The 125915-nt window shown below is 39.6% G+C and overlaps 1 long non-coding RNA gene across 5 annotated transcripts; it reads left to right on the forward strand.

The window, feature by feature from the left end:
* The first annotated feature begins 11070 nt into the window (after window positions 1–11070).
* LOC118166889 lies at window positions 11071–99732 on the forward strand. Of its 5 annotated transcripts, none has more exons than XR_004750788.1 (5): window positions 11071–11461; window positions 17205–17341; window positions 19535–19658; window positions 27287–27366; window positions 99622–99732. It is a non-coding gene; the product is annotated as an uncharacterized LOC118166889 (long non-coding RNA). The 5 variants fall into 5 exon arrangements; XR_004750787.1 differs by lacking the exon at window positions 99622–99732 and adding an exon at window positions 27471–28665; XR_004750786.1 differs by lacking the exons at window positions 27287–27366; window positions 99622–99732 and adding an exon at window positions 20851–21891 and having other exon boundaries at window positions 11076–11461.
* The last annotated feature ends 26183 nt before the right edge of the window (window positions 99733–125915 follow it).

The following is a 125915-nucleotide window of genomic DNA, read 5'->3' on the forward strand; positions in this document are numbered from 1 at the left end:
CCTCTAGTCTTCTACTAGACCTCTACTATCAAAAATTTTCACATTTTTCAACGTATCAACATATCAAGTGCATGGAGTGACAGCACGTGAGTGGAGGTGTGAAAAGAGGAGACAGGACAAGGATGCATAAACCAATACTTTCATACCATGAGATGGACAGTGAAGAAAAATGTGATGTTTAAGACAGAGTGTTCATTTAGGCCTTTGTTTGCTATTTGTAATTTTTATAATTATTCATCAAGGGATAACATTTCCCAGAGTTAATATTAGACTCTGGAATGTGTTAAAAAATCATTGTTTGTGCTTCCATCCTAGACAGATGGAAAATATATAAAATAAATCTAAGTTATAGTTAACTTAGAAGAACGGTTGGAGCCTGGCCAGAATTTTGTTTTTCAAAGGGAAGATTTTAGCTAGAGATAGCTCTGTTCACTTGAATTCCCAAGGGTTTTATATTGTGGAGCTCTAATCCAGAAGATAAAAGGAAAATTCAGGAGATTATTCATATTATAGAAATTATTTAGGTCCTGCTTTTCTTTAATCATGATAAATAATGCTGGTTCTATTGTACAAAAATACTCTGCAGACAGAACATCGTTTAAACGGTGAAGATAAAAGTACATTTACTAAGTACACTTGGAAAGGCAGGAACAGGTAGAGATTTAGAAAGAGACATACCTGTTATCCTGTGGTTAATACCATTCCTTTGTTATACTGAATATAATATCTATCAAGTATATTCCAGAAGGTCTTGACATCTGTTAGGAATATTCCAAAAGGGCATGGTTTTAACATGGAAATCATTTTGCCCTGAAATGGATACAGTGACTTGGGTTATATTTTGACCAAGTGTTATGCATCTCATAATAGCTAGTGTTTTGTGTTGACAAGAAAGGATTGCAGTGAATCCTCTGATCAGTGGTGAGTAACGATAGCTTTGTGTTCTGTCAAGGCAAAAAAAAAAAAAAAAAAAACTACTTCCAGAAGTTCATGAAGACAGCTGGGCTGTTCTGTAGAAACAGCAGAAGCCCTAAAGATTTGGAAGGCTCCATGACCAGAAAATGTTACGTATATACATACTGTGTGTATGTATGTAAGAGAAAGGATATGTAATTTCATGTAGTGACTCATGTTGTAGCCTTGTGTTACACCTATTCCCCTGTAAGAAGGGAAATTACCTTGCGATACTTGCTATACACATATGACAGTTGAAACAAATTGTGTATGTAGTTTCCGAGAAACAGACATCACAGAATTCTGTTCATACATAATTCATCTTTCTTGGCTATTATCTCATTTTTAAAGAGGGCATCCAGCATATCCAGTAAAAAATGCATAAGATACATTTGGGCTAATTGCTTGCCAGTCTCAGCTTTTCCTTGTTTTATTTTTTATTTTTTTATTTTTTTTTTTCTGGTTTAGCCTACTGCATGTGAAAAAGATGCTCTGATCAACTTGGGTGTGCATGCAAACAGAATCAGCAGAATAGAGAATGCTTTACAGCTTATGCTGTGCTACTCGAAACCTGGAATCTGTAGGTCAAAGGCACTGTTTTATTTCTTTTTCAGTGATGGACCAGAGAAAAGGATGAACTACGTCATGATCAAAACCCATTTTTCTACTGCTGCTCCTTAATATACTATTCTATGTAATATAAATGCTATAATAAATCATACTTTCTGTTTTTTCCATGCCTTGGGGTCAATGTGCAGCACACTGCAGAATTGGCTTTTTTATTTTGTTTCAGTGAAAGCCTGTGAATATGCTCCAGCCACCTTATCAGACAGTTTGTTCTGCTCAGCTAAGCAAACCATGCAAGTGTGCCTTAACTAAATTATCTGCTGCAAGTCTGTATTGGTGTCATTCCTGTAAAGGCTGATCCATCTGCTTTGTTTCATTCCCTTTCTTGTGTCTTTTTTCCTACTCCTTGGTCATTAAAAGTAGATGAAAACAAATACAATCATGAGATCAAATTTTGTAGAGTTTATTCCAGCAAACACCTCTGATAGAAATGCCAAAGCACTTCAAATTCAAAGAGCAGGGCTTCCTCACCTAAAGTGAAATTATTAAAACAGGCAGCATTCTTTGCCTTCAAGTATTAGGATTACTGATTTTAGAGACACACCTCTGTCAGCTCTTTTCCCTAGTTTTAAAGAACTGTACAAGAGAAGTTACCAAAGCTCTGGTTTTGATCAAGAAAAATTGTAGCAAGTAGATCACTTCATTAATAGAGCTTATTTAAAACTCAGCCACTAGGAATATACTGTGAGTAGGTCTGTTGGAAGGAAGAGCTGAACAGTGAGACTGGGAAGACTGGAAAGAAGTAGAGACCAGTTCTTTAAAAATAATTATACAGCTACATAAAGTTATTTAATTCTTTTATTTCTTTTGATTATCTGAACCACCCTAAGAATCCTTTGCTGAACAGTCTTTGGGGCAGAGTATGAGGAGGGATTCCCAGATGGCCTGTGAGACTAACAGCATGAAGAGCTACAACTGAGCAGTCATCAGGCAGTTCTCTTGGAGAGCAGAGTTTAGCAAGAAGTATTCTGGCAAGTATGACAGAACACTTCTCTTTGATAAGGCATATCATCAAGCCAACAAAATAAAGATAGTTGGGTGAAAATCTGCAGGACATTTTTGTTTTGCAGTGGACCCAAAAATGTTATCTTGTCTTAAAAGTGAAGAAAATTTACATCTTTTATCTCTCTCAGAAATATTTTTCTTTCCAAACACAACTCCTAGTTAGACTTCAGATAAAAAGTTATTTTGTGTTTATTATTTAACTATTGCTATGCTGGTCTGTTTTGCAAAATCGGAGAGAAAATTCAAAATTTCTTGTATGTATGAGCTTCCATGAACAATGTTTGCTTTGTCATATGATAAAAAGAGAAACTCACTGTTAAAGTTGGATCCAGGTTTGACCTGACTTGGAAGACATCCATCAAACAATCAGTGCAATGGTTTGGTTCAATATAGAGACAGACATCTGTTGTCAACATCTAAAGCATTGCTTTATTTATTTATTTATTTATTTATTTAATAATTATTGTTATTATTATTATGTGTGTGTTGCAGGCAGGGATTTCAGATCTACTTGGAGCATGATAAAAACACAATAATAAGCAATTTCTTCAACATAATTTGTTTTGTTTTGTTTTATGGTACAATTAGTGACCTTGGAAAGGTTTGGAAGTTACTCTGATTTCAGATATCAAAGTCTAAAGAGATTTCATAATCTTTGCCTAAATAAACTGAATATCTTGATTCCACAAAATTTTATGTTTGAATATTGTCAGAATATTTTTGGCAATTCTTTTTCATAATTGGATGGAACATAGGATTAGCAGTTTTCCTTCTACACTGTTTTATTATTTCTGATTTTATTACTTAATCCAGTCTGCTGAAATCAATGGGTTCATTGCCATTCAGGAAAATGCGTTTTGGTCTGGAGTTCTCATGAACAATGAAATCTCCATTTCATTTATATTTTAAGGAGTTATTTTTTTTTTTTCTATTATTTTCAATTACAATTTTAACCATTAGAAACACTAATATTTTGGGTGAAGGTTTGTACTATTTTCTGATGCTGTGCTCTGTACTTACTCTCCTATCCCTAGCTACTAAATTTCAACAGGGGCAGTCTTGTCATAGCCAGTTTTGTATTTGTTAATACTATGGAAAGGGTATCTCTCTTTTCACTTTGCTTTCCCCAATAAAGTGTGTATTATGCCATTAAGCTCTAAGCAGAAAATACAACTAATTGTTTCTGGTTCACACTAATGTAATTACAAAGGGTAATAGGACATCTTGCATAATCTAGCTCTGAATCAATAAACTGGAAAAATATTTACCATACCAATTTACTCTTAAAGTTATAAATACTGTTTGACAATTAATTTATTTTTCAGTTTCAAAGCTGTTTAATTATTTGTTTATAATGTACTTTTCTTCCTTATTACACAATACTCATACACTTCTGTTAAAGAAGGCAAGCAAGCCCTTTTGAAATTAATAATCATTAGCAATATCTCACAGTGGGAGAAAGAAGCCCAGCTGTCAACTTTTCAGTGGGATATCTACAGTTCAGAGCACATCAGTCCACAGTCAGTGTGCATTTTCTAAAGAAATTTCATCTGTATAGGTAAATGTGAAATCAATATTTAAATATTTAGTGAAAGATTGAATAGAAGATTGAGTGATGGTATGATTGACAGGTGTAAAAGCACTTTCATTGTGGAAATTATTGGTGTTAAAGGGATCTTCCATCTGTCGGAGAAAAGTCATAATAAACTGGAAATTACAGGTGAACTAGTCTGATTGAAAAGCAGCACTGATCTGTCGCAGTGAGCAGCACAAATTATGAAACGGGTGGCTACTAGACCACCTAAATGAGGCATGCTCTGCCTTTGGTTCTTCAGATGAAAGCTTGAGGTGCAATAAGTTTCACACACCTTTCCATGTATAAATCATAAACATTCTCACTTGAGTTAATTTCTTAGACTCCTTTTATAGTCAATAGAGAGAAACAGATACTTTCAGCCAGTGATTCACCTTACAGATTATCCTTGATTGAGATGAGCCATGCCTTAGATGTGCCTCTCCAAGTGTCTAAATCTGGTTCAGACAAAACTTGCCTAATTGGCTTATCTGAAATATGATTCAGACAGGCTTGGGCAACTGGAGTCAGAGCTGGGCTGGTGAACAAGCTATCCAGCCTGAGTGACCCTTCATGGTTGCTTGTGAAGGAAGACCATTGGGCCTGCATGCCCTTAAACTCTGTGAAGTCCCAGAATTTGATATCATACACCCAAAAATGCTCCCTTGGCTTTTTATAAAGTACTTAAGAAAATCACTGTATGTCTTTTTATCTCCAAATTAATTGAGACACGTCCAGATTTACCATACTCATAGATGTTGATGTCATCTGTATATATGTATAATTATGAAGAAAGAAACTTAATACCAAAGAAAGTAAAATTACATGTATTATAATGATTATAGAAGAGAACATAAATATAAAATTGAGAAAATTTACTATGTAAGTGGAAGGCTTCAATTTTTATGTTCCCACATTATATATCATTACAATTCTATCCAGCTGTTCATTCCTTGAAACTTGGTTAAAATGCTATATTTAAAGATTTATGGACTAGTTTCCTTACAAGTATAGTATATAATTATCTGTGACTTACAGGCAGAATATGACAAAACAGAATCGCTGTCATTGGTGCCTTGGAAATAAAAGGTCACGCTATATTTATATTTGCTTGAGTTTATGGTGTCCTGAACATACGAATTTGATAAAATATAGGGCAATAATATTTTGTGAAATTCACAGAATACTCTGGAACTAAATGTCACTGATCAGCTATTCTTTGGGAATCACAAGAATTCACAGGCAGCTATACATATATTTTTTCTCTGAGTTCCTGTGTGCCTATTTTGTGTCAGTTCTTGTGGATACCTAGGTCTCATAAAAGGATATATCCATATTATTATTTACAACCTTTAAAAGTAAACTAGAAATATATATTTTAAAATTTTATTTTATTTTGTCTTTTCCAACATAAAATATAGCTGACTTTTAAAATGTGCAGAGCAAATATGATGTTTCAGTTCAATAAATTTGCACAACTCTTAGCACGGTGGATCTTGCTCCATAACTCAGATTAGTAAATAGCACTGGAAATGTGCAATAGTAATTGATAGCAAACTAATAGCAAACCTCATTCACAATGAGCAGCAGCACCATCAAGGAGCCAGAGCCACATCCATAACACCTACGTCAAAGCAGATGCACTCAATGATCTGGCTTTGATGGTCTTAACAGTGAGAGAGAGAGGGCCAATGGAGGACCAGTTGGGACTTCAGGAGCCAAAAACTTTGAATCCCTGCGTAACACTCAGATAGCTTTTATTTGGGCATCGTTCATCATGTATGGCAACATGAAAGAAGGAGCATATACACATTTTGTAAGTACAGAACTCTCATTTACTAGTACACGCAGTGATGGATGGGAAAAGATTGTGAGTGGACTGCACGTTAATGTGTTCACCACCACCAAGTGCACTCTTCTTATGAGTTGCTGCTGGCCAGGCTGCTGGCAGTCAGATGTAAGGGCTGGTCCTCTCATGTGTTGAGTTACTGCCTTCTGACTCTTTTTCCTTAGTTTTTCATATCTTTTCTGTTAGTAGCTTTCTCTTGAGTTACTATTGCAACCAACACATGGTCTCTTAACTACACACCAGTGCAATAGCAACAGCTCAGCACCACCTTATGTCAGTAAAGCACGGTTATACAGTGGATCTTAACAAAAATGGGCCCTAGATATGCAGGAGCTGAGCAGATCAAGATCGAATTAGCCACAGGTTGCAGCTAGTGTTGAAGAAGAGGCCCATAATGCAGAAAATATGTAGTCTGCCAGATAAGGAAACCTGCTTTGGGGACCTCTGAATATTTTGGATTTGGTTCACTGGTCTTTTCTGGCCAAACTCCCAAACAGAAAACCAGGTCATGCTGGCCATGCTTTTGCACTGTACATCCAGCCTATTGAAATGTTGAAAAATGTTCAGCTGGTCAGCTTTTATCTTGAATTTAATTCATGCCATGGAATACATCCAGGCTGTTCTCGTTCCCCTACTCCTTTCTTCCCCCACCTCCCATTTCAAGACACCCTCACGTCACTTACTGATTCCCAGCTTACGCATTAGGGCCTGAAAAACTGAACTGTAGTTGGAGAGATAAAAATAGCAATCCCCTGTCATTTACCAGATTGGCAGGCCTCCCAGCCAGCCTTGCACAGATTGCTCTTCCTGCCTTTGCTCTGAGTGTATCGCACGCAGCAGCGGCATCAGGGCACGCTTGGCATGGCTTTGCTTGGCTACTACGAAGAAATGCTTTTACTGATGGTGCGTGACGTGAATCAGAATCACACCATCTGACTTAAGGACTGGTGTGGCTGGCCACCATTTCAATGACTCTCTGCTCTAATCATCCCATCCACATCCTTTCTTGTCACTCTGCAATGGTTTCTTGTACTTTAACGTCAGAGGCTGGGCCAGCAAACCCCAGTCGTGGATTTATACCTTTTCCAGGAATATGTGGGCACATTTCCTTGTTTTGTTCTCTTAGATGTAACACCACTGACACTTCTGTGCCAAATCTGCCAAGGTAGTGACTTATCTTTGCCAGGGGCTATGATCACCTGTGATGCTGAAGACCGGAGTGACAAAATGGTGACAGGTCATTTAAATATAGGATATTGTTTGTCTAGCAGGAGGTAGAACAATAATTTTCTTCATTCTCTTGTGGAGTTTCACAGCTGTGTATGGACCTGCGAGAGATCAAAGTACATGACCATATTCTACAGCCCAAGAGGTGAAAAGAATGAAAAAGGACTACAGAGATGAGCAAAATGAATGTGCCAGGAGTACGAAGAGGCACAGACAAATGAAGACGTGTGGAGCAAACCCAGGTGCTATCAGCTGCACTGCTGAATCTGAATGCTGGGGTTCTTTTCATGAGAGAGGGTTGGCAAGAGATAATACATGTGAAAAAAAAAAGAGTGCAAGTGATCAGAAGAGACCAGCAGTATCTTCCACCTCCTCAAATGTCATGCATTTATCCCCCAGTGTTCATTTTACATAATTTCTCAGTCTCCTAGAGAGTACACCATGCCATACAGCCTTCACAATGATCTTGGCTTGTATCCACTTTCCTTGTTATTTTGGACATGAGTGTAGACTTGTCTGTTATCCTTTTTTTTTTTTTTTTTTTTTTTTTTAAATATTTATTTTATTTTCCTCTGTTTGCTTTTGTAGGGGAACAAAACAAACAAACAAAACCAACAAACAAGCAAAAAAGGATCATTCTGCCAGGAGAGAGGGGACTGAGCTGTCAGGTCGTATGTGCAACCTGACGAAAGTACTTGTTGAAAGATGTGCACAGTAAAGGCTTCAGCTGAACAAACAGACAGTGCCACGGTATCTTTGCGGGCATCCAGCAGAGATCCATCACAGCAGTCACCTGCAGCAGCATTGCTGCCTCAGGCTCTGGGGGTGGCAGCTGCTCTTCTGAGGCTTCCTGCTTTCAGCCATCTACTTTTTCCTCCACCTTGTTTTCATAAACGCTGGGCAAGGTGCACAGGACTCACCAGTATACTGGTAAGGAGGAAGTGATCAGTCTCAGGCCCAGCAGCAGGGTTCCTATGTTTTCTCCTATCTGGAGATCTATATCTATGATCCATATCTATACCTATGACCACTGCTGTTGCAACCTTGAAATGCCCTCTCTTGGCACTTCTCCCTGCTACCAGTCTTTACTGTTGTCAACGGCGTCGCAGCTGAATGAAGCATGAGCCTAAGCCTTGACATCTTTTCTATCAGAGAGGAAAACTGGCAATAGCACCAGCTGCACAAAGCTAGAGCTCCTTCACTGCTTTTTGGAAGCTTATCCCACTGTTCTGGAAACAACAGGAAACAAGTTTTCCACTTTGGGAACTGTATGCAGCTGCATTCTTGCTTGTGGGAGCACTGCCAGGCTCCAGCCTGTGCTGATACTTAGTGCAGTTTGCCTGCAAAAAATCATACAGGAGGTAGGTACACACACACACGTGCGCACACAGTGCAAAGACAGACAGCCCTTGCAGTACCAATAGACAAATAGCATCCAAATGGTGTTGTAGCATTTTTTTTTTTTTTCCAAGCCTGTTGTTGACCATAGAAAGCTCTTCCGTGGATATTGCTGTCAAGGAGCTGCTCTGATTATCTATCCCCTCTGCACCGAAGCCAACTCACAACATTGTGCTGGGTAAGTGGATGGTGAGATGCAATGCAGTATGGCATTTGACATAAACAGCATGTCCTATGCAACGTGTAACTTCACAGAAATGTGATCACTTGATCTGGCCAGATCTGGGTTTGATTCATAACCAAGAAGTAATCCAGCATCATTCACATCCTGTACTAATGATAATGGAGTGACCAAAAAAAATGTGTAATACTGTTTTCTTTTCCCTTTTCTGTCAAATTTATGAAATACCTCTTATTACCTCATGAGATCTTAATGAACTTTTAACCCTTAATTACAGTAAATTATGGTCATTCAGCTAAGGTAAGAAAGCCACTTTGCTTTTCTGCATCTGATTTAATCCATTTTAAGGCACAGCATTTTAAAGCGTAGCATTGACTAGACCTATGAGTGATCTCTTCACGTAAGGCCACTTTAAAAGGTGCTTACAGAAAAAGCAAAGTGCTGTTATCATTCCTTGCAGTTATTGTATTTTAAGTGAAGGATCTCAGGAACTGTGTGTGCTATCACAGATACGTACGTGAAAGCGTGATTACTTAATGCATACTGCCACAGAGGGATTCCTCCCATTATTGCAGAATATGCAGGCGGTGCGAGTAAAGTGAAAGAATGACTCTGACACGGAAAAGGAGCGGGCCTAGCTTGGGCAGTAAGCCTCAATTCTTGGAAATAATTGTCAGCTGGGTTGATTTTTCTGTCTTTGGTGAATAATGGCTTCAGCGTCTTGGCCTGTTTCCTAAAACCATTCAGCAGGCATCCTGGGAAGTGCCTCTTTAATCCAGGTCTTTTCTTCTCATCTGCAGACTGCCTCGGGATAAGTCTCAGTTGGTCATCCATTTGGGGGCCCTCGGTAAAAGTGTTCCGTGTAGGGAGGTTTTGTGCAAGACAGATGGCTCTTATTACAGATCTTTGCATTACAAATAGAGGGTAACCGAACACGCGACAGGGGGTCTTGCTCTCACTTTCTCATTCCAGGCAGGTGTCCTTCATATGGAGGTGGGTTCTCAGGCTCTTCCCGCAGCCAAAAGCATGGAAAAGTTACAGGAAACATGCAATGCCCTTTTGGGGTAACTGCTATACCGTCTGGCCCATTGTTTTAGTCAGGAGCTCAGGACAGTAGTTTGTTTCTAAGCAAAGAAAACTGCTAGGAGGAGAAAAACGCCATGCCCATCCTTCCATCCTGAGTTTGATCAATTCTCAGCAGTAATTTATCCAGGAGAGCAGTTATTATCTATACTTCAGCTTCTCTAATGAAGACAGAGGCTTTATAACAATATGCTGCATTTTTGGGCAATTGTATTGTATCCCAATTCCATGGAGAGGGTTTTACGAGGAGGTTAAGTGGAGTGCTGTTTAGCACACACCATTTCTATGCAGCTGCAGTACTTACTAAACAATTAATCATCTTTTATACAGTCCACTTTTATCCGTTTTGTTGCATTTCCTTTTTTTTACTGCTGGATGTTCAATTAAAGTTAAAGAGACAAGTTTCAGGTTTGGTGCCAATGCGCCGCGGTTCAGCTCATGCCTGTGGCTCTGCAGCATAAAATGTAGCTGAAATCCTCAGAATCAATACATCTCTCAGATAACGTGGCTTTCCAGATTTTAATCTATTTGGACAGAGTCTCAGTGTCTCTCTGTCTCTCCTTGCTGGTACTTATTGCAACACATTTAGCCCCAGCAGAAGGGAAATCTGCTCACCATTTGTGGCTGATGCTTGGTTATAAAACATTATGGAAGAGGGCTAGGAGGCATAATGATAAAGATCAGATTGGGATTTTGACCTATTTGCTGCCTTCTGCTTGGACAAAGTGTGCAGAATGATGTGAGAAGCAAACACAGAGTAAAGGCTGTTGACAGGTGTGTTCTCTCTTTATTACTTGGGTGATACACTGGGTGATACCATATATAATTACTGTGTATTCAATTTATGGAGATACATTAAAGTCTGTTTTTGTTGCTGTGAACTTTTTTTGCTGCTCATTTGGATGCATGTACAAACCAGGCTACCAGCTGTGGCACTTAAAAAATTCAAGAATTTCAGATCTGAATTGAAACGTTACAAGTTAGTCCTGTCTATATCTGGAAATCTTGCCTTCATCAGAGGGTGTCAAGTTTTCTTCTCCTTAGACCCTAGGCAATATGTGCAACAATGTAAACTTTAGAAAGTCATTCTCTTATTTTTCCTGATCCCTAATTACTTCAACCTGCAGTTAAATGTCAGTCTCTCTAATTATCTGGTTACTCCTCTCCTGAGTCCAATATAGCCTGCAGGTGTGCATGGTAATGTGGTTTGCAGGTCTCACTGACCTAGTGCACCTTTCATTTATTAGGCTGGCCTTTTGCAAGGTTGGTCAAACCTCTTGTGTTTTCAGGATACTATTATTAATCTGAACTCTATCAGACAAGACTAGATCTGAAACTTTAGCAGACTTTAGGGAATTGTAAGTGAGAATAAGGCTGGGGAATCTTATCTAGATCTAAGAAAGCGTGTCCAATTAACTAGGTAAATCTTAGGGTTTGGGGCTTATCCCCCTCCCCCCCCCAGCATCTGGTCGATCTTTTTCTGAATTCTTTGTTTTAATTCTGTGGAAGTCACAAAGGAGAGCTTCCTGCTTTGTTATTCCTGTTGTAGCAGTGCTGTATACCTGTAAGTACTCTTTTGGTATTTGGCTTTTATTCTAGGTTCTTTTAGAGCTTTCATTTATTTAAAGCTTGCTCCAAAACTAGCATCTCTATGTAGGCCTTATTTTAATACCTCTCTGTATTAAATGCAATAACTACATTTAAATCATCTAAGATGACATCAAAAGTGTATCATGTCCAAAAATGAGCTAAAGCCTGCTAGGCTTATGTTTGAGGTACAGTTCTTGATAATTAAATGTATAAAAACAGATGTGATGTTTCTAGATGTCTCCCCAGTTTTATATTTGGACTGTGAGTTGTTTGGGGAGCTATTATTATGTGCAAAGACCCAATAGTTGACATGCTCTGCGTGCTAACAGTTGTTAGCTTGCACTTGCTGTGCAGGAGCTGTGGTAAATGACACCCAGGTTGGGCCTGTTGAAATGTTCAAGGATTCAAAAGTGCTGAGTTAAACTTGAAAGGATTGGAAAATATCTGTGCACTTCCTAATTTTGACCAGAAGAGGAAGTGGAAGTACCATCATGAGAAATACCATTTCTATAATAGTTTTCAGCTGGCTGAAAGTACAGTGTAGCATGTTGTATGATTCTAGAATTTCAGTGACGTTTTGTGTAGGAAGGTTTTCTAAGCCTTCAAAGCATGGATAATTTCTTATATACCATTTTCAATAATGCATAGACACGCACTGAAAGAGGAAAGGAAACCACAAAATGCAATAATTGAGATCATGAAAGCTAATAATTTTTTATCATCTGCAAAGTTCTTTGTTGTATGAGCCAGAACACTTGCCTGATCAATTCAGTTGAGTATGTTTGACACTTAACAATCCAATTTAAGCAATCAGTGAGTCAGGTGTCCAGTTCTCAGTGAATGTCTACATGATCTTTTGATCCCTGTAGGGACTTCTGAAATTCCCAGTCCTAATCAGATAATTAGTATCTAAGATATTACTCTTCCTTACTCTTCCAGGCTGTCAGAAAGTGCTTTGATCCTGTACAAAATACTACACTCCTCAGATTTTTAAATAAAACTGTTTAATTTTATTTTCGTCACAATTTTGTCATAAAAAATATTATTTTGTTTCCAAACTGAAAGAAGTGGTACCCCCAACCTGTTGTATAGACAACATTGCATTAAACTGAGATTTTTTTTATTATTTTTATTTTTTTCCCCTTGCCTATATTGTTTTAGTCTCCGGCCCAATTTTCTGATCAGCCCAATTAATTTTTTGGAAAGCAAGCAAATGTGGGAAAACTGCATGCACAAAATCAGGGTCTGTCTGAATATTAATATTTCTTGTCTAATACTAATAATGAATCATGTAGTAGTGTAATATTAGGAATTACAGAGTAGGTCTGAAGCTCAGGGCAGAGATGTTTTATAAGTGGTGAATCCCATATGACAAGGGTAACCATTTCACTTTAAGCATATTTGCTGCATTTGAAATGAATAGCTACTTACTTAGAGAAAGGAATAATACATTATTTATTCTCCAACATCATGCTACTGCCCAGGCAATGAAAACCTCCAACCAAATTGACAGGGGGAGCAGGAATCGTGGGGTGGGCACAAGTTAAGAGTGTCATTTTCATTACAAATTTAAACAGTAAGATAACACCTTCCCAAAGAGAAAAGCTGCTGAGAACCCCTGGCCTCTATTAATGGGCCTCATGAGTCAATCTGCAGCAGTGATGTATCATGCTCATTTAGGGAAATGATGTGCTGTGAAAATGCATTATTTTAAAGAGCAAGAGAGTGGATTGAAACAAGTATACACCATAAGGAAGCTCAAATCTCTCATGATGTATGCTGATTTTTGGGTGGTCCCCATTTGCACGGCTGTTTAAGCAAGCACTCTAAATGGAAATGCACTTGACATTTTTGTGACTAGCTGTAATCAAACAGCATTAGAATTCAGCTGATCTCACAGAAGATGATTAAACAAATTTCTTGTTCATTCCCAGTTCTTTTTAATGGGAAAAGGGAGAGAGCAGACATGTTGATGAGAATGATCCCAGATGGAAAATGGTGTCTTAAAATAAGCTTAGTGGGGGAATGTCAATTTTTCCCACCACTCTCTCTCCTCTCCCAATGCAAGAATCCATTCACTATGTTATGTTAATAAACACAGGAACCAGTATTCCTGGGTTTTGTCCTGCATGTGTACAGAATAAATATTCAGTGAAAAGCCTTGGGATTTAGCCCTACACTGGCAGTGTGCTGGGTGCTAGACAAAGGGAAAATTATCACTGTTTTTTAGAGTGACTGTATTCATACTTTATATAGTGAGCATAATTTACAGCTATCTACTAATTGGTTAGCAAAGCTACTTGCTCTCTCGGTCCATAATATTTGAAGCACTGTGTACCTTTCAGCAGCTACAGAACTTGTTATTGCAGTGTCTGAGTAATTTCTATGAGGAATTCAGTAACTGCTATAAAACACCAACTGGACTTCATGGTCCCTGTGGACCTTCTAAAGGTTAAAAATCCTGGCCTTGGGCTACAGCAGTGTGTGGGTTTCTTGAGCAGTACTCTGGGAGATATGTTTATTTTTCTGGGCATTCATTTACTTCAGTGAGTGTTTGTTGTTGTTAATACCAGTGGGATCCCAGAGAGAGAATGTCATTCCTGTTATGCCAGGAAAGCAGTGTAACAGGAGGAAGTCTTGCAGAATTTTTCTAAAGACAGAGCCAATGTGCAACAAGTCTCCTATGGGGCTGTAGCATCCCTGCATCTGGAAGCACCTGGCTCCCTGCTCCACTGCTACTGGGGCTGTGTGATCTTCCTGACCCTGAGGACAACAACTTGGCAAGCCACGGGGCAAAATTCAGTCTTTGGCATAGTAGAGACTGACCTTCTAATTGTAACAATGTCTGTGGCCAAGCCTTATTTATGAGTTGGGTGATGGCTGGGAGCTGTGTACCTGTGTGTGTTTGAGGGTCTGAAGGGAGGCTTGACATGCTCACAGACATCAAACACCAGAGAAGCTGATGATGGAAACTATGCTGATGAATTAGCTCTGGATGGAAACACATGAGGGCACAGTAATGAGGAACAGATGCTTTTTTATTATTATTATTTAGCAGAAATAACCCATATGCTTTGCATGCCAGCAGTGGCCTTTAGAGCAAGGACTGGGAAAGGAGGCTGGGATGTGAGCTGCCTGCAACACCTAATGGAAGCTGGGCGTGTGGGAGAGCTGGAGGCTGCCAGGTCCCCAATGAAGCACACTGAGAAGCCCCAAGGGCCATAAATAGGGGAGGTATGGGGCTTGGACCTGGGGGACTGTTGGGGTTTGGGGACGGTGGCTGAAGCAGTCCCCTCAAACCCAGTGGCTTAGGACAGGGTTCAGGCTGTGCCCTGCCCAGGGAAGGGCTTTCCCAGCCCATCTGGGAGTTGTGGGCTCACTGTGGTTGAGGAGAGCATGGCCAGTCTCCATGGTTTGCACAGGTTTCACTGGTCTGGGTCATTATAGCTGGAAAGGGCTGTGGTCTTTACCAGGAATATGGTGTGAGATGGGATGGGGCTCCTCTTTGTGGGGGCAGAAGAAAGAAAACACCAGGCATGGGGGGCTTCCAGCCAACTGGGGTAGCAAGGCATGGCTCCCCCGCACCCTGGAGGTGCTGTGGTGGGGAGCCTGGTCTTGCCACACTGGGGGCCAGTAAGGGGATGGTAGTGCTCACTGGTCTGGGCTGTGGGGGACAGGAGAGCATCTGGCTGCACTGCGTGCAGGCCTGGGGCCCCCAGCACAAGAAGGATGTGGAGCTCTTGAAATGGGCCCAGAGGAGGGTCACTAAGATGATCAGAGGGCTGGAGCACCTCTCCTATGCAGAAAGGTTGAGGGAACTGGGCTTGTTTAGCTTGGAGAAGAGAAGGCTCCCGGGACACCTCATTGCGGCCTTCCATTACTTGAAGTGAGCGTATAAACAGGAGAGGGAATGCCTGTTTACATGTCTTGATAGTGATAGGACAAGGGGGAATGGTTTTAAACTAAGACAGGGGAAATTCAGGTTAGATATCAGGAGAAATTTTTTCATTCAGAGGGTGGTGAGGCACTGGAACAGGTCGCCCAGAGAGGTTGTGGATGCCCCATCCCTGGAGGCATTCAGGGCCAGGCTGGATGGGGCTCTGGGCAGCTGGCTAGCTCAACCCCCAGAGCTGGGGGGTTGGAACTAGATGATTTTTAAGGTCCATTTAAACCTAGGCCATTCTATGATTCATCTGTGTTGCTGTGCTTCCCTTAGGAATGAGTAGGCCTGAAATATGGCCTGTCTCTGGCTGAGTGCAGAAGTCAGTTACTCATAAAGAAAACCTGAGGGTGAGAAATTGGCCTGTCACCTGCCCTGTCCAGAGCACAGCCTTCACAGGCATTCAGAAGATCTTGGGGGTGACCAGAGCCCTCCACCCCAGAAGTCTCCCACAAAAAACAGGAGGGCTTTGAGGTCTACTCTGTGGCAAGTGTGGTGCTGCAGGTCCTCAGTACATGGCACAGCCACACCTGCGTGTTTTCCAGTTCTGTGACTGACAGAGATCAGGGTTTTAGGAGGTGACTTCACCTGTAGAGTCAGTTCCAGTGCTTGCAGTGAGGAGGAAAGTTTTGGGAGGACAGCTCTTTGTGTAGCAACAGTCAGGAAAGACTGCTTCTTGCAGAAGTAAGGAAACTGTTTGTCAGCTGGTCAGAGATCTCTCAGGATGGGGCTCATAAGGTTTACTTCTACGCCGCTCTGAGAGACACAAGCAGTTTCCTGTCGTGAAAACAGTCTGTCTTGCCTTTGGGGTCTCTGTTTCCAGAGATGGGGTCTCTGCTCCCACTGGCCTGGAGTCAGCTTCCCCCTTCATCAGGTGCCCCAGCAGGTGAAGTCTTTGTGTCAGGTTTGAACTGGAAGCTGATAGGGAGGAGCCAGAGACTCACAAAAAGCAATCTCTTGCTTCTGTACGTGCTGGGCTGTCTCAGTTCAGAGAGATCATGCCTTCATCCTTGAAGGCATGTCACCCTTTGTCAGCTTCCCTTCGTGTTTTGCTGGGGTGCCACTTGCTGTTCCTGTGCCAAACAAACTTGTGATGTCCTGAAGGACTGAGTGAAAGCTATTTATTCCTGCAAGAACATCAGATGTAGCTGTATTATTCAGACAATATTTATGGAAAAATCTTTAAAAGTTTTGTTAATTTGTTTGTTTTTAAATGCTGTTAGTCCTGCATATTGCTCCCATTATCAACACTGGTAATTTTATCAAATGCTATTGGTCTGTTGCTATCTTCAATTGCTGAACTCCCTGCTGATTCTATTGGAGCTGTTCTAGTTTGTAACAGTTTTTTTCTAGTATTTAGGAAAATACTGTGTGCTTTAAAAATATATACTTATTTTTATCCTCTTGTTGCTGTTCTTTAAAGATAAAGCATCTTATAGTAAATTATGAAATGTCTGTTATTCACCCCAGCTCCCAGAACAGCTCCAGAAATGTCATTGTATTCTCTCAGGATGGATGTGCTGTAGCAGTAATAGTTTGCATTTATATAACACTTGTCATCCCAGAAATTTTAAGCACTTAGCAAACTTTCACTAATTTTATATATTCATGTGTAGGAATTATGATGCAAGTTTCTTGTAAAAAGTTCTGCTGAAATCTGTTGAGTGTCTCCTAACTGCAACAGTTGAACTTGATTACAGTTTTTGGGACCCTGGTATCCAAATGTGTACAGCTCCCCTGTGAAACAAGTACTGAATATCTTTTCACTCTTTTGCAGTTGGGGAAACCAAGTTGCATCAAGTTCAAGGAACAGGTCTCCATTTGCACGGTGTCTGTAGCAGAACCAGGACCAGAATTTTTGATCTTTGACTGTTGCTCCACATGCTCAACTACTTTGTACTCTGCTTTGTTTGGGTAAGGCGTTTAGAAAAACATGCACTTACTTAATCTCATCTTTGTATTTTGCTTGTGTTCAAAGGATAAGATTCTAGTGTCTTCTTGTCTACAGTCCCAATAGAATGACAGGCTGTGCAGGTCTCCTTGGCTTCGTTAGGACTGAATGAATATCAGTGAAGGCAGACAGTGGTCCTCCATGATTATTAGTAAACATGTTACATTCCCCAAAGACTAGGAGGAGTCCATCAGGCAATTACATAGTTGGGCAAGTTTGTGAATCCCATGTTATGCACCCAGAAGAAAACAGTTCTTCCATTGGAGCTGTTCTATTGCAGAATGTGATTAGACAGTGTGGGCTCTGTAATGATGAAAACAGATCTGGTGGAAAAAGCTTGCGCTGTATTCAGTACTGGTTCTGAATACTCTGACCTGGTTTTGGGTAGGAAACAGCTGCTAAGGGATGTTAACATGGAAGAAGACAAATAAGTGTATGTCTTATATCTAGTCTTCTATCAGAGGAAGAGAATATTTTCATGTCATTAAAGCACAGGTAAGTATTTTTATATTGAGTATCATTGTTTCACAGTTGCTTTTTTTTAAATTGCATTTTAGCTAATACGTGAAGAAATTAAATATTGTGCAAGTGTCAACTGATCCTTTTCCACTTGGTTAATGTTGTCCTATTGCCACCCTGAGAAAAGCTAAGGAAGTTTTGTCTTTTTTCTCCTTCTACATCTTTTTATACCTGCTGCATATGAGTATTATCTATTCCACTTCCCTTTTTGTTACAAAATTATTTTTTTCTAAATATTTTTTTTCCTGAATCAACTTTCTGGTGCAAGAAGTGCCACTTGATATAAAATCTAACATAAAACAGAACAACTTTTCTCGGTAACAAGAAAATTTTTGTTTATGGTGGAGAACTTTATGCTATATGCTGTAGCATGCAATATCTTTTTCTACCTTTGAGTATCTTTGCTGTTTGTAATCTCAGTGAAGAAACATGATAAATGTAGTGTGCACATCTTCACCAATATTTGAATTTCTGGCCCATTATGGTTTACTCTTTCTGTTCCTTTGGTGTGCTTTTATGCAGAAGAGTCTAGCAAGTTTTACCAATGACACTATTGTTCCAAGATAGGTGGTTGTCCCTCTGAAACTAGTGCCATTACTACATTACCATACATGTCCTCCACTTTTGAGGCTCAGTGTATGCATTACTATTAAAAGACTTGAGTTGCTTTGGCAACTTAGAAGTTCCCTTATTGAGAAAGGAATAAGATCCCTATAATATGAGGTACCACAGTACAATACATGCATGTAAAATGCCTTTTTTTCCCCAAAGGGAATGGCTCTTCTGTGCAGATGTGCAAATTTTGCCCTCTTTTGGACTAGAAACTACTTAAGTAGGAAGTGAAGCTTTGTTTAAATGTGGAGAAGAGCTCCAGTTAAGGTGCTTCAGTGTGGAATGCATCTTTCACTGACTTTGCATCCTATATCAATCAGCATATTAAAAACATGCATGACATTCCTCCGTAACTACTCTGTGTTGCTTTCTACTGACTGTCAACTGAGAGCAGATAGAGCAGTAATGAACTGTTTTGGGTTGATTTCCCTGGCCTCTTTTCTCAAAGCATATTGCAGCGCTTTCCATTTCAGTAGTCCTGGTAACCTTGCCCCAGTGCTTCATAGAAGAGGAAACTGCATTTTTTTTTTTTTTGGTAAGGGTTCTTGAACTTTCATGATGCCAAGCAGATTTCTGAGCAATGTCAGTTTAATGATGATAACAGTGAAAGAAAATATGCAGCTCTTGAGGCTTCCTTTTAGGAGAGAAGAATGTACCTGGCCACATGCTGCAAGGGGGGGTAAGAGACAGATAAAACAGTCTTCAAAATTCATGTTTTACACTTGCACATAGTTGAAAAGCCTGGCAATGTTCAGGATTCCTCCTGGATAAGTAGTTGTGCAACACTATGCCCTTTCATATAATGCATTGGAGAATGCATGAGTTGATTAGTTTCAATATAGAAATTCCCTGACTATATGAGGTCATTGTGAAGGATAAAATGCATGCACCACATAACCAGAGTGGATTGGAAATCTCAGGGATCCATCCAGTTGTTTAATTCACCAATGCTTTAAGAAAGCCAGTGGTATGAAAGTAGTTGCAACCTGGAAGAATAGCTATGAAACCTCTTTTCCTTCTTCCAGGTGGAAGGAGACTTGCCTGAAACATGGCACAGGTCTCTAGTGACTGGAAGCTGCCACTCTGACAGTTATTTAATGGTTCAGAAATAAGGAGCTGGTGGAAAAACTCTGCCATTTGGTACAGAAGGTTTGTTCCTCCAGTAGTTAAGGATTTTGTTAAGTAATTGTATAGAAGTTTGTTCCTCTACTGGCTGTGTGGCACCTATTATTTAGGAAAGTGAGGGTGGACATACAGCTTTTTTTATTATTATTATTTTTTTGAATGCTTCCTTATGATGCAATTTATTTCAATTTTTTTTTTTTAAAAAAAAGGTCATTGCATGGAGTGTCAGGATGAATGTTACCTCCTTTGTGAAGGGGATCAGGCTGAGCAGCAGCAGGTTGTGTTAGCAAGGCCATAAATCTGCTGGAAATCAACTTCACTGGTGCCATCTCACTCCACTGAAGGAACCCAAATAGGGAATTCTTGCAGAAGTGTTGAACTTGCAAAAAAGTTTTCCAGATTGTTAGTGTTTGCCAACAAATCTGTCTTGTTTTTGTAATTTAGTAACAGCTGCTGTCTTCATTATCACTTCTCTTATTGCAGGCCTTTATCTGAGTGATACTGCATAACAATTTGCTCTACAGCTCTCAAAAATATCTGTGTAAAACAGAGCTCTGAATGCTGGTGGTTCGTGTCAAATTTAAAACAGAAATAGCACTCTTAATTAAAGCAAACTTGCAACAATTGCAGTACATACTAAATATCTACTAAAGGCATATTTTCTGTTCAGGATAAATCACTGTTCTGTTGCCAGTGCTTGAAATATCCTGATAGAGGGTGCTGGTGCTTTATTTTAACATCTGAAAATGGGTCAGCTTCACTTGCCTTTGTTTTTAAATCTCACCGGGTTTTTTGTGCTGATAGTAAACCCTTAGGAAAAAGCTAGATTTTCGCCCTTGTTTTGTAACCAAGTATGTTAGGATCAAGTCCTGCAAAAACTTATTTAAAAAAAAAATGTTTGATGGGTTGCTCTTTTTAGGGAGCAAAGTTACAAGTCAGTGTTTCTGTTAGGAAATGAAATGGTATTAAATGTCATGGTTTGTGACTGGAGGCATCAGCAAATGAAGCAGAGGCATATAGAACATGAAAGTATGCTGGTCTTAATATACTTGGCCTCTGTTTTGGGAAGGCATAAAGGAAGAACAGAATAGCCCTGTGGAAATGCCTAGCTTTTTTTTTTTTATTATTATTATTATTTTGTGGGGAAAGACGGAAGTGAAAATCACTTCCCTGCTGGCTGTTTTTTTGACTGTTTCTTTTCTATTACACTCTCCAGGTAGAATTTATTTCAGGTACATGGTCCTGTATGGAGAGATCATGAATGCAGTGGTCACTGAGGTGGCCCAATCTGTTAGGAGAGTAAGGCCTGTTTGTTTTTTTCTGAGCTTAGCCAAATGCTGAATTTAGTAGTAAGATCATGATCCTTTCTCATCTCATTTCTTCTCTGTTGCCAGTTGCCCTTGATCTTTTCCTATGGTAACACAACGCCAGATATCTTATGTCCTTTTTCTACAAAAGTAGCAAAGATTTGATGATAGACCTGTAGGTGTCTATTGTGACCATAGTCACATCAGTAAGACTAGAAGTTACATAAAGACAAAGTTTAGTTACATAAAGAGTCTGGCTTAGGTCTGTGGGTTGAACTCCCCCAGGAGCTAGGACCAACACAAACCAAAGCACCTCCTGTGTTGTGAAAAGTGCATATGTTTGACCTTGTCCTTCCTAACAAAATATATAGCAGTCTGTGTCTAATAAAACAAAACACTCCACTGCACATGGTTCTACCCCTGGGGAGGGAATGAGGACACCAACACGTGACAGATGCTAGTCATATCACTTCATGCACTACTGGAAAGCATCCGAGTATTGCAGTGATGAACATGGATATAAGAACCTGAATAGAAGAGAAGGGGATAGTAGATTGACTGGCGTTTTCCATTCCCATTATCCCTGGGCCTGATGTATAGATAGCTAATGAAAGTATGTTCTTGAGGAAAGGCACAAACCATCTACAACCAACCTGCTAAAAACATTTTCCATTTCACTCCCAGAACTATTTGCTTGCCACTGTCCCTGCTGCAATGAGTTGTGGCATAGACGGATCCACTGGGAAGTGATTATGGAGGTACTGCATCTCCTATCAACTTGTACCATCTCACTGATGTGCGCCACCACGATGCATGTAAAGCTAGATCATTTTCACACCTGGAGAACAGTATTAAGACTTGGGACTTTGAGTGTAGGAGTGCAAAGGCTCCTGCCTCTTTGCAAGTGCCTCTGCTGCTGGAGAGGATTTTTCATTAGCTACCAGTGGCACTGTTTTGTGTCTTTGTTGTAAAAGATTAGGGACTGTGGTGATTTTACTCAGCTGGGCAGCTGAGCTCCACAGTAACTGCTCTCTCACTTGCCTCAAAGGGAATTGGTGAGAAAATGCAATAAAAAGGGCTCAAGGGTTGAGATAAGGACAGGGAGATTGCCCAACAATTATTGTGATAGGCAAAACAGACTCAGAGTAGGGAGATTAATGAAATTTATTGCCTATTGCTAACAAGCTAGAGCAGTGAGAAACAAAATGACAAACTAAAAACAGCTAACACCTTCCACCTTCTCCCTCCTCCCCCCCAAGTGGCCCAGGGGAACAGGGAATGGAGGCTGCAGTCAGTCCCTAACACTTTGTCTTTGCTGCTTCTTCATGGTCCCTCTCTGCCCCTGCTCCCCGTGGGGTCCCTCCCATGGATGCCGTCCTTCCCCAGCTGAGCCTACAGGGGCTGTCCACAGGCAGCAGCTCCTCAAGCACTGCTCCCACACGGCTCCGTACCACGGGGTCCATCCCCCAGGAGCAAACTGCTCCAGCACGGGTCCCCCACGGGCGGCAGCTCCCCCCAGGCCCCCTCCTCCTGCATGGGCTCCTCTCCACAAGCTGCAGCTCTGGCCCAGGGCCTGCTCCTGCGGGGGCTCTCCATGGGCCGCAGCCTCCTCCAGGCCACCTCCACCTGCTCCACCGGGGGCTCCTCCACGGGCTGCAGCGTGGAGATCTGCTCCGTGTGGGACCCATGGGCTGCAGGGGGACAGCCTGCTGCACCAGGGGCCTCTCCACAGGCTGCAGGGGAACTGCTGCCATGTGCCTGGAGCACCTCCTGCCCTCCTGCTGCACTGCCCTTGGGGCCTGCAGGGCTGCTTCCCACTCCTCATTCTCCAAGCTGCTGTTGCCCAGCAGTTTTTTTTTTTTTTTTTTTTTTTTTTTTTTCTTTCATTTCTTAAATGTGCTGTGCCAGAGGTGCAAACATCTCATATTGGCTTGGCTCTGGCCGGTGGCAGGTCCCTTTGGAGGCAGCAGAAACCGGCCCTTATGTAACATGAGGCAGCTTCTGGATTCTTCTCAGAGACCTGCCCTATAGCCCCATTAGCAAAACCTTGCCATGTAAACCCAATACATGGAGGAAAACAAACAAACAAACACAAACATATAAGTAGTTATGATTGCTTATGCCACATGGCAACATCTACTTAGCTTCCTTTCACCTCCTTAGTCTTCAGCATTGCTATGAAAACTGTAGTACTGGAGCTAGTGACAGGTGAATCATGTATCTGTTTTGGTTGCAGTGCCAGTGTGAAAGTAAGATTTACTGTGTTTTTCTCAAAGTGAAAACTTCAAGAAAAGTAGTTTCACAGTGATCTGAAATGTTTTGCTTATAGAATCATAGAATATCCCTAGTTAGAAGGAACCCATAAGGATCATCAAGTCCCACTCCTGGCACCGCACAGGTCTACCCAAAAGTTTAGACCATGTGCACAGTCCAATCGCTTCTTGAATTCAGACAGGCTTGGTGCAGTGACTGCTTCACTGGGGAGCCTGTTCCAGTGCACAACCACCCTATTGGTGAAGAACCTCCTCCTGACGTCAAGCCTAAACTTCCCCTGCCTCAGCTTAACCCCCTTCCCGCGGATCCTATCACTGGTGTTTATGGAGAAAAGGTCTCCTGCCTCTCCACTCCCCCTCGTGAGGAAGTTGTAGACCGTGATGAGGTCCCCCCTCAGCCTCCTCTTCTCCAGGCTGAACAGGCCCAGCGACCTCAGCCGCTCCTCATTAAGTCTTCCCCTCTAGGTCCTTCACCATCTTTGTCGCCCTCCTCTGGACACTCTCCAACAGTTTTTTGTACTTTTTGTACTGTGGTGCCCAGACCTGCACACAGTGCTCGAGGTGAGGCCACACCAGTGCAGAGTAGAGCAGGACGATCCCTTCCCTTGACCAACTAGCCATGCCATGCTGGATGCACCCCAGGGTACGGTTGGCCCTCCTGGCTGCCAGGGCACACTGCTGGCTCATATTCCAGCTTGTCCCTTAATTGGTGGTTGTTTCCTATTCAACTCAACAGGGAACTACAAAACACTACAACATTTTGCACTGTAGGTCAGCTTTTTCTCTTCTGCAATCAGAAGATCAGTTACTTCTGTACTATCTCTAATGTCAAAGATCTGGAATGGATACTTTGGCTTATCACTGTTGGTTAGGCAGTTCTGAAGGGAACTCAATTTCCTCTGCCAAATGAAGTGGTGCAAAGTAGTAACGGGCTTTGGATACGAAGGTTATTTCTGTGATAATTCATAATTTGTATCAGCTTTTACAAATAGTCCTGAACTGAAAAATCTGTGTGAGCTTGGTGCCTGCTTGGATAGTGTATTTTCTTATGTTTGATACTCCTGTAGAAGTGTTTTGGATATGGATGCCACCTTTAATTGTGTGGATTTCATTGTGCTACTGTTACCACATTTTTGGTTATTTTTCAGACAGCCTTAGAATCACAGAATCATAGAATGGCTTGGGTTGGAAGAGACCTTACAGATCTTCTAATTCCAGCTCCCCTGTCGTGGGTGGGTTGGAACTAGGTGCCACCTCCTCTAGACCACATTGCCCAAAACCCCATCCAGCTTGGCCTTGAGCACCTCGAAGGAGGGGGCATCCACAGCTTCTCAGGGCAACATGTTCCAGTGCCTCACGACCCCAAGTGAATAATTTCCTCCTATTACCTAATCTAAATCTCCTCTCTTTTAGTTTGAAACCATCCCTCCTTTCTCTGTCATTACCTGAAAGTAATGACCCCCCCCCCCCCCTTTCTTTCCCCAAAAGTTGGCCCCCCATGGTTTTTTTCCAGGGTTTTTTTTTTTTTTTTTTTTTTTTTTTTTTTAAGCCCCCTTTAAGTACTGAAAAGCTGCAATGAGTTCTCCCCAGAGCCTTCTCTTCATAGGAGAGGTGCTCCAGCCCTCTGATTACCTTTGTGGCCCTCCTTGGACCCACTCTAATAGGTTCACAACTTTCTTGTCCTGGAGGCCCTGTACCTGGATGCAGCACTCCAAGTGGGGCCTCACGAGGTCAGAGCAGAGGGGGACGGTCACCTCCCTCCACCTGCTGCCCACCCCTCTGTTGGTGCAGCCCAGGACGCAGTTGGCCTTCTGGGCTGCAAGCACTCACTGCTGGCTCATGTCGAGATTTTTGTCCCCCAGAACCCCCAGGTCCTTCTCTGCAGGGCTGCTCTCAGTGAGTTCTTCTCCCAGTCTGTCCTCACGTTTGGGATTGCCCCGACCCAGGCACAGCATGTTGCACTTAGACTTGTGGAACCTCACTAGGTTCATGTGGACCCACTTTTCTAGCTTGTCCAGATCCCTTTGGACATCATCTCTTCCTTCTTTGTTATCAACTGCATCACTCAGCTTGGTGCTGTCTGCAAACTTGCTGAGGATGCTGCTGATAAAGATATTAAACAGTTCTGGTCCCAAGACAGACCCTGAGGGACACCACTTGTCACTGGCCTCCACCTGGACACAGAGCCATTGACCACCACTTTATGGGTGCAGCCTTCAAGACAACTCCTTATCCACTGAATAGTCCAGTCTTCAAATCCATCTCTTTCCAATCTGGAGATCGGGATGTTGCATGGGACAGTGTCAAAAGCCTTGCAGAAATCTGGGTAGATGACATGGGTTAGTTTTCCCTTGTCAACTGATGTGATCGCTCCATCATAGAAGGCCACCAGATTGGTCAGGCATGACGGAAGACTTGGTGACGCCGTGCTGGCTGGCTCAGATCACCTCTTTGTCTTATGCCTTGACGTTGCTTCCAGGAGAGGCGAGGCTCACCAGCCTTCCTTAATTCCTTTGGGACAATTCACAGGCATTTCCCTGTTGCTTCTTAAACTGTTGATGTTCCCTTTTTCTTTTCTGTCACTCACACGTACACATCAATCCTCCACTGAATGTAGTTTAAAGCTCTGCTAATAAGCCCAGCCAGCTTGCTGCCCAGAATGCTCTTGCCCCACCTGGTCAGGGGCACCCCATCTGGTGCCAGCATGCATGGTCTCTCAAAACTGTGTCCAAGATTGTAGAATCCAAAATACTGAGTATGGCATGAGCCCGATGTTCACTTCATCTGTTCATTCCTTCTTGGATCCTAGTCTTCGACTCAGAGAACAGAGGAGAACGTTACCTGAACTCCAGATCCCTTCAACATCTTTCTGAGGGATGAAAAGTGCCTTTTGGTGTTTTGGAGTTTTCTTGTTGCAGCCTCATTTTACCTTATGTGAAAGAGTAGGAGTGGGTGGTAGCCCTCTGGCCCCACCAAGTCTGTGATATCATGAATGTGGGCCCTGGGGAGCCTTCTACTTAGCTTCTACTCTGTTTGATGCAAAAGTCTGTTTAGATCTGTTTAATGCAATAGTCTGCCTGTATTTTTAATAGATATTTCTAAAAGAAAGAGATTATACCAATCTCCACCCTGCTCCAAAAAAAAGCTTTCTTGTAAATGAACATCTCTTGAAATACTGATTAAAGACAGCTACAGACTGGACTGAAAAAAATCCTGAAATTAGAAGGATAAATCCCAGCTTTAGAGAGACTTAAATAGTACAGCAAGCTATAGAAACCATAGGCATAAGCTTAACAAAGAAAATCAGTAATTGCATTCTTTTATATATCTTAGTAGGATGCGGAACCTCAGAATACCTAGGACACTCAGCCATGTAGAATTCAGATGCTTTCCCAAGCACTAAACAAAACACTCAAGTAGGAACCATTTTTGGACCATCAAGTACATTTTTTCTCCTTCCCCCTTCAAAACAAACAAAAAACCAAAAACCCAAACCACCACCAAAAACAAAAAAACAAACCCCAAAGCAACAACACATACACACACACAAAGAAGAAACCCAAACCATCTTTTGGCAGCAATGCTTACTGGTTTGGAAAACAGAAATTTTGTTCATGGACTTGGAGTGATTCTCATCTCTTCATATCGTTAGTGTCCCCAAAAGTTCATTTCATCACAAGAGTAGAGAGGCTATTTTATCTGAATCCTTTCATGACTTTTCAGGATGTGCTTTCATATGTGCTTTTTAAGATTTCCTTTTAAGATTATAACGTTATAATTAACCGTGCCCCTCCAAAATTGTGAATGGGGTGTCAAGAAGCCAGCAGAAACTCACCATGCAAACTTGGAAACCTCAGGAAATTCTTCTACACAGGCACAAGCTGTCTAAAAAATGGAAGCGAAGCTCTTCCTATGCCAAACTTTCTTGCCAATGTAAGAGGGATAGCGATTAACTGCTGTTCCTGGTATGGGGTTTGGACACAGGAAAGGATGTGGATTTATAACTTGAAAATACTTATTAACATATGAGATAGATGAAAATGAAATAAAAATACTTATTCCTTTCTGCTAGTGGCTCCTGGCTTGGATTCAGCCAACTGGACAGTGAAAGAGGAAACAGACCTCACATCTTGACCTTCCTCCTGCACCCAGGTACTCATCAACAGTCTCCAACTGTAATATTGTTGACATTTTTGATGCAAATGCTTGTGTGTTTGTCTTGGGAATTAAGAGATCAGAATTATGTACCTTCACAGGAACCTTGTGAAAAAGCAGTCTGGTGCTTTGTTGGATAGCTCAAGGATATGTGGAAATATTGTGGCCCCGTCAGTGCAGTCCAAAGACTGTCATCAGTGGAGCCAACAGAAGGGATCACATTCCCTTAGGTGCTGGTATGCTTCAGCCACAATATTTATTTGTGGCTGGAGCAAGAGGACTCACTGATGTTGGACTGGAGTCTTTGTTGTGGTGAGCCCTGCCAGATACACTAAGCACTTTAAATATCTGAGCAGATGCATCCTGGAAGCTCTGCCACTGGTGTCAATTGGGAATCCTGTTCCTTACCTTACAAAATCTAGACTTAATTTATTGACTGTCTCCGAGACTCAGCTGCCAGCTTACTGCATTTGTAAAGATTTGGTCTTTTTCCTTCATCAGTTTAACTTCAGGATAATGCCATTTCACAAAATACTGATACAGTTCTGCCACCACTTTTCTCGGCTTGTCTCTCTGTCGAACACCCTCACTCTCTCCTTTTGAGTCTCTTTTCTGTCTCAGCTTTTTCCTCCTTCTTGCTTTGTCCTGTCTCATTAGGTATCGCTCAACCTTTGCACTTTTCAGAGCATCATTAGTCACTTCAAAGACATTACTGAGTCCTGAGAAGTGGGTAGTAGAGGGAATTTTATAAAGAACGGGGAAATAGGACCTTTGGCTGGTTGTCTGCTTTTTTTTTTTATTAACAAACACCCTTTGGTAATGAAGACTTCAAGGGGGCTTCATTAGGGTTTAAGAAGAGAACAGCATGAAGGTTAATTACCTGGAGCCAAGAATGTGTATTTTCCCTTCAGCTGTCCAGTGCTATGCTTTAAAGGCAATCAATGGAGAGTTGTCTGGCAAACACTCAATCTTTCCTTGAAATGTTCAGTGTAATTAGAGCCTCTCCTGTCTGTCATGAAGACAAATTGTTTGTGGACCATTAGCAGTTGAGTACTTTACTATGCCTTCAACTTTTATCATAATTATAATACCAATATTCAAGGAAATATCCCAAACTGAGAAATGGGAACTTACAAGTAAGCTAATTGCTTGGTAATGAATTGCTGCTGCTCATGGAGAAACGTTCTATTTTTTCCCTTCATTTTCTTTAGGGCCATCAGTATTTGCAATGCAAATATAAACCAGCTTAGAAGCTTTCTGTAAAAAAGAATCATCTATCCTATGGTTGTGGCTAATTTTTGTTTTTAACTGGGGCATATATTGCTGTGGAGGAAAAAGGGGGGGTGATGGGGGGGTGGAACAAAACAAAACAAAATCCTACAATGACAGCAATGAAAAATGAAATCTAACCCTGTCCAAAATTTAGTGATTAGAGAGAAACAAAGTCATTAGTCTCACAGAATTTAACGGTCAGCTGCTTATTGGAAAATGTTTTTTTTTTTTTTTTTTTTTCCCTCTGATATTTTGTTAATACTTTATAGTCATAATGACTTTGTGTGCTGCTCTTGTCAATTAACTGTAAGTAATAATGTGATCGTTATAACGTGACGACATACCAAAGCCTCTGTCCAGCAAGAATGCTCGCAGACGTGCATGTGTGTGTGGGCTGAAGATGTGGTGGAAGAGTTGCTTTGGGTTTAGGGAACAGTAATAAATGCTTAATCGTTTCTGGAGAGTCTCAGTGGTGATAATCCTTGTCACTGCAAGCCTTTGAAAAAAAGATGAAGAAGTTTAACTCAAACAGCCAGTTAATCATATTGAATAGAAAAATAAGTGGATGGATGAGTCAGTTCTGTTTGCTTTGTCACCTTCAAAGCAGCCACTATTTTATAACACTGTCATTGCTTTTCTGTGTGTGTGTGGAGTTACAAGAATGGTTTTAATATATGAGACTGACCAGGCTCAGAGTCAGCTGTAGATGAAGTTCTTAATTGTCTGTAAAGCTTTTGGCACAGGAAGAGACAAAGAAAGCATATCAGTAGGCCCAGTTGACCAGGGAGTTTGGGGTGAGTTGTCAAATGTGCGAAATGCAATTCAGCTGCCTTCTTCCAAAGACAGGAGGAAAAAATCATATTAAAAAGTAGTAGGTTTCAGTAAGGCTGCAGTTATTTGTCCCAGGTGAGGGTCTAACCTAGAACATCCAGCTGCATTGTGATATGTCATTGTAGAAAGCATTTAAAAGGAAATAAGAAGTAGGGATGTCTTCCTGTTTAGTACATCAAGCAGATCGGAAAACGGGACTTCTTGAGGTGCACACCCTAGCTTGTGTTTTACCTTCTGTAGTGCTGTCCTCTGTGCTAAATCTCTTCCTGATGGTGCGCAATACCTACTGGAATGGAACAGCGTGTACTGGTTGCCTACCTTAAAGAAAAAAAGGTGTGTGGTTCTGTGTTTCTGCTAAGGAGCTGATCAGCATCAGGTTTCTTATCATAATACGCACACTTACTTATATTTAGATTTGTATTTTGTTTTGGAGAAAAAACAAAAACAAAACAAGCAGAACAAAACACTGTTACATCTCTATAACAGTGGCTCTTTTAAGTTCAGAATAAGTGTGTGACCCACTTCACTGTTCCCTTAACTGGACTGATTTATATCCTGTACATTATACCTTCTGTGCCAGGTAGTGTTCTGAGCAAGCACGTTGAAGCTCTGTTGTATTGACATGTGGCCTTTCAATTCATTCCCTAGTCACAGCAACTTCTCTTTTTATGCAGCTTTCTACCTAAATCGGCTTTGCTCCTTTTCTTACCCTGCTGTGTGTCCTGTTGCAGTACACTGTCCCTGGCTTCTCTCTGGTTTTCTCCCTTCATGTGCAGTGTTCTTTGGTGAAAACATCTTTTGTTTTCTTCCATGCTGTATTTTTTTTCCTAATTCTTTTCTATTATACTCTCCAGGGTTTTGCTTGCTTGTTTTCTTTTCTGTCTGGCCAGCCTATATTGACTTTCTTGGACATTAAAGATGCTTAAAAGCAGTTTGAAAAATATATTCAGAACTCTTAATTTCCTAAATGATGTTGGCAGCTTTCTTTTCTGTACTCAGACAATTCCTATCCCCTGTGGAGTCTGAAAGCTTGGACTGCATGGTTTTTCTTTTTTCTTCCTCTTTTTTTTTTTTTTTTTTTTGTGTGTGTGTTCTATGACTTGCAAACTGATGAAATGTTAACGCAGAGCAATCCATGCACGAGGAAAATCCATGCAAAGCCTTGACAACTCCCTGTGCAAGGTGTACACAAAGTAGTTGCCACTGCTTGGAGGCACTTCATAAGAGCTGTGGTAGGAGACTGAGCATTGCCTAGACTCTGGTCAGGGTCTTTACTCCGATCTGTTTATTTTTGAACACGTGTTGATGGCTAAGGAGAGGTTGTGTGTGCTTCCGCATCCTAACCTGACTCAGGGTAGGATTTCTGTGGCGAGGACATGGTCCCAAGGTCTGTTTTAGCTTTCTGGGCCGTCTCAATGAACCTGAGAAGGCACAAGGCAGAAATGGTGTCTTGATCAAGGAGAGAGAGAAATGGTGTTAGGACTGGCAACAGAACACAGTAATCCCTTGCTTGCAGCAATACAGCTAGCCTGCCAAGACCACTGCTTCTCACACGGTTGACTTGTCCTCTGCTGTGTCTTCGTGTTATGGCAGTCAATGTAATTCAAGGTAGCCTACTGGTATCTGGAGTGTGAATTTTAAAACAGCTGTTGAGATAGCATCCAGCAAATAGGCCACAGGAAAACATGGGGATTCACAGATCCAAGTTGTGCACATCCTAATTAGGAAGGACTAGGAATAATTCTGTATTTTAAGGAAAAAATAGGAGATTAAGATTATTCCCTTCACGGGAAAGTAACCTGACAAATTTTCCAGAGAAGAGCTGGCATGATTGCCCTTGGTATAATATGAAACCCCCACACCAGAGGGTGGGGTTAGATTTACAAAGGCTTTCTCTGTATGGTGAAGGAACATGCCAGAGTATTGCTGCTAGAATACACATATGCTGTATGTCTTGCCTAGATCACTGAGGGATGTCAGACAAACAGACCTCCTTCAGAGCAAAACCACAGTTTGTATGTGTGGTGCTCTCTTCCCATTCTGGCTAGTAACTAGTGTGGGCAAGACAATTGCTCTGGGTCATACAAGCCAAATAAGCATGAAAGCATGTTTTGCAGGAAGAAAAACAATAGCAAGCTGACATAAATATTTTGGGTGCTTCAAACTGATTTTGCAAACACTCTGGCTGATTTTTTTTTTTTTAGATACGGATACAATGAAAGGTTATAGATATCGTCCCTATTTGTTTTCAAAGGTCAGCCTTTTCATGAGTAATATATAGCCACTTTGCTCTTCTTCATATTCTGCTCTATTCTGTGTATTTTAATTATCCGAGGCGTTTTCTCAGTCGTCGTGTTTGAAAATGAATTGTAGCATTGAACAATGCGTGATCTATGCAGAACTTCAGCCATAGCTTGTGTCCAGATTCTGCTCTGCATGTATCTGTCGTTGTAATTCAGTGTGTTCTGGGTTGCTTGTTAGCCTGCCTTTTTGGACGATTGCCACACATTGATATAGAATAGGAAAGCTCAGACTGACCTGCCCCGATACCTTCCTTGTGCCAGAGAAAAGGGTATGTATAAAATGATTTCTGCAGCTCCAAGCAGGAGCTAACACTTGTGCCAGTCATGTATCACTGCACACTTTTTTTTTTTTTTTGAGTGCCTGCTTGACAAATGTCCTCCAAGAGCACCGATGTTCTTTCAAAGCCACAGCCACGTCCTATAAAAACGTTGGAGTCCTCAATACCTTGTTCAATAGCAAATCTTTGAGAGATTTATCAAATTATATGGATAACTCTAGTCATGAGACCAATGTAAAATACCAGTATCACAAATTGTTTGAAAAGACAGTGATTATGAGAAAAAATAAGTTGTACTTGAAATACCACAGTAATATCAGATGATATTTAATGACAGTGGCATATAAACAAATGAATATTAAGGGACTGATGTATACTCTAAGTTCCTCCCATTACATATTTGTTCTCATCTAAATCAATTTATAAGGATTTTAAAAGAAATATTTTCTCTAACTAGCATCTGCTGGGAGTTAATGAAAAGGCAATTGAAGTCCTGTGCAGAGTGATGACCACAAAGCACGAATAAATGCTCTGAGTGTGATTTGTCCTACAGACCGAAGCAAGCAACACCAGGTGCAGAAGAGCTGAGCTGCATGGAAAGCAATGAGGTCTGAAGAGAGAGTGAGTTGTTTGGAAGCGGACCCCTAGTTTCTTACCTTACTTGGGGAAAGAGATTTTTCAAAAGTGTCCAAGGAATTGCTTTTATGTTAACTATGATGGATGCTCGTGTCTAAAATCTAATGTTTGCTCAAGTCCTTTGTACCTCTCTACCCCTAACTGTCAAAAAATAGTGGGCTTGGGAGGTTTCATAAACACCACCCGAGTGGCAGAGTGACTGACGTGCTTGTAGCAGTTTTGCTTGTGATTACTGTGCTGTATGTGCCTTGTCTCCAGTGTGTCCAACTTGTCCACCCACTTTCTGTCGTGCACCCCTATAGCTGAACGCTGGTGTAGTTTTCAAGTACAAAAAGCATCTGTCATTTTGAAACTTGTGGACTGGTTTGGATATCCAAGTCCTCTTCCCCAAATTGTCATTAAATCATTTATGGACTTTACAGGACAGTTTTACAGGCATGAAGAATCCATAGGCATTGGCAGGAAAGATAACAGGTGAACTGGCTTGGCCAAAATTAGCCAGATCTTGTTTGTATATGTTAGAGGTGGATTATCAATGCCAAGTCTACACAACCTAGGATAGACCTTGTTAAATGATTTGACATTCAATAGAGTTTGGACCATCAGTTTCAACTCATCGTTCATATTGTCCTTGTCATCATGTTATTCACAGGGCTTTCAGGATATTATTGGCATCTAATTTGGAGTTTTCCTTGATAAGGTGAGAAGTGCCTTGCTGTTGAATCCCAAAGATCAGGAAAGAGCCTATGGATTCTGAAGCAAACATTGATATGCAAAAAACAGCTGTGATTTTTTTGGTGTTGGGGTTAAATGCTTAACTCTTTCTTCCCCTTTAAAATAGCCTACTCAAAAGTAAGGCGTGCTGTCTGTGTAAACTGTGATGTAAGTGTCAAATCCACCACCAGCTCTAAGGGTGGTGAGTGAATGCCTTTTATACATAGGTCCTCAGCAGCAGCCAAACCTTTTCGTGTGTGAAAGCATAAGCTATCTAGGTGAAAGTTAGCTGTCAACACTACCTTTGTAGGGACACATCTCATTTCATGTGAGGTTAGGAGAAATGGCTGGAATTACGAATAGTGGTTCAACTCAAAATACAGGACCCCATATTAAAGGCTTGCATATTAAGATTTTAATATTAAAGGTTTCCATATTAAGATTTGCACCCCATATTAAAGCTGATTGATTGATTTTCCTCCTTATCTACACCTCATTTGCTGATACAGATGTTTCTTCTGTATAACCTCCTGCACTGTGTGACTGGAAATTCTTTGGGAAAAACTTTGTAAACCAGCGTGTCTGTCTAGCTTCAGTTAATGATGATTCCTGTTTCTAAACCTGGTGCTTTTGACTTTGTTTTCTATGTTGTGCTCTGAGGGCCTGACGAGGAATACCTAAGAGACATAATTAAAATGTTTAGCTAGAGTATGTCTTGGTTATATTGACTAGCCTTTTGGATGTAGTACTGTAAGTAAAGAACAGTACCTTTTGTGTGCTCTCTTCTCCCTCCCTCTCTCACTCCTCTCCCATCACCAAGGAAAAGTTTCCAGCCTGTGTATCTTGAAGTATCCCTTGTGGTGCCTTTGTAAGCAGCATCTTAAAGGTTATTGCTAGAGCCTGGCTAAATGTTACCATCTCTTTAGGGAGAGTGACAAAATATCTGCTAACGTGGAGCTAAAATCTTTTAAACCTTTTAAATCTGGTAAATCTTCTGATAATAAGTAAGAAATACTTTGCCTCTAATATTTCATTTTATGCTTTAAAGTGCACCTGCTCACCCGTGCTCTACAAGGAAAATTAAACATTAACAGCTTCTCATTAGTATTATAAGCCTTTTGGGAATATCAAGTTTCAGGAAAAAATATTTGTCAGTCTGTGGATGAATTTTCAAACTCACAGCAGGTGAATAGCTTAGGAGAATGTTATGAGAGAGCTCTCTTATATGGCTTGTTGGTTTGAACCAGGAGTAGCTGAAATTTTGTAATCTTAAACTGATAGCTAAAGTTTACAAATCAAAATTTAGAAACTTAGAGATGTAGAAACAAGTCTGTAATGGCAGGCAGCTTTGCTAGCCTTGACTGGAGGGGCACTGATCTGCATCACCTGGGCAGGTATTTTCCTAAGGGCAGGTTGGAAGATTGGGGAATTGAGGCCACCTGAGTGGAGCACCTTCCCCAAGAAGACAGGGTTTCACCCCTGGAGGGGCTGGCTTGGTGAGTACCACAGGGTGAGCACTTGTCTTGTTTTGGCTGGGACATGCAAGACTGGAGCCTGTGAAGAGGCTGTAGATGTTGCGTTATGAATCCTGCAGCCAGCTGCACTTCTCTTGCAATGTTTTAAATTTATGCAGGGTTTTCGAGGAATGTGTCGTGCTCTTGCGTGTCCTTTCAGATTAGAGTTGCTTTGAGTGGTGTTACCTCATTAAAAAAAAAAAAAAAAAAAAAAAAAACCTCTTTCCTAATGGCTTTTGTTTCTGGCTAATTGGGTGGATTTCATTTACAACATGTTGTAGCTAAATATAGTACAAGCTTTCAGTGAATATAGCAGTAAGGGTGTAAGTACTAGTGTTAGGTGTTTCTGATCGTGAAAGTCTGCTGATGTTCAGGCATTTAGGTGCCTAAATGCCATCACGTGTTTTAGTTCAACGTAATTATAAAGTTGCATCTCTAGCAATGGAAACAAGATTAAAAAGCAGACCCAAATGCTAAAATTAAAGTATGCTTATTAGATTGCTTATCTTGCAATTGATTTTTCAGTATGTCTGTGGTTAATCTTTGCAATTTCTTTGCCACAGTGGGAAAAATGATCCAATGACTTTCTGCCTGTGTATCGGGAGATTTCTGAATTTCTGAACCATGAATTGAGTCAGTTATGTCTGCCCCGTTGGGGGGGGAGATCCTAACACAAACCAGTTTATCAAGGCTAAGAAACAAGATCCAGGAATGCATTTGGTTAGAGATTTTGATAAATATCTTGTGTTTATCCATGTATATATACATATACACCTTGGTGAATGTGTATGGATACATGCTCTGAAATTTTGTCAATCTGGATAATCAGTGTAATTAGCTGAGACTCTTGAACAGCCGCATCAGATGATTTCCCTTCAGAGATAAACAGCGTTTTTCTGTAGAGCCTCATTTCTCATCTTTTCTCATGAGTAAGATACATAATTTAGGGGAAAGTAATGGAATTTTGGGGAATATCAATTCATGGATCTAGATGATAGAGGCTGCCCTCTGAATGGAATATTTAGAGTGCAAATGGATGGGACTTTCGGGAGGCCTTGAATGTGTCACTGGCATTTCTACGTTCTTGTAGGCCTTTTTGAGAGTCCAGACTACAACTGCTGCCCAGGGGCAAAGCTGAGCCTGTGTCTCTCACTAGTAGGTCATAATTAGTGACTGTGTCAGGAGATTAGCCTTGTCAGATTTTCTGTCTCTGAGTAAAAACCTCAGGAGCCCTGAGCTGCCCCTCTGAGGACTGTTTGATTGGTATCAATGTCTGCTTGCTCTCTGAAGGTCAGCAGAGCATTTCCATCTTACTTCCCTCTGTCCTTTCCCAGTCAGGGACTCTCTCCCCTCACTGTGCTTCTAAAAGGGTGTTTTTAGGAAATAATTATGTATGCTACCAATAAGACTATGAACCTAAAAGCTGAGATAACGTACAAGGGGGTATCTGAACATACTGGTATCTTTGTTCGCCCTTCAACTCTGATTCAGCCAAATTCTCCCTTTCTTCCATTTCAGAAAAATGCTCCCCTCCTCATATGGAAAAGATTACTGTGTGGAAAAATAACTGCAGAGTGTAGCAGATATAAGCTAATAACTGCAGTATGAGAATGATCTTTTGGATCTTTTGTGACACAACTACCTTGTATTGAATAGGTACCACAGGTAATTAGTGGCACCATTGGGTAGGTGTGACATCAGTTGACCCTTGGAAAGGAGGAGAACATTCAGTGCTTTAATATCACAACCATTGTCCCTTCATATGCTGACTAATTTTTTAGAGAGAGCCTGGCAGAATTTGCTGTGGCCTTGTGGTTTTTTAGTCACCTGTCTCCACTCATATGCATACAATTCTGTCAGAGCATGTCTGGCATGCACAAATTCATTTTCTAATGTAAAAGGTATATTTACCAACACTCTGCATGAAGGAGTCAGCTATATGTGAGCCCATTTGTTTGAAAATAGGAGATGGACAGAAAAACATAAAATAAAATTGTGCCATCCATATCTGTATGCCCTCCTCAGAATCAGGTCTGGATTTTACACCATATAGAAGATCTTGCCTAGAGTTCAAATTGAATTGAACTGAAATGCAGTAAAAATGTAAATGGAAACTCCATTACAGGCTATGGGAAGCGTGAAGTGAAGCCTGCTAAGCAGGCTGAATTTCAAAAGCTAAGTGCCAAATTCATCTCTGACACAAGTTTTCCAAATCCACCTAAGATTTCTCATATATGTTACAGTGGTAAAGCAACTTGTTTTAAACAAAGCTGAGCTGTGTTAGGCTTGCAGGTTTTAACATGAGAGAGTAAACCAGCTGAGATTATTTTTCCCATCTTTATTCAAGACTTTATTTTTTTTGACTGCATCTCTATATTTGCCTCTACCCACTTTTCTCCTGCTGGTATTTTAGAGATGATTGAATGCACAAAAGGAAAATTATTTGTTGTAGGCTTTGAAATACTGTGCATGTTTTCACTGCAAATATATTACCATTAAGTCTACAATGGCTATTTTTTATCTAGGAATTGTCTGTATTGATCTTTGAAGAGGCTATCATATGTAAAAGTATTTTATGTGATTGTTTATGTATTGATTTAAATATACATCTCACACACACAAAAAAGTTTATATATATATATATATATTTTTCCTTAACTACACACATTTGATACCTGCATTTGATCAAAATACTGTGCAGAACTCTACATAAAAAGTTTTGTGTGAAATATTTTAGTGAAGTGTAAAGCTACAAAAGGCTTGGCCAAATCTGGGATAGAAATCTGATTTCTAATTGACTTTTGGGGAGTTGTCCTTGTACCACTATATCTCTTAGAAGTCTCTCTGGTATTTTGGAGGCTAAGCAGTGATTATGGGACTTTGCTGAACCTCATCAGAGTTCCACTCACCCCCCCCCACCCCCCCGGGTAACTCATCAATTATCAGCTATTTGATTTGATATCTTTTCATTCTGATGCTTGCATTGCAGTAGCATAACATTTTCCAATTTAATGAAAAGCAACAGAATCTGAAACAGATCAAGATGGGTTTTTAAAACATCATTAAGGGGGCTGTGTGTGAGGGCAGTTGGAATAAAAAAGATAATGACATTTTTATTCAAAGGAAACATTATTTGTTTACATTCCCATATCTTCAAGTTAGTTTGGTTCATTCCAAAACACAGCTATTTTAATCACGTTTACTGCATTCTAGTGTTCAGGAGTGGAGCAATTTCTCTGGTCATTTTAGTGAACTGGCAACACTTCCCTCTGAGGCTGAAAGCTTTCACTACCTCAACTGCAGATCAAGTCATCTTTGTCCAGATCTTTGAGCTAGATTTGTGTGGAATTTCATCATAGGAATTTGAGTGCCTGTTACTTCAAAGGAGTTTTTGGTGTCCAAGAACTGTCTTTCAGTCAAGAGGTAGTGTTTTTCTTTATTATTGTTTTTTCTCTTTTTTTTTTCTCCTTAAAAATTCTACAATTTTATTTTTATTAAATTCAAAATAATGTTCTAATTTGCCAGTAGTTCTGAGCCTGTCAACAGACAGTAATCCTTCCCCAGTTAGGTTTCATGGGGATGTGATGAGAGCTTGTGGTCAGGTAAATGAGTTGAAATGTCTGGTAAAGGTCAGGGCCACACAGAACCCAAGGGAGTATTGCTTATGGCTCCAAAGCTATTTAAACACCGTGGTTCAGCTTGGCAGATACCATTCACAGAAGGTCATCAGAAGGAAAGTTTGCTTGCTTGGTTATTTAGATTTATTTATTTATTTTATTTTTTTTAAAGTAGGCATGAGGTGCTGAAGTAAACGAGGTTATGAACCTATATTTTTTATACCGGTGCAGAAAGTGGAGTTTAGGTGTAGAAATACATTGGAGTCAGGATGACTTTGCAAATCTGGTATTGGAAATTATTTTGGAACTGCTGTAAAAAGGGGGGTAATAGGTGCAATTTGGGATAAATAAGCTAATCACAATCACTCAGTCTGATCACAGGTTCTGATGCATGAAGCCTTACTCTTATCCCCCTTAGAAGTCACTGTAAAAGCAGCATTCAAACTGGGAAAAAAAAAACAACATGTTTAGAAGTTTGATTTCAGGCCTGCCGCTGTGTTTCATTTCAGTTTGTAAAAACCTGTGCGGAAGGCTGTGCATTGGTTTCAGTCTTGTACAGCATTCAGAAGTGTCCCTTCTTAGCAGTAAGCATGGCAAAGAGAATAATACTCTGATGGTAGCATATCACATTTCCCCCCCATTTTGGAACAAGAATGGTAAACAACTGTTAATAGTGTGCACTACTCCTCTTCCTATATAAAACATATATAAAAGGTAAAAGAGATGTAGATCTTAGAGGAGACGTGGTTAATGACAAAGACTCGTGTTTTAAATTTATTAACTGTCTAAATTATTTAAAAAGTAATGTGACTTCTGATTTTAAAAAATTTACCTTCTATATATGTTTTATATAGGAAGAGAAGTAGTGCGCACTAGACTCCATAAATTAATTACTGTTTTAAATATATACTTAATTTGGTACTTACAAAAAATCAGAGAATCACAGAATATCCCGAGTTGGAAGGGACCCACAAGGATCCCTGAGTCCTACTCCTGGCTCCACACAGGACCAGCCAAAAATCAGACCACACCTCTGAGAGCATTGTCCAAAAACTTCTTGAACTCTGTCAGGCTCGGTGCTGTGACCACTGCCCTGGGGAGCCTGTCCCAGTACCCAACCACCTCTGGGTGCAGAACCTTTCCCTAACCCCAGCCTGACCCTCCCCTGTCCCAGCTCCATGACGTTCCCTCGGGTCCTGTCGCTGTCCCCAGAGAGCAGAGCTCAGCGCCTGCCCCTCTGCTCCCCTCGTGAGGGAGCTGCAGGCCGCCATGAGGCCTCCCCTCAGCCTGCTCTGCTCTGGGCTGAACAAACCAAGGGGCCTCAGCTGCTCCTCACACGCCTTCCCCTCTAGACCCTTCACCATCTTCATGGCCATCCCTTAAACACTCTCTGATAGTTTTATGTCCTTTTTATACTGAGGTGCCCAAAACTGCACAAAGTACTCAAATAGAGGCCGCACCAAGGGCAGAGCGGGTCAAACACTTCCCTCAACCAGTTAGCAACATCGTGCTTGATGCACCCTCAGAACATCTTCTAGTCCTACATCCCAGTCATTTATGAAAACATTAAAGAGAACTGGAACTTACGGGCCCGTATGCTAGTCACTGCTTTCCTGTTGTTGCAGAACTTGAACACTGAACGCAAATAAACATCTAATTTCTCTTCCAAGTGCCTTTGGAAGATTAAATACACTAATGTCAGGAGGAAAGAAGGTTTAGCACTGTATCAAAATACATGGGAAAAAAAAAAATGCTTCAAAGGGTCACTTGCATATAATCTGAATGATACTGAAACAGCCTTTGATACATATGTTCAGTATGTTCAACTCTGTCACCTTGTCTGGGAACCAGGGAAGTTCTCTGTGCTAGAACAGCCAGAACAACTCTGTATTCTAAGTATTTCTTCTGCTTCTTCATGTTACCTACTTCTTGCTGCTACTCCCCAGCAAGAATAAAATTGTCTCTAAATAAATGGTATCTTGAACTTCCCAGCTAATTTCCAAGTATCTTTTGCTCAGGGTTATGTTCGCAGTACAAAATAAATAAATAATGTGAAGGTTATTTCCATCTCTCTAGCAAGAAGATGATCTGTTTTTGAGCAGTTGGCCAGAGACTGTTATGTTAAAAACCACACACTCTTCCTCAGTGGATGAGGTGCACTCTGGGGATGGAGTGAAAGGCAGGAGCTGTCTCTGATGACAGGTCTGTTGTGCAGTGTTTTTGGCAGAATATAGATAAGGGAGGTAAACTGGTTAAAAGTCCTGTTTGTTTACAATGTCTAAGTCCTGTTTGTCTTACAATGTCTTCTATGGGTCCAGCTTGCAGGAGATTGGAGTGCCTGTCTGGACGGGTTTACACAGGTGATTATACAGACCTGTGATATCTACATGGTAGTCCTGGTATGAAATCTGCCTTCTGTACATTACTGCTTATACTGTCCCGCTTATACTAGAAGAAGAAACGGGTAGCTAGAAAAGATGATGAAAAAGAAAAACAACCATTATTCCTTTTACCCTTCCTATCTGTTCTTCCTAATCTTTTTGGATAACCAGCATAGATTAATGACAGATCATAATATGATGTTTAATTAGGTTTTATTGTTTTCACTTGCTCTTTATTTAAACTTGATCTATACCAGACATAAAAGTAATGATTTGGATGGTTTTATAATAGTAGATTTTTAAAGACTTTGACTTCTTTTTGGCTGCTTGTTAGTTATAATGTTCCTTTTTTTTTTTTTTTTTTTTTTAATCTTTTCTATAAACAGACAAAGCTGTAAGCTGATGGAAAATGTGGTTCCTTGTATTTTGATTCTTTTATATTTCATATTGTTTTATGTTATTTTAATGTATGCACACACATACACTTACATACATAAAAGTTGCAGCTGACATTTTGAAATAGAGAGTCATGTCCAAATTTAAATAACAGTGAATTTATTCTATAATTAGGAAATACGACCAACTGGGGATCGGTGAATCCACGTTTAAAGGGGCACAATGGAATTCAGTGTGATTTTTTTTTTTTTTTTTTAACTACTTCATTGTGTACACATACAAGAATTTAGATATGAAGTACCTTTTTATAATCACGGAAACTTTCTCCTCATTTTTCCTCTGTGTAAGAATAACATTCAGTAGCTGCTTGGCATCATATTTTTCATGAGTTTTTTACCTCCAGAAAATGATTTATTAACTAGAGTTCAGCTGCTTTTTGCTTTTGTTGCTGTTGACAAAAGGCATGTTTAAGCATGTTAAATTGGCTTAATGCAGTGGACAGAAATGATGGCTAAGAGTAGCAGAACTTGCTGCCAACACATATTTCTTCTTTGTACCATTTATAAGGAATAGTTAATCTGACCTCAAAGAAAAGAAACATATGCTCCACCAGATAAGGTGCTAGAGATGAATGAATCTGTCTGCTATGGAGCATTTGTTGGTTTAAGAGGGAGAAAAAAAAATAAAAATTAAAAAAAGGGAGCATGAGGGAAGGAAGTCTTAGACAGCCAAGTTCCAGAAGGAAAAAAGTGAAGTAAATCTGGGAAGTGACAGAAATGAAAGAAGAGAAGGGGGGATTAATGAGAGGGATGGTAAAAAGGCAGCTCTGCTGGCAGTCAGCAATCTCTCTATGGCTTTGCTTCTTATTTTGCCCTCAGTTGTGGCTCTGGATTGTGGTTTGAGTAGTGTGGGTCTTTGAATTGGACTACTCGAAAAGTAGTGCTACATTAGGGGCGTAGTTTGGCAGTTGCCTAGCACTTATAGACCGTGCCAGCAATAGGATCTGCTAGTTTCAGTAGTACTTACAGGTGCATACACATTTTTTGAATGAATTATTAATTTTCATTTCAGTCTGGTGCTAAATATGCAGAAAAACTGAAAAATTATCTGGCTGGCTAGAAGCTTGAGATAAGTGTAGGTTTTTACAGAGGAGGAAATTAAAAATAAGAGCGGCATAAACAGAAAAGAAAGAGGAGAAAATGAATCTGAAACACAAATCTGTGTGGCTGTGTAGAGGCAGCATTTCATATCCAGGCTGCTGGCTTCAGTCTCCTTCAAAGGCAGTGGTAAAGATAAAGGAGTAAGATGAGAGTGTTGATGGATACCTGATATGTAGACACTGAAACCTGATCTGAATTTCAGTTTCTTTAGAGCAAACTGCCTCTAATCACTGTCCTTTATTTTTTGATATGTCTCTTGCATCCTACAATGGATTAGAGAAAGTAGTGATATTTGGACATTATATGCATGAGCAAGGTTTTTCCTTCTGCCTCTACATTTTAACTATTTTCCCTGCTTTTATTATGAGCAGATCATTGTGAGCATACAGTATTTTCAATTCATTTTATTCTGACTGGATATGGAAATTACAGGGTATTTTTTTTTTTCTTCAAATGGCAAGGAAGTATTGGTTACCAATAGCTTGTGAATGTGAATTTCAGAAGAGTTTTAAATATTCCAGCTACTTACTGAGTTTAGTAATCTGTTTGTTAATGCATTTATATTTACAAAAATAGCTTAAATGGAGGGCTGAAGCTGAACGTACAACCTTGAATCTGTGTTTATTTGAAACTTCAGCTGAATATTTGTACCTTCATCATGTCTTTCAGCTTCTGAGTGAAAGCTGTGGCCTCACGTGATCACTGTCACCTTTGTAAGAGATGTGAATGTGACAGTGTATGTAAGTGACTTGCTCCATCTCACAGCGCACGATGCTGTCCCTAGCAGTGGCAGTCTCCTTGCCGTGCTGAGGGCTGGAGGGCCACCCTCTTCTCAGGGGGGACTTGCGATGCACTGGGCAGCGACTGTGTGGGAGTCTCTTCTCTCCATCACATAGAGGGTACAACCCTCATCTCTTTGTGCCTCTTCTAGCAATTGCGGGTTTTGTTCTGTAAGTCCTTGATGCAGTCTGTAAGGTACTGGCCTGTTTCAAGTCTGCACTACTTCATTTTCCTGCCCCCCTCCCCAGTAATTCCACTAATATGTAGTACCTTTTGGAGCTAACATTTCATCACTTCCACAAATACAAAAGGCAAGAAATCAGCAAACTAAATGTAAACGTGAATTTAATTTCAAAGCAGAGGGCAGGTCAGAAGTGCTGTTCAGATGGTTAAACTTTTAAATACTTCACTAGTTTTTTGTCTAACTTGAAAGAGAGCTGGGTAAGTTCCAGCAAATGGGGTCAAGACCTAGTTCTTAAAGTGTATTAATGTCTTCTGCATAGGAGTCTGTTAGTGAAAGGGAGGGAGCTACATCGTCACTGAAAAAGTGAGCTCTCTAGCACACCCTTGCTGTCTGTGGGTCATCCACAAATTACAGACTGTGGTATTAACAAAAAATTAAAAATAAATTAAAGGAAAAGAGCAACAAGGCAATAAAAAGAATGTGATGATATCAGCAATGAGCAGTCATCTTGGGTTCCTCCCTGAGGAGGGTGCAGCCTGAGGCTAAGCTAGAATTAAATGTTTTAGTGTTTAATAGATTTTCTTTTATTGTTTTCTATTGGAAATGCTACCATGGCACGTAGTTGGCAGCTGTGACCAGCCTATAGTTAAACAAATTGACACTTAAGGAGAAGAAAAATTGCCCTGGAAGATAGACACAGTCAGACTTGCTGACGGGCAGATGTCAGCATAAACCTCTTGCTCAGTGATTGGCATCAGCAGGGAAAGTGCCCAAAGCCAACTGATAAGTGAGGAGGACTCGATAGCAATGCCTGCCTGCCAGGATGGGTTTGCCCGGTGAGGACAATTCAGTTGACTGCATGTTTCAACACTGTTTAGGGATGAAAAAAAAAAAAAAAAAAAGAGAGATATGCTGACTCTAGCATTTAACTTTTATCTATTTTGATACAAAAATAAAATAAAATGGTAATGAATGCTCACAATTCAAGCATTAGAAAACCAGGGAACTCACATTGTTAAGAATGGCACTTGATAGGATAAGAATTTCCAGAATATCTCTAACGGCACTCAGACTGTATTTATTCCAAATTCAATTTAGCATTTAGCTAAAGCAATAACAACAAAATACAACATGCAATGTGCCAGAATTTCAGGCTGATCTTACTTAACTAAAAGCTTTTGTATTGGTGATTATTGGCAGGCACGATGCTTGTTAAATTGCAAATATATGTACCATATTGTGTCTGCAGATGATTACTCTGGCATCCCAATGACCGCATTTTCTGTGTCAGAAAGCTGCTTGTTCAAAATCAGGAACTGAATTTAGTAAAATCTGGGTCAATATGTAAAATGTAGCCTAACCAACACTGGAGTGGAAACCAATGTGAATAACCCACTATTTGATATATAGAGATATATATATTTTCAGCTGTGTGGCTGTGCAATGTTGCAACTCTGCAAGTGTCCAGGTATTTTTTGTTGGTGCTGTTTGGAAGAAAACAGAATTTGGGGATAGATGTAAAAATGAAGAAGAAAAATAAAAGAAGTAATTTGTTCTAAATTGCCTTGGTGGTGCTAAACGAATGTCTTTGTGCCTTTGCTTTGTTAAATTTGTCTATTCAGCTGTCCTAGATATATTAAATCATGACTGAGGTGCAAATTGTGCACTAGTGTCAGAAATGACTTTGGCTGAGATACCATTAGGGGAGCCTTCGGTGACTCAGAAGCAGTCTAGTCACAGGGTTAGACTGCAGGAGGAGACGTTTCACAAGGTAAATCCTCTTGCCTTGCACGGCTTCTTCACAAGCATGCGGTGAAGAAGCAATGGGGTTGTCTCCACCAGTGGGAATGCTGCCTCCCAAATGTCTCTGTAGTCCCCAAGCCAATATATACTGCCAAAGTGTGCGTGTGTGCTTATTCATCGTTATGCATAGTCTTGAATTAAAATGATCTTATTGTTTTCAAGGGAGAGATAAGCAAACGTTTCTTTCTCTGCTTTCTCACCTCAGAAAATGAGAACACATCTGATGCAGTAAGAGTGGTGGGAACATGTGTTAGACCAGTCCACAGGGACACAAATCTGCCCTTTGTGGAAAGGCTCAGTTTGCTTGCACAGCTTTTCAGCAGGGATGAAAGACAAAAAGGTGAGTCCCTGACTTCTAAAACTGCACACAGACCTCTCCGTATTGCTTTGTACTTTTTTCCAGTATGGAAGGTCTGCGTAAACCTCTAGCATACCTTCAGCAGACTATTCACTCACTGATTTGTCCCCAGTTAGTTTTCTTTTTTCTGCTCTTTATTTTTTATTTTTGTTTTTGCAGGCAACATAAACTTTCTCAGAAACAAAGCAACCTCCCTGAACATGTATTCCTCATAAGTTGCCCTTTTCTGAAGCTTTTTTTTTTTTTCCACATCTCAGTTTCCCAGCTGGCAGGCCTGGCACAGTGACACGGTGTGTCAGGTTGCATCAGTCACATTGTTCTCCGTGACATCCCAGCTCAGAAGGAGATGTGACTGATGAGAGGTGATGGTGTCACATCACAACTGAGGCCTCAGCTGGAGAAGTCTGAGCAATTCTCTCGACCTTCATTAAAAGGGACATAGGATGGAGAAGCAGAGCACTGCCTCGCATCCCTCACTTGCTCTCCAGTCCCTTTCATGCCACATGTTTAGCTAACTGTGTCACCCAAGTTACCCTGGGTCAGGAGCTGTTGCAGCTGAAGAGGTTTTGGAGGCATGTAGCAGTTGCTCTGCGATGTCTGTATCGAAGGCACTGATTTACCTGAGGGGAGGCAGAGCTGCTCTGAGTCTGATCAACATTATCGCTGTGCTCTCAACATTGTCCTAACTAATTACAGCCATCACATTGCGAGCTATTCCTTACGATCAGGGAAATGAATTAAAAGCCTCACAAGGTTCCCTCAAGTGCTGTCAGGGAGCTGAAGTACAGGTCCACAGCTCACTGATGTCGCTAAATGGCAACAGGCAGCTCCAGCTTGTTCCTGTGTAAAGGGAGCAGAGGTAAATGTGTGCAGAGCTGGAAACGTGAAGGTATGAAACAATGATAGCCCTTGTTAGCCTTCCAATTGCATCTAAAACAAATAGCTGAGATTCCCTCCCTGTCTGCAATACCTCTGCATTTGCCTGCAGCAGCTACAGGAAATGCTCTCCCTGCTGTCTGTCGCAGGTACGTTTTCTATAAAAGGGAGTCAGCAGTGCTCTGAGCAGTGTGAGGCAGGAGGAGTTTCACCAGCTGGTCACGGAGCCTGCTACTTAGAGTTTTGAGTACCTCCGTGCCGCTTTTTTTCAGATGAATGCTTGCTTTCCAAACTACATTTTTCAGTTGCTTTTCTGAGTAACAGCAGCACAACACTCAGGCGAGTTACCCACATTGAAAAAAAACACAACAATCTAAACTATCTAATAAAGCCATGGGTTGTTATTATTTTTTTTCTTTTCTGGTATATCACTGGTAAATGAGACAGTTGTGGAAGTGAGGAGGCAGAATAGTATTTGTTACTGCTAGGAGAACCTGGATGAATTGTATTTTTTCTTCTATTCCTGAATCATGACCCTGCCTGAAAAGTCTCCTCACCTTCAACTCCAAACACAGCATTAAATGTGAACTTGGCTTAGTATCTGGTTTTCCTTCTGCTCTTTTCAGCTCCTGTATTTCAAAATAAAATACTTCACATTTTCTGCCTCTTCTTTTGTTTTGATGCTATTTTAGAACATGATTTTGGTTTTCGTGCTTGTATTTTTCAGTCTAAAATTTCTTTATTTTTTTTTTCCTTTTCTCTCATACTTTGATTTTAGCTTCCTGTAATTAGTTTTTCCCTTCCTTTGACCATTTCATTCTTCCTTTATTTCATTGCTACCTTTTTCTGCTTCCAACTCTGAAGCTACTCTTCTTTTTTCTGCTGCCCTGTATTTACATAAAGATATGGAACGTAAAATACAGAATTTAGAAGGGCCCTCTGGAGTTTATCTGGCGCTGTCCCCCAGACTGAAAGGCACTCTAGATTACTCTGAAACATTATTTTATTCTTTTGTTTCTTGTGTATACATGCATTTATGAGCCTGTGGTATAGACAGGAGTAGTTTGTGGTCTTGATATTTCAATTGTCTTCAGCCTCCGTCTCTGACCTGGTAACTCTTCAGACGTGTGGCCTCCCACCAATTCCCTTTCTGTCATTTCACCCAAAATTTCTTCCAGTCCTGCAGTGGCTTTTCCAGGTATTTGGTCCTTATTCCCACACCGGAACACTGAAGCAAGTGCAGGAATTGCTGAACTAGGGAGAAAGCTGACGTAGCCTGAATCCCAGGTCTTTCTGTTGTTGTTGTTGCTATTATTATTATTTATTTGTAATATCCCCTCCCACAGCATTCTCCAGTTAGGGTTTATCTGTCCTCTGGAAGGAGTAGAGGTATCCTTTTTTGCCCATATTTCCTGAAAAACTCCACATCTATGAAAAGAAAGTCTATCTTTGCCTCTGCTTCTGCTTTCTTGCTGGCTGCTGAGCTATTTGCAATCTGGAGACACATTTCCTTAAGGAAATACTCCTGAGAGTTGATGCGTCTCTGTGACACACACTGGGCTGACTAAACTACCACGAGGATGGATTTATTGAATTACCCTGTCAAACTATTGCAGCAGGCTCAGCTGACAAAGACTTTATAGCTCGGAAGCTCTTGTAAACGGTATTTGCTGTGATGAGCGGTGTTGGTTTGACATTTTGTCTAGGACTAACCCTGGGACGTGCCACGAGTTGGCAGGTTTTCTGTAGGAATCTGCCTTGCGTTACGAGGTGTTCTGTGCTTGTGTGGTCAAGCAAGCTGAACAGTGTTTGTTCTTTAACGAAACAGAGGGAAAGGTTTTTAAGTTGTCCAAGGCTGCTCTTTTCTTATCTGCCTAAGGGCTGCTCCTCATTTTTCCCAGGACAGTGACGGTCTCTTTTCCTGCTTTTCTATATCCACGTGTATTTGTAAGCCTATGTTACAGATTCTGGCAGGCTCCCCTGTTGAGAACCGAACTGTCTTTGGCCTCTTCTCTGGGAAGTGACCGCCAAGGAGGGGGCACTCCTGGGCCTGCCGGGGAGTAGGTGCAGGGGCTGTGAGAGCAAGGGTCCGCACGCAGGATATCAGTCTCTTTCTCCAGTCTGCAGCTTCTGTTTTCTGCTTGGCTGCACTCACCGCCTTCCTACTGCCCCTCGGGGAATTGCCCTCTTATTACCACAATTACAATCTGTACACATTTCATTAAACTAATATCGCTTCGCGCAGGCTTTCTCCACCAAAGTGCACAGCTGGAGGCCCATTTCTTTTCCTCAGCTTAAACACTTTGACAGGTTAAGAAAGCTATTATGGCTGAATAACAGGTGTTGCAAAACAATGTGCATTTGATGTTTAAATGAGAGAGCTTCTTTATTGACTGCCTTTATTGCAGCTAAGACTCTCCTTTTTCAAGATGACTGGATTTTTATTGGTTTTACTGCTTTTTAAAGTGTATTCTGTTGTTTCAGAATAGGTCCGGAGTGACTCTCTGCAGTTATTTGTTATTCTGATGTCTTTTTTATTTGCACTTTTTTGCCTTCTTATCCAGGTGAAGGGTACTGGTGCTAAATAGAAGAATTTTATTTTGTCTCTGCCTCACGCCAGTACTAAGCACTTCTTGTTCCCGGGCAGCTCCCGGTGGAGCTATAAGCCATTCTGCTCCATTACTTTGTCTTTGCTTATTATTTCTAACCAGACTTGATTCACTTCCCATCTATCTATACAGCAAGCTATGTTTATATATTTAGAGTTTCTAGCTGGGCTTCAGAATGGTTTGCAGAGCTTTTTGGAGCATTGCAGGAGACTTGGGCATACGCGGTTTGCTCACTTCCAGTGGAAAGGCCGTGCCCAGATCCATCACGCTTGTCTGGGAATCTCAGCATTCATACGTAGTCTGTGGTGCAGTGCCATGTGATTAACATAGTGTGTGCACAGATGATCTAATAAGTGGCATGGCCTTGTGAAAGGAGTCTGTGAGGATTAGGAATTTGATATAATGTGGCAATTAAACACAACCAATATATTATAACTAGAAGAAATACAAATAAGATAAAAGAGGAAAAGTTTGACTTTAAAAATCGAAGTTACCCTAAGAAAAATAATTTCATTCCTGAGTATTTTATTATTTTCTTTTTGCCGTCCCCTCCCCCCTGTTCTTTCTTTTTTTTCTGGCACTAAAGTTGAATTTTAGTAAATGCTTTTCACAGGCAGCAGGGCATTTTCTCTCCCACTCCTACAAGCAGTTTTAAGAATGACCTGTACAGAAGAAAATATAACAGCGTAGTAGTAGAGCAAGGACAGTGTGGTTATGGCCTCATATTTCTTTCCTGTCCTGCTACCTATTTTGACTTCCAAGTTTGCAAAGGAGGAAATTAATAACATGACATTTAAGCAGCCAGAAGTTTGGAGGGGCTAAAACCTTATGCTGGAAAAGGAGAAGAATCTGTTCAAGCCAGCTTTATTTCTATGCAGTCTTTTCCCTGCCGGTAATTCCTACTGGGGTTTAGGCACCAGTGCCAGGTCTGGCTCTGTGTGTTAGGCTGAGCTAGTCAGCTCCAGCACTCCGCGAAGGGAGCGAGAGCAGCCCTCTGGTTTGGAGGAACTGGGTGCAGTACTGGGGAAATCTCGCAGGAGGTCTGGCTAGCTGGCCTTATTACACCAATTTTTCTTACGTGACTGATGTGAATACCGTTTGAATTACGTGCAACACCGAGCTGCAAGGAGAAGGAAAATTGACCTTATACTGAGTGTGTAGATGGAGAAGAAGGTGGGAAAGCAGCTAGCTGTCACCACCACCATATATTTTTCACAGTAGGCCTCAATAAATTACTTTTGTGATCCTCTAGAAAATTACCTGTAATAGGGGAATTATCTGTTTCTCACTACTATGTCCACATTGGGTATGTTTAAATTTCTAACAATGCTGAAAAAAGTGAAATGCTAATTAGTACATATTTTTCTCTATAAATTACTATCTGCAAATAGAAAAGTCTGTCAGGAAGTTGTAAAGAGAGGGTTGTGTTGTTTCTTTTGTTGTCTCTTTTTGCTCCCAAGTTTCACAAGTCAGTTCTTGAGTAATAATTGTGTCAGATTGCCATCCTACACGTTCAAGCCCTTATTTCTCAATGCACGTAGTTTTCTAACGTACAACATAGTCCCTATAATATACAATTAATGAAAAGGAGATTTTTGGACACCTAATGGGATCAGGCTTTATTTGGAGTAAGTTGTATGAATGCACTGGAGTTTATCTGAATCCATAATGGTGTGAGCGTCTCAGTTGTATGTTTTCTTTTCTCCCTGCTATTGAATAAAACCAAATTGATCGTTTCCTCTGAGGTATAGTCGTATGTTTGCAAATTCTTGCTTTCTGAAAATAATAATAATTTATATATAAAAAACCTCTCATTTACTGTTGGTGGATGAACCACCATCACTGAGCCCATTTATTCTGCCTGTGAAAGGGCAGAAGCTAGGCTAAAATGACCATCAGGAGGCTGGTAAGTTTTCAGCTACTGCTTCCTCTCTGAGCCCATCTTGTCTGTGCCACGTGATTTCAGACAAGCAGGGGTGATGCTCAGGCCAGGCATCCAGAGTAGAGGAGGGGCTCGCTCTGTGGATAAGGCTCTTCAAGGGAAGTATGTCTGAATTTGCTTGGGAAGGAGAGTTGGGTGGGGATGAGACAGTGAGACTGGAGGTGGTGGCCGTGGTGGTGGAGGGACAGTAATACACAGGCAACAGAGAAGGTTGTGTGTGATTGTATTACAGACTACAGAGAATGAGCAAGTAGGGCGTGGTGTGTCCACAAGTTAGGAAGCAGGCTCTGGCTATTGAAAAAAGCAAAGAAATTGTTGTTACTTTAATAATTCCTAATATAGATGACAATATGGGGGAGTAAGAGGAGAAAACGATACGTCAGTATATAAGAGGGGTGAAGGACAGACAAAGGGAGAGATCAAATCAAATGAAAGCAATAAATTAAACAAGATACGTTGTTATTCAGCTTTCATTTCTTTCCGACTGGCTGGAAGGAGCAGGTTGCAGTAGAAGATACTCTAAATGTAAGTACTTGGAGATAGAGTAGAAAAAGATCCAAGTATCTCCTAGAAGCAGGGGCTTTGGAAAGAGTTAACAACAGGAAGGGAAAGAAATGGTAATTCCAAAGTTAGCTTCTTCAAATTTGTTTCTTTGTTTTTAAAAAATTATGCTGCTTTTTCTTCAGCTTCCCCTCCACACCCCCCATCTTCACTTTGGTTTCTGGCACGGGTCTTGCAGATCTCTTGACCGCTAGGGTTTTCTTTCTTGAAAACAATTCCCAACTCGGATTACAGCTGTCTGCCCTCTGACTCGTATCTCCAGCATCTTCAGGGAGGTCTGGAAATCCCTTTTCTTGTTGACTCACTTCTCAGTGTAACGGAGCCTTCTCATGGTCATCATTACATCTCTGCTGTTTACATTTCATACACTTACTCCCTTTGTTAACCCTCCTTTTCTCTGACCCTGTCATTCCTATGTACCTTGTCAGGTGTCTTATTGACATTTGCTGTCTGCTCTGAGAAAATGAATTGCAAACAGCTGATGGGGACCTGCACTTCTGCTGCTTTAAAGCACTTGTTCCATGGGTCAGCTGCAGTGACCCACAGGTACTTGCCCAGTTTTTCAGTTTGATTTGTTTGTTCATTTAATATTGGAGAGAGCAACAGTGAACTTTGGAGATCTAGAAGCAGGGTGCTTGTCTCATGGCTGACAGAATAACGCAGGTGTATGGGCAAGTGGGTTCTGGCTCTGAGCATTTGCGTGGACAGGGAGTAGATGCAATGAAGTGGAAAAGATTTCTGTGCCGGAGGAAGAAGGGTTGCCAGAATTTCCCTTACTTGCACCACTAACAGCACAAGGACATTTGCAGCTACAGGCAGGTTTAAACCTCATGTACCATGCTGAGGGACTGAGGTTGTGTTTTTGAGCTGATTTAGAAGATTAGACAGCATATAGCCAAACAGGGAATCTTGTATCCAGGATATGTAAACAGTAAGGAATAGTAACCATTTCATGAGGATGTCCCAACTCTGAACTCTTGTATCCTGGTGTAAATAAGGTGCAGAGCTGGTGTATAGGAGAGAAGAATCAGGTCTTGAGCTCATAGAGCTGAGAGAAGGATTCATCGATATGGATTCATCAATAGGATTTTTGTTTCAGCACCCAGCAATGTCTTCCACCAGAAGTACGTTTTTTTGTTGTTGTTGTTTTAATCATTAAAATGCTATCCAAAACCAGGGTTTGCTGACAGCCTCAGCTGGTACCATGTAGGATTTAAATGTCTTGGGATCCTTCATAATCATTCCAGTCAGGGCTTGTGGAAAGAAAAAAGTCACTCATAAAAAGAAACTCCTACGGGCCTTCAACCTTAATAAGCTTGTGTATGGAATTATAAATTCATAAACATCATAAAATTATAATGGAAAATCAGTAAAAGTGCTACTTAAATTTGTTTTCCAACTTGCTTGCAATATTATTTCTGAGAGAGAGAGCAACATGATTCTGTGGGGCTTTGCTAGGTGCGTACATCACCTGTATGTCTATAGGCGAGGTCAGGGTAACATGAGAAATAAGGAGGTAAAGACTGAGAAGTTTGGTAAAGGGCTTATTTATTTTTCATGCTCTGATTTTGAACAGAATTCAGTAGTAACTCAAAGCTGGTAATGTTTGATACCTGATATGAAATGAGATGGTGGATTCAGTTCAGTACCTGACTGACCAATGTAAGTACAAAATGCAGAGGGACTGAGGGGTGCAAAGGCTTGTAGGCATCTCCTCTGGGTCATGTGTGGCTGTGTATGTATGCATGTCTTGTACAAGCTGATAACGCTTGAGCTGGTCAAATGAGAAAGTACTCCTCAAAAAGGAAAGCTGAAGGTGTTTGGTTTTGTTCAGACGGATGTATGTAATTTTTATATCCATTTCCTGGGAACAGAAATACTGAAAGCTTAGCAGTGTACGTAACAGGAATATGTAAGTTGCACATAGCCATGTGCAGAAGTTTAAAATCACTTCTTAAACAGTGGAAGGGGGAGAGATGTGGAAGAAATGTATTTCACAAATAAGGGTGCATCATCTTTAGTGGTGAATGAAATGTCTGCATATCGTTATCTGACTTCTTTAGATTTAATTTAGATTTAGATTTTAAAATTTCTAAATTTAGAAAATACACATTATGCAGTTGTTTGTTGCCATTAATATAAAGGTATGCACAAACATGCAAGTGTGTAGATGAGCAAATTTCAGCTTCATTTTTTTTGGAACTGATCTCAGGTATACTGCTTTTTCTCTTTTTAGCTTCAGGTGAGTCTTACAGCTCAGAAGCTGTAATGGAAGATCCTCTTGGAGTGCAGATAGCTTGTGCGAGTTCAGAAAATTCCTGCTAAAGAGCCTTTAAATTAAACTTAAACATGCTGGGAAAAGAACAGCTCCCAGAACAGTAGTCACCAACTTTCATCATCTTCTTTTGTGAATCACCATCCTAGCAATGCATAGTCATTCATTCCAATTCGTTATTGTCTTTTGCCCTGTCTAGTTTCAAAATGTGTGTTATCCTCCTTGTTAAGGATCCTTCTCAGTTAAAAGAGAAGCAGCAATGTTCCCCGCTGTTCAAACACCAGGAAAAAAAATATTTTAAGCTTCAGGTAATAGTTCTGAAGAAATTCTAAAGAATGGAAATTCTTTAAATTGTCTAAAACGTTCCCTGGGATAGAATTCCCTATTTTGGCTGTAGATGATTGTCAGGAGGAAATGAAAGTACTTGGCAAAGTCACCTGCTTTTTCTAACGCTATTTGACATTTATGAAAGGACAAATGAGCTTTGTGGTGAAAGTACTGAACAGTACTTTGGTTATAAGTTCCTGGCTCTCCCACAAACTTCTAGTATGCCTTTATACATCTCTTCATCTCTGCCTGCTCCTCATGCTGTAAAGTGGAGAAAATGTTACTTGGATGACACTTGCATCTCTCTTCTGAGCTGCAAGCTTTAAAGACAAGTGTTTTCTTTCAGTTTGGTGTTGCAGCGCACTGGAGACTAGACAGAAATGTTTATTTTTTTATTTTTTAACTGAAAGAATAATGAAATACTTCTTAGATTTGTATAGCTAAACAGACCCATAGCATCTTCTGAACATGACTGAAGGCAAAGATGTGCTCCTTTCCTGATGTGCAATCTGAGCAATTAGAGCAATCTGCAGTTTTAATATAAATTGAAAAAAAAAGTCTATACGTTAAATTATATGGAAAGCTTCAAACTCCGTGCCTTTCATTGTTGTGAGATTGAAAACTCCTGACGGTAAATTATACATGATAAATTTGTCAGGAAATTAAAGCAGTGAATAGTGGACATCAAAGTGCTATCAGAAGAATCTCCTGTCCAGTGGGAACATTGGCACTAGAGAAACGATACCTGTTATAAAATATAATTTTAATTGGGCTGTGTCATGAGGGCTGACCAAATGCCAATAAAAAAGCCTAGGAAAAAAATTAATACGAAAGGAAGGCAAGGTAATGACTATATCTATATATCCTCCCATTTCCCTAAACTAGCTGACAGTTTTTAATCTCTTTAAAATGCCTTTTGCTCTAGATTTTCTATATTTATAGGATTCAAAATTGCACCATCTCCTGTGATCACTACAGGGTGCTCTGGTGAGGACTAGGGCAAGTTAGGATTGAGAAGTGCGGTGCTCCTGTTGGGGAGGGTTTGGAAAGGGGCTGCCACAGGATTTCTCCTTGGGGAGTCTCCTGTTAGACCCCCGGTGTAGTAGCTAGCTTTGCAAAAGGAGTTGCAAAACTTCAGTGTAAAATCATGAATTACAATCTGTGTGGAAGTCACACTCTTAAAAAAAAATAAAAATAATAATAATAATAAAAAAAGTGAAGCAAGCACCCCTTACCTTGCAGATAAGGAAACTGAGGTTTACTGAGGTCTGAGGTAACAGGTGCACCCACCTGCCTCAGCTGTTCGTTCAGACCTGCCTGAAGAAGGCCCAGGTCTGAGTCTGACACCTCAGTGGATTGGGAGCTAAGCCCACCCTCACCTTGTAGGACTGTTCAGTGAAAAATGTCTTCATAGCTTCAGCTCTCATTTCTCTTGCAGCACCCACAAACCGCTTCCACCCTGCCTCTCTATTGTAGCTGTTAAGCCTACTCACAGACAACACCCAACATTCAGCTGATGCTCTCCTGGTGTCAAAGCTGGACCCAGAGGAGATATTCTTCTGTCATTTGTGGGCATGCACTGGTTTTAATACACATTGGTTGGTCAGGAACTACACACACACAAACACACACACAAATATATTCATATATATATCTAGCTTTCACACAATGTAAACTATTAACTTCAGCAAAAATCTGAATCTGTGGAGTACTGTTTGACAGTATAACTTCATACACTCCATCCTGCAAGGCGGTGCAACTCATACCCAGTCCACCAAAATTTGTACGTCTGCTGATTCGAAGGCTTTGCTGTTTGTTACCTTAGGCCAGGATCAAGTTTTGTGCTTGTGAATTGAGCATAACTGCTTAAAGGAGCCGTGCTTTATCAGTCATTCTGTCTGAGTGACATCCCCCAGTTCTGGGGAGCATACCTGGTTCAGTTTTGGTCTAAGAGAATGAACCTGTACGTTACTGTACTGAGAACTTAGTGAGCTAAAATATTTTTAAAAAAATTGCGTGTTCTGGAACACCGGAATATGGATTGTAGGCTGTAATATGGAATATAGAAAGTTTCAAGCATTAGTGTTTGGGGTTTTCTTTTTCTTCTTTTCCCAACATAAAATATGTGTAATTTTGGTAGTTGCAATATTTTTAATTGATGTGTTTATTTTTTTTTTGAGCTTCGACATTAAGCAAACATAACTTGAGGCACTTAAAACATCATACTGCAATCCGGAGTAATTGGAGCAAGGAAAGCCAAACAACAGCAATAATAATAAAACTTAAATTATTGATAGAAACTCATGAAAAACTCTTCAGATAAACTCCTGTGTTGATTAACACGAGAAATTTTTTAAAGCAATATCAGATGTATCTTTGAGAATGTCACCCTAGGGCTTGAGAATCTGTCATGCATAGGGTCAGCTTCCTCCTTCAGGAGTGCTGCAATAAGTCAGTACTAAAGAAAAGGAGAAAAAAATGAAAAGCATAGTTTCAGCACCACAGAGAGAGGAGGCAGGAGGTGCGGGACTCTTCTGCCTTGTACTCTTGTAGAATGGACCCTTTTCTATAAAGAACATCTCCTTTCTCATTAAACTCCTAGCTGCATGGGAGCATCTTCTGGCTCCTGGCAAGCTTCCTGCGGTGAGGGTGTCATCGCCTCTCAGAGGACTTATGTCTTGCACTCCAACTCTGTATGTTTGCATAAATATGTGTCCATATATATACATGCATATATTTGGACTAGATAATCTACTCTATTACATCAGTAGGACTAAATGATCTTTGGAGGTCCCTTCCAACCGAACTATTCCATTTTCAAGCTGCAAAAGAGGCCCTTCGCCCTTACGTTAGTTTTTCTATGCCAGCCTTTAATCTCTGAGATTTCTGATATGCTTTGTCAATACTGTGCTATTAGTCATAGTTGTTTCTAGCTTTTACCAGTATGGTTTATTGTGCAGGGCTAACTTCCTGAACACAGATGCTGTTGGCTTTTTACTGTCACAGTGACAAAGGGGTTGGGTTGATTGGGAGGTCTGATCTTTTCAAAGATTCGGGGGGGGGGAAAAAAAAAACACAAATGGGGTACTCTCACTTCAGTGTTCCTATGCTTGCTTGTAGGTTCAGTTTTCAGGTTTGTCTGTGGGTTTTGTGGATGTGGTGCTGTGGACGAGTGCTGAAGACTTGGTTCTGAGTATCTACACTTCCACTTAATTCAAATATTTGAAAATCTCTTGAGCTTTGTTTCAAAAAGCTGCTTAAGAACAAAACAAAAAGCCTCTCACTAAATATAAAATACTGCAAAAAGCATCCTTAGAGTCATCTGATGCAAGAGAAAAAGCAAAAGAGTTGCAAGGTGGGGTTTGCTCCCCATGGAACAAGAGGGAGAACCGTGGAGGGTGCAAAGGCTGAGCATGACCAGCTGCGGCATTTCTGCCATGAGCCCTCTGCCAGAGCAATTACTGTAAAGTGATTGTTTTACTCAGACCAGATACCATGGAGTGAACACGGATCCCTTGTTGGTGCCACGTTCAATTAAAAAGACGCAGACGGGCACGGAGGGGGAGCCTAGAGGTGCCCCATCCGATCTCATCACTCCATAGAGAGATGCCTCGGGGGCTGATGCACGGCCTGGCCCCAACGTGCTGCCTGTGCCGGGTGGCTCGGTGCCCTGTCCCCATCTCTGTGCCAGGGCGGCGTATGGCATCGCGGCGAGGGGTGGCTGCGGCGGGGCTGGCAGCTGGCCGGAGTGCGGGGGGCGGTTGGGGTAGCGGTGAGGTATGACCGCTGCCATGGGCTTGCAGATGTCATTTTCCACACTACCGGTTACAGCATGTGACAGACACCCAACACTGTTGCACAGCCGGGCACAGATTTAGGAACGGGCGCAACAGCCCAGAGACTTGTCTAAAATTGGTTCCTCTGCAGAAAAACATGTGTTGTAGGATGGCACATGTGAGTGCGTGCACAGAACAAACCCTCAAAACCTCCTGCTAATCCTTCCTCATTTCTTGCCCCCCCCCCCCCCCCCCTTTTTTTCCCTGCCAATTACATCCCACTTGTTCAAAACTTGTCTCAGACAGTGGTCGTGAGAGCCAAGATGCCTCCTGCTGTTGCATGCAGTGGGCTAGCACTGATGAGCTCAGATCTTGCATGAGCTTATTGTTTCAGAGCAGGATAGAAAATGTAAGTGACTGGTTAAAGTCACATCAGGTTGGGGGGAATTATGATTTATCTGGGATGAATGGGATACTTATTTTAGAAATTATTTTCTTTGTCAGCAAATTGAAATTCAGGACAGAATTATATACATAAGCAGCTCTTAATAAAAAGCTTATGATCAGGAGTGAATGGATAGGACATGAATCTAATAGTGAACATCGATCCTAAATATGACTCTGATACTAACAAATTTCTAAGCTTTCTAAGCTTTGAAGAGTTAAAAACTGGGTTGAAATGTGAATTTTTGGCTTTACCTCTGGTGGCTGGGATGACTGGAATGAGTGCCTTGACATTCATTGCTGTTACATGTCAGATTTGTCAAAATCAGTTCTGGAAAATCTTGCTCTGAAAGGTTTCCTTTTAATGTCTTTCAAAAACAAAAACTAGATAAAAAAAAAAAAACACTAAAAAAAAAACAAAAAAATGCTGCAAAACAGGAAAAATATAAATACTGCTGTCTTTCACCTTCCTAATTTTAAAAAAGAACAGAGGCATTTCCATGGATAAATACTTTTTTTTTCTTTTTTTTTTTTTTCTTTTTAATTCCCCCCATAACTAGTGCATTCAAATGGTATCTGTGGTCACTGCAGGGAGGTAATATGAACATATTGTGTTTTATTTCTAGAGCTGTCAACTGGAATTTAGACTATATTTCAGGATTTCTAACCTGTGCCACTAATTTACCATTATAAACTGTATAACATTATCATGCTTTGTATTACCTGCCTATCAAATGGGCATATTCTGTTTTCTTTACCTCATTTTGGAGTAATCTTAGTTTTAATTGTTTTGCTATGAAGTTCTTTGTGATTCACAAATGAAAATGTTTCGTCAGCATTGTAAAAGGATGTGGAGGTATATATCAATCACATCAAAAATGACCACGATGAGACAATTCTTCTGTACCCTGTTATTGTTTAGGACAATTTACTGTGCTAATCTTAACTGATTTTGAATTAAGGAAGTATGGTATGCAAGTTCTGCTGTACGTATAGTTTGCCAAAAGAGGAGTAACTTTTTTTTTTTTTTTTTTTTTTTAACAGGAACCTCTTTTTGGGAAAATATGTAACATAAAGTATTATGAATAAGCTATTCTCCAACAGAAAGATTCAGAAAATTTAACTTGTTTAAAATTAATCTCTTGAAACAAGGAAAAATAGTTTTTTTTCTGTGTTTTACAGCATGAAACACAAATGAGATCATAGAATCACAGAATGGTTTGCATTGGAAGGCACCTTAAGGACCTCCAATCCCCTGCCATGAACAGGGACACTTTCCACTAGACCATTTTGCCCAAAGCCCCATCCAGCCTGGCCTTAAAACAATTCAATTGATGCAGCATCCACAGCTTCTCTGGGCCACCTGTTTGACTGCCTCACCACCCTCAGAGTAAAGAATTTCTTCCTGATATCTAATCTAAATCTCCCCTCTTTTAGATTAAAACCATTCCTCTTGTCCTATCCCTCCACTCCCTGACAAAGAGTCCCTCCCCAGCTTTCCTGGAGACCCCCTTTAGGTACTGCAAGACTACTATGAGATCTCCCTGGAGCCTTCTCTTCTCCAGGCTGAACAACTCCAGCTCCCTCAGCCTTTCTTCACAGGAGAGGTGCTCCAGCCTTCTGATCATCCTCCTGCCCTTCTCTGGAATCGCTCTAATAGGTATAATTGATATAAATTATTGGTTTTTTAACTATATTTCAGGAAAAAAAAAAAAAAAGGAAGGACTAGATATTCCTTTGTCCTTTAACCATTCACTCTAAGCAGAACTGCCATGTGGACAGCATCTTGCTCTCTCTGCATATGTTTATCATCACCTGTCTTGTTATTTGTCTCCTATCACATACTGCATTGAAATGAGATGTTTTTTCCTCTTTGTCTGTAGAAAAGGACTGTTCTGGAAGGACGAATATGAGAAAAATTCTTTGGGAAAGAAACATAAACCCAGTTTTGTTATACTGAAGTCATGTTTAGTTAACTTACATAAATAGTAGGCTTTGACTAAGTCATTTGCACGGACAAAGATTTTCACTGTAAAATTTTGAAAGTATTTCTGTTGTGGACATGACAGATTCAACTAAGACCAGGACTTAGCTCTGCTTTGCCTTCACATAAATAAGTCCAGGTGCAATCACAAAAAGGACACAAAATCAGAGAGGAAAGGGCTTTTACTTGTTGTTGTTTATTGTCATTGTTGTTGCTGTTGTGTATGTTTATTTGATTATTCTATCATTTTATTGCCCTGTCCTGCTAAGGGCTGGTACCCAAGCAACGTGAAAGGACTTTATGCTGCACTGTACAACCTGTTAGGTGGTGGTAACAGGCTGGGGGTAATGGAGGACTGCTGCCCCTCCCGAAATGTGGTTGCCACCATCTTGTTCCAAAGGGATGCCAGGCATGGATTGAGGAGGGGGCTGGAGGCCAGGGCACAGGACGGGAGGCAGAGGGCAGTCACGGTGCCCAAGGGGCAGCCTGTCTCTCTGGCAAGCAACATGGCCCGGGAGAGACACCCCCAGGAAAGGGTCCCTCAGCCCCCTGACCCTCCTCCTCCTTCCACACGAGGGCCTCTTTCAGGCCGCAGAAGCCCCCTCCCAACACGGCCATGCTGGGCCTGGGGCGTGGTGCGCCATCACTGGGGCCATCACTGTGGCCATCACAGAGGCTTCCTGATGTCACAGTGGCATCTGCCCCCCCCCTTTGTCCGGGGCCCTATAAAAGCCCCTGCGCCTGGCCCACCACTCACTGATCACTCTGGCCCTCTGGAGACTGCCAACGATGGTTGGAATTAAGAGGAGCTGGAGTGAGAGCTGCCCACCCCTTTGGGGGTGCAAAGCAAATCGGGTCAGCGAACCCAAGAAGAAGTGGAGGCGGAGGAGTGCCGGTGGAGTTGGAGCGGCCGAGGCAGGTGGTGAGGAGCCCATGGAGGTGGATCCACCTGCAGAGGACGAAGAGCCGATGGAGGTGGATCCACCTCCAGCCCATCTGATGTGGCACAACACCATCGTGCCAGGGCTCCTACCAGCGAGACAACGCCATCGTCATCGCAGAACCGCCCGGACCCATCCGTACTCCCGGCCCTGCCTCCGCCTCCACAAGTAGGGGGGAGAGGCCATCCCTTTACCATCACGCAGGATTGCCTGCACGATGGCCTCTTCCCCCACCCCCGTCCCGTCCCATCCCCCATCCCCACCTCTCCTGTAGAGGTGTCACCTCTTCTGCACGGATTCCCAAGCACTGGGCAAGAGCGCACTCGGCTTGCTCTGGGCTGCTGCACCGGGCGACAGGAGAAGTCCTCCAAAGGCCACGCTGGGCGTGGGGTGTCTCGGTCTGAGGACAAGAAGGCTGCCCAGGAGGTGCTTGAAGACGAAGCCTGGCCCTGCATGGTGGTGCATGGAGAACAGCAGCAGATCCCTCGAAACAAGCACGCAGACAGCTGTTCCTCTGCAGAAGCAGAAGTCTTCAGGCCTGCCAGGAAGAAGCACGGGAGTGAAGCGTAAAGTCCTCTTCAAGATGCTTGGGTACCAGCTCTTCCCAGGACGGGGTAATAAAGTGATAGAAAAATCAAATAAACCAATACATTGCAACAACAACGACAATAACAATAAACAACAACCCATAAATCCTCTTTCCTTTCTGATTTGGTGTCATTTTTGTGACTGCACCTGGACTCCAGCTTCGCCTCCTGGTCTCCCCCGGACAGGAAAGATACTGATGGGTGTTGAGCGGGCCCAGCCCAGGGCACACGAGGGAGTGAGGGGTCAGGGCACACGGCATACAAGGGCAGGCTGAGGGAACTCCTTTGGTCAGCATGAAGGAGAAAAGGCTCAGGGTGGACCTGACAGCTGCCTGCAGCTGCCTGCTGGGAGGGAGCAGAGAAGATGAAGCCTGCGTCTTCTCTGAGGGGCTCTGTGGCAGAAAGGTGAGCGGCACCAGGCCCACGCTTGCAGGTGGAGACAGCCCAGCTAGCAAAAAGGAAAAGCTTGTCCCCACAGGGGTGCTCAGGCAGAACCGGTGTCCAGAAAGGCTGCGGAGTCTCTGTCCTGTGGTGTAGCTGACCTTGACCGCCCAAGGCTGGCTGTTTGTATTCTGGACTCACAAAAGGGTTTGGGTTGGAAGGCACCTTAAAGACCATCCAGTTCCTACCCCCTGCTGTGAGCAGGGACACTTTCCACTAGACCATTTTGCCCAAAGCCCCATCCAGCCTGGCCTTAAACACTTCCAGGGATGGGACATTGTTGTAGCTTAACCTGGCAGGGCGCTAAGCTCCACTCAGCTGTTTGTTCTCTCTTCTACACCACTCTCCCCACCCTGCATCTCTAGAGCTGAAAAGTCCTTTGATTATTGTAATCAGTGTTCTGCAACAATTAAAACATCAGCTTGTTTTCAACATTCTCATCCTAAATCTAAAACACTGCACCATACCACCTAGTGTAAGGAAAATCAATTATATCCTACTTGAAACTGGGACAGCATCCACCCCTTATTCCACACCGTTTATGTCATGCTCTGGTCCAACACTTTCCAATGATTCACCGCTTTTCATATGTGTATATAATATGTCCACTGAATTTGTGTAGTCTGTGACTGACTTTGGGTTCCATCTGTCACAGTGGACTTTAAGGGCAGACGAGATGGTCTGTGGTGTTGGATCATCACACGCTGAAGCCTGTTCTGATTCCATCACACTGCTGTGCTTGTCCAGTCCTATCAAAATTCATTTGTTATTTTCTATGTGACTGTTACTGTGATACCATGATAGGACATTTAGCAATCAAAGCAGTTATGACATTATATAGTATTATATATAGTATTCTATATATTGTATTATATAGTAATATATAGTAATTAACATAATACGGTTCAAATCATGGCATATTCTCACCCCTCATTAAATCCCCTTGAGGTACAAATCAGACTTCTCCATTATTCTTCATTACCCACCCACCCACCAAGTGCACCCAGGTCCCCAAGGAAAAGCAGTCCCACAAATGGGTTTGTATTTGCCTGAGGCAGGAATAGCCCAGACTACCTTCTCCAGCAGGTTCTTTGTGAGCACTGCAGGGACTTTATCTCCTTCTACAGTAAATGAGAGGTTTGATTGGGCAGGTCCAGCTCAGCTGGCATATTCCGCAGTGCTGACTAACCAGGTGGTTTTTGCTAAGCATGTATCCCAAAGTTTGAATGTGCCAGAACCCATTGCTATCAGTGTAGCATTTAATAGCACATTATAATGTTCAATTTTCCCAGAGACTCATGCATAATAAGGGGTGTGGTATACCCCCTCAATACCATGCTGTTTGGCCCAGGTGTCTGTGAGGCTCTTTGTTTGCTTGGCTTGGTTATGGTTTAAATAGACTGACTCATTTGATCAAGAAGTCTGACATTCAGCATCCAGGTTCCACCTCCACGGAAGCAACCTCTTTGTGAAGTTACTAATTTCAACTGGTTTTGAGGCTTGATTTAGATAAGACATAAGAAAGAATTTCTTTACTCCGAGGGTGGTGAGGCAGTCAAACGGGTTGCCCAGAGAAGCTGTGGATGCCCCATCCCCAGAAATGTTCTAGGCCAGGCTGGATGGGACATTGGGCAATGTGTTCTAGTGGAAGGTGTCCCTGCTCATGCTGGGGGGGTTGGAACTAGATTATCCTTAAGGGTCCCTTCCAACCCAAACCAATCAGTGATTCAAGTAAGTGATGATGATACAGGACAGCACATAGCATAAATGTTTTAGTTGAGTTTATGATGTTTGTTAAACAGGAAAATCCTTTATAGCATTATACTTCTTACATTGTATCATTCAAAATAATCCCAAAGACTTTTCATGCTGCATCTTTTGCTAGTGATCCTGCATTCCTGATGTATAATTGAAAGCATAAATCACTTTAAGGACATATATTGCATTATATTGTGGGTGGAAGTCCTGAGTCTCACAATGTGTTGTAATCACTGCTGTGCATACTTCTCTGAGGAGAGAAACCTCATCCTGGGGTAAACCAAGTGCAAATGTAATAAATAAATAAATTTGCAAAGGGAGCGTCCCCAAAGCTCAACATGTTCATTCAGTGATTCTATTTTGGATATGTGCACACTTTATATATTTAAATGGTGGTGCTTATTTCTATAACTATACTTATTTCTATAATATATACTTATTTCTATAACTATATGATATATACTATATTTCTATACTATATATATTTCTATACTGTATATAACTATATAATATATACTATATTTATATAACTATATAATATATACTTATTTCTATAACTATATTTCTATAATGGCTTCTTCAACAATATCTGCTGAAATAATGCAAGAGTGCAAAACCAAATCCTAGAATGAACTGTCCTTGTCTTGCAGGCTGTTGGTCTTGAAGCTTCCTGGCTTACCCTTTCCTGTTGGTATAATTGTGTAGTCTGGGAGAAAAGCAGAGGTGGCGAAAGTGAATTACAGGGACAAAAAGGCAAGGCTTGAGGGATACTGAACTCTTGCAACTCCCTGCAAAATCTGCCACACCTTCCCCAGTGTGTAAAACACATCGTTTTACAGCATCAGGCACTAAATGTGGATATGTTACTGCTATCTATAGTGAGAACTCGATGGCTTCACAGTATGATAGGCACAACAACACAGACCTGTATCCCTCTGTAAAGAAATCCCCTGTACTGGTCAGCAGTCAAACCAAGAACAAAGGAGAGGTTTTCAGAAGTAGTGGAGAAGTAATAAAAGGCCCTAAATAATAGGAATATAATAGGAATGACATCTTTTGTGTCTCCCTGGGAGATGCTGAAATGCCAGTTCTGCACTTTTAGCGTTCACATGAAGCATTGAAGGCAAACTCAACATCAATTTTGCTTCCATTCTTTACAAACGCACATACTTCTCTCTACCTCTCTACTTGTCATTCGTTCATCCACATAGACACGGTTTCCCCCATGCCCACCTTTCCCATTTACACTTTCCTGTGTTCATTCAGTGCTCCTTTTTAAGACATCACACAACTAATAAGAACAGTATAAAAGAGGATATGCAGAGCAGAATCATTTTATATTATCCCAGACTACTCCAGTATGTATGCTCTAGATGAATTTTTCATGTATTTTCAGTTTTCTTTCCAACTGTCGGGATAAGATAGATGCGTTTGTAGTACTCCCTGGCTCCTGATGCAAGTGCTGTAGCTGGGGAATGGCAGATAAGGAGTTCTGGTTAATAATCAGGATTGATGTCTTAAAGTAGAGAGAACTTAAGTGCAAAAAAGTGCAAAAGAGAGCTAGATACCCTTTTTCTAGCTTAGACAGGTTTGTACATGACAGTAAAACGCACAGTCTGTATTGCAACGATAACTTCAGTCTATCCCTGAAATGCTGAGGAGGTTTTCACACCCATTTTACATCTGGTAAAACTGAGGAAAATAAATTTACAGTGATGTTTCCTTTATTTGAGTAGATGAAGGTCAAGTAACAGCTTCCTCACAAAGTAAGAATACATTATGTCATGTGAAAATGCTGTCTAATAGTCAGACGGGGTGTACTGTGGGTAATTTTTATTTTTTCTTCCTGGATAAAACAGTTGTTTAAAAACTGTGAACACAGTAAAACATCACAGTATATGATGGTAAAATTGTATACATGGAAAGGGGAGTGTATGCAGAGTAGATTATCTACTGCAATAGACGTTACTACAATAGACTGAAAAATGGAGAATTGATCTATCATAGTTTCATGTCAAGGAATCAGAAATAATCTGTTTTGCATCGACCTGAGTAGCGTAGATTTCATTTACTTGGATGTTTCATGAAATAGAGTAATAGTAGGAGAATTTGGTCCTGACTATCTTGTCATAGGCAATGCAACATTCCAGGCACAAACTGAGTACTTGCAGCTGCTGCATGCTAACTTGTAGTCATTCAGCCTCTGTAGTCCAGCACTGTGATATGCATCCCTGCAGTAATGTAGTTGTTCATACCTCTGAGCAAAACACACTGGGAAGTGAAATGATTACCAAAGTACCAAAGGCAAATTACCATGAGCTCAGCAAATACAAGATATACATCTAGTCAAGAAATAAATATTCAAGAAGTAGCAGAAATGATCAATATGGATGACCAGGGAAATGCGGGAGAAAATCAAGGCCAGGAGAAATGCAGCAAAGACATCTATAATTTATTTATTTTTAAATGTTTTGCCAAGAAAATCCCACTGAGAGCTAACATCTCATTTCCAAGAAATCCCTTAGGATAAATCACAAGTGTTAGCTCTGAAAGAGAAGGTACAGAAGGCAAAAGAAAAAAGATACAGAAATGATCAGGAAAGCTGAGATTGAAAATGAAAGGAAAATTACACAGGACGTGAATATGAATAATAAATGATTATACAAATGTAAAGTGTAAGGAGTAAGAGGTTGATGAGAGAGACTGCAGGCCCTGTGGGGGAATACTGAAAGGAAACTTATGACAGATGATGTAGATATTTCTATGAAACAGAATGACTTCTTTAAATCGATGTTCACTAGGCAGATTGGCAGGGAGGCTTGGAGGAGAGGGAGAATGAATCAGGAACATGATTTTAAGTGGCTTGCTGAGTAGTTGTGAAGACAAGTTCTTCCACACAGCTTTCAACTTCCAACTAGAAGCAAGTGATGAAAACAGAGGAAGTTGTAAAACTTCATGAAAAAAATTTGGCTTTTTCTTGCTTCTAGATAGAAGTGGTCGAGAACAGAATGCTAGGTCTAAGAATGTCTTTAGCTCAGGTGGATCTAAAATCCTCAGATATGATGTGGTGGTGGAGAGCAGGGTACAGGTACTATAATCTGGATTCAAATGAAGAAGTTAGGTTAAGATTTTTATTATTACAGCACTGCTTCCCAGGAGGTGGCTGAACATCACTCATTGATGGGAAGGAGAAAATAATTGTGTGTTTTTTTCATTACTTTTTTTTTTTTTTTTTAATATTTTAACTTTCTCTGCTTCCACATGGCCTTTGCTTGTTGTTTTGCCCTCTTCCTTTTCCCTTTACTTAAATTATCCATATGTCAACCTGTGAGCCTTTTTCCTTCTATCATAATTTCTTCTCTCCCTCTTGTTTTGAGGAGGGGGAGTGAGAGAGTGGTTGTGACACAGTTCAGCTGCCCAGCAGGGTGAAACCTCCACACAACAGAAGTGTAGAATTATACGTGTTTTACTATTGATCACAGAGGATGGAAAAGACCTCAGTGAACCTTGTGCAAATGTCAGGTGGCTCTTAAGATTTTAAAGAAGAGTCAAAAATTGGTGAAATCGTAAAATGCAGAGTTTTCTTAGGTGTGGAACAAGCATATAGCTTATGTAGTGCCATTGCATACATGGAGATGAAGTTAGATACTTAAAATGAAATACCTATTTTGGTCTTTTCAGCAATGAAGTTGGCGAAATTTTAGATGTGTATTCCACTAGACACAGAAGTTGGTTAGACCTGCTGGTTGTACTACTTGAAAGTAAAAGAAGCCACGTTATTTAGATGTCTTAGTACAGGTACAGAAGTCACGTTCTAGTTGGACTGTTAAAATATATTGGTCTAGTTATTTACAGCACAAGACAAAATATCTGGTGCTGGTGGGATTTGCTTTTTATTATCTTTTCATGTTGCTGGTAGCTCCTAAGGTTGATTAGAGCACAAGTGTTTCATTTTCCAAAACATTTTGAAATGTAAATTCATTTTAAAATCTTGGTCTTTTTTTTTTTTTTTTTTTTTTTCTTGTTGAAATAATTTTACAGTACTTGGTGTCTGCACATTTCCTCTTTTTCCCTCTTGTTCCATTCTTGTTTTTCACATAAAATTTTGACTGTTGTATTGATTTTTATGAAGTATTTTAACTTTGATATTATAACCGACTTCTGTAGAATGTGGTGTAGTCAAAATATATCCAGTTGTTGCTCACAGATTTCTTTTTATTCCCTAACGCTTTGACCATCTCATGTTGACAGGCTGCCAACTCGGTGTAGAATTTTACTCTTGAAAACCTTCATTTCTTGGGAGATAGATTGCCCAGGCAGGTAATTTAACTGCCAACTTGGTGATCATCATGATGGCCCACTGAGAAAAACAGATTGATTATCTGCTAATTTAAGACAAATACGATTTTAGCTCTACTGGCGATACCTGATATCAGAGCTTACAGAAAGGCTGATTTTTTTTTTTTTTTTCCTGTTTCCTTTAGGATACGCATGTATGTGTCTATGTGTAGGTGTAAGAAAAAGTTCCTCTAGTTGCTCTAGTCTTAATCAGTTATCAGCTGAATGTGAACTCACTGTGATGTAACACAGCTAGTAAAGGATTAAAGGATAAATGAGAAAACTGCATATGTGCACATGTAACCTTTGAATCAGGAAAGATCTGAGGCACTAATTAAAATAAAGTTGGGGAAGAGCTGGACAGATAACACACTGGTCAAGAAGTCGCTGTGGGTTAATGAAAGGGAGGTCATGCTTCACACATCCAATTAATGTCTCTGAGAAGGAGAGATGGTCAATGGGACTTGACAGGGGTAAAGAAAAAGATATAACGTATTACGACTTCAGGAAGGCTTTGTGACACAGTACCACCCAAAAGGCGAGTCCATTTCATTAGTCAGCCTGGGACTGATGGTGGAATTAGTCACTGGATACAAAAGGGCTTGGGAGCTTGGATCGCAGTGAGCAGCAAACTGCTGTTCACTGGTTAACAAGAGATGATGGATGAACAACTGCAGAATTGGTGTCCAGACTGGGTCAGCTTTCAGTACAAGAGAATGAGCTCTAAGCAGAGCAGACAATGAAGCATTAATAGTTGTAGTAACCAATAATCTCAGCCCAGATGATTCTCATGCACGAGTTAAAGGGCCCTGAGTAAATTACAGTCAAATTAAAAAGTAGTTTATTTTGTTAACATAATGAATGATAAGCTAATGGAAATTGTGTGTGTGTGTTTTTTTTTTTTTAAAAGAGAGAAATAAAAGGCATTTTCTTTAAACAATTTCAGGCTGCAAGATATATAGGATCCAAAAACTGTGATAGAAGATAACATTGTAGATGGAATATTAGAAGTGTTCAGCCCCAATAATCATGGCTCTTAATGATTGTGTACATTAATATAGTAAAAGCAGATTTAAAAGGTTACACAGCACTTGGATTGTTATGCTTCAGGAAATACTCAAGAACTGCAGAACCTAAAGTGTGAAACTGCGTTGCTATGTTGTTGCTTTTTTATTATTATATATGTAATCTTTTTCTTTTTATATTAACTGAGGGAGGCACAGCAATTATGCTTGGCCTTTGACTGTGATATGCAGCTCTTGGGAAGGTTGGAGGTGGTTGTGTCCACCTGGGTTAGTGCAGAAGCCTTCCTTGGAGGATAAGAGAGGATATTGAAGGATACGGTGCAACTTAGTATTCCTCTAAAAGATGAAGTGGATGGTCAGTCAAAATGCATTGGGAAATCTGTGTGAACTCAGGCTTGCTCCTTCCTCGGCACATGGGACACTTGTGTTCATTCTCTTGCTGGCTTTCTTCACCAGTACTGTAATTTTGTGCAGAAACTACATCCTGCATAGACAGCACTCCCACAGCTTCTGCTCTGTAAACACTGCCCTGTTGTGATATTGAGGGTACACTACTAGTAATATGCGCAAATCGGTTGTGAGGTTTTTCGAAGAATTCACAGCTGATTTATCTATGTTCCTCCTTGGAAGACAGTGGTAAAATACTACTTTTGACTTCAATGGGAGAAAAGGAGTCAGTGCTGCATGCTTCTGAAAATTGCCTTTCCTCTTGCCTTTGGCCACATATATATATGCAAAAGTCTGTTGATTGATTTCAGTGAGAGTTATGCATAAGCAATCAAGGGCAAAATTGGCTACCAAGCCTATAAAAGTAAGGCAGACCTTGGGGGAAAAGTAGAAACCTCAGTTCCTCTGTAAGTCTTTCATTAAAAACACCAATACATACAGCTTCCAAAGAGGTTAATTACTACTGAGAACGAGGTGTATACAAGGCAGTATTTCTGTACTTTGTCCATACTGCTGTGAAGGCTGCGTCCCTAAACGAAGCCCTCCAGCCTAACAAAAGTTTGCCTTTTATTTTCACATGGTAAAAATGTATTCTAGTGAATCATGCTTAGCTTGGCTGGAGGGTGGGCATGTTAGTATTGATCTTTGGATAGCCAGAGATGTGTGTTTTGAGGCTTTGAAAAGTGCTTAAGATGATTTTCTGTTCTACTGTGGAGTAAGTTGCCCCACAGAGTGACCTCTCAGTTTGAGTAGCTCACTATTCTGTCTTAATTGACTTGAGCTCTGGAGATTTAAGGAAATAAAATAAAACAAAACGTTATTCTCAGAAAACATATTGGGCCTTGCGTGGTTTGGATGCCAGATTTCCAGATGTAGCAGAGTCCAGCAAGAGCCTGTTACCAGCAGGCGTCTCACAGTGAAAGCAAAGTTTGAGGCATTTTAATTGAATCCTACGGAGATTGGCAGGCTTCTGTTTCTCAGTTCAGTGAAGGCATCTTGTTTCTTAAGTGATATTTGTCTGTTCTGTAATCAAGTAATTATTAGGCTAGCTGCTCCCTCTCTGACTCTCCTTTTCCCTCTTGCTTCTGAGTGGCTGTATTTTCTCATTCAGATCCATGCGGATGGTTGGTATAGCAGTGATGACTGCTGCACACCAGGCTTGAATAACTGTACACACCAGAGTCCTGATTTCCTTCTCTGCTGGCTATTTCTCCCATCTGTGCCTCCTCGCCTTGTACTTGCAGCTAGCTCCCTAGCAAGGCCTAAAATGTGACCCAAGCCCTGAATATTCATCTTTGCCTTCATTTTGGGGAGCAAGTGTTTCATGCTTAAAACACTCAGGATAACACAAATTAGTACCTAGAGCAAAATTATGGACATTATTTTTCTGTTGAATTGGACCATAGGAGATAGAGGTTTTTACTCAAGATCTGAATCACGTATAATGCATCTGGAGATATTACTTGAGGCCTTGATTAATATGAGACAAGGACCAAATGGTGCTAGAACTGTTGTATCATGACTAATACATACAAGCACCCAAACCTGTTGATAATTATTCAGAAATTGGTCTGATCACAAGACTAGAACCATGGGCTTCTTGTTTCTGTAAAATACCACACTACCAGCTGGACTACAGAATTTTGCACTATGTTGGGGATTGCTTTGCATAAGCAACACTTACTTATCTATTTATGTTCCCCAGAGGAATAGATTTATAATAAAGTCTGTTTTGTCTGTAGCATTATTGGGGATGAAAAACATTTGCATTGCATATTTCAGAAACCAGATCCTCATTCCCGGTTGTACTACCTTATGTCAAAAAAGGCTTCTGCCTCCTGTGGTGCTGATGTGGTTGTAAACTGCTGTAAATAATAATAATACATAAAAGCAAACATACAAAAGCCCCTCAGTACTCAGAACTTGAGTATATTTTGCTTTAGGTACATTTTAGGTACACTGCATTAAGTGATGAAAACTAATAAATTTACAATACCTTATAAAACTTTACAAATATTAACATAAAGAATCTTAGATATATATTTTCCATTACATAATAATTTTTAAAATGAATTAGGGAAGAAGAAAATTACCCCCAAAGAAATTCTTCTAGTTCTGGTTGTTTTGTGTTGCTTTGTAGAAAATTCAGAGATAACTGTTTCTTTCAGAGCTTTGTAAGGAAATTATTTCCTGTGTTGAGGAGGAAGGGTGTCAGCAGATTAGTTAAGTATCTAACCCATTTAGTCTCAAAATGTTAGAGTGAATATGATCAGAGGGAGATAGTGAGGAATTATGTAATTTTTTTTTCTAGCAATGTTTTGTCCTCGGTACAAATTTATGCAAGATGGGAATAACAAATCTGGGTCGCTTTAGGTTTGATGAAGAACTTCAGCCACATGGACCTTATTAGAAGTTGGAACCATACAGCTTGTTCAAACTGGTGGTCACCATCATGGCTTTGTTAAAGGAAGTTTCATAGTATTAGAATTTGTCAAAAAATTGTCATACAGTTGTGGCATAATTAAAGTTTGTGAATGTTGGAGATCTGATTATATGTGACGTCTCGTATATCTGGCCTAAAGCTTCTGTGCTGGTGCTTTTTTTAGGGCCTTTTGAAAATTTCCAATGTTTTGCACATATTCTTAAAGAAGACTAGAACTTGGACAAAGCATGGAAATACAAGTAACACAGTATGAGCATATTTTAGTTCATTTAAAATAATGTGCTAGAGTTAATAAAGCTGATAAATTAACAGTTGATTTTTGCTGACTACACTATCTGTCATCAGGGATATTGCTGGAGTTATAAATGGAAATTGCTAATTATAACTTCTATTTGCTTTTGTAATTTACCTTTTGCTACAGATATATATATATATATTTCTTTTTTCCTTTTTTCCTTGTTTTCTTTTCCCCACAATATTCAGTCTGTTCTTGGTCTTTAATCACTGTTTGTGACATAATGATTTAATTTGGGGTACATAGGAATCTCTTTCCCAGAGCTTTCAAAAAATCTGCTTTTGCCAACACTAAGGTCAGTGTTTAGGTAGGATAAGGTTCCTACAGATGTGTTTGGGTTTTATGGAAACGAAAAGAAACATTTGTTGGTGTTTGGGGGCATTTCTGAAACTGAACTAGAAATAAGATTCTTCAGAAAGTGATTATTAAGTTTCTTCAGTCTTGATCAATGTTTAAATCTAGTTGGCTAAAGGTTAAACTGTTTACATGCCCTTCTCATATATTTTTTTCATATTCACTAAAACCCCAAGTACATCCCAAATTTCTTCTCAATACATTTTTCACCTGTATTTTATGAACAAAAGTGGTTGTGACCAAGAGATGGGGAAGTTTCAGGACGTTGGATGTTCATGTAGGTAGTAAGAACAATAACTGTACTTCAGGCTAATGGAAATGCTGGAGAAGATGTAACACATTATGTCTAATGCTTAAACTGGTTTAGAGATAAGGATAGGTCCTTGCCCACACCTTAGTGCACTGTTGCTGAGAGAAGTACATGCTCATGTTTCAGCTCAGTCTGGCTCTCCAGAGTGAAGGAAGCCTCCAGAAGACGAGTGCCAATAATAAATGCTCTTAATATTGTCAAGAATGTGTTGCTAATGGCATCAGTACACTGTAGAAAAGCCGTTCCAGCAGCACTTGACATATTCTGAAGCCTTCTGAACTGGACAGTAGTTAGTGGTATATTTTCTGCCACTGTTTAGAGAGTACAACAGTAATGTAGCTATGACTTACAGTCCTCTCAGTACTAAAGGTATCACGGGAGTCATGACGGGGGCTGGAGTGGTCAAAGTGTGTTGGCAGAGATCGAACTTTGTCAATGAAAGCTCACTAACATAGTGGAAAACTGTCAGGTCTTTTTTTTTTTTTCCTATTTTTCTTTTTTCTTTTTTTTTTCTTTTTTTTTTCTTTTTTTCTTTGTGTGCAACTGACTTGTCACTTCAATGTATGTGTGCTAGGAACCTCCTGCAAACAACTCAGCCCTAATTCCTCCATGTGGCACTCCCTCAGATTGCTTTCCTTGGCCTGATTACAGGGAGGAAGAAATCACATTTGCATCTGAAGAGTGTCATCATCTTTGTTGTTTTTTCTTTTCCCCTCTCTTCTATTCTTTGCATAAACATCCTTCTGTGCCATTGGTTATTAGAAACAAAACCCATCTTGTTTTCACTGATTTTTTTTTGAATTTCTGTGCATATTCCAGCCTGTGTTTGAATTCTCATTTTTTTCCTATTTAGAAGCAGTCTCTGCTTACTGTACATCTGCTGTGAAACAAAAGATGACAAAGTGGTTTATATATCAGTGTGATTTATAGATAAAGACTTAAACGATAACATGATAAAGCAGACAAAACCTGAAAAAAAAAAAAAAAAAAAAAAGTGGCAGATGAGATGCATTAAATGAGAGTGGCTATAAACAGCTCGGGTGACATGTGTGTGTACCAGCATTGTCATCAGCATGCATGAATTTCAGTGGGGAGGCTGCTATAATAAGATGTGTGAAAGCTGATGACTTAAAGAAAGATTTTTTATTTTTTTATTTTTTTTTTCCAATGGAGGAGACATTTGCCAGGAGTCTATGAAGTAAATTCTCTGTAGCAAATCATAAGAATTTGTTTCTTTTCATGTCTGTATGATACAAGTAGGAACATGACAAGAAGTCCCCCTCCTCATCCTTAAGCAAGCAGTCTGTTTGGTGCTCGATGTTCCGGGTGTGAGACTGAAGTTCAGTGAGAGACCTTGTTTGTTTGTTCTCTGCTTCCACTTCTCTTTGACGCTGTGAAGCCAGTGATCAAGGCAAGCACCTCCGCCTCTCCCCATCAGACATGGAGACACAATGTCTTTTCTTATTAAGCAGTGGGGGAGGCTCGTGTAGCTCTTTTCCCACTGCAATCTCTTTACTCCTTTGTGATTTGTTGCCTCTGGAAATTAAGAGAGCAGTGAGTCTCAACTGATGGGGTTGGAAAGGAGGTTAGCAAAACCTCACATTGCTCAGTTCAGGTATTGGAAGGCTGCTGTCATATCCCCCTCGGCCCCCCCCCCCCCCCCCCCAAGATTTCTCTTTTCCAGCCTGGACAAGCCTGTTTTCCTCATTGGGCAGGTGCTCTGTCCTCTGGACCATGTTTCTTAACATGTTCCAGTTGTGAATAAGATTATTACCTTCTGGAAACACGGTGAAGATCTCCACGACATGGAGTGTTCCCCTGTGTGCAGCCAGGTGGGTTGACTGCACAAATCTGAGCCCAGATGGTCACCATCCAAGTAAGGCACACCTCCATATATTATTGGAAATGGCAAACTGTCCGTTTTCAGCAAAATCTTTGCAAGTACTAACTGAGTATTGCTTTTCCCGCACCTCTGGTAAACAAATATCAATTCTAAGATCCTTAACCATGTGTCTAAAACCAGCAAATTACAGCAAGCCCTCTGTTTATTAGGCAGCCTCAAGGACAAGGTTTATTAATGCCGTCTAACTGACCAAGGAGGAAATGGCTTATGATATGATAGTAATTGCTGAGCTTACGATTGAAAAAATACTTGTGTGGTAAGAAAGCTTCCCTTTCGTCTGCCTACATTTTCACTATCGCTGTGATAGTATAGTACTTTTAATTTTGTTGTTTGTTTGTTTGTGTGTGTGTGTGTCTGTCTATGGCAGGTATTTGCCACAGATGTGATTGGAGTCTTTCTGTGTTGTGCGCTGGGTATTACTGCACAGTGTAAGAAAGCCCCTGATCTAAACTGCTTGGTTTAAGATACAGGACAAACACATCATGGGTAAAAAGGAAATGGGAACAAAAGTAAATTATTTCTTGAGAAATACTGGTTTTAGTCAGTCCCCTGCCGTCTCTCCTTGCAGGCAGACCATTGAGAGAAACATGGAGGGAAGCTGAAGTTACTGCCTTCATTGGGAGCTTTGGGCCCAGCAAGTCAGCAGAAGCTGAGAAGTTGTCTCCCTTCATCTCTGAAATAAACACGCACTAGAAATGGGAGCAGTGGCACTGATGGCAACTCTTGTACTGGAATTTGAAGGGGTAGTAGTTGAAGGGACTAGAATATTTGATTTTTAAAGGGAAGAGTAAACATCAAAAATCTTTCTTTTTATGTTCTATGTTTTTTGGCAGAGAGAGGGAATTTAATTGCATCTTCTGTACCCTATTCCTTGGTAGTTCTCCTTTAATGACACATCGTTGTCTTTGCGTTTCTCAGAATAACCACAAAAAAAGAAACTTCTTTTATTTGAAAATATCTTTTCATTATCTGTTATTTCATACAGAACGCTATTTAAAAGCAGTTGGAAAATATGACTATGGAATATGTTAAGAAAAGAGGCAGGAAAAGTAAAAGTGTCATTCAGCATTTTTAAGGAGATAATATACCATTCCTTTTTCCTTTTCTTTTGTTCTGTGAAGCACACTAATCATCCTAGCCAGAGTGAAGTACTGTCTTCTAGTTTTTCTATGATCTTTTTTGAAACTATTTTTTTTTTTTTTTTAGTTTGCAAGTGCTCTGAAGACAAGTGCTCAAGCAGTGACAAGCACTATTTCTCAAATATGAGCACTCAGGACTGCTGGCACGCGAGTTAACAGAAATTCAAACATAAACTTCCACAATTCCAGCCCCAGCAGCAACCACCAGCAAAAATAGAAGCTTTGGGCAGAATCACAACATCTCTGTCCGGTGTGACAAAATGAAAAGTCACTGGCTTCAAGCTTCTTTAATCTCAGTCTTCCTTCTGCAGACTTCTATGGGTGTCCTCTGGCCATGGGGATCAGAGGATAATTCAAGTTGGGAGGCACCTTGAGAGATCTCTAGCCCTGCTCAAAGCAGGGTCAGCTGGTGGGTCAAGCCAGGTTGCTCAGAGCTTTATTCTCTTGGGTTTTAAAAATCTGTGAAGATGGGGACAGCACAGCCTGCCTGGGCAACCTGTGCCACTGCTCAGATGGAGAAAAGATTTTTCTTTTTACCAGTCCTATCCTCCTTATGCTTAATTTACATTCTGGTGCCCAATGTGACAAACCTTAGTGTGGCGAGAATCAGTTTTAATGGCAGAGAGGCTAGGAATGAATTAACCTGTTGTGTGCTTCATTTTCCTTCCTGTGGTCCTCTATGCAGTGCTTTCTTTATCTGTGAGATGGAGCTGTGTGTGCATAATGTTCTCACCTGTCTTAGTTAAAAAGTTAAATAAATAAATAAAGTACTGATAGAAAGCAGGAAAAGCATGAGCTTTAGCTGGAGGTTTTGAAGTTGATTCCCTGCTTACAGCTACAGTGAATGAAGTGGGGTTATTCAGTAAGATAATTCTGCTGCCCTAGGGACAGGAAGAAAGAGGACAGGAAAGTGGGAAATGTATAGCACTCTGCTCTCCTGCTTTATTTGCAAAACAAAGTCAGAGGAATGCTAATTAGTGTTGGTTATTATACATTGTGTGTCAGAGATACATTTTCTGTACTTTGCATATACGTTCTGTAATTAAAACCTGCAAAGGAAAACATCGCTCAAACGTCCCTTCTCCTGCAGAATGATGATGGCAAACTTTAGCAGCTGTCAGGCAGAGTGGTACAAAGCAATGACAACCTCATCTGAAGGGAAACTGTGGATTTCCATGTGTCACTTGTTAAGCAATCAATTGGAGTTGTATTTCTCAAGGATGAGGATTTGGGGAGTGCAATTTTTTGCCACCAGCATGGTGTCATTTTTCAACATAGCCAGAATAAAAATGGAACAGTAAATTAGAGAAAGGAAGAAAAAAAAATCTGTTTCTTTCAGTTGTTTTTGGAGAAAATGAAGTATTTTAACAGTTTTGTTTCAAGGCTGCCTGGCTTTTGAATCTCAGTGCTGAAAGATACTTTTGCAGTATATTGCTGCTTCTCTTGCTCTATTGGTTTGAAAATGGCCATTTCAATAAGGCAAAAGGGTGGACTTATATCAGCATAACTAATCTCTAATAATACAGGCATACATCTTTATTTGCATTTTTATATTACAAATATGTGTTTAATGGAATACTGTGAGATTATTATTAACTCTCCAGCTTTACTGATAGCTATGAAATATGCTTAAGACTCTATTTAATTTCCCATGCTGTGATGACTTGTCCAGTGAAATCGGCAAAGCTAATGCTAGCAAGCAGCATTAGGCACGTGTCGAAGCCTTTTCAGGATTGGAGCCTGTAAGCAAAAAATGTGGCATGGCCAGCTCCAATATCATGAGTGAGCCCTGGAGTCTGATACTGGGCCTTTGTATTGAACCTCAGACTCCTAACGGATTATTGGACTTTTTTTGTTTGTTTGTTTTCCAGCTAGTCTGTCCAGATGTCCCTGTTTCTGTCAGCACAAGCTGTTGGAGCTGTCTTGTGGGCTCCCACTGGCTGGAAATGGAGTTAGGCAACTTTGAAAGACAAACTATTGGGAAAGGAAGAAGGAGAGTGGGTGCTTATGGACAATCCACGAAATATCCCTTGCAAAAAAAGAGAGGGATATATGGATAAACAAAGACAGGTTTTATTTCAACTTAAAGAAAGTTTTTTTTTTTTTTTTTCCCCAAAATGTGAAATGCCTTTTGGGAAGGAAATTCACTTTTCTGAGTATATCTTTGGGGCATCTTGGAGATTTTACAAATGTGGACTAGCAAGTTTTCCTGTAAGGAGGAAACTTTTGGCTAGAGTTTTTGTTTTCCAGGTCACTGATTGTGTAGAGGCAGAGTTAGTGAACAGAGAGCCTTCCTAAAAAGTTTTGTAAGAGAGACATATGTATATATATTTTTTTTCACATAGCCAAAATTTCTGCATTTAAGGTAAAATCTAATGTATTTATTGCTAATGTCTGAAATGCTTCTGTAGAAAAGCAGTGCTGCTTTATGTCTGCGTGTTCATTAAAGCACGCACTAATATGGTAGGTAGAATAAGCTCCTTGGTCGTTGAGCTTTAGGATACTTCTTTGTGTCCTAGTTTTTTCATGTGGAGGATCAAGTCCCGTGTCATTGTGTCTTGGAAATGGACAGACAGAAATGCTGTGCTTATGCGAAAGTTTTACAACATGTGAAAAATGTAAATTATAATTTTCTAATTTTGATTTTTCATTGGCATTATTGTTTCACGTTGCCTTGTGCAAGATAAAATTGCATCTTTTTGTCTATTTAAATTAACTTGACCTTGCCATATTTTGCTGGCCTTGACCACCCAGCTGGGATGTTGCATCCAATCCAATCCAGCTGCGCAGCTTACTTCTGATGCCAGCATCACACCAGTCAAGAGATCACAGTACAGAAGCGTGAGTTAGAACAAGTCAGTGTGTTCCTCTGTTTGCATGACACTGGACAAAGTCTATTAAAGGATATTGGTTCTACAGTAAAGTGGAAAAAAATATGAGGACGGTTGGTCAATTAACTGCAATTTTTACAGGCCACATTACAGAAGATATTACAAAATTAACCTGGTGCTCAGGTGTATGGTGGAAGAAATGTTTTTTGCAAGTGAAGTAATGGGGAGGGGTCAAGAACATGGGGAAAGATAGCCACAGAAGGGATATTCTCCTACATCAGCTTTCCATCACTTCTGGAAGGTGGAGATTAGTTATCATCCTTATTCCGAATGGCTGAGGACACCTTGTGAAGGGCCTTTTAGTACGTTCTAAATCAGTTACTGTTTGTGGTAAATAACAGCCTTATCTTGTGCTCTGGTTAATGTGTAGTAACAAGACTGTCACACATATTCCCTCTTGAATGCATCTTCTGGATGCATCACATTATGGTTATTTATTTATTTTTTTCAATAGTTTAGTTTGTAGTGGGATTCATACCTATAAGTTTATTTCATCGAGAAGTCTCTTAAATAGGAAGATGCTTGGCTGCTTTGTAGTTCCTTTTTTAAATTTTAATTTTTTTTTGGCCACTGTTCAGCCTTTCTTGCTTGTGCTTCTGAGATGTACTTATTCTGTTTACTTCTCTGCATGACTCAAAATATTTTAAAAGTCTTGGTCAATTCTTAAATGCAGGATTGGTGCTGTCTTGTTTTCTCTTGTTAAAGTCTCATTCAAGACTTGGAAGTGAGAATGAAGTGAATAAAATATCTGCGACAGGGAAAGTGAAAAATCTGAATCTAAAACTGTAGCGTTTGTATTAATGGGCTACATTAGAATGTATTTGCCCTTAAATCTATTGCATGAAATAGATATAATATTATTTTCCATTCCTGCTTGCTCTTCAACATACTCTCCTTCTGCTTTCTGGAGATTGAAGAGGCATGATGCCTTTGGACATGTTTGGGTTTTTCATTAGCTGAAACAAACGTTAATTTCTTCCCTTTTTATATGACAAAATAGATATGGCAGTAGTTGCGGTAGCAGGTCTATGTTTAACAAAAATAAAGTAAAAAATGGAATAGCATTAGTCAAAGATATGATGAAAACACAGTTGTGTTATTTTGTTACCTTAAAATTTGATACTAACAAGAGTGGGCTGATGAAGCATCTCAGTCAGTTATTCAAGGTTATTAGGTCCCATCTGTAGAACAAGAAGTGAATTGTACTGGAAGGTAGGAGCACTCTTTATTTTTCTGTGACACTTATGACAGAACAAGCATTTCCTTTGGAAATGTTAAACAGTAAACTTAACTTTTCATCCAAGAAGAGAAAGCCTGGTTCCATTTCTGTTTTGGTAGCAGCCAAGTATCGTGTATTAAAAGCAAAAATGTCTAAAAAAGTTGAAATGTTGTCTCTCATTTTTCTAATAAGAAAAATTAAAAAGCAAACCAGGTATTTACTGAGAACGTTTGATTTATCAGTCACATGAAGAGAGAAGTGTTTCTAAAGACATTTATTAAGCAGTTCAAGTAAATTTGGATGAGGATGCGTGAAGCAGCTGAAAGAAACTGGAAGCCCTAAGGGCAGTCAGTTCCTGAATCTCCCTTGAAAACTTAGACTAAAACTTTTTGTAGTTGATGTTATGCTTGTGATTTCTACCGGGATTTGATTAAGAGGTGCTAGTGAAACAATAACATATGCTGCTCCTCATTACAATTCCCACCCAGTGTTGCAGATCTAAGGAACAGTAATTTGTCTGCAGGAAACTAATGTTTGGTGAGACTGCTGGTAGGGGTACGGGAGGAGGAGTAAGAGCATTTTTAACTGGGAGAACCCAAACATTTTGGAGTGCTCTGTCAAATAAACAGTACTTTTGCTTCCATGTGATATTACTGACTGGTCTTGGCTTAAAAATCTGACACGAATGTAAGGCAGGGAATAGGGCCAATTTCCCATGCTGGTCACGAAGAGTATAATCCAAAGTATACCTTCTGAATTTCTACTGGCAGAGCAAGGAACTTGTTTCAGAATGATCTGTTCTGATACATAAAGACATTATTTTAGATTTAAATGATTGCATCTTTGAAGCCCTTTAGTAAAAGGAGTGGGGTGTTTATTTAAATTTTGGTGGGTCGGAATTGTTTGGACTGTAAGATGCACAACCTGTTAGCTGCCCACTGTGATTTTAAAGGACTTTCAGTCCTTGCTTCCTTCCGTGTATTCTTCTTGGTTAATACAGTTTTGTTGAGAAAGAAAATCAATCTGTTATTTTAGTGTTTTCCATAGAGGATTTATGCAGTATTGTATACAGCACATAATACAGTCTATGGAAAAAGAATTAAATTACAGTAGTTCTTGTTTCCTAGGCACTGTTACATCTCCCAAATAAATGAATAATATGGAAGAGCAGAGTCTCGCTAATCTGCACTCAAGGGAGAATCTGCAGATTTGATTAGTGAGGTTAGAAGGCTGCCCACCTGTGGATAGTGTCGTGGTTTAAACTCAGAATCTTTTTTTTTTTTTTTTTTTTTCTGTTGCAAAATGTCCGTTTCTCAGTGTTATGGGGTTGAAATATTTTTCCTATCTGCTCCCCCAAAGAAAAACTAACCCTGTTCCCAATTCCATACCAGTGGCTGAATGAGGATGAGGGTGGGTTCAGAAAGACTGAGCTTGCCCTGCAGGGGAAAGGGTGGCTCTCCTGGAAACGTGGCAGTGCAGTGCAACATGCAGTGCAGCTCAGTGCCTGTCTTTGGGGTGGGTTTGCAGGAGCTCGGTTTGTCTATGCTGGAAGCTTCTGTTTCTGTGTGTGGCATTCTCTGTTCTTCTCTATCAGCATGTGCTGGCCAGCTGAGTAATGCAACATTGCTGAGGCAAAAGCAGTGGTCTCATCTAACATTAGTGCCTGCAACCATCAAACCATGTGTCTGTGCCTCGAGAATTAAACACAGTGGGGCTTTGTCAGTGTTAATTAGAATTACTGCTTGGGTTTTCCACCTGCGATAGCAGTACTTGACTCTACTGTGTTCAACTGCAGGGTGAAATGCTGAGCGTTGTTATCGGGCTCGATTTTAATGCACTTTCCAAACTGTCAGCATTTAGAAAGGTGATAGGCAGAGAAAAATGATAGGTGTTGGTAAAGGATTATTCCGATTATCTATAGGAGGAATGAAATGACAATTTAGTATCAAATCATTGCCAAAACCATCACTCCCCTTTTCACCCATCCAGTAAAAGCGGACTTTGTCTTTTCAGAACCAGGAAAACATGAATCTTCCATCCTGGGGAAAAAATGATCCTGCAGGCAGCTAGACCAGCTGCATACTGCTAATTTTGGGTTTGTTAATGATTATGATATGTAACAAAGACAACAAAGAGAAAATAGCTTTTTGAGTTATAAAAGGATCGCTTTTTCCTTACAATGTACTTACATACTTGTATACTTGCAGCTGCAATCTGTTTTGCAAAATTACCATATAGTTTACAAGAAACGAAACAGCATGCTTGGATACTGTAATGCTGAGAAGCAGCAAATTGCTTATAAAAGATGTACCTAGGAAAGATTTTTATTAGCAGTAGCATTTGAAGAGCTTTATCCACTGAATAAAAATTGCAGTTTAGATAAACTGAAGTTAAGTAGCTGGTGTGCTGTGGCCTCTGTCTGTTCCTATGAGCTGTTTCCTCTTGCTCTGTCACCTCCCTTTTTTAACTTGTGTGGCCTCTGCTCTTACACTCCCTTTCTAAACTCCTCGGGACAAGCATCACGTTTGCTGTGTGTCTGTAACATAGCTTGTAGGGAGCGCTGGTCCAGGTTATCATAGTTTTTTATCTGTAATTTATAATTTGTTATCATTGTTGAATTATGACAGTTGTAAAGTATCATGCGTTCCTCCTATCTGTAGGAAAACAGGTAAAACTTCTTGGCTAAAATACTTTTCCAATTAAATTTAATATATGTTTTCAAGTTAAGTTGTTAGAGATAGTCTTACAGTGTACTGCCTATAACTACAGAAGAATGAGTGATAGTTTATCCTAGACCTTGCAAAACAGCAAATTTCAAATGATTAATGGGAGCTTCACACAATGACATTGCAGTGGTAAGCACATGAAAAAAACGATGGAAAACAAACAAACAAACAACAACAACAACAAAAAACTTTTGTCTGGAACCTGTGAACTCAGGTTTTCCAGAACTTCTCTTCAAAAATAAAGTATCTGGTAGAACAAACTGTGAAGGACCTCAGGCAGTACTCAGACGTGACCATGAGGCTGATCGTAGACCTGGAACTTTGAGAAGAGCATGCTATGGTTTGTCCCAAAATGATTAGCAGTGCCTATCTGGTTTTAGCAGTGAGATTCATTAGGATAAAATTAGCAGAAATAACTTCTGTGGGGAGAATTAATCACATACTCTGCTTTTTATAATAATAATTACTATTACCGATTTAGCAAGATGTAGGTGTTTCCAAATGTGCTTTCAATCCAGCCAAGACAGCGTACAGTAATTAACCTCTTGTATTTCTGTTACAAATTGTGTATGTGTCCCCCTTTACTTAGTACACTACAACCACTCCATAGGTAAGATAAGGTATTTAGCAGCCCGATCTCTTTACTTGTTGGCCTCTGATTCACAATTACATATTTTGCATTTCTCAGGTACAAATGCATCTGCATGCATTATGGCTGCATCACAGCCGTAAATAGTTCTAATTTCTTGGTTTACACAAAAAGTAGAAGCATTCCCATTCCATTGGAGAGGGAGATGTTAGCATGACTCAGGCATACATTGAATTTGCAGTTGCAAAATAAGGAAGAAAATTTCTTCCAACCCAGTGTTTTGTGGGCATGGATAAAAACTGAGTAGGAATCTTATTTAAATTGAACTATAATATTTTATTCCTCCAGGAATTTATGCTCTTTAATCCAGCCTTGAATGAGATATATATTTATATATATATTTGAAATAAAAGCTTTTACAGTCAAATTTGTGGTTTATCTGCATCAATCTGGCTTAATCATTTGAAAAACAATCCTTTAAAATAACCATGTAATTAGACTTTTACAACTACGAGTGCTAGCGATTATCAGCAAATGGCATTGACTTCAATAGGCCATCCATTCAAATAATTGTTTTCAAAGGAAATTAAGTGTTTAAACACTCTAAAAGGATTTATGTTTTATACTTAATGGATATCCTCCTGCTTGTTAGAGTTATCACAGGTGAAAAGTAAAGCAGTCTGAACACAAACATTGGGATAGCCCAAACGTGTGTAGGCGCTCTGGAGTACTCCCTCTGGTATTACATTGGTGCAGTTATTTGAGTGCATGTTAAGCCTTTTATTTATTTATTTATTTATTTTCCCAAGAAGTTGTGTATTTTAAAGCTGTCAGTCCTGGATATTCAGGTGAAATATGGAAGATCATTGGAAGCCAATCCCCTCTTTGAATAACTGGAGAAGTGAGTAGGTGACCAGATGAGCAAACGTGGACCGAAGCCCTACCCTACATGCTCAGTTGAACTGGGCAGCCCAAGCTCACGTTGCCACTAAAGCCTGCAGGCTGTCTGTCTCTAAACACACATTTTTTACCTTGGCAAGAAAGTAAAGACATGCTGCCTGCTGCCTCGGAGCACTGCTTATTTGATAAAGATGATCCCAAACAGAAAATGGAGAGGCACAGCCGGGCTCAGGCTGGTAGTGAGAGTTAGGCAATGATAATGTTTTCCAACATGAGTGGTGCTTGTTTGGAGCAGGAGGCAGCTAGGGGGAGGCTGAGCTCAGTTCTAAGCATTTCAGCAAACAACTCATTCTGCCCATACTGCTTTATCTCCTCTCTTGAGAGTTTAAACTTGCATGGACTTTGTACTTGTTTTCATTCCTCCTTTTGGCACTTTGGTGATTTCTCCCAGTCACTGGGAGCTCCTCAAGTTCTCCTGTCCCCTTTTATCACAGCCCTGCATGCAGGCTGGCACTTGGCTGCTCTACATGCCATTTGGCGGGCTGTGGTGTAACAGATAGAAAAGCTAGAAAGCACTGGACTTTTTGAACTAGCAGAGTCCATAAAATATTCTGCACAGACACATCTAAAAATATTATTTTGACATTGAAGTGATTTTTTTTTTTTTGAAGTTATCAACCATTTATAGAGTGTAGATAGCTTAAATGGCCAAATAAAAATTTGTTGTGACTATAAACAGATTTAATAAAAATGAGCCTCTTAAGCCAGGAACGTAATGTAAGTCATCCCATTGCTGTGAACTCATTTAGTTTTCATGAATAGCAAATTTACAGAAAAAAAAAAAAAATAAAAATCATGAAAGATCTCTCAGTCGCTGTAGAGCCAGGAGCTGGAAGGGAGGCAAATACTTCTTTAATGTTTTAAGAAAGAGCTAAGGAAGAATTGTTAAAACATGAAACATAATTCTCAGAGCTCAGTGGTATAGATAGTGTAGAAATTAATTTTTAAAGGGGCAATCAGTCATTTAGACAAATATGAAGACTGAGCCAGCATATTTCCACAAAGGCTGATTATTTCCTGACAAATCTGGCTCAGAAAAGACTTCCAAAAACCGTAGGCGTAATGCAGAGAATACACAGATAGTTATAATCTGTGTAGATCTGGAAAATACATTTAATGAAGTGCCATGTTCTGGATAGGGTTATTCATTAATCATGTGTGAAATTTGTTGTTTTTAAGGACCAAAAATCTCACTGCATGATTGAAATCGCGTTGGGTTTTGTTGGGGTGTGCTTGCCTGGAAGAAATGGGTCACCTGCTGCAGATTGCATTTGGTTATGTGGGGAAATCCAGCAGGCCAGGAAGTGGTCTGAAGGGAAAGTGGTCAGGCAACATCACAAGGCGATGTAAAAGGCACCTGATTGAGTGCCTGTGTGCACTGGAGAGCTGTCCAATGGATAAAAAACAATGTGATTGCCCCTGAGGGTCAAGAGAAGGGAATCCTGGCTGTTGTGCTGCTTTGGAAACCTGTTGGAAGTGGTGCCTGGGCCTTAATTGCCCATGGGGGGTTGTGTGTGCCATGAGGACAGAAGTGCCCTACCCTCACTGATGGACACAATCCTAGGACATGCCAGATCAGCGCCTAGCATCTGAAGAAAGCTGCATGTTTATTTGGTTAAGCATGAGTATGGACTGACAACTGTGTGTGCACCAAGCTATGGGATCTGTTAGAAGGTTTTCTGGTCATTACTCTGTCCTGACCAAAGGCATCTTAAACCTTAGCTCATGAGAGCTAACTTTATACATTCCATGTCAACAAACAATGTCAAGATAAAGTGTTAAATCCAGACAGACGTGAATAGATTAACAATGAATAGATAAACTTGTCATTAGCTTTAAATCAGTCAGGTATCTGACATGTCAGGTAAGACATGGCATAGGCCTAAAAATAGACATCAGTGCACATATATGCACATATAATGAGATTTTCCAGGCACCACCACCATATCGAGAGGACAATTGCCAGTTGTGGAGCAGCACTGAGATTATGGCGTGACCAAGACTAACAGGTCAGGGGTACATTAATATGTATGAATAGAGCTCAAAGCCAAAAGAAATACATATCCTCTTATACAAAAGGCTCCATTTCACCATCTTTCCATCCTGAATTCTGTCTGCTACTCCTCACATTTGAGGCAGCAAAACTAATATGTTAAACAGCTGCTTTTCTCTCTCTCTTTAAAACACGTATATGTATTTCCTACACATTTTTTTTTTTTTTAACAGCTTTGCTTGTGGTAAAATAATGGGGCTCAACTTTTCTTCAGTGGGAGGAAAAAAAAAAGATTGCATTACAAGTACAGCAAAGAAAAGGGCAGGTGTAACTTATCATCACCTGAGCTCTACCGAATTTCATACATCTATGTCACTACAGGACACAGCCAGATTATATTTTTGGGAGTTCGTGTCGCTCTTCCTCATCAGCTGGCAACCCCCTGGCTATTATTGAGGTGTACAAGCAAATTCTGATGTTAGCTGTCATTTGTCCTCAACTTATCTTGCCTTCCTAGGTTTCCATGTTGTCTGCAGCTTTTATTTTCTTCTGACATCTTCTCCCACAGCAGTGTTTCTGTAGCATGCTCTTTGTATTTTCTCTTGCTGCATGTAGGGCTTGTCATTAATGTGAGCATAAACACTGAGGCTCTTAATGATGGCTTTGAGCTGTAACTATTTAATAATAAAAATGTTATTATCTGTGTTATTAGTGCTCTTGCAGTCTAGAGTTGGGAATGGCATAGATCAGAGGAGAACATCTTTCCACTGAAGATGTATTCCTGGAACAGGTGTCTGGTAGCAACCAGTCATGTCCTGTGACTCTTGACAACTGTACCAGCCTGAGGATTTGGCATTCACACAATTAAAGCAGGGTCAACATTTTGGAAGCTTTAGCTACCACATGGGTAGAAATAGCTACGATTGCCATTGCATTATTGTTATTGTTATTATTATATTTTAAACTGGCATGTGATGCAAAACCAAATTCATCACGAGTTATTTATGCTAAGGCTGGCAGTTGATGTTTTGTTAAGCATAAGTTTCTGTTTGACCCACACCACACCCAGAAGGAAGCTGCGGTCTCTTTTATGCAAATCTTTAGTGTGAGATTTAGTTAGTTATTTTGTAAAGATCTAATTCTGTAGTGTCTTATGAAATTATGATTCAAGCTTTTACATCAATGCATTAATTCCTCATTGTCTTCCAAAGAGTGGGAAAAATCCCTTCTTTTTATAGCTCATTCATTCTTACATTTCCTTCGGTGTCATACCCCTCTCTATTAACTCAAAGGCTCCTTTTATTTTATATGCCTTTAAAAAGCAGCAGGCTTCTCTCTTAATCAGTGTTGTCTAGGTTCATCGCTGGAGGGCCTAGGTCATTAGTAATAAAGGTCATTACTTGATGTTTCCAACACAGAGAGACTTCTGGATGATCCCTCCCTCCCTCATTTAATCTCCCAGTGGCTAGAAACAGGTCTGGCCTCCTGTTATTGAAGTCATTTCATTTTTTTTATTTTCTTTCTTTCTTTCTTTCTTTTTTTTTTTTTTTAAAGAACAAACTGGTGAACTCCTGAAAACAAAAGGTCTGTAATTGTAGTGGTATGTGCACAATAGATGTGAACGTGTGACAGAGCACATGAGACCTGAAAGCAGGAACACGGGGGAAGAGAGGCAGACGTTTGCTATCACATTCACCCCAGGTTCCTCCAAGGGGCTGAATCAAATGCTGAAGGAAAATCCCATGGAGCCCCGAGGCTGCCATGTCATGCCTGCCCTCATTACCTTACTTCTTAGCCTCGTCTAATTCCTAGCATCCTAATTGAAAAGACACTTTGTAGTAAAAAGATGTGTTTGAATCACTTTGAAAGCCAAGCTCCTCTGGTATTTTTCCCAGCAAATGTTTCTCTTGGATCTTTGAGCTTATTAAACAAAACGATCTTCTGAAGCTTCGTGGAGAGCAGGCGTTAACTGCTGCCCCCGAAAAAGGGCAAAAATAGCAAATTGTAAATGCAGTGTTTTTTTCCAGGGTTTTAATCAGCTTGGCTTCTGAATGTTAACTTGTTTCTCACGTTTTCCTTCCCCTTCTTCTTTCATCTTCTGTCATCATCACGATTAAACAAATGACATATATTTAGTGGAGTTTTTTATTTTTTTATTTTTACACTGAGAACGTTTTTTTCTCTTAAAACAGAAAAAAAAAGTTGTTTTGTTTGTACAGAGATGTGAATGCTCTCTTGGAGTGAGGGAGAGTATTTATAGTAGATCAGGATAAAGCCCTATTCTTGCAATTTTCATTCGATAAGAGCAAGATGGGAGAAGAGAGTGCAAATTTAATTCCTCTTCTTTATCCTCATCCCCCTGCTGCTTCTGTTTTGCAGTGCTCAGAGAAGTGTGTGGCTGTTGTTCGCTGGAGAACTGTAGATTTTCTCCTGAAGTATGTGCCCTCTGAGGCTTTGCTGGGAGTTATTCAAATACTTTTGAGGGGGCTTTGGGAGAGGGGGCAAGTTAAATGCATGTAACTTGAGACAAGGGTCACATTTAAGGGGCAAAGGGTGACCTAAGGCAAGCTCTAATAACTCCTGAAGTGTACATTCATTAAACTTTTGGACAAAATTTAAATTTATTTGGCCACCTGTGTCACTGCTGGGTATTCTCCAGCTTTTCAAATAACTTCCCTTGTCGAGATGAGCACAGTGAAAGAGGAGCTTTGCGTAAGCTGATCCCAAACCCCACCACCTCATACTTCATCCCCCCTTTCCTTGATGCAGGACTGTGCCTGACAGCCGCCTGTAGCATTTTGCTCCCTCCCAGCCCTAACAGCAGAGCTTGTCCTGCAATTCCACATCTACACTTATAATTCTTTTTTTTTTTTTCTTTCTTTCTTTTAAAGAAAAATGCTAACTGAGCAAAGCTTATTGGAAAAATAACAAAAAGAATTGTCAAACAGACACGTGAGAGGAAGATAAATGTCGATTCTAATGACTTCCAAGAAAATAAATGTTTTGTCGATTTAAAGCCACCTTGCTTCTCCCAGAGCTAGCTTTTAAAGTATTGTTTCATAAATGCAGTTCTTGGACACACACAGTTTCTGGAGATCAATGATAAATCATAAACAGTTGCATTTCGAAGAAAGCTTTCTTTCTTTATTAAGAAACGTAGTGGTATTCACAATTGCTCTGTTATGTTTTGTGCATTCAGAAGCGGGCCCTTAATAAGACTTAGTAGTGATGTTTGCCACACGTATACTTAGGGACCTCACAAAAGCTTATAAATGCTGCTCTGTGGTTCGCTGTCCTCACTGTGCAGATGGGTCACTTGTGGCAGAGAGATAATAAATGACCTTCTCTGCTTCATATGGCAATTTTGTTTGCCAATTTGCAGGTCTTTGCTCATTCCAGATTTCAGAATTTTGTTTAATCTTTAACATGTCTATTTTGGAGACAGGCAAAGTTAAGTGCTCAGTGAAAGGAGAGTCTTGGAAAACTCTCTATCAGTCCAGCAGAAAGTGCTTCTTAGGGGGATCACCTTTTTACATGCCCGAACGTGATACGGGAGATTAGCCATTCTCACTGAGAATTGCAGAGGATATGAATTTTAAGATGTGCATTTCTGAAGACTCTTCTACAGAAAGCAAGAAGTCAGTTTTACTTCTCCCAAACACAGAGGTGCTCATGCATCGCGGTGTTACTCTGCTCTGTAGCATGTAATTTCACTGAGTGGAATCACATCGGGTAGAAATAGCCCCGTGATACTCATTTTCTAAATATAATCATTTGTAGAATTAGTGGAATTTGAATGATTCATTATTGGCTAATATTACCACTTCCTTGTCTGTGCAATTAGATACTGTCTTGTTTTATGAAATACTTTATTTCTTTTTTATATTTGGTTTCATTAATAAGTAATTAATTTAAATTAAAATGTAAACTTATGTGGATATTAACATACATGGTTATCATCTGCATATGTCGGCCTACCACCAAGCTGAGGAAGTGAATAGAATAATACTGAAGGCATATTTCATAAACAAGAACCCAGCATTTATCTGTAAAAATAACTATAGCAAAATAATCCCAATTTTATTTTAAAATTATGAATTAATGTGCATTTCTTCCAGATATAAGATAATAATAAAAAACTCTGATGTGTATTGAAAATAGAAGTATTTCTAACTGTACATGATTTAATGACTCATTAGATGTATTTTTAAAAGAAATTGTATATATATTTATATGTCTTTAAAAATCCCATGCAAATCTAGGTCTGTTCAAAGAAAAAGAAATCACTCAAGCAGTGTAAGCTGCTGCCCTCAGGTGAATCTGTAGGTGTAATAAAACGAAATTAAGAGTAGGAAGCTGCAGAGGCTACAATTATTGTTCACTATGAGAGAAAGGTCCCTTTGCCTGGCACAGCCCCTGCGCAGGGCCCAGTGAGATTTCCCCAGCCTAGCTGATTCATTTTATGAAACTAAAGCACACTGTACAAGGGGGGAAGAATCCTGCACCAGGACGATGACTGAACTCGAATTTATTTATTCATTTATTTATGTAAGATTGCATCATGCTTACAGAAAGGTAATCAACTCAAAAACAACAGGGAGCTCGTTGTAAGCGGTACCTGGAAAGATTGGTATTTAGAATAATGCAGGAAGCGTTTGCTGTGGGTGTAAAATTGGCTGCCCAGGCAAAGCTTTTAACAAGCATTAGTGCCTGTTAAATCATATAATCATTTACCTCCAGTGGCTTAGGTCAATCTGTATCCTTCCACAAAAAGATAAAAGCCAATTGATGCATGTTAGGCTGTAGCACTGGTGAGAATGGGCTGTGGGTGTGTTGTTTTTGAGCAAGCCATTCCTTTTATTTGTTTATTTATTTATTTATTTATTATTATTATTTTACCTCTGAAATGCACCGGTTGGTGTTGTGATACCTCGTTATAGCTGGCTGCTGCAGAAGTTTCTGGCATTTGCTTAGAAACTCGTAGGGTTTCTTCTGATGCAGCTTCTGATTTTTCTGGCTGAAAAGGACAACAAATGTAACAAATGTGCCCAAATCACACTTACATTGCCCAGCTAGTGAGTTGAAAGTTACCGCTAACTGCTGCATTCATTTTCATGAGGCTAGTTGCATTCAACTGAAGTTTTATGTGTTGCAGGCAAGATAGAGTTTCTTGACCTAATAATATATTTAAGGATTTAGCCCTGCACCATTTTCCTGGCTTGATAACTGTTTGTAGATGCCTATCAGATCAGAAAAATATGCTGGTGTTTTCTATTATAGACCATTATCAACATAGCCATAGTATTACCCAGCAGCTTAGCAAGCAGGCACCGTGATGCAGGCTCTGTAAGATCATTTGGGACATCTAATTCATACCAAATTGAAAAAAAAAATTAAAAAAAGGTGGGAAGGAGGGAGGGAGGAGGTGTATCAGAGTTGATTCTTTGTGTAAACAGTTGGTAGTAACCTAGGATCTTGTAGTATGTGATCTTTTGTGGTTGACCAGAGACTAAAAACAGATTTTCACTGGAACTTGCATTTATCCAAATATATACACTACCAGTATTGCTAACAGCTGCTGAGCAGGGTTAAAATGAACATCAGGATTTAGAACTGGACTCACCATGTAATCCAGCTGGAGGTTTGAGTAGGCTTCAGGCCCTGATCCCAAACTCTCTGTTCATACTTGTGGACTTCGATTGACATCTGTTAACAGGGGAACAAATGTAAATTATCATTCTGGTATCAAAAACAGAACAGTGATTTTTTTTTTTTTTTTTTTTTCTCCCCTCACCTTTTTCCTCCCCTCATCTCCTGCACTTAAAGTTTTGCCCTTATTAGATCATGGGTCTATCATATGGCTGCTCTACCATTAACCTGCACTGGCTCTCTTTGGAGCTAATGAGTGGGGAGGACCTAGAAAGAGAAGTGAAGCAATGAAGATCACATTAATGAAATCCATCTCCAGGGCTGTTACAAGCTTCAAACAGAATGGGAATAAATGGGGGCTCAGGACTCTGGAGTGTAAGAAGCTGTAAAAATGTGATATTTCTGTTTTCTTTAGGAGGTACCATTAAATTCTTAATTGCTCTGCCTGAATGCGCAGTTTAGTAGAAATTATGCTGCTGTGATGACAGTAGGGATAGCCTACATATTTTTTCACAAACTCTTACTGTGCCACCTTGTCTTGCCTTTGTTTCTTCTAAGCCACCTGTCCTTTGCTAGGCTTTCAACAAATGCAGGGAAAATGCTTATTTTCACTCCATTGTTAACAAGTAGTTGGGAAACAGGCTTCAGGGCATAAACCAGAAATACAGCTTAGATTCTTATTTAGGTCAATAAGGGGGGTGAGCTGGGGTCTTTGTGAAGAAAAGACCAAAACTTTTAAGTCAACTTTTAAGGCCCTTTGAATCTGTTGGAACTGTGCAGAGTGTAGAGGGGAGCAAGATTCTTGGGATATCACTGGGGACATCTCATGAGCCCAAGTGTTGCTAACAGGAGGTTGCTGCTGAACAGGGTTTGGTGAGCCATGGTTTCAAACACGAGTCCTTATAGGGCTATCTGGGCTAAATGGATCCAAGTGTCAGTGTTGGACCACCTACTACTGTCCACTGCAGTACTCTGCTAAATAACTGTAAATAACTATTTAAGTGGAGAACGGTTTGGTTACAAAGCAGGAAATTAACAGAGATAATTATCCTTGATATGTCTTTTGAAGACATTTGACTTAAATAGCATCTGACTTAAACAACATTTTCTAATTTGCTGCAGCTTTGTTTTGATGCATGATGTCATGATGTATGTAGTCATGATTGCCACACTAGTAGTGTTCTAACAACTTTCTTTGGGCCAGAGCTTTCAGACAGTTGGGACTGAAAATAACAGAGATGGTCTAAATTTAATTATAGCTTTGGGATCTTATTGCTCTAGTAAAATGTCAATCTCTCTCCCACATTCTACCTCCCAGTTAAAAATATATAAATAATAAATTGCTGGTAGAAGGTGGAAGCCAGCTCAGTGTTAGATACTTTGGAAAACAGAAGCACGTGTTTCTTCAGGAATCTTCAAGATTCAACAAGTAGCATATGAATTAATTCCAAGTAGGTTTTGTTGCTGGTTTTCATCTCTTTTTTTTTTTTTTTTTTTTCCTTTCTTTTTTTTTTCTTTTTTTTCTCCACTTAGAGGATTTAGGGCTAGGTTAATGGTAGATTTGAGATTATGTTGTGGTTGCTTGCTATCTCAGCAGCAGCTAACCCAAGATTTGCACTCTAATCAGGTGAAATGTGCACTTTCTTTTGGTCCACTTGTTATTTCCAGATTACCTGTCCTGCTCTTTTAAAGGTTTCCTTTCAGCACATCTATCTAAAGGGGAGTTGGATAGGGCGTAATAACAGTTTTCTCCCCAAACATTTTGGAGCGGATACAGAAAATCAATTCACATAGCCATCAGGTCCAGGAATTGTATTTGATATCAGTGAAAAATACAACTGAAAACAAGGGTTTGTCCACTTCAGATTTCTGGAGAAATTACAAATGATGTTATGTGTGTCCAGACTTGAATAAGGATCTGATATTAATATACAGCCCAGGTTCCATTGGATGACCGATGTTACCCTTCATGTAGGAATTAACTGGAGGTTTTCACACAACTGAGCTTGATATTCCTTTCACATTTAAATACTGCAGTATTTTCCTGGAGGATCTATTAAATGTTTAACTACAACATTTGTCACCTGCTGCTTTCTTTAGGCTGGCACTTGTTTTTTTGACTGAGTCTGTTCTACTGTTAGCAGGGCCAGTCATGATACTAGGGTCTTTAACTGGGAAAGACATTAGCAAAAACCATAATCATTGGAACCTCTTTAAAAGAGTATTCAGATTTCCTGAAATGAACCTTTGGTAAAATTTGAATTGATATGTCAGAGTGACATCAAGTAGAGTGGCAGGCATGAGCCATACCGTGTTTGTCACTTTGGATTTTTGGCAGAGAGAGGGAAGGCTATGGAAAGGAGTTGTTTGTTAGGTTATTCAATCAACCGGTTTCAGTGGCTCTAGGAGAGTTTTGAATGGCAGCCAGCACTCTGGAAATTACTATTATTATTAGTCCAACATTGGTTACTTCCGAAGCGAATGCTGTCATGCTCCTATTCAATAACATATGTGCTGTTTTATTTCAAATCTCCACTACTTGAGAACATAATCTTTTGGGAGATGTTTTTGCTTCAAGAATAAGCCTGCATATGGATAAAACACTTATTTAATACAATAAATGTCTGTGTATCTCTGTGCTGTGCAAAATGGCTCTCCACATAAAAATGTCATATTTTTAATTTGTCATTAGCAAAGCAAGTCTGGTATAGAAAACAGTGTTTGTCTAGACATACCTAGGACAGCTTCTGTGTAGTTTAAGGTGAGAATATGTCTGCATATTCTGTAACAAGTTTTCTTTGTGATTTCAGGGGTATAAAAAGAGAGGATGGAGGAACGGAAAGTCATTCTAGGATGTCGAGGCAGAGACCAAGATAGCTTTCTTGAATGTGTCCAGCTTGGCTTTAGCTACCTATATAAGTGGATGACACCTCCCAGGGTTCACGTATGGCCCTGCCAAGCTGGCATTTTGGCATGAGGACTGTGAGGGCCATAAGAGATATAGAAGGGAATGGTAGGAGGAAGCTTGAAAACAACAGAGGGAAAAAAAAGGGAAACAAATTTAAAATAATAGAAAGAAATCAAACAGTTAAAGGGAAGTGTTATTTTGGAATGTCTACTGATTTTACCTAATGCCTAGTAGGGACTTTCCATGGAAAATATGTAGCAAAGCCTTGGTATTCAGTGAATGCAATGATAGGCAATATAAAGCAGTAGATATATAGAGCTCAACTCCTAAACGTTAGAGTAACTTGCATTAGTGAAATACGTAGATGAATAGGTAAGGAATAGAGATGATATGGCATTCTGAAGATAAAAAGTAAAATTCAAAGTCAGAATGAAGTGTGCTTTATGTTAAACGCCTATAAAGGGTATGAAATGCAGGATAGTTGGCAGCTGAATAATGTAATAGAGCAGGGATTACTGAGATATCATACATTTCAGAGTCATAAATATGTCTGAGATATGCTTAAAGTACCTTTTACAACATTTGTCTGCATTTTTTTTCCCTGATGAAACGTTTTTCCTTTCGAAGGGGTGAAAACGTTCATGAAAAAGTTTCATTTCCCGCCAGAATATAACTTTACAGTTAAACAAATTCTCTGTTGTTTCTAGGTATATATATATTTTTTCCTTCTTGTATTTGAATTTGAAACTGAAAGGGAAAAAAAAAAAAAAAAAAGCGGTGCAAATGTTTTATTTACTCAAAATCCTCCAGGGAAAAATGAGTTAAAATAAATTTTACTTTGGTTCAAAAGTTTTGTTTTGGTTTCAAAATTGTACTTTTTTTTATTTTTATTTTTTTTTTTCCTTTGAGTAATTCTTTTCAGGTTCATTGTCTAGGAAAATGAAATTATCATAGCAATTTCTTCTTTTTCTCTTACTGGGTATAATATGTCTGACACACACACAAAAATCATTGTGCTCTTGGAGGAAAAAAAAAGAAAAAATGAAGTAATGAACAATTATATAATTAATTAAAAAAGTAGGCAGTAACAAAAAAGAATATCAGAAGTCAGGAAGATCAAGATGTGTATATAAATATTTGCACATGTGGTAATAAAAGGTACTAGATTTCAGATGCTAAGCATTCAGCTGTACTTCTGGATTCAGTTACATTTTCCAGTTTTTAGAGGAATTATAATTATGCTGTGGTATTGCACAGAGGCAAAAGTCATGGATCATGGTCAGACTGCTAGGTGAAATTAGGTAGAAAATTAAAAGATGGTTCAAGCACTTTTCTCAATCAGTTCCTTTTTTTTTTTCTTTTTTTCTTTTTCTTTCTTTTTTTTTCATATATTAATAGATTTTGGTGATTTTATAAGAGTCAGAAATGTAGCGTGGTGATTTCTGGGGTGAGTTCACTAGAAATAAAGCCACATGGACAGACTGCTGCATCTTTGTAGCCTTCGACTGAGTTAGAAGAACTCTGCACTGGTGTAAGCAATTGCAGGGTCTGGCTTTTGCAGTTAGGACTAAAAATTCCTGTTTTGGGTGTTAATCTATTTTTGTATAAATATTTAAAGGTTCTTAGAGCATTAAAAAAGGAGATTTATTTATTTTTTTTTTAATTTTATTTTTAGGACAGTTAAACTGCAGACATTTTCAAAGGCTATAACATTCTGAAGTTGGATTTGGGTACGAATCTATTTAAAAAATTTCTGAGCTGCAGTAAGAGACAAACTCTGAGTATATGGAGGTGTTGTAATAAGAAGAGTGAGCAAAGTGACCACGTAGTCTTTAAAGAACAAACGTATGCTCTAATTTTTCAGTGCCCTCAGTGCTCTACTTTCATTCAGCATCACAAAGAGTTTCTCTTAATGCAAACACTGGTTCCAGAGTTACAGAAGCAAAGGGGTTAGCAGACAGCCTCATTGACCTGAGGAAATAAAAATAAGCAATAGCAGTAATCACTGAAAAATAGCAGGAATGTAAGCTATGGCAGTGGTGGCTGATCTGTGAACTGTTTAGAGAGGTTAGTAAAAATGTAATAAAAAGATGTGAAAAGTATTTGTAAGTATTTATAAATAGCAACAGCTTTTCCAAAGAAAGAACACGGCACAAAAGCAATCTCTGCTTCTAGGCAATGGTAAGTAAATGGGGGATGAGGATTAGCAGCAGCCGAGAAGCAGCCAAACAGCCGATAGAGGGTTTGTCCTTATGGAGATAGTGTCAGTGACCCAACAAAACCTGTGGGAATAAAGCAGGAGAGAACAAGCTTCTCCCTCTGGCTTGTCCACCCGGGAGCACGTGGCAGCTCGGAGGGAATAGCAGCAGCTGTTACTACAACTGTGTTGCTACCCAAAGTTCTTGGTTCCTCACTGCTACCTGTGCTCGCATCTACCAGCATAACGCTGGCAAAGACTTCATCTGGTTTTCAAGTTAATATTTTTACTAACAGTGATGGGTAATTATAGGCATCTCTAAATGACGCATGTCTCGGAAAGTGTTTTTTCCATTCCTGTGCTTACTAAGATGCCTGAAACACTCAAACACCTCACCTCCTCCTGTTTGAAGAACTAGCTTGAAGCAGGCTCTCATCCAGAAGCCCTGTTTGACACGAGTTGGCTCAGTTTTTGGAGCTGTCCCCATGTCAACTGTGGGGGCTCTTTCCTGTACCCACAGGTTGATAGCAGACCTATCACCCCCAATTTGGCATCTTTTCCTCTCATCTTCAGAAGATTCCCGGTCCTCTCTCCCACTATTTCTTGAAAAGCTAAAGAAAGAGAAGAGTCTCAGTGTTCGGTAATAAAGCACGCATTATATGCTTCTCTTCAATCCTTTCAGCAGCAGTTCAAGGACTTGAGATTGCAAAGACAGATAGGTACAGTATAAACAAAGATGACAGGCAAGGAGAAAGCATCAGTTAAAAAGGGCTGTGGGGTTTTTCATAACGTTTGTCACTAGATGTAAGAAACTTCATGTAATTTATTAGCTTCCTTCTTCCCTTTTTTTGTTTCCCTTCTGAGGAAAAGCCTGTGATCTGATTGTTTTTAGAAGCTGTCGCTATTGGAAAGGATGCTGAGAACTCCCATGGGCTGCATTCTCACAGCAAGGAAGTCACGTGTGTCAGGTGGAAGTCTGACCCAAAGAAAGGGTTATTTCATTTTCTGAAGCTTAAGAAATATATATTTCCCGTAGAAGGTGACAAATTCCAAATGAAATAAGCGGGTTACCCCTGGCAGTCTTGCAGTTCACCTTGGATGCATGCATGCACTCCATTTCAGTTGCCGTCCCTCCTCCCTCCCTCTCCCCAGCCTTCCTTTGTTGCTGAGTTCAGGCCTGGTGTTCACCAGGCTTGTTCCCTTTCAAGGACACCACAGCACAATAAAGACACAGGGCAAAGTTTCCATACAGTACTAATTTTTATCTGGCTTCACAGAAAGAGCAAAACCCATGAGAAATGCATGGAAATAATTGTAAAACTCAGGAAAAAAAAAGCTGATCTGACTAATTTACTGGGCCTGACTTGTTTAATGTTGGCGACAATCATATAAATCAGATTTTCTGCCAGCCACACGTTGCTTTGCCAACTGTGGTACCCAGGTGCAGGTGCCTCTTTCCAAACTCCTGACCATTAGAGGCTGAATTACCAGAGTGGTGAGGGAGACGGTCTGCAGGCGCTGGAATTACAGCTGCAGTACTGACAAAGCTATCCTGCCAGCCACTGGAGGGAACAGCCTGGACACTTCCAGGAAAGGAAAACTTTTCCAGCGATCTCCTTAAAAGCTGAATTGAACTACCTAAATTGGTAGTTCAAGGGAGTGAAACAGTAATGGGATGAAGTCAAGAAAAAAAAGAGATGTTCTTCTGTGTTTGCTCTACTTTCGCAAAAGCCTGGATTCCCAATCTTTTTTTTTTTTTTTTTTTCCTCTCAGTTATGGAGGCAGTAGATACACTGGAAAGAATTGTAAGGGGAAAAAAAAAAAAAAGAAAAAACACAAAGAGAAAGAGGCTTTAGTTTTAACTGCATTTCGTTCCTCTAGTTATTTTATTTATCTAATTACCTTACTATTCAAGAGATGTCAGACTCCCAGATGAAAATCCTGGAGACAAAAAAGGATGCACAACCATGTTTGTGTCTTCTAGCTTCCCTGTTCCTCATGTCTCTGTAATTTTGTTTCTTTAAGAAAATAGGCTTTGTTAAAAAAAAGAAAAAAAAAGACAAAAATTTTGGATTGCCTTCACCAATTAAATTTCTCATCGACTTCATGTTTTGATAGGCAATGCTTCAGATGGAGGAAGATGAGGATGGCACTGGATTCCATGGAAGAAGGAAAGAGTGCAGGAGATTACTCCCAAGTTCACTTGATTTTTACCTGGTGATTTACAAGGTATGTAAATGAGGAGACAGCCACAGAAGGTACCTTTAATGGCATCTTAATGCATCATGGAATTTACGACAGGGCATGAATAGCTTGTGCACTCAACTGTTGGAAGCAGATGCTGCCATAATTCTACTTAATACTTAAAAGCAAAGTAAAGCATATTGTTTTTTTGTAGAAATGTTTATGAAACATTAATAAGAATAACATGCACCATTCAGTGCTGGACATGTACTGTGAAATCCTCTCTTATAAATATTGATGAGGGTGACATTTGGGTTCACCGTATAAATTGATTTAAAGTAGCACTTCTGAGATTCTCTGTCATTTCTTCCCTTTTTAGTCATATTGGGATCCTTAAAAGAGAGGTAGAATAGCAAGGATTCTGTATCAAACATATCTAACATTACAGCATCTTTCAGTTAGGGTAAGACAGTTGATTGGGTCATAGAATAGGATGTTTAGTAGTTTGAAACAAGGACTTTTCACTCATATTTTGCTACTGGTACAAAAGGCATCAGTGAACTTCATTAAATCTGATGTCATGCATATAAATATATATATATTTTTTCTATTATATTTATAAATATAAGTATCTATGTAAAGATATATATAAAGATAAAAATAAAACCTTGTTTTGTGATGGTCTTTATCTTCCCTATAAAAAAGTGCAAAATATGCACTTTTCTACAGGTAATTGAAGTGTTCAAATTACTTGTTAACTATTATCAGTTCCCTCCCCCCCCCCCCCCCCCCCAAGGAATGTGGTATGTTTGCAAAAGAAGCCTTTGTCCACTTTTCTGTATAAATTTGATTTACTGATTGCAAAGATTATAGTCTTTCTTTCTCTTCTAAGTAGAATGACAAGGCTTTCAATCATGCTATTTTCATTAGGGTGACAGCCTTTCAATCCACACATCTCTGACATTTTTGACAATGGTACTTGGCTGCCAACAAAATATTTTGCTACCTTTTTCTGGTTAAAATTGGAGATTCAAGCTGTGCGATTTTTTGTTTTCTTTTTCCTGCCTCTGACTTTCTCTTTTGGCAGCTTAAAATCTGTCTTAATTGCTTATTATCCTTTAGTATCTGTAGTCTATTTTTTCATAATATCCTGAAATGGACAGAAAAATGTTAAGGTTTTGTTGCTGTTTCTTTTATTTCATATAAAGAATGAATTCTCGGAAAAACTATACACTAAATCTTAAACTTCTTGAAGAACACTGCAAGTGGTTCAGTGAAATTGGATGTAGCAGAAGGTATGCTATTTATGAGCTTCAAATGAACCACAATAAAATATCTGAGCTTGAATGAGCACCTTAGTACAAAGCCTTTGGGAAACATCTCTGGAGATGCTTAAAGCACTTGGGCAAGGTGAAATGTCTACTGGAGCTTGTTGCACAGCAACCTGCCAGGATCTGTTCTAAACATTGTAAATCGTGATAATTTTAACTGTTTGAAAAATGGGCTGTTCTCTCCTTGGAAAGGTATGAATTTCTGGTGAGAAATCAAACTGTCATTTTTTGGTATAAATTTTTAACATTTGTATTTGGGATCACTGTTGTGTTATCTCGGAGGAGTCATACTTCAGTGGCTCATGTGTCCATCTATATTGCTTATGTACTCCCAGCCAATTTGCATAGTCCAGAAGGCATCACAGCCTTTCCTTCAAGCATCTAGCACCTATTGAAGAATGAAGGTATGGGTTAATTTATCTCTAACTGCTGTGAAATGCTCTAGTGACATGTCTAAATCAAAAGAATTTTATTTCCCAGATATTGTTTTGATGGAAAAATGTGAAAAGCAGACACTTACATTTAGTTGAACTGACAGTTTCTTGTCAAATGGTTTGATTTTGTGGAAAAGCACATAGGTGCCACTGGCTCTTGCAACATCCCTGCTGAGCTGCTGGTTAGAGAGGGAGAGGCTCAAATGGCATTTCTTGTGCTAATAAATAAGAAATTTTTGTGGAGCATTAACCCAAGAAGGGAAGGAAGACCAAGTTGTTCCTTTCAGGGTGGTGTCAGAGCTATGAACATGCAGAGTTTTTCTTGTGTGCTTAATTCTGAGGAAACATGGCTATTAAGAGTTATAACTCAGTAATACGATGTCTAAGTTCTCTCGCTTTAAATGTAGTTTCGCTAGGGAATCTACACAGTGTTGGCAAAAATTAATACTGACTTAATGATACTATGTAACAAAGTTATATTTCAGAAAGAACTGACTGTTGCACATTTAATCCAGCAATAGTTCTGAAAGAGAATGAAATTTGTAGCCTAGTGCATTGTAAAGTTTCCAAAAGTTAAAATGAGGTACATTTCAAATACGTGGGAAGGAAACTAAACAAAAAAGCATCTGAGTCATAGTTTGTACTCTTGGAGAAGTATGTAAATGCTAGCTTATTTACTGTTTCCTATAATTTGATATTAAATAATTTGTTTGCTAGTAGGAGTGCAGAAGTGCACTAAATACAAATAATTTCATGTTAGTTGAAAAAAAAAGTATATATGAGAAGTTATAATTTAGCATTGGCAAGGGATTTGAGAGGTTAGGCAAAGTGACCTAAGGTATTTTCCATCTTTGATTTGTAAAGATCTTATTCTCTAATTTCTTGAAGCTTGTCTCTGATATGAAGCACTTTTGAATCACTTGTTTTCTTCCAACTAAATCCGACTGAAGTATTTTATTATTCTTTTTTTTTTTTTTTTTTCCTCTTCTTTTCCCCCTTCTTCTGTCTTCTCTCTCTCTCTGTCTCCTTTCATTTTTATTTTCTTTTCTTCTTTTTCTTATGGTGGGAGCCAGAGAAGATGGACAACACAATGTGGATGGTTAGTGTACTGTAACTGTAATAATGTGAGAGCTCGATTAAATTTAATTAAACAGGTTTAATGACAAAAATGGTAATGCTGTACTGGTTTATTATTAAGTTCAAGCCTTAATGTGATTATTTTTACTAATTAATTCAAGGCTGCTACAAGCCTTCAGTCTGCAAATTATCTTGATTACAGAAGACCCCTGAAAATGAAGAATATCTATCAACATTTGTGGTCCTTGCACTGAGTTTTAGTAGAGTGCTTGTAATCAGGATTTGACTCATTGCCACAAAAAGGGTTTGAATGATCCAGCAAGAAGAAGCAAAGAATTGTATAAGCCCTGTCTGGATGGCACGCTCTTTATACTGTGTGTGTGTGTGTAATAAGAGAAATCCAATTACTTGGCAACATAGCGAGTTTACTATTCGACAGAGTCCAAAACAAAGAAGCTCAAAATTATAAGAAAGGGATAATAAAGCCCAAAGCAAAATTCACTCTCAAATAATTATTGTTCTCATTAACTCTTATTGAGTTCTGCAAATGGTATTAACATGCTGATATGGTAATGCTGTGAATATATTCCATTAACAGGATATACCTGCTAAGAAAATTAACATGTTCTTGCTTCTAGGTAGACTGTCATAATTCCTGTTACTTTCCTGTTATTTTTTTAAAGAAAGAAGAGAAAGTGAAATGTTATACATAAAGGATCCATAAGGATCCATAATTATTTAGAGAGGTCCAAACTCTTTCTGTAGTACTGTGGGTCCCTTGTTTCTATTTTGCATGCTTGGTTAAAGGGTTTGCTCCCCCCTGGTAAAGGGCAGGCTGCATTTCTAATTTCCAGAGATGTTTGGAAAGTGAAGCTTCATATTTGCTGAGAGTCCCAAGAGGCACTGAATGAGAGACATGTTCAGGGTGCTCGATCACACTCCTCGCAGCATTTTCACATGGGCTGCCCAAGGACCAGAGCAGGAGGGTAGCACTGAGCCAGAAAGTTAGAAACTGGGTGAGGTACTGCAGCATTTGCTGTCCTAGTGTACAGACCATCCTATCAGTAGAAATGTGGGCAAAATGCAGCAGGAGTAGGGAGCTGCCCCCATCCTTGTTGGCTCTGCGTTGGGTTTATTTCTGGTCCCCCAATGTCTGTGCACTTCTGTCTCATGAATGCTAGTAAAGTAAGTCTCACATGTCTGACAGCATTATTGCTGTGCTAGCACCGGATTTTTTTCTTTTACTATTTTACCTGTTAACCTTTTTTGTTATTGGTGCACATTACAGAGGTGGGTAGCAACTAATTCAGACAGGTTCTCTATTCATGATAGATGTGCTGATTTGCACCGATTTATTTGAAAACTCATAATTAAAGCCTTGTACTGAGGTATTCAACATTATTTTTTAAGTGTTTGTATTAGGTTAGACTGCATTTGTGTCTGATGCCATCAAAAGCCTAAATTCTTCACAGAAGGAAAACAAATAGTAAAGGCTATTATGCCAGTTTCCTTTTTAGAGAAGTATTTAAGTGTTTGGAAGTTTATCTAACATTAATCTAGGTTTAGGGAACCTTTTCCTGATCAAAAAGTATGCCTTTCAAATAGTTCTGGAAGCCAGAAAATACACACTTCATTGTTACTGAGACATCCTCCTCCACCCCCAACCATTTCAGTTCGTAAATGGACTACAGGTTGCCTCTTGCCCTCCATGCAGTATAATCTCCTAATGTGTTAGAGCTACAAAATTGGGTAAGAAATCTTCCTAGAAGAGGCTGGAAGCTTTTTATACATCTGAAGCTTTTCTGTTTCTGATCAGATAAAGAAAGTCAATGAGGCAACAACCCCTGAGGTAAAATAATACAGCTTTGACTTTCAAAGCTACGCTTAAAACTGTAGCATTTAGATCTCAGAAGATTCTGGTATTACAGCATTTCTGTAGTCCTAACTCAAACCAGAAGGTTGTGCCCATAGACATACACTAACAGATCACTTGAGACAGGGAAATAGTTCAACCCTTCTTATGCCTGCAGGAGAAAAAAAAAAAAAAAAAAAAAAAAAAAAAAAAAAAAAAAAATTGGATTCCTGTAGACCTTGTTTTGGGCAAGATCTCACCCAGTTATTTATCAGATTTAATCTGGCGTTTTAACAATAAAAGTTGACTGAAAAAACATTGCTACCGCATTCCTGGCAGATTTCCGGGGGGCTTACAGGATCTTACAAGATCCCCCTTTTTGTTGTAATTATTTTGGATTTAAGTGTTATTGGTGACTATTTTCAAGCTTAGGCAACAGAACTTTGGATCACCTAGATCTTTAGGTTGAAATGACATTAATACTTTTTTCCTTGATATTTCCATGTCATACTTGTTTTGTATGAGAGTTACATTGTTTGTAAATAACCCAGTGAATATGATTTAGCATACTTAAATTTCTGCTGGTTTTCCTCTCTCTTCCCTACTTTCTTTAATTGATGGATAAAATGAATCATCTGGTTACTTGTATGGATTTCTTTCTAAATTCTCTGAAAAGTTATGCATAGTGTGAATTGAATTTGGCAACATTTTTCAGGTCTGTGATATTTAAGTAAGGTATACATTGTACTCTGAGGTCAGAGAATACTTTCAGAAAGAAAGGAAAAAGAAGAAAAGGTGCTTTTCTCCCAAGAATTTTATTTTGCAGCACCAAAGTGAGTGCCAGCACATCCTCTTTCAGCTATTCCAAGTGAGATCCAAATGCATGGGACATTTAGTGAATCCAAACTCTTCCAAGGGCTATGAATTTTAGTGCAAATGTGAATTATATGTAATGGAGTTGGTTCCAAGGGAGCAGTAAAAATCTCTCGTATGAGAAAAAAGCTAGTGTTGGTCTGTCTTTGACTACAGCTTCAATAGCAGACTACAGGCTACTAGGTTCAGTCAAATAGCGATCTTAAGTCTGGAAATGCAAGAGCACATTCTCAGCTCGAGGCAAGATGTTTTAGCAATTCACTTCCCATTAGGAGGAGTTGTATAGCTAAACCAAAAGCACCTCCAGTTTGAATATACCCCTGAAAATTGAAAACATCTCAAAAATTTCATATGTCTTTCCCCAGCTGGTTGCTGTTTTCATTTGCAACAGCACACATGGAAGTGGGAAGTTGGCTGTGCCATTTGTAAAGGCACAGGTAGATTACAGATGTTCAGCTTTGATCTTTCTTTGGATACATGCTCAGAATATAAAAATACATTTGGCTGATAAAAGGAAGAACCAGCACATGGAATTTTAAACCAAGAGGGAACTATGAGGTCATCTGGTTTGATTATCTGCATGATACAGTCCAGAAAAATTCATGTAGTAACTTGGACATTTGGAACAGTTTTGCAATAAAGACTAAAAGTGATCTTAGAAACAATGCAGATTTGACTGCATCAAGTGAAATGCACATGATACATACTTAATTTCAAAGAACTTAAAACCAAAAAAGACACTTTAGACTATGTGTACTGATTTGAGTGTTTATATATGGCCAGTTAGTTTTTCTTGAATCTTCTGTGAGTGCCAGTAACATGTATATATATATATATATTTAATTATTATTATTATTTATTTTATTGTCTTCCAGAAAGTTTTCAGGTTGATCCTCTCTTATTAAAAGCCTGGGCATAATTTCTGGTAAAGTATTGGCAAAGGGTAGGAATGGAAGTGATTTTGTCTTTTTGTTTGAATCTGTTCCACTGTGCTCAGTGTAATTCAAGGTTTATTAGGCCAAAGAAAAATGCCTACAATCTTCTGGATAAGTCTGTAACCACTGAGGTTTGAGGCAAAAACGCTTTTATTCTCATCATTGTTCTAAAGTCTGAGCTATTTTATTTTATTTTATTTTATTTTATTTTATTTTATTTTATTTTATTTTATTTTAATTTTCAGTCTGAGGAGAGACTGGAATTGAGGAGTCTCCAGACTCAAGGTTTATTTCAGGCTGCATAGCCCTGTTCAGTCTTGCTCTCACTCTCTTAAAACTTGATTTTCTTTACATATATAAAATACGCATTTCATAAAGAGTTGAACAGTTTCAGGAAGAAGAGGTGAGTGTGTCCTGTCCAGCCTCCTGGGAAATGTGAAATATGCACTGGGGAGGCTGCAATTCTTCTTGCACCTGGAGAGTTTTAATTTCAAAAATGTAGGTGTTTCTGGATTGTACAGGCTTAGATGATCAGTGACCAGGGAATTTGAGAAGGAGTTTTGGGATTCGGGCAACACAATGGGAATTTGGTTGGATTTAGGCAACCATCTCCTTAACGTAGCTGTAGGGTCTCTGTGGATTAGGTTATATAACTGTGGGTGGAGAATTTAAGTGCGAAATTCTTGCAGTTCTTAGTAATAAGAGAGGGGAGGGAAAACGGCATGTGCTTCAGTACATACCTATGATAGCTAAGAGGTTTTGAAAGAACTCTGAGGCCTATTTAAGATTATCTACTGTCACTATTCATACCTGCAGACTGAATTATTATATGTACATATGTAGTGAGATTTCTTTTTATACATTTTTGTGTAGTTGCTTCATATGAACACATAAATCTGTGTGCGATGCATGAGCAGGTACAGAAGCAATTCCAAGCCAGTACCAGGAAATTGTTTTTCCTAAAAATTGACCCCCAAATGTTTCAATTTTAATGCAGTGAGGACCTAATTCAAACTTATGCCTGTCAATGGGGAGATTCTCATTGGTTTAAATGGACTTTTAATGAGACTTCCAAATGCCTGGGGAAAAAATGCTTTAATTTGGTAAAGAAAATTCAGCATCAAGGACTCACTTAACCAGGGGAGTTTTATCTTCACTCAGACTCATTACAGTGTTCTGTCATTAATAATCACAGTGCAAAGTAATTGAATTTGTAATGGTATTACGTGGGCCTGTGTCTAGTCCATAACGTGAGTGCAAGATTTTTTTCTTTTGGCTTGATTTGGTTCCCACCACAAGACACAGCGAGCAGTTTTATTGTGCTATTTGTCAAACAGTGATGAATTGCTATTACTTAGCAGGTGAACTGTGCCATACTGAAAATGAATGTGGGGAGGAGCAAGTGCAGGTCTCAAATTACCTGCTCTATTATGTAAATTACAGGTAGTCGGTGGTGAGTGTCTTACAAAATGGATGGGTTGGCTAAAATCATGCCAGTGCTGCTTTGTAATGCATGCCGAGAAGAATCGCGCATAAAACTGGAAGCTGTAAGTTTCCAGGTGTGCATACAATACTTGCTTTCTCTTAAATGAAATAAGTATATTTGATTGAAAATATCGGAGTTTAAAGAATTCTCTCCTACCTTCAGTTTTGTAGAGAGGAGTGGAAAATATATTCTCTCAGCTTGTTATTTTTATTCTCATTAGCCAACTGCAAACTTTGATTCCATGTTGTATAAGCAATCTGAATTAATTTCACACTAGGCAGGCTTTAAACATCCAAACAGTGCTCTAAAACTGTGTATATTAAATACCTATATAAATATGTATGTTTATTATTGAAGTGGTGACCTTTTGAAACATTGTGAAGAAGCTCTGAAAACATTATATAAGGTTTTATATAGGTAGGAAAATAGCAGTCTCTTTAAGAGCCATCTACTTTGTCTCTTTTACTACTATTTCTTCTATGACTGCTAGAACTGTATTTGCTTTTATTTACTTAAAAGTTGATTTACTGGATAGCTTCATATGATGTGCATCTCACTATATTGTGGGCCTCAAGAGGCTTTGACAGCCTGGAGGTCTTATTTCAACTTGTTTCAGATGAGCACTTGTAATATGAGATACTCAATCCTAAATAGTAGATAGCAGCAGTGAGTAGATTCCATCTCAATTTAAGAAATAATGAAAGCTCTAGGAAATCAGAGACCAAAAGTTTCTAAAAGCCGAACGTTAGTACATGGCTAGTGAAACTGGCAGCTCATTCTAGTTGCTTGGATTTATAAACCCCTTGAGTTCTATTTATATTTTTCCAGACCAGTAATTAAATTTCTGAGACTTTATATGCATAAAGCCAATAAAATTATCACACAGAGCATATTTAAAGGCCTTTCAAGCTATCCATTTTTATGGTGAGTAAGCTCATGCCACAGTAAATGGGCACTGATGATGAACTGTGGTTGTCCAGCAGCTATGAAGAGCGGACTGAATTTATGTTGGAAGCAAACCTGAGGAAGCATCAGCACCTGCCCGTGAAAGATCCCTACTTTACACTGTGTGAGCTATAACTCAAATAATTGCCATTAGGGAGACACCTCACCACGAAGCCTGCAGTACTATTCAAATGCATTTATAAACCAGTGCAGCTCTGCTGTTTTTTTACTGGTGTAAATTGAAAAAAGTTCAGCATAAAACACACAAGCCTTCTTGATTTACAACGAATGAAGTATGTAATGGAAGAAAATGGCATTTCCAATAGATACATTTAGAAGGGAAACATAATGGTAAAAATAATTCAGATAGTTTGTTGCTGGTTAATCCATGGATGCAGGATGACGAGTGTTAGAGCTTGCTGATTGTTCACTGGCATCTTTTGGATAGTCAAGCGGTCAATAAATGGAGTTGTCTAATTTGGATTCTGTACAAAGTACCAGAGACAACACCAAATGATCTGTTCGCTTGGAGCAGAGAACACTGGATGCAAATCCTGGTCTTTTTCTCATTTTCTCATTTTCTATCATATTGCTGAGTATCTCACTGTAAATGAAGAAATATTGCTAAAAACATTTGGAGACTTCTTTAGTCAGTTTTCTACAAACGTGAAATTGAGCACCAGAGGTAAAAATGGGCAATGGTATTTTCCTCATGAAATTATTTTTATCTGGGGAATATCTGAGGAATCTTTTATCTGTTTCAGAGCAGAATTTAATCATTTCAACTGAAAAAAAAAATGTAATAGTAAATATGAAGTAGTAGGATATGTCATGAGTTTTCTTTCAAGCAATTATGTACCAGCCCACAGAGTAATAACATTATTATGAACTTCTGCAAAACTTTCTTTCTCAGGTTCTCAGTCAGGGGAATGTAGGCAGTGAAAATGGGCTTCCATAGGTCTGTCTCACTGCCAGAACAGGAGGGAGCCATCTGTATTACGCCAGAGAGTGATGGAAGCTGACTCGGTTCAATTGACTTTTATAATAGAAAAATCTAACCAGGTTAGAAAAGCAGGCATCTGGCTGGGAACTGAAGTTTTATATGGGGAGAGGAGAGCTTGAAACAATGAGCTTTCTACTTGTAGGTCATGCCATAGTTCTTGATCACTAGGAGAATTGCTGCATTTTGGCAGTCTGTTGTGAGGGGTTCTTACAGTCCTGGAAGAAATAACTCTATTATAGATGATCTTTGGTCTGTCAATGAGTTCTTTTTATAATAAAGGTGACTAAAGCAAAGGTTGAAGGGAAAAAAAAGCTTTTGTGGTCAGCTGAGATACTGTCTTGTGTATAACAGCACTTACTGAAAGGAACAGTGAAACAGTGACATTAATCTAAAATCTTATTGCTCAATTTAAAGATCAAGAACTCTTGATAGGGATTCATGTTCTTGCTTGAAAATATACAGTGTATCAGCACCCATAGCAGATAGTGAAGAAATAATATTCAGGAATTCTTCCTCCCCAAAGCATGTGCTAATTACAGACCTCGGTATGATGATAATAGTAAGTTGAATCCCAATATTTGCATGAAAAAAATGTGTGTGCTAACTTGGGTTCAGAATTTTAAAAAATGTGTCCTCTGTGTTATCATTCTGCCTTCCTCTTGCTCACCATAAATACATTTTTTTTTTTTTGTAGGTACAGTGAGAGTAACTTTCTCACATGAGTGCAGACGAAGGTAGCTTCACGGACTTTGTTGCTACTCTTGATTTATATCTTATTAATGGGCAGCAGCATCTTGGACAGAGATTTCTATCTTTGCTCTCCTTGCAGAAATATTCCCTGTTTGTGTCACCTCTACAAGGAGAGAGCTAAGAGCACTTGGGATGCTTGAGCAGGGCTGTAACTGCTTTGAAGTGCACCTTTTTGATTGAGGTAACTTTCCAAGCATCTTTAAAAGATGTGACAGCGTAGCCCAGGGAAGTGATAGTACTTATGGCAGCATATTTCTGCACTTGTTAATAGAGAAAGAAAATACTGCTGTTTTTCTTTGGTCTGAAAGGTATTACATTTTTTTTGGAGGGGTCCTACTCTAACACCTTAGAAAGGACAGAAATAGATTTTGGGGGGCTCAAAGCACAGCCTGCGCTGATCCCCCTGCCCTCCTTTTCAGGTGGTGCTCAAACCCAGGGAAAATGCTTTCCACTGTGCGCAGCTCCCCTGCCAGCAGTGCTGGGGGATCCTGCAGACAGGCGAACAACTTTGAGGTGCTGTGATGGTGACAGCCACAGTGTTTGAACTGTGAAATTGGGAAGGGTAAAAGCTGGAGACGCAGCACCACTATAAGGAATTGCAGAGTAGATACGCTAACCTCCTCTGGAAGGAAAGAGTTCATTCATGTTAAAACAAACAAAAACCAACCAAACAAAAAAAGTTGCTATATATTTCATCAGTGTGGGAGGTACATTTGGACCATGTCCTACAAAAAAACCTTAAGTGAAGGTGAAGTTTGAGCACCAGAAGCATCTGAAACAAGCAGGAGAATTTGAGATGCTAAAAAGCAATGAGGAGGAAAAAAGCTGGTCCAGCTATTGCCAGATTGTGTTTCATTATTAATGCACCAATTCTATATTGTCTACTCTGAGCATGATGTGCCAAATTGAAATAGTTGTGTAAGTGTAGCCAGCTGCTGTACAGGCCTACAGTTTGTTGGATGACTCTGCTTAAATTTAAGAAGCTGATACTAAAGGAAGAGGAGCGAGGGATTTGCATGATATATATAGTATTGTGTCTTAGTGTCCAAAGGTTTGTCTAAGGAAGAATAATCTCGTTACGTTTTCTTTGATTCGTCTCAGCTCTCAGATTGAGATTTTGATGACAAATTTTCAGTTTTAGTTTTTGTTCTCTGCTTAAGTGTGTGTGTTTGGGGAGGCTTTTTTTCTATTCCCCCAGTTTTCCCAGATTTTGGAAAACAAATTTGTTTATGCTAGGAAAAAAAAACACGACAACAAAACAAACCCAACAGCTTTGCTTAGAATTGGCTAGCCGCAAACACATGATGAGAGGTTGTGTCCTTTGTTTCAAAAGCACCTCATTCACTGTGAAGGAAGGAAAGATAAACAACCAAAACTTGCGGAAAAAGGAAGGCAGCATTATTGCTGATTCACAACGCCCAGGGCAGCAGCGAGAGATGAGGGATCTCTGCAGACGCCAGTAAAGAAACCGCTTGCCAAGTGATGTTGGCTCATTTTTGTGTTCAGGCGGCTGAGAACAGGTGCCCCTGGAAAGGTGCATGGTGTCCTCTATTTGACCCTCCTTTGATATTAGAGAGATCTGCTTGTTTTCCCTTTAATTGTAAACTGCTGCTTGCAGTGAAAAGCAAAAAAAAAAAAAATGTTTTTAAGAAGTTAATTAGAAAATAAAAAGCAAAGCAAAGCTGAATGGAACCCAATTTAATTTCTTCAGCTCTTAGGTTTATTTTGAGATCCTAAAAAAATCCTCCTTCCTTTCAGGATGAGTCCACACAGTATTATTTTCTTCCTGTTGGTAGTGTAGGAGGAAGGAATATTTCTTTTTAATAGGACAATCTGTCCTTGCTGGAAAGGAAGATTAAAAGCATAGTGGTATATAAATGAGTGAAGAGGAAAAAATTCAGATGATAAAATAGCCGATTTTCCTATTTTTTCTTTCTTTATCTTTATTTTTATTTTTTTCCCTGAAACTGTTTACTTACTTCAGCTTTAAAGAGTACAGCATTTTGACAGCAAGGAACTAATTTGCATTTTTTCCTCTGAATTCTAATTTCAATTCTTTTTTTTTTTTTCTCTGACCCACCTCTTTTGATGAAATGAAGTGAATCCTGAGCTGACAAATTTTACTACGTGCAGCCATTAGAGCTCCTCTCTGATTTCATGGATCTGGGACAAAATGGCAAACAATGGCATGAAATATACCAGTATATAGCAGAATGCTCCATGTCATGGACTTTGAGTAAAGCTTTGTTGGTTTCTGCCCCAGGATATTAACTCCTAGTTGGATTAATGAATTTTCTGCAAATTCACAACCTGTAAATGCTAAGAAGTTGACAGAAGTTGAAGTTAAGGATACATAGGCCAAAAATGATAGACTTGGATTATGCTATTTTTCTTCTGAAAGAAAACATTAAATAGGAAGACCAACATTGTTCTTCCTGTCTTGCAGATAAGATTACATGAACATCTTACTGCAATTTGTTCCCTTCAATACTCCTTGGTAAATTCAATTAGTTAAATACTGTATTGTTATTAACATTATTTCCCCCCCCCCCCCCCTTTTTTTTTTTAAAAAAAAAAATGAATATATACATTTTACAGAGTCTGACTTTATTTTATTTTGCTTAGAAGCAGATGGTAGATAAAAATAAATCCATCCCTACATACCACTGCAGGAAAGTAATTGCACTTTGTATGGCTTTGCACCTTACAGGTATTATTTAGTGTTTTGTCACTGAAATATGGACAATAGCTCAGCTAAATTTTTGTTGTCGCATTTTTTTGCTTTGTGAATGTCTTTGGAAGCACGTCACTGGTTAATGAGTAAAGTAGCATAGCGTTAGTTAAGAAATCCGTTCTCTCTCCTGGCTGCACAGATGAGTTTCACAGTGATAATGGACAAGTGATACATCACTTTCCCTGTGATATATGGAGAACTGTTCAGTCTTGGTGTGCTCTAGTTTTGTCTGTGTTCGTCTCTGGCCATTTTCTCTAAAGGTGACAAAAAGGGGGAGACAGAAGCCCTGAGTGAGAGGCTGCTGACAGACTTGGGCTTGCAATAAAAACAGAGAGATAGAAATGTCATTCCCATTTCTGAATATTTTTGAGGTTTAGTTTTCATTCCGCTATGGGATGTATAAAAACAAACAAACAAAAAACATACAACAACAACAAAATGAACAACAACAAAAAACAACAAACAAAACCCAGAAACTATTACAAAATAAACAAAAAAGTATCATTCCCCACACAATTCTGAAGTAGTATTTCATATAGTCAGTAAGATTTTATGAAAATTTATATTGAAATATTATAATACTTGAATTAAATGCCACATGATGATGGTTGTCAGAAAATGAGAAGTATTTCTGGTACCTCTGTTGCTGCCCTATCTTGTCTTGCCTGGTCAGCTTTTGGAGGCAGCGATACCCTTGTGAATCAAACTGAGAATACAGGATTGTCATTCCGTATGAATACTTTCTTGGAGGGCAGTCATCCCTGGGGGAGGTCATTAGCAGAGATCCCCTTCCTGTTACACTGTTTTGTCTAATCCTGCATAGCTCGGGCCTGGTTTATGAACTGCCATATGAAGGTTTACAAGGTAGCTTGCCTAGTTGTGAATGGTTTGAATGCTACTCATATCAGTGGATTTTCTTTTGAATAAATAGGAACTCCTCCTTCCAAGTGATTTTGATTTAATCTGTATTTGGAAAGAAAAAAACAAGCCAATTCTAATAGGAAATCGAGTGCTAAATTTATAAATAAACGACATTTTAAATGTCATTTTTAAGTTCAGAGTACTGTGGCCGGACTGACCACGTTATTTTTTTCCCACAGCAACTTTCTCAGGAAGCACTCTTACATCTGCCATATTTTGTATACGCAAATCAGCATCTGGACGGCTGTATATACAAATGGGCATTTCCTCACATATAAAGATCTGGGTAACACAACTGTGTGGTGGCCGTGTGAGCGGAAGGTAGAAGCTGCACTCAGCTGAAATTGTACCTGAGCGCGCACTAGGGTGGCAGTAAGAACAGGAGGTAGCGGTATTGCATCTGTCTTGACCTGTCCCTTTGTACAATTGGTAGTACCACTTTCTGTTTGGATCTGAGCTGTTTGAACACTTGACAACTGATGTGTTTTAGGATGATGTCTGAAGAAGTCGTGGACCTCTGTGTTATCATTCTGCCTTCCTCTTGCTCACCATAAATACAAATTGCCCCAGGACATCCATTAGCTTTGATGTAAAGTGGTGGAGTTTGATCTTGTAGAATTTTATTTGTGTTTTTATGTATATCATTGAAAGGCAAAGAGAAAGGATGTTCAGAACCAGGTAAATAGTAGTCCTGCGTGGTGGCCCAACCACTGGTTCGGCAGCATGAAACACAGTGTTTCCTAGGGTGCTTTAGTACAGTTACACCTTGTCATTTTGGGTACCTCAGCAGTTGTACTTAAGATTTTACCCCTTTGAGCAGAAATTTGTTTTAGACTTCACACTAACTGTTTTGATGATAGGTGGGTATGTGGGATATTGCTGTCAGCAGGGAGCATGCATTCAGTTAGCTTTCAATTGGACCTCTCCATGTGTAAAGCTTCATTAATGCTTATTCCCCTCGGATATCGTTCTCCAGCAGTTTAACACTACCCAGAATGGTTTTCTTCCCCTGCGCCGTGCTTCCTGGGATTCCTACACACTGCTGCACTGCTTCAGTTCTTTTCTAGGCTCTTTACAGCATGCCCCAGTTCTGGATGCATGGGTTTCCATCTCATCAACCTTCCTTAATAGCTGCTCATATTTGTTACCCAGTCCAGTTGCAGTGAGCATCGGATGTTTTTTTTTGTTGCTTTTTCCATCAGGGCAGTGCTTGTTGAGAGGGCAGGCTAACAGATCTGCTGAAACGCATCTGCTTTTGGATCCAGATGACTTCTCAGCAGGCCAGCCACTGTGGGTGTGCCAGGCAGTGAGTAGCAAAGAATAGCCTGCTACCATTTTGTTTTGACGTTGTTTGAGTCTCTAGTGTGCTCATCACTCACTGCACACATGCGTCGTGTTGTGTTTGTGCTGTTAATACAGCAGCAATAGCCACTTGGAGATCCACTGAAGTGCAACCACTTCTGCTGGCAATCCCCTACATTTGCCTTTAAATTACAGTCTTCCTGCTGTGATTTACTTGCTGCCATCAGACTTTTACACAAAGGCTGGTACAAAGTAAGATTTTTGGATGTGACCCAGTGGAATTATTCTGGAATAAAAGCAGTGTTTGTGAGACTTAATCATTGACTTGTGAGACACCTTTTAAGAAGGCATGCTCCAGTGGTCCCAGGTCTGAACTCAGATTTTTGGTGTTAAACTGCAAAAACTTTATTGAAATTAAAAGAGTGGTTCTGGATTTCCAGTAGTATCACTGGGACCAAGTTCTCCACTTGATTCAGCACTATGATTCATGAATATTTAGTTTAATATGAGATCAAAGTCAGTTCTTCATATCCTTATAAAAAGGTTGAGAAACCTACTGATGGGTGTTTAATCTGTACCTTTTAGTTAGGCCCTGGCAAAAGACAGAAGAATTCATTTGTCCAAAATGTGAAAATCTTTTTCCTTCAGGTGGTAATCTTACAGTTTGTAGGAGTCTGTCCACATTGGTAGGAGCTCTGACATTTCTCTTAGCGAGAAGAGAGGAGAGAGGAGGGGAGGGGAGAGGAGGGGAGGGGAGGGGAGGGGAGGGGAGGGGAGAAAATGCAATCCATCTAGTTTATTTTATGAAGTTTCATTATCAAGATAAAATTGACATGTAACCAAGAAGAGCTTTACCATCCTGTACAGCTCAAGGGCTGTTCACAGCATTATTCCTAAATTATTATTTTGTCTTACAGTGCCTTACAGGATTGAATGTCATTCTTGGAAAACACCAAAGTAGCTCAAAAGTAGGCTTCTGTTCTGAAAAATAAAATTACAGAATACAACTGCATCTGGTCTTGACAAACTTGATTTTTAAACTGAAGAAAATAAGAATCCCAAAGATATTTGATTAACTTGAAAGAAGAGAGTGAGGAAAAACAAAAAATAACTCCATAGGGTAGGGAAGCTGAGGAGAGAGGGCCACCAACCCCCCAGATCTGTTATATGAAATAGATGCAAATAGGGACATACTGAACACAGATATTAAGAATAATTAAATGTACAAATGGCTATCTGCCTCAGTTTTGGAAGCAGAGAAATATGTGGATAAAAAAATGCTCTACAATAAGAGAACTTGTTTTATCAAGAGATAATACTACAAAATGAGAGAACATTTCAGCATTATCAATGCAACTAACGTACCCTTTGTGTACGTTAGGACGAAAACTATCAAGTGGGAAAGTAGAGACTTATTACAACACATTTCCCTGGTGTTTATTGTACCCCAATGCTTTTATATCGATATGAAAAATTACTTGTATAAAAAAGCTTCTTAAAACATTAAGAATGCCATGTATACAGATATCACCTGGAAAGGTTTGGTGTTTTTTGAAAAGAGTATTTTAATAACCAGAAGATATACTACTGTTTGTGGAATCTAGATTAAGAGAGGAAGGGTGCAGAAATTACTTATGAGAAATAAATAAGATTGTTACTTCCACCTGATAGAGTTATGATGTAGCTAGTTTCTAATAGTTTAAGTAATTTTTTTACAGAAGTTTGACAGTAGGAATTCAAGAAAACAAGATATCTCAGGTTTGTTAAAGTACCATTTTTTCTTGTTGTTGTTTGTTTAGGGAGCTATGCTTGTAAGATGATGGAGGTTATATATATTTATTTCTAAGTGCAAGTTTTTCCTCCTAGTTTCCAAGTAACATTTGAAATACTGTATTGCTAGAACCAATGAAAAGCTTAAAAAATATTCAGAAGCAATCACTCACAGCTTTCTACATTAAGTATTAGGATTTCAGGGTGATTAGATGATGATGATGATGATGATTGAATTTCACCTAGATTTGCAGATGACGGCTACAGAAAACACAAATTTAAGAAAGGCAAAGTGCATAATTTTGTCAATTTTGGAATAAAATATCTAAGATTTTTCAAAATCACTCTTCAAGTGCCAAAATGTAATTTCAAAAAATGTAATAGCCCAAATGTGAAGCTAAATAGTCTTGGACTGAAAAAAGTATATAACTGAAATCTATATAAAAGAAGTGTGTTTCCTCTTGGAAAAAAAATAAAAAATAAAATCCATCCTTTCTATTTTTAGCTTCTTGTTCACATAGTTCATTTTGCAACTCCTTTGTATTCCCTTTTTGCCAATATTCAAAGCTATTTGTTTTCATTCAAATTAGTTTCTTTAAAAAATATTCTTTGAGCAAATATTAGCAGCAGGCATCTGGCATCCATAAGATATATAGGTCACTGTCTGATTCTCAGTCCTAGAAAGTTTGTTAAATTTAATAAATAAAAAAATAGTAGTAGTTTGAGATGCCAGAAAAGTAATAGTTATTCAGCTGAAATCAGTTAGGAGGAGAAAAAGGTGAGCACATCACCATTAAAATCAAGACATATCCCACTTTATTATATCAATTGTACCTTTCTGAGAACAGAATCCCTGACAACATGCCCTCGGACATAGTCTGCTCAGTGACTGGGAGAGACGTGTGCTGTGAAGTCTGCACAATGCAGTTTGCAGCCTGGCATTCCTGTTATTTGTCTCCTAATACATCTAAGAAATGGTAATAATGTCCAGTGCTATAGCTGCACATCAGTAAATCGTAATTGTTTTAGTTTTTATGATTTGTCTGTCAGAAAATATTGCCGGGAAGTCTGAATGATCTCTAATTTATAAGTGAACTTCTATTAAGGAAAGAATTTATGGGCATGTGTCAATTGATATACAGCAGTGGAGTGGCAATATCTTACTGTTTTTAATGCCAAAGGAGCTATTAGCCATAAAACTCTCTGTGTGTTTTGGAAGTTGTGGCACGTGCGCATCTATGGCAGCGTCTCACTCCAGCACAGCTTCCTCATAGGTGACAGGCACTGCTAAAATCCTGTGATATCCACCATTTCAATAATAATGCAAAATATTCTCAGACTGAAATGTAAAATAAGCTATACTACAGTTATTTGTGTAAAAAAGCATTTCCAGGTACGCTGCATTTAGGAGTGGTAAGGTCTTGCTACCACCGTTCCTGCTAAAAGTTGCACTTTATTTCAATGTGTGGGTTAAGACTGTTGAAATATATCCCCTGGAAAAACCTAGTATTACCATTCCATCAGTGAAATGACAGAAGTCTTAATTTTCAAAACAAAAGGACCTAATCTATAGTTTTAGTATTAGTGTATACACACATATTTTGGATGATCTTTCATGAACTGTAATAGATTCGTAGTCCTAGAGTCTGAGTTTTTCAGTCTTGAGCTTCTTAGCCGTGCCACCTCACTAGAAACTTCCTGAATACCTCATTGGAACTGGTCCATAAGCTGAGAAAAGTCTCTCTCTTCCCATCAACTGTGCAATGCGTGCATATTTTCTCTGTCTCTCTCTTGCACTCATAAATTAAATTTTAATTATGAGTCTGTATCAGGCATCAAATCAAAATGCTAGCTACTAAACAACAGACAATAGCAATAAGCCCCCCTGCCCAGCAATCCCTGGTCCCTTGCTAACAACTGGGCCATTTGTTATTCTACTAGTCTAAACAACTGTACTGCAATAGCTGGAGTGAAGCATTGCCACATAACTCAAAGTGCTTGCTTTTTCTAGTGTCTTGAAGGCACTCAGCTCAAGGTGATGTGAAAAAAAAAATCTAGGTGGACTACAGAAATGTGAAAAATGTAAGAGAACTTGCTGTGTGCTCTGTGAGACGTTGGTCATAAATTAGACTTTACGGTATTACGTTGTATAAACTAGCCATTAACATTGAAAGCAGTCATTGCCCAGAAAGCTAGGCCAAACTGGTTTATTGGTACTATTAGTAGTATTTAATACACACCTGCTATAGAATTCCTTTTTGTATGCTATTTCATCCCATTTCTTAAAGAATTAGATTTGCCTTCCTACCCCTTCCACCACTGCTTACATCTTGCAATTTTGGGGATAAATCCAGAGGAGCTGTGGTAAGGAGAAACTGTCTGAAAATTACTGGTGCTGAGATGTGGTCAAACTGGAGAAACAGCAGTTGGCAGGACTGGGATTTTATCTTCATTAGGATGATAGGAAACAAGAGCACTGCTGATTAATGTGACACTGAAGTGAATGGTTTAGTGATGGGACTCACTAGGTCAGGCTGATGTTTGGAGTTGAGGATCTTGAAGGTCTTTTCCAACCTAAATGATTCTGTGAATTCTGTGGAGCTATTCTTTGTTGCTACTGATATACAGAGGAAGCAGAATAAAACCAAATCACCACCTTAGGATCTTCATTCTTACAGTACTACCCAATTTTTCCTCTGGATGAATATGCAGTAAATGGTGGAGATAAAGTGTGCCGGAGATATTAAATAAGGCCCTTTGGAAGAAACTGAAATTTAGGTTCCAGCTGGGGACAGATCAGCTGATTTTAGAAGAAAGCTTAGAGAAGTAGGATCCAGTAAGAACTGGGTGAGAGAAGCAGCTAGCAAAACCCTTCACCCTTTGTTTTGTCCCCATGTTGCACGATTATCCTGCCGGGGCAAGGATCTTTATTTTCAGGAAACACACCCTTCTATCAGCACAAATGTCACCGTTAAGTCGGAGAAGCTGGTTTTAAAGCCCTGTGTGGGAATGCTGCCCTGAAGTTGAGAACTGTGCAAACAAATGGAGGAGAGAAAAATATGGCAAAAGGCAGACTTGTACAAAGACTCAAATGCACTAATGTTCTATAGCTGCTCACTCGGATAATGCTGTTCTGACAACAGTGAGCCCTCCACCAGCCCCAGTGAAAAAGTCATCCACTGATCCAAATCTGACCACAAGTACGTACTGTGACTTCTCTGCAGTTTCACTGCTTCCCTCAGCTATTTTTCTGTCTCCAGGAACAGGCAAGTCAGGAGCTGTGGTGCTTTAGTCTAAATCTACCAATAAAAAGTCATACGAGTTAGGTTTTGGTCTGCTGCTGACTCTCAGCCCTGTAATATTGCTTATAGTCATGGCGCGTTTCCCAAAATGGTAACATAAAGTACTCCTGGGAGAGCAGGTTCAAGAGGTAACTAACTCCCGGGTTCATTAGGAAGTGTGTTTGTGAGTGCTTTACAAAGCAAAACGAGGTTCATTTCCTTTTCCTTAACACTTGACTACCATTTGCATTTTTTTTTTCAAATAAGTTCTGCGAGTTAAATTCGTGACTCAATTTGAAATTTAATTGTGTTATGTCGTTATCAGTATGTTTCCCCACCTCTCCAGATTCCACGTTTCTGATAAATTTATGAGGAAAAAATAAAAATAAAAAGCTTTTGCAATGAGGATTTCACTCATCTCTATTTATTTGCCGCTAATGCAAAAACCCAGAAACATAATAACCTCTCCCTTCTCCTATAAGATGTCTGCTTTACTTAATGGATATTGTCATCAATATCATCTCACAGCTTACTTTAATTCCTCATATGCATTTCCAGCATATAATTAATGTCAGCTTTGGAAATGTTCCCTTAACAGTTTCTATGATTGAGAAGTTGATTTATTTAGCACAACACTCAAGTCCTACAGAAATTAACATTTCTTTCTTTTTGACTTTTCGCTACTGAAATCAGAGAAACACACATAATTAAAAAAAAATAAAAATGGAAAAAGGGCAAGGTGTCATCCAGGGCTCTGTGAGGACGAACAGGCTCTGTGATGAACTAGGCCACTTAGAATAGGATTTTTTGAGAGGCTTGTGAAAAGCTGTTCCGATAGAAGCCTTGAATTGACCTTATTTTCCTGTTGGTTACTGTGCTTTCCAGATTAAAAGCTGTTTTCTTTTATTGAAATTGAACAGTGCCAAACATTGAACTTGCTTTGTAAGACATACATCAAGAGAGAAAATATTTCAGTGCAATGACATGACCTGACATTTTAAAGCAGATAACAAATGACACCTTGTCAATGCCACCAATTTATTATTCCCTCTCTTGTACCTCTGTGTTGCAGTGGGATACCACTTCCTTTTTAATCACGGGCCCGTGTTAAACAAATTTTTGCCAGAAAAGAATATAAAATGCCCCTAGCCGTTTCTTACTCTCTGACCTCCCAACCATCCTAGTTTAAGGCATAAAGACAAAGACTATTTTAAATTCTTCATTATTTTATTCCATTTCTGATCCAATTACATGAGGCTCTTCCATCACTACTTGCATGAATGTATATGCTATAATGTCAGCTGCTGCACATTAATCAGGCTTTTTTTTTTTTTTTTTTTTTTTTTTTGTGAATACAAGAGTTATAAAAAATCACAGAAAAAAAAAAGTGGGACAAGAAAAAGATGCAAACGAATAAGGAGGAAAGTCCTTTTTATGGAACTGCAGCAGGAAATCAGAGTGGGTGGCCTTCCAATCAATCCCCCAAAGACTTGGAAATACACCAGGTTGCTGTACATCTTTCATTTTTACCTAATTATAGAACAAGAGACACTTCTTCCCATGGCTTCACTTTTCACTATTTTTTATAAGCCTGTGTCAACAACTTGAACTGCAGTCTAGATGCTGGTCTTGGTTAATTATTATAATGAATGGGCCAGTAAGCTGAGAAGTGTTTGGCTTCTTGAAGAGACAGAAAGAAGGCTTTTACTGGGATGCAGGCATCTCTTGTTGAAGTGTGGAGTATTATGTTGGTTACTGTGCAATTTTAGGTATGAATGAGAGTTAGGCTTTCAGAGGGGAGATGCAGAGTATCTTCCAAAGCTGATTTGTTTTATTTAATTGACCGGGGAGATAAATATCCCTAAGTGATTTCTGCCTCTTCAGGGACCTGAAGAGTTTACATCAGAGTTTAAGATTATACTCCTGATTAGCACTGACAGGCATAAGTGCCCTAGAAGCTAGAGCACTGTGGTCTTTTCCTAGGTCTGAACAGTCAAGACTAGAGGAATCTTACATGGCGAAAATCAACAGGTTCAAGAGCATGAAGTCATACTGTGTTGTGTAGACCCTTGAATTTGCAGCAAAGCCTGGGATCAGAAGAGGTGAACTTGTTTTCTCAGGCTTTGGTATGGTTGCCTGGATATCTGGAGGGCTGGGGTTAGCTTGAACAGCTCAGTAGCTTCGGGAGTTTACGTGTTTGTTGAATTTCATGTCTTGGAGAGTACAGTTGTCTGTGGAGGCATTGTCTTTCCCCTTTGGTGGTCCATGGATTGAAACCAATGTTAATTTCAGGGCTAGATTTACAGTGAAAATAAAGACATATTCCATGTGGGGCATCTTCTCAAAAAATCTTTCAACATAAAACATTAGACATAAAAACCATAAATTTCAGGAGTAGTAAGACTTCTTGTGCTCCTGCCTCCTACCCTACCCTGGTATTTAGTGTTAAGTCTGTGATGGGAAGGAGTACAATTTGCACTGCATAATGTATGTGTATCAGAGTAATTGTTTGGTCCATATGTGAAACCTATTCCATAATAACAGGAAAAAATTGAGGTGGGTGTGACAAGCAGCAGAAAATAAGTGGCGAGACTTTATATTTTATATATATATATATATATTATTTATATATTTTATACATAAATATAAAATATATATATATATATATATATTTATATATATAACTTTATATTTTTTAGTCTTAGAAATACCCCAGGAAGTCCCTAGTCAAAGAGTCATTAAAGCTGATAGACATTTGACTTCAGTGAAACCGAAGCAGGATTTTTGGAAACGAGACCATTTGAAATTTCATATTTAAATAGTGGAGTTTTATTCTTTTATGGATCAGATGCTTTCCATGGTTAAAAGTATCATGGCTTTTCAAGTGTCGTTTATGATTTCTGTTATTTCTGCTGCGTAATACAAACACCTTAACTGTCACAGTAAATACAAACATTTTAAATTTATGGTTTATTTGATTTCAATCAGCTGTATCAGACAACAGCTTTTTATTACACTGCAGCATAAATAAGGATGTATGCAATATGGTAGTTTATGCTTAGACTGCAAATGATAGGTGTACATTTAAAATGAAATCAAATCTAAAATCAAGCAAAAGGAATGGAACACAAGGTTATGATTTTTTTATTTTATTATATTTTTATTTTTTGCTAAAGGCAAAATCGAGGGTTATTAACTCCAGGGTGGCTTGTACCTTGGGGATAGCACGGTCCAATTTCACCAGAATTTTATAAAGCTCCCTTCAACCTTTCTCTGTTATTTTGTCTTGGTGGTGACAAATGGTAGTAAGATATTGTGACAGAGGTGTCCTGGTTTCAGTTAGGACAGTTATTTTTCCTCCTAGTAGCTGGTAGGGTGCTATGTTTTGGATTAGGATGAGAAGAGTGCTGATAACATGCTGATGTTTTAATTGCTGCAGAGCACTGCTTATACTAAGCCAAGGACTTTTCAGCTCCTCGCTCTGTCCTGCCAGCGGGCAGGCTGGGGGTGCAGCAAAAGCTGGGAGGGGACAGACCCAGGACAGCTGACCCAAACTGGCCAAAGGGGTATTCCATACCATCTGACGTCATGCTAAACAATATATAGGGGTGGCTAGCCGGGGTGGGGGGGCCGGCTGCTCGGGGTTGGGCTGGGCATCGGTCAGCGGGTGGTGAGCAATTGCATTGTGCATCACTTGTTTGTACATATTATTATTATTATCATTATTATTTTCTATCTTAATAAACTGTCTTTATCTCAACTCACAGGCTTCACTTTCCCGTTTCTCTCCCCCATCCCAGAGAGGGAGGGGGGAGGGTGAGCGAACGGCTGTGTGGTGTTTAGCTGCCAGCCGGGTTAAACCACAACAAGAGGTAACTGCGAACATCCTGAAAAGTTGCTACAACACCTAAGTTACAACATGTAAAAGGTTTTTACCAGGTAAGAATCTGCCAGGGCATAGATACAGATGGTATTTCTGAAGACCAAATAAATAAATAAATAAGTGTATCACTCAGATTTCACACTACTGTATGTCATCCCCTGTCAATGCTGTAGCTTGCTATCATGGATTAATCATCTGAAGTTCTTGTCCAGCATCATAAAATGTCATCTCTGGGAGAGCAGAGGGAATGTTAGTTTCCAATTCTTCTTCAAAATTACAGCTGTTTAGGTTCAGATTCTGGTCTTAATAATTTTTATCCTAACTGTATCCCATTTCAGTGGATGCGGGCAGTTTCAGTTATTCTCTAACCCCCTCTGTCAGGATCTATTGACAATATAACTTTACAGCCTTAAATGACTTGTTAACGTTGACCTGGTGAGCTAATGCTTGTACTTAGCTTCCAAAATGCTTTGGATCACTTGAATGAAAAGCATTATATCATCCAAACCAGGTGTCATTACTTGCTCCAGAGTGGTTTGCTCCCTCATTCATGGCACACTTTGTCTGTTGTGTGTCCCATGAATCCCAGGCACTGGTTCTTGATGGGATGGTTGGTCAGCACTGCGTTCTGCTTTCTTAACATTGTCTGTAAAATAGCACAAATACAGCTTCGTCACTTTTAGGTGGCACTTCGGTGGCATATTGGTGTGGCAGCAGCTGGGAGAGAGGCTGTAAGGATGGAGGGCACCACTGGGTAGATATAATGCTTTGCAAGTGGGCATGGGTGTTTGGCCGGTTTAAACTGCTTAAAGAGAAATAGTATTTAAAAGTAATTATCTGCATCACTCATTCCTTCAGCTCTGTTGGTTTAGAAGAAATAGTAATGTGCCTGCTGTATTTAACGGGAGGTATACTATGTGAAAGGGTTAAAAGACTCCACGGTTATGTTGCAAAAGCAACACAAAGATAGATATAAAAAAAAGAATGAGATGTCTTATAAAGAAATTACATTTCTCTAACTCTGCCATCCTTAGTGTATTAGGGAGTAATATCGATGATGCAGACGCAATATGGTATATGAGTTTCCACATTTGGCTAAGCCTTCTACCCAAGTGAATGTCCCTAGTGCAGCTTAGCCTGGCCTGCCAAGGATAAGAATGAGTGACTGAAATAAATCACTTTTTCTTCTTTCTGAGTAACAGCTTTTCTGCATCCTTGGTAAGAAGGCAGTCAGAAATGTATGCAGTTTGGGGCTTCTCATCACAAAACTGAAATTAACAGATTAGATGAAACTCAGGAGAGGACAGCTAAAATGCAGATAAACTCGTGTGTGGTTATGTCTGCTATAACATATGGATGCGGTTGAAGTCCACTGTGGCAGGGGTAAAAGAAGAGCACTGGGAAATACAGTGCAAATTTGTAGTGTATGTGCAATATTTTGTTGTAATAAAATTTTTATGTTCTTTGTCAAAGAGAGAGCTTTTCTGTCTTCAGTAGACTTTGATTCAGGCATTATTTAATGAAAAGTGGGTAGGAAGCATATCCCGGTAAAATAAGTACCTTTACTAAAAAGTGTAAGGAAGACTCGTTTAATAATGATGGCACTGTTAGGGGTAGAAGCTTCAAAAACAATAAAAAGAAGGAGAAATTA

This window comes from Oxyura jamaicensis, chromosome 4 (assembly GCF_011077185.1).
Source record: "Oxyura jamaicensis isolate SHBP4307 breed ruddy duck chromosome 4, BPBGC_Ojam_1.0, whole genome shotgun sequence".
NCBI classification, from domain to species: Eukaryota; Metazoa; Chordata; class Aves; order Anseriformes; family Anatidae; genus Oxyura; species Oxyura jamaicensis.